The 144,179-nt window shown below is 38.3% G+C and overlaps 4 protein-coding genes and 1 long non-coding RNA gene across 5 annotated transcripts; 3 read left to right on the top strand and 2 right to left on the bottom strand.

The window, feature by feature from the left end:
- Nucleotides 1–2,877: 2,877 nt before the first annotated feature.
- On the top strand, nucleotides 2,878–7,074 carry LOC122986375. Its single transcript, XR_006404291.1, has 3 exons — nucleotides 2,878–2,918; nucleotides 4,740–5,101; nucleotides 6,958–7,074. It is a non-coding gene; the product is annotated as an uncharacterized LOC122986375 (long non-coding RNA).
- A 13,623-nt stretch (nucleotides 7,075–20,697) lies between these two features.
- Nucleotides 20,698–81,762, top strand: LOC122986362 (synaptic vesicle glycoprotein 2B-like). The gene is made up of 15 exons (XM_044357586.1): nucleotides 20,698–20,857; nucleotides 48,438–48,803; nucleotides 52,916–53,142; nucleotides 59,254–59,434; nucleotides 60,886–61,037; nucleotides 63,044–63,177; nucleotides 63,701–63,790; nucleotides 65,976–66,089; nucleotides 67,763–67,851; nucleotides 68,033–68,108; nucleotides 68,606–68,694; nucleotides 70,618–70,751; nucleotides 74,598–74,798; nucleotides 75,532–75,691; nucleotides 75,872–81,762. Exons 2-15 carry the CDS (start codon nucleotides 48,568–48,570, stop codon nucleotides 76,053–76,055), a joined length of 2,067 nt encoding a protein of 688 aa, XP_044213521.1. The 5' UTR covers nucleotides 20,698–20,857; nucleotides 48,438–48,567; the 3' UTR covers nucleotides 76,056–81,762.
- A 552-nt stretch (nucleotides 81,763–82,314) lies between these two features.
- LOC122986359 (aminopeptidase Ey-like) lies at nucleotides 82,315–102,837 on the bottom strand. Its single transcript, XM_044357582.1, has 23 exons — nucleotides 102,578–102,837; nucleotides 100,535–100,632; nucleotides 96,470–96,586; nucleotides 95,588–95,774; nucleotides 95,343–95,485; nucleotides 94,035–94,171; nucleotides 93,649–93,775; nucleotides 92,843–92,997; nucleotides 92,626–92,739; nucleotides 91,224–91,367; nucleotides 90,419–90,484; nucleotides 90,213–90,278; nucleotides 89,644–89,816; nucleotides 89,265–89,344; nucleotides 88,950–89,080; nucleotides 88,738–88,793; nucleotides 87,326–87,473; nucleotides 87,043–87,134; nucleotides 85,975–86,085; nucleotides 85,724–85,891; nucleotides 85,423–85,563; nucleotides 84,240–84,321; nucleotides 82,315–83,489 (listed from the first exon to the last, which is right to left on the bottom strand). The coding sequence occupies exons 1-23, from the start codon at nucleotides 102,718–102,720 to the stop codon at nucleotides 83,325–83,327; spliced, it is 2,844 nt and encodes a 947-aa protein (XP_044213517.1). The 5' UTR covers nucleotides 102,721–102,837; the 3' UTR covers nucleotides 82,315–83,324.
- A 1,280-nt stretch (nucleotides 102,838–104,117) lies between these two features.
- On the bottom strand, nucleotides 104,118–119,429 carry LOC122986358 (aminopeptidase N-like). The gene is made up of 21 exons (XM_044357581.1): nucleotides 119,075–119,429; nucleotides 117,420–117,726; nucleotides 116,580–116,722; nucleotides 116,092–116,228; nucleotides 113,910–114,036; nucleotides 112,777–112,931; nucleotides 111,841–111,954; nucleotides 111,596–111,739; nucleotides 111,346–111,411; nucleotides 111,049–111,114; nucleotides 110,766–110,938; nucleotides 110,333–110,409; nucleotides 108,854–108,990; nucleotides 108,654–108,709; nucleotides 108,112–108,259; nucleotides 107,896–107,987; nucleotides 106,890–106,997; nucleotides 106,594–106,761; nucleotides 106,359–106,499; nucleotides 105,578–105,659; nucleotides 104,118–105,150 (listed from the first exon to the last, which is right to left on the bottom strand). The coding sequence occupies exons 1-21, from the start codon at nucleotides 119,394–119,396 to the stop codon at nucleotides 104,992–104,994; spliced, it is 2,922 nt and encodes a 973-aa protein (XP_044213516.1). The 5' UTR covers nucleotides 119,397–119,429; the 3' UTR covers nucleotides 104,118–104,991.
- A 6,863-nt stretch (nucleotides 119,430–126,292) lies between these two features.
- On the top strand, nucleotides 126,293–131,344 carry dnaaf4 (dynein axonemal assembly factor 4). Its single transcript, XM_044357589.1, has 9 exons — nucleotides 126,293–126,642; nucleotides 126,879–127,026; nucleotides 127,589–127,722; nucleotides 127,820–128,036; nucleotides 128,114–128,259; nucleotides 128,718–128,827; nucleotides 128,909–129,062; nucleotides 130,571–130,676; nucleotides 130,804–131,344. The coding sequence occupies exons 1-9, from the start codon at nucleotides 126,520–126,522 to the stop codon at nucleotides 130,920–130,922; spliced, it is 1,257 nt and encodes a 418-aa protein (XP_044213524.1). The 5' UTR covers nucleotides 126,293–126,519; the 3' UTR covers nucleotides 130,923–131,344.
- The last annotated feature ends 12,835 nt before the right edge of the window (nucleotides 131,345–144,179 follow it).

Consider the following 144,179-nt stretch of genomic DNA (forward strand, 5'->3'; position numbering starts at 1 on the left):
CAAAATATTTTCAACATAATCTAATTAAATGAATACTCAAATTATAAAAACGGAAGAAAAAAAAACATGATGATCCTTCAACAGGTCCATGTAACAGTACACTTAGAATTACATTATCATTTTTGAACTCTGCTTAATAAATGGTAAAATAAAGGTGGTGTCAGTAGACCTTTTTCATAGCAGACATTCTGATTTGTCAAAGCAGGAAAAGCACGAGTGTAAATAATAACATTAACAAAGGTTCCATTCCATGAATTACAAAGAGTGAGCAAGCACTATACCAGAACCCTGGAAATGACTCATCTTAATGCATTGCAGCCATCAGTAATGTTATTAATACCACCTGTGCTGTTCCTGCTTTGACAAGTCAAAATGTCTGCAAGGAAAAGGTCTACTTTTCAGTTTGTGATGTTCTAGAGATGGATTAAGACAATTGAATTATTAAGTGTCAGTTTACCTTAATCCATTTATTTATGTTGTGTGCTTAAAACACTTTAAATTATCTTATTTTGTGAAATTTGAATATTTGTTCTTTTTTTTGTCTCGACTCTGTTCCATCAGATAACAGGGATGTTAAAAACTCTTCCATTCAAGGCTGCGCTCCACTGCCATCTGCTGGATATTACAAATACAGTATGTTGTTTCATTCCTGCATGTAATACTTCCATATGCACAGCCACTATGTTGCTGATAAACACCTGTGGTGAAGTCCGTTATAAAGTTGTGAGCACAGTGTTTCTTTAATTACTTTACTTGTTTTCTTACTACAAATAATATCTTTGCAACTGAAGAGAAAATTCATCTAAAATGGCAGCAATCAATCACTGGAGGAGTTTTTAGTGTCAGAATTTATAGACAGACTTGGCTGGATTAACTTGTTCAGGGGCAAGAATTTGTTGTTCGGCCGCTTTTTGACATCCCACCTCCCTCTCTGTGATGTGTATGTAACCTGTTGCCTCCATGTTCCCATTAAGTACAGTTCACACGGTAGACTATACTATGGATATAGTCGGTAAAGAGACAACCAGAAGGTATTTGGAGCAAAAACAGCACTGTATTTGTGGGTGTTGGTGGGAGAGTGTTGTTTCAGGTACAGGTGAGAAAATTAAATATGATCCAGGATCCAGTTTGAGTAACAGATACAAGAGTTTAACCCATTAGACATCAAAACACTGCACAATGGTTTTAATGCTGTGAGACAGGATTTCACAACTCAGGAAATAATATACTCCTATGTCACTGGATTATACAAAAAAATTATAGAAATGTATCACTGGTTACATCAGAAGTTGAGCCTTGTACAAATTTGTTGCTAGACCCATGCTGTCTCATTTAAATGAATCAGGAGGCCATGTTTTTTTCATGCAGTGCAAATGTCTGTCTTAACACAGACTTATGCTGCTCATAATACAACCAGGGTACAGGCTTATCTGTCTCAGTTCTTCTTCCAATTCTCTCATGGTGATTTGAATTAACACATTTTTATCTGGGAAAATGTCCCTTGTGAGCACAGTATAAACTGACATTTTAACACATTCTGTATATTGCAATATACATTCTGTATATTGCAAGCAAAGAAATTGCATGTAAAGGGTTTTCAACAACGACTAAGAAACCCTCCAACACACATTTCATTTCCCTGTTAAAAATGTTGCCACAAGCTTCTCAAGGAGCTTTGTCAAATCTGAAAAAATAACCCTGATGATACAAACAATGGTGACTAGAAACCCACTTTAAGCCTTGTGTTTTCTTTTATCTCAATATAAATAGTACTTGTTTTGTACAAGTATTAGTAGCACAAACTATCCAGGAGCAGGTATCTCCTGCTGTTGAGGAGACTCATACAGTATACTGTAGCAATTTGCAGCCATCTAGTGGAGCTCCAGTGTCTCATCACTGTAGCACAGACAACTCTCTGTTAACTACACTTACCTATCCAGCTATTAGAGCAGGCCGAGGGCAGAGAAGGCAATGTTTTTGTGCAAACATTTGAGAGTGTATGCGTAGATTGAGAGACTTCTGGGAGGAAGAGAGAGAGAAAAATAAGAAGTAGAAATGACATGAAGGGTAGAAAATAAAAATACAAGTGCATTTTTATGTTTTAGTGAATTTACCATAAATCCCACTTAGTGTTACTATTTTTAGCCATTTTTCTAGCAGCATGTATCTAAGGAAGGCAATATTGGTTTGTCAGTTGTTCCACCACTGTGGTCCAGTCTGAAGTATCTCAACAGCTATTGGATGATTTGCCATGACATTTTGTATCAACATTCATGGTCCCCAGAGAATGAATCCTACTGACCTTGGTGATCGCCTGACTTTTTCTCCACCAGCAGGTAAAAGCTTTCACTTATTCTGGGAAATATCCACCATGAGGTTAATATTTATGGTTTTGAGTGAAATGTCTCAACAACTATTGGATGAGTTGTCATGGAACTTGTTGCAGACATTCATGTTCAACTTATGATGAATTTCAATCACTGGTTATCTCACTGACTTTTCACCTAGGGCCATCATGTGGTTGAAATTTCAATTTGTCCAATACTTGTTTTTTGATTAAATACCTGCAAAGCCTCAGCTGTACCTCCTGTTTAGTGCAATTAGCAAATGTTAGCATACTTACATGCTAAACGAAGATGGGGATCATGGTGAACATTATACCTGCGTAACAATATTAAACGCACAATATGTAATTTCAGCCGCTAGGGGTCTCTCAATCAAAACAATAACAAAAGACGGAGTGTGATGACAGTGTGAAGTAGCAAGGGATCATGGGAGTTGTTGTCTTCGTCGTTAAATAACCAGCTTCACCGGGATAGGATTACTCCAGTGTTAATCATTCGGGATGTTTTTACCGGGAGCTGAATTACCCGCGGGGGTCTCCTCCTCTCCAGAACAAACGGACCCGGAGATTACAGGTAAAAACATTAAATAAAGCTGTTTCACCTAAAAAAATCAGTGTTTCTCCAACGATGTACGGCGACCACCGGACGTCCGGTACGGGCTGTTAACTGAGCTGCTGCTAACACTTGTTCGGTTTACTTCTCTTATAACTTTAGATCCAGACGTTCGGCTGGTTTCTCCCAGGAGCCGAATTATCCGCAGAGGTCTCATCCTCTCCAAAAACAAACATACACACAGATTAAAATTGTTAAAAATACTAATTAAAGCTGTTTCACCTAAAAAAATCAATATTTCTCCGATGATGTTTGGTGACCACCGAACTTCCTGGAGGGGCTGTTAGCTGAGCTGCTGCTAACGTTAGCCCAGTTTATTTCTCTGATAACTTAAGATCCAGACGTCCAATGACGAAATCCTTCTTCCGGCTAAAAGACATAGTTTAAAGCGACCTAAATATATCATGAAAATGTGGCTTAAAACTGAATAAAAGTCAATTTGTAACAGTTTCTGTGGAAGAAGCACAACGCTGATGTATTATCTTGTATGTGTGTAAGTTACTCTTTGGTAGACGCCATTGTAGCGGACGAACACAGCGCCGCCGTATGCATCTTGTGCTGTTTACTCTTTATTAGAGGAGGTATGACGCCATTGACAGGCGACCAAATGAAATGGTCCATCACTTTGATTAAATTATAGATTTGGTGTCTCTAAATGGACTTTTTTTTGCAAGATGCTTAGAAATACATAATAATAGAAAAACATGTTTAAAATATTCATTTTCTGTGGTATTAGTGTTGTTTACATAACTCAAGATGTTATCAAGGCTCAGCATTTTTCAAATCATCTCCTAACACAGCTAGTGGACTTCACACTGTGTCCACATACCAGTTCATTAGGACTGAACCCTGTGCTCTCCTGTGACACCTCTCACATCGCAAGCAACAACCAAGGAGGCCCTCTTCCCAATTCTGAGAAAGTGCAGTGCAATAGGAACACAACATAGACTTCAGGGTCTGATAAGAGTTCAAGGCCTCTGCGAGACTCAGGGTGGTATGCACTGGACACTTGTTTAATACTAAGCTATTTTACTACGGAGGAAAAGGTGAAAAACATGAAATTACTCCCCTTGTCAGTTTACACCAGTTTTGGGATGCCAAACATAGTCATGAATGTAGTCAAAGCTTTCTGTACTGGCTTGGTTTTAATAGAGCATAGGGGAAAAGTTGCTGGATAGCGAGTACTTTAGTACTTACTCCTAGCCATACTCTGTGGCAGTGGACCCACACAATCAAGTAGCAGATATTTAAATGACTTCTCAACCACTGGAATCAGGTACAAAGGAGCTGGCTTAATCTGCACACAGTCACCAGCACAAGCCCATTGATGAACAGCAATCCATCCTTAAGGAAATGGCCACTTTAAACATCCTTGAGCTCATTTTCGGGACATAATCGCTAAAACAAGGATTTCAATTTGGGACTACAGCTTGTTCTTTAATGCACGTGTCTCTAGATAGTGATGGCAACAGAATGGAAAGAAATGTAGCCTGATCCTTTCCCTTAGAAATGCCCTCTGTCTTTGAGGGTGATATCTGAGAAGCCTTGATTTGTTCAGACACCTTTAACTGCTCTGACTTAACTTTAGTCACAGCACACAAAGAAAAAACATTAAGGCGTTGTTTATCACACTCATCTGGCTCCTCAAAAACCTGTAAAGTTGAGCCCCTATTCCACATCCCTAGAACCAATTTACAATGCCTGGGATCAGTATGCCCAGGTCCCCGCCCCTGCCTGCCTCCCATTTGGCAACACACCTGACCCCAGTCTTTATCCCTGCAGGTGGTGGGTCCACAGGGTGGTGACTCCATGTTATTTCTTTTGGCTTTGCCCAATCAGGCTCCATGGGCCCAGCCACCAGACGCTTGCCAGTGAACTCCCCTCCCAGGCCTCGCTCTGAGAGAGTGCCCCGGTCTCTCTCTTCCGGGCGAGGTTCTCACATGCCAGACATGCTGCTTCATTAAGGTCTATGAATTGTTCTTGGTCTGCACCCTCATTTGGGACCAGTTTCCCTTGGGAGACCCTACCAGAGGCTATTGCCCCCGACCACACAACTCCCAGGGTCACAGGGACACCCAAACCCCTATATTCCACCTGGATGCCAGGGAATACCATGATGTACATGCTCCTTTTTACCACCAGAGGTCAGTGTTACATTATGAATGTTTCTATGTAGATTCTAACTCATTGTGTATATGACAAAATCTGTAGACCAGTGTGTAGGCCTTCAGTTATGTAAACTACATTTTTAAAGTACAGTGCAAGTATTGTCCTGTCTCCCAGACTGGTAACAAAAAGCAGCCTGGGAATTTGCTGTCAAGCGGCTTCAAATTGATACACCAAATTCAAACTTACACAACCTGTTTGTCGATCAATTAATCATTAATTTAAAAAAATCACAATCTGTTAATTTTTATTATTTGTGTTAGGCTAATAAGACCACATAAGAGTGCAAAACATATTTATGCTTCAATTAAACTCCATTGTTCAGTGGCACTGGCTGGTTGTCACACATACCTGTCTCCAAGGTCCCTGCAACTTCCTCAAAACTTTCCCTGTCTGACTCAGCTTCATCTGTTTGTTAAAAATGCATAAAACAGACATCATTTGGACTGTCTGACATGAGCATCAAATATTGTTGTATTCATTAAATTCATGATGCATAGTCCAACCTTGACATGGGCAAATACATATGTGGTGTATTATGCAACATACTCGCCAATCATTCTATTTATTGTAATGCAACGATAAATAACTTGAATGAAGTAGTCCAACTAGATCATATGAATGATGTGTTGTTCTCTAATTTACACAATAACATTCACAATTTACTGCACGCACCTCTAATTGGATCTGTGCTAGTTCCTGCTCCCTCCTCCATCCTTTCCCTTTCTTGTTCAGAGCCATGTTCACCTGTTTGTTTAGATTGTAGAGTAAGTATTTAACAAATCATTTTTATTGTTGGGTTGGCTGTCAAATATTATATGCCTTATAGGCTATAATGAAAAAAATAATTGAGTTGTCTAGAAGAAAATTATCAATTTTACATGTTTATTTTACCCATTCACAGTCGAAGTTGATGACCACACTTTAGTGTAAACTTCTCTATATGTTTGTGCACTGAGTCTGACTGGTTAAACCTTGGAAATGGTAAAACCTGCAGCAGGACTCTTGCATTGAAACCCCAAGGTCAACAACAACATTTTGTTCTTTAATTAGTTCATTTAGCTAGTTCACAGCACATAGCATGTAAGCATGATAAAGCACCTGCTCCCTGCTCTCTCCACTGATGTTTCTACCTCTTTGCCACCGTCCTCATCATCACGTATAGACTGTTTCAATAAATCCGCACCCTTTTTTTTTGGCGCACCTTCTCTGCAACACCAGCCATGCGCTGTGAGTGCTAGATACTTTTAACAAGTGCTAAATATACTTTCAGTTTCAATTTTGATGGCAACTGCTAGCTGCTATTATGGATTGCACCAGCCATGTCGCTGTAGCTAAGACGACCTATTGAATATCTGTATATAGGCTATATAATGCCAAGGTTGAACTGGCCCACCGGGAAAATTACTTCCCAATGGCCAGTCCGCACCTGCTGTCTCCCTTCATTGCTGTCTCCCTTCAGATTGCAACCAACTGAATACCCCACACCCCTCCCTTTAAAGCATGTAGGAGAACCTATAGTGGCTGCGAAACTCTCAACAAACATGAAAGGCCCTCTCTATAGCCAGTGTTTGGTTTGTCCATTCTGGGCTACTGTAGAACCAGCAGCACAACATGGCAGGCTCCATGGAAGAGGACCCACTCCCTATGTAGATATAAAGGGCTCATTCTGAGCTAACAAAAACACAACGTTTTTTAGTTTCAGGTGATTATACACTAATGAAAACATGAATATTATATTCCATTTCTGCCAATAGATCACACAGGTCCTTTAAGCTCACATTTTGTCTTTTGTGTGTCATGTTGATGTTCTGTTTACCTGTTTCATTTTCAGTGCTCTTTGGAGAAGGTCCTTATGAGCTGACCCAGTTTTCTGTACTCCCCTGCACAGCTGTTTTGTATCCTAGTGCTTTTCCAGGCAAATAAATAAACTAATAAACTAGCATCATAAGTGCCCTATTGTCATGCTCTTTATATAATGCACTGCACCATGAAGTTTTTGCCATGGATTTACAGTATATTTTCACACTTAGTTTTAATATGATACAACCTCAAAGCCAGGCACACCACACATCCCAACATACCCATTCTGAATAACCATTCATGTTATTAAGTTCCTCCAACCAGTCTTGAATATTTATGATCATGTATGCAGATCAAAGAAGGCCTAGATTATTTTAAATTCCACCCTAAAGCAAAATTTAGACATTATGGATATGGGTATGAAAGTGAGAAGCAGCGAAAATAAAACTGTATGTTCACCTGCACACCATTTAAGAATAAGGTGTATGGCTTGTCAAAAAATCTGCACATAATCTCTGTGGTTTATGTTGTCTGAGCCTCAGTGCGCCTGCGTGCAATAAGCATGAAATATGAAAGACTGCAGCAGCACTTCTGAGGAATAATGGATGACATTCCAGCTCTTGACATGTGTGCGTGGGTGTGTGCATGAATCTAAGTGAAAGGCCCTGTTAATGTGTATATATATGTGCATCTATATAGTATGTTGAATTGTAAACAAAACTGTGCATGTAGGCCTACATTTATACCTGTATGTGTGTGTTCCTACAGTACCTGCCTGGGCAATCATTATCCAAAGCGCTTTACAATGTTTTGTTGCACAACCTTCACGAACAATTTGAACCTCCTGAGCCAGTGCCGCCTGTAGCCCTGTCACAGAGCGACCAATGCGGTTTATACCATGGATTTCTGACCCAGAAACAAGGATTACACAAGATCTTCACAGTCTGCGTTTGCTTACTCACAAACAGATATACCACAAAACATGTCATGTACTGTATATATGCATACATTTTACTTGACAAAACACATGATTACACTGGAAAAACAGAAAGCAGGGCAGTCCTCGTCTGTCCCATTGCAATTATTTTACATTGCAATGTTTGGATTTGAATTGACTAAGAATACATTCACAAAGTGAAGTAATATTGACTATTAGTATACTTTTAAGTGCGCTCAAATACCACTACTGTAATATTGTATTGTATTTGTATTGTATTTAAGTCAATCCAAGAAATATACTCCATAATAGTATATGGAAATACATTTTAATTGTACACTTTTATGTATTGTTTTGTAATTTACATAAAAATACAATAACATACACTTCAGGTCGTATTGTTTATTAGTATACTTATTTCAAGCACAATGAAGTACTACCGGATGAATAACACATTTTAAAGTTCTACAGTGAAACACAATTTTAATATATATTTCAGACTCTTAAAATCAGCACCAAAAATAATGTCCTTTGAATATACTTATTGACATTTAAATGTATGTAGTTAAAAAATTATCCCTACCCTCATTCCTGGGAAAGGGGTCAATTATCTTTGAACACCATGGACCCACTTGACTGACTTTATACAGACTAACCGTAAGGACAATAAATATATAGACATTATAGCAATGTAAATGCATCTACATATCTATAAGACTTTCCATGAATAAACAATAAAAAATAAGGAAACTGGATAGAAGAACTTGATTGAATTCAGCAGCTGCTGCAACTCTCTCTGATGCTAACTTCATTTGCTTCTGCATTATAAATCACAATGAGGCTTGAGGTAACACCAAGCCTCCCTTCCGCCCTTCATAATAATGCTATATATTTCAAATCTCAAAATGAAACTTTAGCTGTTGGACACAAATCCCAAACATGATGGCCTTCAGTGGTGGTCTCACTGTAATCACTCCTTAGGTTAATTATTGACATGTTTTTGGTTGATTTTATGAGGCCTTAAGATGTGTACACTGGACAACTACATAATGTGTTTTGTATTCTTTAATTATATAGTGTTACTGCATTTCATATATGCTCCCCATGAATGTACATTTATTTTCATACAAATAGAGTTTACATGGCTTTGACACGGTTAACCACCAAATCCTCCTCTCTACATTCACTGAGCTTGGTATCTCAAGATCTGCCCTTGGCTGGTTCATGTCGTACCTCTCAGGGAGATATTTTAGAGTAATTGGAGGAGAGAAGTACCCAAACCACACGGCTTTTCCACAGGGGTTCCTCAAGGGTCCCCTTCTCTTCTCAGGATACACCACCTCACTTGATGCAGTAATCTGCTCCCATGGTTTCTCATACCATTGCTATGCTGACGATACCCAGCTCTTCCTATTGTTCCTGCTGAAAGACCACACAGTCTCGGCTTGGATCTCGTCATGCCTTGCCAATATCTTGGCACGGATGGAAGAACGCCACCTTCATCTTAACCTCTCTAAGACCGAGCTCCTACTCATCTCAGCCAGTCCCTCTATACAAAAACAGATCAGTATCCAGCTTGAATCAACCCAACACATGCTCAAAACTTGGGTGTCATGATTGATGACCAACTAACCTTTAAGGTTCACGTGGACTCAATTGCTCGATTGTATCGATTTACCCTGTACAACATCAGGAAGATCAGACCCTATCTGTCTGAGCATGCAGAACAACTCTTGTAATGTCATGCATTCACTACTGCAACTCCTTCCTGGCAGGCCTCCCTGCATGTATGTTCAAACCTCTGCAAGAATGCGGTGGCACGTCTGGTCTTCAACCAGCCCAAAACAGCACATCTCACTACGCTATTTATATCCTTCTAATGGCTCCCAGTTGCTGCCTGCGTCAAATTCAAAACCCTGACACTCGCTTACAAAACAGCATCTAAAACAGCTCCTGCCTACCTGAACTCCCTTCATTCATATAAGATAAAAGCATCTGCTAAGTGAAATTGTAAACATGGGATGTACAGTTGTCATTCCAGGATAAATTAGATTAAAGCTATATGCTGTATAGCTGATGGTTCAGAGTACTGGCAACTTTTTTATTCCAGTTCAAGCACTGCTTGACACCAGTAAAGGACCTCTATTTTGGGATTGTGATCCATTTAACATCCACAAAATATGAGAATAAAAACTTCTTAGGAGAAGGCAGTTGGGGATAAGAATCCATAGATACTATCGAGATGATGCTGGCCTGGTAATAGTTCAGTAATTATTTGTCAGGAATTTACTCGAGTGCATTTCTCAGTATGAAATCCAAAAGTTGAACATCCCTCCCTAAGATTAGACTATAGATTCACACACAAACAGGCCTAAACTCTGGGCTAATTGGCTAATTGGCTAATTCATACTTACATAACTAATATAAATGACATTTTTTCACCACTTTGTATGTAACCAAACAGGGTGATTTTTACACTCAAGTGAGTGGCGAGTCATGTGACCCTGACAAAAATGAACCTATCCTTAACCTGAATAGTTGAGCCACAACATTTGTGTGTCATGTGACAAATGATGGAAAGGTGGATAATTGTTTGTGAAAATAGTATAGTAATAGGTTTGGATGTGTTATGGCTTTTATAGAATATGTACAAACTGGAGTTCTCACAGGAAAAGGGACTTTATGTTTTATATTAGTACTGTATTGCTAAAATAAAACAAAATGGTGTAACACACAGCCATGCTTTTTTCCCATGTGCACATATTTCTAACCATGCTTGCTATTTTTTAGCCATGTGTAGCAATGAAAGCATGTTCTATCCTGGGTTTATTTATGTCTGGCATTTTATTTTGTTGCACTTAACATCAACATTTCCTGGTCAGACAAATAAAGTTTAAGTTCACTTATTGTAAATTGATTCAGTCCTGCGTTTCTTGTTACCCATACATACTTTTCAAGGAGTTAAACAACAAGGTTGCAACATGGATGCAATAAACGCTCTATATGTAAGAATCACATAGGCCAAATGCATCCAACTCTTGTTAGATCTCAAGGATATATACAATGCGTTTAGTGAGTAATACTCAATGTAAACATAACTTTTGTTTGTTTATAAGGAAACTCCACAGGGCACCTTTAAAAAATTTGGATTTTAGCGTCCTATCACCTTACTTGACACTTTCTCCACGAGCATATTGAACTGACGTGAGAAGATGGATGAAAGAGGTTGTGTGAGATCACATATGCATGTATGTGGCTGACAAGCTACAGAATATGAAAAGGAATTTGCACCCCTCACTGGGGTACTGCTCACACCTATACACAAACACACACAGCTGATAAGTATTCAGACCTTGTCTAGACTGCATCAAGAAACTTAACACCCCCTCCTCCGCCCCCGTCTCTCTCTTTCCATCTCTGCATCACTGCTTTGGGATCTCCAGCATCCAGAAAAGGAAAGAGAGAGAACAGAGGGAAACCCCACCCGGCTTCCTCCGATCCAAAAGATAAGGCAAGTAAATAACCTCTCTTTCCTTTTTTTTTTTACGATGTTCTTAATCCAACTGTATGTAACTATCATCATTCAAATATGCATTTCATTTAGTGACACATATTTTGATGAACCGATTTATCCTACTTTTTTGAGAAAGCTTAATTTACAGCCTGAAAACATCAATGAAAATGTTTAGTTCTGCTTGCATGATGATGTTGATTGAAATTAATAATCCAAGTACTTTCTGGCATGGAGCATACAGTGGATGAACTACAAAACAACACGCTGGCAAATTTTGTTTCATATTCAACTACATGATTGAAAAAACGATGTAATTCACTGCAATTATCATTCATATGCATGAAATCAAGTCACAAGTGTGAGATTTTCTGCCTGGTCCTTTCCTTATTGGTCACAGATCTCCCCAGCTGTTACATAATATGCCTCCTTGTGTACTGAGGCGGAATACTAAACAGTTGGGCTGGGTAAGTCAAACAAACAGCTTCCACTGACCTTTGGGTCCTGTCACAATCATTGCCACCTAAAAACCTCTATTTTACCATGTACTTATGAGTTTCAAATATGTGAAAATTAGTGATGTAAAATGTTAAAGGGATACATGGGCATCAATGTGAAAGTAAAGTTGTTTATTTTTTTCCTCTAGTTTTTGAAGATCTAGGTTTAATGATAAAATGCTCTCAGCAGACTATGAATGGTGTTGTCATGACGTGTGCACTAATATACACACATATTCAGTGTTCAGTTAACTGTCATCAGATGTGTAGTACATGAGGCAGAGTACGTTGTTTACTTTTTGTTCATATGATGCGTATGTACACAAGAGAAGTGTACCATAGATGCTGCTGTCACAAAAGTAGTGGGTATAGTATACATATTTTAATAACTATGACTGTGTGTATATATACAATATGTGTGTGTATTGTGTGTGTGTACCTTGCCAGCAGCTGATAATTGGTAGCTGGCAGATGGCTATTTCATGGAAACACTAGAACTGGTTTGTCAAGTGGCTTCTCTACACCACAATGCAACCATTTCATAGTGGTGGTGCCATTACTGCCCACAGTCCATTCACTCACCCTCCCTTTTAACTGTTGAAAACTGTTCTTAAAGCCCCAGTACCATTGAAGACTAGAGATAGGGATTGATGGCAGTTCTCCAATTTTTCTTCTTCATCAACCACTTAAGCCTCTGAAACTGCATTTCAATCATTACAGCAACTTGAACCTTAATGACTGTAATATATATGGTTGAATAAAAACTTATTAAAAACAAAAGGCTCCAAAGCAAGTTTGCATCAGTAACTTAAAAGTTGGAATTCTGTTTTTCTTGCTGCATTGCATTTAGTGTGCCAAATTAATTAACATTGATCTATTTTTTGGCCACTGTATGGGGGGGAAATAGAACAAGTTGAAAACACAACTTGATCTTATAAAGTTGATATAGCAAACATGCATTTGGAGGTGTATCTCTAGCCACCTGATGAATTAACTCCTATATTCACCCTTCTTTTAGCTCTGTTTTGGTCTCCAAAAACTCCTGAGAACAAAATCTGGCTCTTTAGCTGTTAAATGCTCCACCATGTTCACCAGCTAATTGTCAACTTTGTCTTTCACTGAGAACAGCTGCCTGCTATTGATGGGAATGATGTTGATGTTAACAGTGAGACTGATCCAAAACAGTGACATTTTCGGCTGTAAAAACCAAAATAATGAGCTGAAAGACATTAAAATGCTTTGTAGAGCAGAGGGGAACTGCAGTGTCGGATGATAATTTTTTGTTGGTTTGTCACTATGACTGCTTTCACTTGACACAGTGATTGCTATGTAAGATTAGATATGCAGGGCCGCTGTTATTTGAAGCTTCCCTGACTATGTTGAACTGCCTTTTTGTGTGTGTCTTTGTGTTTGTGTGTACTTGCCCTATCTGATTCAAAGCTGATCACCCTGGACACAGCCTAATGCCAAAAGTAAAAACTCACAGATTATCTTGAGAAATGCTCAGAACCAATTTCTACAATGGATGCAGAGTGTATTTCTATTTTCCACTGAGTCACAGAGCTCCCAGTCCATTCATAAATTATAAGTTAAACAAGCTGACAGACTGCAGCAGAGCAGACGAGGTAGAGGGCTATGGGAGAGAGCGCTATTTGGGTTTGGCCTGATTTATAATGCAGGGAAGAAAAGCAAGCATGGACAGTAATTGAAAAGAGAGAGAGAGAAGATGGAGGGAGAAGGAGAGAGGGAGTAAAGCGGCACAGGAAGGAAAGGGCATAGGTTTGGTTTTAACTTTGGTAGGAAATTTTTTGTCAGATGGCCAAAACAATTGTGTATGTGTACTGGCTCTCTGTCACTCTTTTCTCTTTCACGGGCACATGTGCACACACACATGGACTGAACTTGAATCATGATTTTTTCTCTGACTTACATTACACTCACTTATATTTTATTTTATTGGTAGACATCTTTTAATTAAATTAATTGAATTAATATTTAAAAACAGCATATCATAGACTGTCACAATAAATGTTACAATAAAATAAATGTGTAGAAACCTATAGGTAATGTGTAGCTCTGTAACTCGCTGTTGGAAGGTTTTCAAACCTCACTTGAGATTCTGTCCTTCTTTCAGTTTGAGGATTTTGGCGACACAACTCAAGAGTTTCACAACAGAGTCACAGTGATGCTCAAACCTATCTTTGCATCATCTCAAAAACTTCTATTTGTATTATTTTTCAGTCAACTCCTGAACTTATGGCTAGATCTTTCACTATGACATCAGAGCTCAGCCGAGAGGCTGCAGCTCACCTGTCTGTGTGTCTAGATTTTCAGAAAAAATGATGCCTGACAGTCATAAATGGTTCTGTTGGACAAGCTATGGCTAATTTAGCTTATAAATAATGTTCATGTCTTAATGACACATATGCAATAAACTCACAAGTCAGTCTTTAAATGCATCGGTCAACTGGAGACTGAGGACAATCTCCCAGCTTTTTTTTTTAAAAACTGGGTGGAAACAATTAAATCCAGCCTTGCAGAACCAATCCAAGGTCTTTAGAGCAGCCCTTCATATAGGGGCGGTGACATGCAGTTCACTATGGAGGAGAATCTGAGGAGAATGGGAGCGTGGGGGGGTGTAAGGAGTGTAGGTTTGTAAGCAGCCATTCTCGCTGCCATTCAAGCAACTACTGTGCATTTATAAATCCCCAGATGATCAGTAGGCGGGGAGATCTCCGATTGTCTGGTATCGTGAGACTAATGCAACAATACCTCTGCCACTCATGGAAGAGGGGGGGGATGGCATTAAATATGGACTGATTACAGAACATTCTAATTAATTAAGCTCAACTGCTACCGACACTTACGTTCTTCTTAATTTGTTTTTGAGAGGAGTTTTCTCCAACTGTAATAAGGTTGTTTAATTAACAGCATGTCTGAACAGCAATAACAAATTAGCTAACAACACCTAACAAAATAAATATAATATCATATGACTGATTGTTTACACCTTTGTCTTCATTGAAAAAGTCACCAAGAGAACCTGGCAAACGATTGGCCCAATAGCATCCCACTATACATTCATGACCAGTCAGCACATCCCTGAGAGTTTACTTCCACGTAGTATCACTGACCAATCTTGACTGCATAAACTCTGAATAAACTTGCATTTGGTCCAATTGCAAACAAGAAATGTTGTCCCTATCTTTTCTGTTTTGTGAAATTGCTATTGTGTTTCCTGTTTTGTTGTTGTGTTCTCTATTTTGTTGTGTTTTGTCCAACGTTATTGTATTTTGCACCTATAATGTGTGACTGCAGTATGTATCCCATAACTCATTTTCTGTTTTTCCATCTCATATATACACAGACCAATCAGGCATATAGTATATCTGTCCTGCATTTCAACCACAGTCAGTTATAATGACCACAAAAAAGTTTTCCCCCCTCCTAACTAAAAAACAATTTTATTGTGATTAAATCTATGTGTATGTTTTGTTAATTTATTTTATCAAGTTGCAGTGCAGAGTTTTCAGCCACTGTAATTATCTTTCAGTTATCTTTTTGTACCAACAAAGAAACAATATCTTTAGCAGTTAAATTCTGCTTTGATACAAGAAACCAGACCACGTGTAGACCATGTGTGTTTCTTAGACTAGTTTGACATTTTGGGAGATGCTTATTTACTTTCTTGTCAAGAATTAGATGAGAACGTTGATACCACGCTTATCTCTGTACTGTAAATATGAAGCTGCAACCAGAAGCTGGTTAGCTTAGCATAAAGACTGGAAACAGGGGGAAATGGCTAGCCTGGCACTGTCCAAAAGTCACAAAATTTGCAGTTTTATGGAGGATGATGTAGACTATTTCTTGGCTGGGACCAGTAACCTCCTGGAATCAGGCTAGCTGTACCTGTAACAGTTTAATGAGCTTTGCCAGTTCTATAAATTTATTTGAAAAATGATCAATTGTCACTTCCAATGCTGATTTTCAGTCCCAACACCCTACACCTGTCGGCAATCTGTATCGTCCCTGTTAAATAACATTAAAACACAAACGAATAAATAAGTAAAAGACATTATAGAGAACCTAAAAAAGGACAATGATATCTTGAGATGGATGCCCTCACTGTTATCACAATGACACCTTATTTAGTTCTGGTAACTATTTTTAAAAATCTTCCTTTTTTTTAAACTCCAGGCACCAGTTTGCCAACCAGTGAAGTTGGACAGGGATGTTCAGTAGTTGAGAATGTGGTTTGCAGTTTGATGCCATGAGCCTGTTTCCAGCAGCTTAACTTAGCTCAGTTTTGACTGCATTCAAAGATTACACAGATTACACAGTCTGCCTTGGAATCATCCACAAGATTTTGCTGTGGACCAAATGAAAGGAACATTAGTTTTATTTCCTTCTTAAAGAAGCCAGCTGTGTCAACATTTCTTAAGAAATCTCATCTCTGTGTGTGTTTTAACGAGAGAGAAGAAAATTGGGAGGATTCTGCTAGCATATTGCGGGTCATATATTAATCAAAATCTTTTTCATTAATTAGAATTTGCTTTAGTGTACTCAGACTGCAGAATGGGCTGGCATTGCTATTTGGCAGACCAGTCCAATCTAATCCAGTCTAATATGCTCTACTGTGCCAGACCTGGCAAATCAATCTCAGAAATGCAGTCCTTCGGGATCTATGCCAAACAGTAGTTTGCAGAGTCATCCATCTACGGTCTTGTTAAAATCAGAAATCTCTGCTTTTTTCTGCTTTTTTGATTTCCCTTGGTAATGAGCAGACAACATCTGATTAAAAATGCAGCATTTTGATGTGAACCCCAGCACTGGTGGTGTGGAGGAGTGAAAAGATAATAGGCTACATCATATATACAGTGATTTATAGCAATAGCATTTGCATTAGCTGATTAGCATCAGCTTTTCCATTCATGTTCCACAATCACTGGCTCATTCATCAGCTGTGTGGCTATCAGCTGATGGGTTATGTCCGATCATAATTATGAATGTCTACTGCACTTAAAACCTGACTCTGCAGATACACTCATGCTTCCTGCTGTAGCTCCCTTGACCACCTCAACCTCCTCCTTATGTGCAATATTTTTGGTATTGTTAATTTGACTAAAATTTATGTTTATTTATGACTTTGTTAAGGGGGGATTGGTTCACCCAGCAGAATCCTTGTTGCTGCTTAGATTCTTTGAGAGCTCCCTCATAGAGCAAGGCATTTTCCACCAAATCTGTGTTTAACCACTTGCAATAAATAGTCAATTCCTTGTTAGTGTTTGCAAAAAATGAATAAACAAGCCTTTTGTACCGATTCTATACTATTAACTAATTATGTACTAATTTGGGAAATAGCCACAGCCTCGCAGTCTGAGTCTGACACAAAATCTCTCACCTTCTCCTGCCTACTTGTTTTTTATTTATTACTAAACTAACTGCTAGAGATCAAAATTAAAGCATTACAGTCTTAAACTGTTTTACAATCTTAACCAGTACTGTGTGACAAAGTTTAGCTTTAAGCAGTGCAGATGGTGAGTGACTAACATGTTTTCAGTTTTCAGTACTACAAACCCCCCTGTCATCAACCTGTCTTGACTTGACTCAGCTGCTGCTGATACCAGCTTTCACACACTAACTGCCTGCCACTATTCCTTGTCGTAACTGTCTTTGACTGAACTTTATTAGTCAGGGATGACATGATTTGTTTTGGTGCAATGTCAAAGAGAGAGAGAGAGAAATAAGCTCATTGGTGAATTCAAGATGGGTTTGTGAGGATAGCTGCAATGGGACAGTCTTCAACTTTTGCTCTAGCTTCAAAAAGCATTCTGTGTGATATAATAACAAGACTAAATCCACAGCCCTGCTTGCAGCTCTGTGAGACTGTGCAGCGTTGCTTTGTGTTAACTCCTAATGTCAGAATGCTAACACACTCACAATGATAATGATAACATGCCGATGTTTAGCAGGTCTAATGTTTACCATGTGAGTATCTGTTAGCATGCTAACATATGCTAATTAGCACTTAACACAAAGTACATCTGAGGTTGATTGGAAAGTCATTAGTTTTACAAGTATTTGGTGATAAACCAAAGTATTCCAAAAATTATTTCATGGCATTTCCTTCAATAGTAGTTGACACATTTAAGTGGTGGAGTGATTGACAGTGCCATACTGGCCACTGGCTAAAAACATAAAACACAGTGACATGAATAAATGATGAAGACATACTTTTTTGATTCCTTTCAGAAAACAGGCCTCCAAGAATGCCAGACAAGCACACTGTGTTCAGATTTCTGGTGTTAACCAGTTTAAACGGGATTATTGTTAGTGTTGTCCAGGTTTTAGTCATAAAAGTCAAACATAATGACAATATCATGACATCATCAGGTCCAACAGGTCTGATGCTCAGTTGGGAGGTGACAGATTAAATCCTCAGTGCGCAATAAGATAAGATGTGCTTGACTACCCTGCCTGTGATGTGTTGAAATGTCAGTGTAGACTCTCCATGATACTGAAATCAGGTTTTTGATTGTGAGGTGTGTTCAGTGCTTTTAAGGCTGACTGCCTGGTTGACTGGCTGACTTATTATATCTGATGTAATCCTCTGCCATCAGCTTTATACTGTACTGCCAAAGTATGCCACAGGGATTAAGGATCTTCCCCATCCAGTGCGTGTGTGTGTTTGAGTATATGGACTATTGCTTTCTACTCCTTATGATCTACTGACCGCGATCAAACAAACCAACCACCCAAACCAACTAGGGAGGGGATTGAGGCCAGCTGGCTCAAACCATGTGTATATGTCTGAGGGGGTGGTCTGGGGCCAAATATGACTGTACCATTCTAGACTCCAGAGTCATATTGGAAAGCAGGAGATTTGATGGTGTCCTGGTGGTCAAAGTGCACAATGCTATGGATTTAAAAATGGCCTTTGTTGAACATCATCTCCTCGTTTTTCCACATTTCCTGTCATTCTGCTCTGTAAGCTTTCAAATATGAAATAAAAAAAAAAATAGAAATGCTTCCCTTTCAACTTAACAAGCCAGGGAAGCCAACATAGTTGTCCTCTGCAAATCAGATACAACAACACAGCAGCATTTTCAGTTTGTTCCCCTCTTGGAATGCTAATCCAATACTTTTTTTTTGATCATATCTAATACTGACGAATGATAAGCATAATAATATACAGTTATAACTTATGAGTACTTTTTCATTTTCTTCTCTCTTGTTACAACATACTTTGGCAGCCTAAGGGCAAAATAAACACCAGGCAACATCTGTGTGTGTGTGAGTGTGTGTGTGTGTGTATAATTCGATGGTTTCCCTCCCAGCTTGAACGTACTAATGAGCACACAATAGATGCTCCATATGGTCTGCCCTTAGTGATGTATACACACATACTCACACACACACAAAGACGTTGGATTTAAGCAGAAAGCAGATCCACGATGACAGCTTTTATGTTTGAAATCTGAGCTAACCTTTTAAAATCTCCCCAAATTTGACACCATTAAGGCATCACTCAGCGACAAAGACATGATTCTTTTGCACCTGCATTTACAACAGGGCTATAGCTAACAAGTATTGTATTTTGATTACTATATCAATTATTTATTCAATTATTATTTAGTCCAATGTGCTGTCGTCAGATTATTTGTTCAGTCTGACCAACAGATACCTAAAGATATTAACACAGCAATGACATAAAACAGATCAAATGTGAGACAGCAAATCCATATTTGAATGATTTCAGACTGATAAATGAAACAGTTGGGTAATTATCAAAATTAGACTAATGCACTTATTATAATTGCACTTAGAAATTAAATGAAATCAAATGGTAAGTGTCTCCTTATAAAACCTTCCTCAGACAAACACCTATGTCAGTCCAATGGGCTAATACATGACTTGCCAGTTTATTAGGTTCACGTAGATAAACCAAATGCAGTATAACAGCCCTGCAATAAATCCCACCTTCATGAATGTTATAATGTACGGTTTATATTTAATCTGTTTCAGAGAGGTGTTGATTTAATTTATGGTCATTTGGAGACTGTAGTTTGTGGTGCTGTTGAACTGTATTGGGCTATACTAAGAGGTGTCTCTAATATTTTAGGTCTACTAAATTTTATTTAGGTAGGTATTTAGGATAAAATTTGCTCAAAATGTATTAAATTTAGGAGCTGTTGATGAGGATGAACCAGCTATTAGGTATGCGTGAGGTGTCCATCTGTACGTTTTCTCTCACCCATATCACTTTCTGATGACACTGAAATGCAGACAGCCTCGCTTTAGTAGCTAAATTGAGAAAGCAAAGCAAAGAAAGTAAAAAGGTGGAAAAAACGGACATCAAAAACACTGACACATGCAGACAGAGGGACAACATAATGTAGTATTTGTGTAAACTGCAAGACCTTTCCATCATTGTATAGAAAGCATCTCTGCACTCACACTAAGTCAACACATCTGTCACTGGGACACCACCACTCCCTTACTCCACCTCCTCCTCTACCCCTCCCTCCCTCCCTGCCTCCATCCATCCCCCTCCCACCGGCCACCCATCTGCCTCTCTCAATTCCCCTGCGCGTCCACCCCACCCTACCCCCCACCAGACCCAGATTCTCCCCACCCGTCAGCCACATGGAATGTTCTTGCACATACTGCAGTACAGAAGTGGACTGTACCATTGTGGCATTGTGTATGTGATGGGTGGGTGGCAGCAGGGAGGAGTGCTGCAGAGAGAGAGCGAGAGAGAGAGAGAGAGAGAGAGAGAGAGAGAGAGGCTGGTGCTGTCTTTTTCTATTCTAATCCCTCAGTCGTGTCTCTGTGTATTGGCTGCGTAGTCAAAGTGATGCTCTTTACGTACACTCTGTAGGAACTCCAGACTATAATATCAGACTGTGAATGAATTATAAAACAGAATTGCTTTGAGGTTGGGACACCATCGATTGGATGTAAACTTCAGTTCGACTCTTTTCTGGTAAGACAAGTGATTTTTGGTCTGGTTTCAGCTGTTTGTATTGTATTTTAGTTAATATTGATTGCTAAAACCTGTGTTGTATGTTAAATGTAATGGAAGAATCTTTACTGAGATTATTATTGGACCAAAAAGTATTTGGATTTGATTTATTTTCAGGTTTTGGAGCACAAACACACATTTGAAGTTTTTCTTTAGTTCTATGGCTTAAATAAGTGTCATCCTTACATAAAACACAGTATCGCCATGTGTAATATATTGTTTTGGATTGAGTTACAGAAAGTAGATCATGTACTGTTTAGAGCATGGGTAGATCAGACATCCGAACTTTTGTTCCAGTAGATCGGCAGCTGTATGTGCACAGATCATACACATCTCAGAAAAAAAAATCACTTTGCTTTGTTAACATTGAGAACTCAGTGAATTTAGAGTTCTTAACAAGGGGCAAAGTAAATGGGGGCATGAATGTATTAATAACAGACAGGAAGCACGAAAGCTCCTATTCAGCAGGGATTGCTTGCCAACAGCATTATGTAATCAATGCACACACACACACACATATATATATCTCACCTTACATTCTTTTTCTTGCAATATATATACGCCACATAATAGCATGAAAATTTGTACAATGGGATATGGACTTTTGTTTTGTTACTGTTGACTCATCGTCAATGTAACATGAATTCCACATCAAAAGCTGAACATGTAGCAGATGATCAAGCTGGGCTTTGGTCTCTGGATCGTTATTGGCCTGAGCTGTGGCCTGGGCTTCTTGTATTGTAATGAGTGCAGTCATCCAAAGTGTACAGCTGTCAGTGTTGTCAGCATGCCTCCAGCACCGTTTCAGATATCCCACATTAACAGAGTTAGACCATTTTAAATCACTCTCAAACTCAAAGCACTATCTAAAAGAAGTTATATACTACAGAATGACACTGTGCTCCCATGAAAAATCAGTAATTTAAGCAAGTGCACCAAAAAAGACGTTCAAGTCAGTGCCCTCAAATGCTGTAGTAGTTATGACAAAGCAAAGGAGCAAGCAAAGGATTAAGCAAAGGAGGAAATCAGGTGATGTTATCATAGAGTGACAAAGTTTTTGTAGGGAGGAAGTTGGAGAGGTCACCGAAACATCGGACCTTAACACAAGAGGCCACTGGTCACCTCCTATTTCCAACTGTGAGTCCACGTTGCTTTTAAAAACCATGACCTATTTTGGAAGGATGGCATGATTCAAGGTGAAGACCATGTTGACGGGCTGAGTGAGGTCTCATAGATCCATAGTTACAGTGATTTTAAGGTTTTAGGCTCCTCACTGCAATATTTTTAAAAAAAGATACACAAAAGATAAAAAGTTGTAGAATGTAGAATTATAACAAATTTGGTGATGTTTCCTTCAGTGCCATTATCAGATCAAAATTTCAATTTGTCCAATCCTTTGGTTTAAACATCAGAATATTAGCACTGTCATTGTGAGCATGTTAGCATGCTGACATTAGCTTTTAATTCAAAGCCCCAAAATAAATACAACTGTATTATACTGTAATAAATACAACCTCACAGAGCCGTTAGCATGGCTGCAGAATTTTAGTCTTGTCTGATCTAGTGCCCCTATCAGTACGACTAACCCATTTGTCAGTGCCTTCAAAACACTGTTACAAATTACTCTTACAAAAATCATTCTTAAGAGTTCTTTCTCATCTTCTTGCGCTCTAGTTTAAGTTTAGCTAGGTGTCAGTCCAAAAACTACCTGGTCAGGGTGGAAAGATTGTGGTTTGGGTTTTCAAAAAAACACTTGGTTAAAGTTAGGAAACAATCGTGGTCATGGCTAAAAGAAACCGATGCTAACTGGAAGCAGCAACTGACTCATCCATCCACCCTGACCTCCTTGTCAGGTAAAGGCTCAATATAAAATATAAAATTCATTTTAGGAATTCGAACAAACTGCAAATGTTTTGTTCTTAAACTGGTACCAGCTATAGTAGCTTGACTACCATGGTGTTGTAGATTTTTGAATATTTCCTACCCTCCAGACATCTAATGCTCTTCTTTATTTCTGTATAGTATGAAAACCAATTTGCAGAGACTCAGTTTTGCTTGATTTTGGTAATCCATCAGAGTGAACAACACATCTGCATTCATTTTGATCAAAGTTTCATTATTGTTGTATGCTAATGCAATCACCCTGCGTTTACAACTGCAATACCATGAAAGAATAGTGTAACTCTGACAAAAATAGAAGCAGACATGATGTTCAGTGTGATGGATTACAACCTCAAGACTGAAGAATTGATCTTGTCAGGTTAGTGAAATAAAGGTATTACATAGAAAACACATAATGAGACCCAAAATATAGGATAAAGATGTAAAAACACTGATATGCTCCTTTTTAAAACCAGCTGGCCTCATATTTGATGATGGTGCTGTACCAGAGTGCAGCTTACTTCTGCTCCGATTTGATACAGTAGACTGCACTGTACCTAACGCGTGTCTGTCTGTGTGTGTGTGTGTGAGGTCTCTTCCTGCTGTAGATAGGAACACGATGCATTATTAATCTTGTATAAATGACTGGGCTGACTCTGTAGCTCTCTCCAGCTTCCACTCTTACATCTTTCACAGGTCTGAGCAGGGTTGTTTTTGTCTTTCTGATCACACAGTTTATCACATCAGTTTCATTCCCAATTCAATGCTGAAAGTTGTTCTAGATGAAAAGGTTGTCATAAAAACAGACTGTCTGCCAAACAAGAAAGGTAGCTCAGTCTTACAGTTGCAGTACAATACGCATCTTCTCTCCCATTAGAGGAATGTTCTCTGTAATGTTTCCTCTAGTGTCTCTCTGTTTACAGGCAGTGGAATGTTTTCTGCATTGGTGTATAGTGTTTTCTGTAGTGCTTCCTGGCTCTGTTATGTTTGGACTGACCTTGGGGAGTGGACTTTGACCAATGGAAAAAGCTGTACTTGTTAGTATTTTTTTTTTTTATATAAAATTTGAGCATCTCTGTGGGTTTCACCAAGGATGTCACGTCACTCAAAAGCTACTGATCAGCTTTAAATGAAATTTCGTGAAAAAGTCTCCCATGAACTAAGTAATAACAGAGTATTTTTTGGTGCAGATAACATAACCATGTTGCTATTTACAAATAACTTTGGTTTGGTTGATAACCCATTCACTGTCCTCCTGATATTTAGCTGAGTCTTACACTGTTGTCTACACAGGCTGGCTAGAGACAACAGCATGTCAGTAGCGCAGCAGCTTCAGTTTTCTTGATTTTCTACACAGGATGTTTTCAGGCACAGTAATGCTGTGAAGTTCAAACAGTGTTCTGGCAGTGCTCAGAGCCCAGCACACGATTATTGTGGTTATGCAAGTAAAATGAAAGCAAACAGAAGTGCATTTGTTTTGTCTGATGCCTGTAGCAGTTTTTATTTTATGTATGAAGAATGTATGCCATGTGCGGACTATGTTCTTTTTTTTTCTTCTTAGTATGTATGTTTCTTTTATTGTGTATGTTAAGTTTTTGTGCACACACTGCCAACCGATTTCCCTCTGGGATAATAATAAAGTTAATCCATTAAACTAATCGAAGTGTCAGAAGGATGAAAATACAGATGAAATTCCTCCCATGGAGATGAGTCTTGAGGTCCTCTCCACATGATCAGCAGTGTGAATTGTGCTCACTGTGAAGTGTGGCACAGAGCACCATGCAGAGCCAAGGTTAGTGTAGGATTATGCCATCGACGTATGTTTTTAAGTTGTTGTTGTACATTTCTGTGTTCTCTCCAATACAAAGAATGAACAAAACAAAACAATGAAACAAACTCTAAGCAAAAATTCACATTGTGAAGTGAACACTAGTGGAACACAAACTAGTCTGGTAGGCTAGTGTGGTCTAGTCTAGGCTTGGCTTGGCTTGTGAGTGAGTGGGCGAGAGAGGTTGTGGAGGGCTGAATACAGCTGCTGTCACACCTGAGGTGGGTGGGAGGTTTGATGCACTTAAAACAATACATCTCACTGCAGATGTCCTATGTTGGAGCTCACAAATGATTCATTTCAAAAAAATGTTTTCATTCGCTTGTGTCCAGTGTGTGTGTGTGTGTGTGTGTGTGTGTGTGTGTGTGTGTGTGGTGTGACATGGCAGACAAATGAAGTACTTCCACAGAGTTCTTAAATAATTTAGAACCACTGTGAGCTACAGGAGCAGGAGTATAGGCAGGACTGTACCATACAGCTTTAATGATGTCGTTCATCTGTAGATCCATGAGGCTTAGGATGGATGTGCTCCAGCACCATTCTGGTGTAGTGTGTGTGTTGTTGGATGTGTCATGCTCATGATATAAAGAGGCAAAGTAGCGTCATAATACATAAAAGGATTCATGGCTTCATAGAGGTGGTAAAGATCTTAACAGTATAAAAGGTTTTGAATCTTTGAAGCTCCAAAATTCTCAAGCAGAAATTGACATGTGTATGCAAATGATGCTAACCTGACATTAACATGAGCTGTTCCTGTGGGAGAATGTATCCTGAATGCTGAAATGTTGCAGCATTTTATTTAAAAAGCAAGAGTATTTTAGCTGTCGGCTGATACACATCAAACAGGAAAATGCTAAATGTATCTTTGTAGCTCTGGGGAACAGTTTGCTTGAGGACAGAGATCTATGATCAATTATTCTAGGTTCACTCACTATCTTTTCCCAGATCTTTCATATCTCATTGCCTTCCTGCGTGAAGAGAAATTGCTTAGGTGTCGCTATATGAGACCTTAACTATATCAGGTACATGTACATGGTGAGTCTCTTGTCCAAGGTGCTTGCTGTTTCACAAATGTAGTGTTGCCTACGGCTACTGAAAGTGATGTCATACACCACCTCAGCCCTCCTTTCAGGGGGGCAGGCACTGCTCTCTGGGGAGTTTTTTTATTCACTCACGCCATTGAAAATGTTATATTAGTCACTAATGAGACCAGTGATGATGTACCTTGTCATTCCTGTTGATATCTTTAACAGGCAGGATTTAAAGGACGGGTTCACAATTTTTCAAGTCTGTCTTAAAACAACAATCAGGAGCCCAAATGAACATTGTAACATGTTTTTCTTGCTGTAATCATTCCTCCTGTTCATACTGACCATTAGAAGATCCCTTCATAATGCACTTACAATGTAAGTGATAGAGGACAAAATCCACACAGTCTTTTTAGTGCCAAAGTTTCTCTTTTTGTTACTATACTTCCACTGCAGCTCAACAGGGAAACACTGTCTGAGGAAACACAAAGAGGGAGTCTTTTTGATGCTAAAAAGACATGAAATGTGGCAGATATCCACTTGATATGAATAACTCAGACTGCTGAAGCCTCATATAAGTTTCAACTTTTAAATGCATTTTTGCACAAAATGACTGTGTGGACACATTGTTGATTTTGGCCTCCATCACTTACAATGAAAGCACATTTGAAGGGGATCTTTTAACAGCCAGTATAAACAGGAGGAATGATTACAGCGAGGAAAACCTCTTTCACTGTTCATATGTACACGAGACTGCTGTTTTAAGACACTTGAAAAATTGTGAACCCGTCCTTTATAGGCACTGCTGAGGTCTGAAAGGTGTCCGTTTGTGATATTAGATTGAAATCTCTATTTGCAGGCAATGTCATCCTCTGGATTTACCAAACTTTATATTGTGTACATTGTACTGCTTGACCCTTAAGAGTCCCAGGTCAAAAGTGAGGACAGTGTGATAGAGTAGCTGCAGTAATCTATGTTTATTAGACCTTGCTAGTGAAGAAAAAGGTAAGCCATGCCATTGCTTTTGATATACAGGTCAATGCCACTCCTATGCCTCAAGAGGAGCCAGTTATTGGGTGTGCATGCCCTAGAGGCCTCTGTTTGACAATTATCGAGACAGAAATGACTTAGAGAAGTCCTCAGAGCTGATGAGGGACAATAGAAAGGCTACATCTACCAACTGATCCAGTTGGTCCATCACCCTGTCCTGGATAAGCAAATGGACAGATGGATGTGATCAAACATGCACATTAAGTCTCATGTGATGGTATGATAAAGTGTTTCATAATTGTCTTCTTTAAGCAATCATGTCCTTAGAGTGATGTGAAAGCAGACTGAAGTCAGCAATGGATGAACAACACCTAGCTACTAGCCTGGAGGAAACCAAATATTCATCTGATATTCATGATGGGACAAGCAGCACCTGCAACATTTATAACTAAGCACATTACTGTGTGTGGGTGTGTGTGTGTTATGAATTTGGTGTATGTGGATGTAAGCTGTTTACCTCATTTTCTTGCATGTTTTGGGGAGTTTCTTTACATACAATTGAATGTGTTTATGGGTCCTTTTAGAAAATAAATTGTCAGGTCATTGTTAAAATTTGTAGTATTGGTTGTCTGGGATTAATTTATGTGTTTCACCAATGAAACAAATGGATTGATTTTACGGACAAGAACAATAACTTTGAGACGTGAAGGGAGAAGCAGGTCGTACTCAGTTTAGGCAGCCATAGCTGTGAACATCTGGAGTCAGTGAACATTAGCAAACATGGAGCCGCTGGTCGCAGCTGTCTGAGTTTTCCACCTTTGAGAATTTCTCGCCCAGTTTCAACAATACAGTGCTTTATTTCAATTTTAAAAAAAGAACAGGTGAATGAGATGTTCAGACAGATTTCTCTTTTCAAACTGGTTTGCAATAATAAAAATATATATATATAATTAATTTGTCAATGAATATTGGCTTACCACAGGCGAACAGCCAGTGCTATAAACAAAGATGTGGAAATGTTCCAATGCGACCGCTCGTATAACCTACATATAAACCTCCACCACAACACTCCCTCACTGGGAGCCACTGAACATTTATGGATTCAGAGAGATGTATGGAGCCCTTAAGGGGACATGGACAAAAAAATCCCAAAACATATATATCAAGGCCACATTTTACTACATTGAGCACTCAAAATGGTATCAATTCGTGGTTAATTAATTATTTACTGTCATTACTTAAATAATTTTATATACCAGGAATTAACACTCTGCGTCATATCCTCATCCATCCTATTATATTCTTATACTATAAACCCATCCTAACTATTTAGGAGCAGTGGGCAGCCACAGTCTGACACCACATAGTTGAAGCAGGTGCACTGCACTTCATGCTTTGGGGAGAAAGGCTGGTCTGTTGTGCTGGCTCACTGTATATACACTTAACTTGTGCACACAAATTAACCAAAACGTAGGAATGAATTGTATTTCACATGCATGCAATAGCATTTCGAGTGCTCAGTGTAGAAAAACGTGGCCTTGATATATATATTTTTTCTCTCTATGGCCCTTCCGGGGCTCTGTAGACATGAGAAGAGTGAAATGTTTTTTATATCAATGGTAACATATATTTGTGTCAACTTATAGCATTTTCGAAAAGTTGTGACATGAAGTTATTTTTAGATGAACACCGAAAAAAATTGAGGTCACATGTTTTTGTTTTTTTTAAAAGTTGGAGATACAGCACCAATACAATTAAGGAAGGTGAAGTTTCTGCAATTTTTTGGACTTATAGCCAATCTAATAGCTTGGTAAAAAAAAATGTACAAGCCTGATGACACAGATGTGATAATATCCGTTCCGAGTGTCCGTCTCAATAACATCTACTAGGGTGCAACTAAGAAGCTAAAATGCTAAAATTATTTTGGATTGGATTTTGCAATAACAAAGACCTGCTCAGTTCGTTTTGTAGATTACTTATACATAAAGCCTCACTAAGTCAACATTTTATATTAACAATGGATCAGGTGACTATGTGTAATGTGAAAGGCCACAAAGAATTATCAGTCATGTCTGCCTTTCCCCTAGGCTCTTCTGAGCATTTTACTGTCTTTTAGCTCATTGTTTTGGATTTCCAGCCCACAATGTTGCAGGGTTCAGTTTCACTGCTGTTGATGCAGATGTTTTCAGCCTGAAAGTTCTGATAAACCCTCTGTATAACCTACAAAGTTAGCGACTAGCTGGTGAACTTAACAGAGCATTTAGCAGCTAAAGAGCCAGACATTTTCGGAGACCAAACCTGAGCTAAAAGGGGAGTATATACTAATACTGTTCTCTGTCTGCTAGACATGTTAATATTTGAATAGACATCTGTTAAAACTTAATAATATGGCAATGCTGTGTTTACAGCTTGTTCCACTGCCCCCAAATGGTTAAAAAAAAATCAACAAAGCAGCTTTAAGAGATGTCCTCACATGTCATGTTCCTTGTTAGATTTCCCTTGACACAAGTAAGAGCAGTTCTCTGAACATGGCTCAGCTGTTTTTAATAACTTATTCTTCTATTCTTATATTTAATGCTTTAAACACTTCTCACATGACTCAAATAGAAAGACAGTTAAAATTAGAATCACCTAGAATACTCTGTTCTCCATTGCCAATTCTACTTCCTCTTCCACTGTTTAGCATGTTTCATAGAGCAGTGAAAGATGGACTTCACATACTGTTTCAAGAAGGCTCAGGAATGTTTGAAAGGTCTTTGCTTTTGCAGTTGAAGAGGTGATTAGCAGAAAAGAGTAGCCCTGAACCCTCTGTACCTTGACGCAGGAAGAGTAGATGATGTTCACACATCCTCCTCTGTATTTCCAAGTTCACCTCTGCTGAAAGCCTGTGTAGCTCAGATGACATAATCCCTGCTGGTTAAAAGCATATTCTTTTGTCAGTGTATGTGCATGCTTCTGTGTAATCACTCACCAAGTTTAAAATCAGTCAACCATAAGATTCCAATCTGACTCAGCATCTGTTTCAGACAACCCTCCTCTCCTGTACCACTAATGATCTCTCTCACACGCAGACACAAACTCTGAGCAAGTCAAAGATTACAGTCAATGACAGTGAAGCCATGTTTTAAGACATAAAAAAATACTCTGCTTTGAATAATAATTTTTCTGATATGGTGTACTCCCCCCCCGCCCCCACCCCGCATCATGTGTTTGCAGACCATATCTGTCATTCAATGCAATGCTCCTATGCAAAAATACAATGTAATATAATAACCTCCAGACTCTACAACACTGCATTCTTTTCAGTCGGTATGTGGAACTGCCAGTCCACTGTCAATAAAGTTGATTTCATCCCTGCCACCAATCATGCTTTTTTCCATACTACTCAATCATCTGGGCGATGATGTGCAACTGGCTTTCCAATTTACAACAAATGGAAATGTACCCACTTATCGCCTATATGCAACCATTTCTCATATGAATACTGTGCCATCACAGTGACAGTTCCTTTCTGTTTGATATTGTTTACCGTCCACCAGGACAGTTGGACAGTTATATTAATGAGCTGGACATGCTGTTGTCATCCATCCCTGAAGACGACTGTCCACTAAGAATACTGGATGATATGAACTTCCACCTTGACAAACCATAATCAGCTGGCCTTCTGTGTCTCCTGAGCTAATTAGATCTTAAACAGGTCTGCACCCTTCCTAACTCCTAACTCTTCTCCTGTCTGGTTTCATGGTGGTAGAACCAATTGCCAACCATGATTAGGTCAGCAGATTACCTCTTCTGAGAGTAATATGAGTCTAATATGCTCTTGCTCCATTCCATTTCTTGATCCTTCTTTAGCTCTCTCTCTCAAAAAGATATAAAACTTATTATAGAAGGCTTCATTTTGATCTACTGTTCATTGTACATTGCTTTGGGCAAACGCATCTGCTGAATTAATAAATGTAAATGTAAATTACTAAAATAAAAGGTAAGAGAGTTAGGCCTGATGGACAAGTTAGCAGAAGTACTGAGCCCTACCACATTTCAGCTCTGTTGACATTTTTGCTACTCTTTTTTCCTGGAAAATGTCCTTGCAACTGTTGAATTCTTCAACATAAGATTTTCTGCTGCAGTGAATTGAACTGAGTAGCTTCACAGGGTCAACCGTATTTTTTGTTTAAAAAAAGTCTTAATTTATCCAGAATTCATGGAAAATAAATCCTATTTAAAGCCACAGAATCTCAGCTTTTCTCATCTTTTGTTGCAATATGCTCCAAAGCATATCTTAATGCGGAGAGGTGTTGTCAAAGGCTTCTGTAAGGCTCATTGAACAGCCTGGCAGCAGTACAGAGATATTTCCTTTTCAAGTTTTTAAGTGAGCCTCACCCTTCTGACCAATCAGTGAAGGCCAAAGTCAGGGGTATGTGCTCACTGCTATTAATCAATACATGAACACCTTACTGGTCTACTACTCCTCTAGTGCAGAGACTCCATGCTAGCATTAGCTACTGGAATACATCACTGTGGCTGATTTATACTTCTGTGTTGAATCTATGCAGAGCCTACACCATAGCCAATGTAAGTGGCCTACTCTGTTGTGAGCATTTATACTTGTGTGCTGGTGTGTCTGCGTGGCTCTGCAATTACACCACGAAAGCACTAGTTGGCGGTAGGGTTTCTATGCCACTGTGTTGAGTTTCTTCCGGTTTCTTTGTGTATTTCAAACAATGGCGACTGAAACTGAGTAGATCATGTTGGAGCTGGAGCTAATAAATGTTGAACAACCCTGACTTTTAATGAAATTACTGCAACAAAGAGAAGACGTTGGAGGAGATAGTGTGTACGATCTCAGTTAACGTCTCCTCGATTTGATCCATGTTCTGCCAACCCACATTCAACTCAATTCAAAAATGGCAGAGAAGAAGGAGCAGTCAGAAATGCATAGGAGGAAATGCGACACTACTAAGTGGACCAATCACAGTTGTTGCGGTCTTTGTAACCGCAACGTGTAGTTACATTTCTGGGGAGGTGCATGTCAGGGTACGGCATAGGGAACATGGCTATGCCATACCTATGGTGTAGATTCAACGCAGAAGTATAAATCAGGCTTCACTCACTGGCTAGCAAACTCTTGATACCTGCATTAGTCCAATGCAAGAGCTCTTTTAATTCCAGTCCCTGGGGAGAAATTACCAGTGAATATCATGAGTATTCCAAAGTGAAGGGCTGGGCAGAGCACAACGGAGCAGGGAGAGGGAGAGGAGTGGTTTGCCCTTGATATTGCCCAAAACTTGCATATTGTAGCTTTAAGATAGTCAAGACCTTGACAGCTTTGTGCAACAGATGAATTTAGATATCTATCTACAGTCTGACTATTAATTAGATATAAGCCATAATCAAAGTCTATTTTTGTAAACCCTGAGCTAGTAAATTAAAGCAAAGAGCCTAGACAAATCCACACAGATGAGTTTGACGAAATCTAAGACAGAACCCTGCCACGTTACTACAACAAAGCCTCAGAACGAGGTATCCGAAGAACTGCTGGCTAAATTCCCTAGAAGATAAATCCTAATAAGTTTTGTCTTTTGTCCAGCACAAAGCAGGACTGTGAGGAAGTCCAATCTCGGAACTGGTCTGCGTTGGTACACTATGGAAATGATTGTGATCAGAGAATCTCTTGTGGTAGGAGAGTTTGTTTATTTCCACAAAGTTGAACATACAGGTATTGCAGCAGTGTATGTGTGGTCTGAAATAAACATGAGAAAATAAATAGTTTTAAATTTGACATAAATCCAAATATAACAAATGTGAGTTATTTCTGTTTTACAATAGTGCTAGGTAACTCTATTTAGCACACAGGCCTAAAATAGTGTTAATGTAATGTTAAGTGTTAAGTGTTAATTATTTTTACCATTATTTTAGCAATAATGCCATGATTTTATTGCACATCATCTTTTCTTTTTTGCTTGAACTGTAAGGTTTGTCTGACAACCATACCTGTGAAACTCATGGAAACACAATGTCATTGTTTTTAAAGCACAGGCAAACAATGCTGAGGAATATTGCTGATTCATTGTCATGCTTCCCTGTACTCTGTAAATAAACAGTAGCATCCTTTAGGTTTGCAATCAGGGGGTGAAGAAAAGGCTTAAATTTAACTTGCTGAAACCTGCAGACACCCTGCTGGCTGTGCTATCAGATTAATTATGTGCTTTATGAGGAGAGGGGCGGTCATTGTAGGCTGGTAAAGCTGCGTCAGTCATGTGACAGAGATGGGGCCGATGGGGGACAGACTAACTCCGTCTGCCCAGATTTTAATTTCCTGCTCCCCACCCCTCTGTACCAAAACAACCTATCAGCATTGATCAAAGGATCAATGCTTATCGCTCTTCAACTGCCAATCAAATAATTTACCACTGCTGAGTCATATCATACTTTTCCTTTTTTTCTCCCTATCTCATTCTGGATTTCTTTCTCTCTCTGTCATTAGTTTATTAGGCTGTATTTGCTGCTCAGAGGACGGCAAACATGCCAAACAACAATAAAGAGAGTATGAGATAAAATACCATAAACAACACATTACACAAAGAGACACAGAAAGCATTTTTATCCTCATTTTATTAATCTTGTTTTTAGATGCTTGTTTTTGTGAGAGCCATTATTTATTTGTTGTTTGTATCACTTCTTGTTTTATACTTCCTGTTTCATGGTTTGTCTCATCTAACTTCTGGATGACAGTCTCATCAACAAGTAACTGAGGTAGTGTTGATAAACTATTAATTAGTATATTTGTCTTTAGACTTGCAGAATAGGACTTCATTCATGATTTATAGCTGCATTAACTATTTTTTTGTGGCCACTTGGTGGCAGAGGAACCGGTTGTAAATACAACACTTATATATCATCACTTTAAGGTCATATGGCTAATGTTTTAGCAAACAGTTACCTATTTACTGTACGCATCCAGCAGACTCAGAGTAACACTAGCATTCATTTGTGTTTGAGTCCAGTAGATGAACATAAATCCAATATTCACTCTCCTTTTATCTCTGTTTTAGTCTCCACCAACTCCTGAAATAAATGACTCGTTTGCTGCTAAATGCTCCACTATGTTCACCAGCTAATTACTATCTTTGTCTGTCAGTCATTTGGTGCTGGGCAGGTAGTGTAGAGTGGATTAATCAGAGCTTTCATGCTGAAAACACAAGGCCAGAAAACCAAAACAATAGATAAGAGAGGCTGAAGTGCAGTTTCTGGTGGTGACATTGAGCAAAAATTATATGCAAATATTATATGCCAATAAATAGTTCTGCCAAACACCTTTTCGTAGAAATGTAATCACTGCCAGGATTATGTTCACTGGGAACTTTTTCCAGACAAAAAAAATGCTATACTCTTGTGCTGCAGCGGTTGGTTTGGGTGGATGGCAGGTGTACAAAGCACACAACTTTGACCATGCAGTTCACATCCTGCATTCTGCATGTGGATAACAATTTTCCCTTAACCTTTAGGCAGTAGTAAGTGACTTTTTGGCCATGTGGGGGCAGTAGAGAAACCTGTTAACATGACATGAACATACAGTACCAGTCAAAAGTTTGGACACACCTTCCCATCCTCTTGAATGACAAAGTGTGTCCAAACTTTTCACTGGAAAAACGATAGAATCAGTTGTTTCTATAAATGCCCCCAAATGGCCAAAATATATTTATGCTCAAGTGACAGAAGTCTTCTAGCAGCCTAAGTAACTATGATGGGTGAAAAGAAGAAATCAGATGACATGAATTTTTAGCAAAAAATATTTGTTTCAACGGTGATTTGTAACTTTTTTGGGAAGCACAGTCAAATTATGGTGTACTAACAACTACTGATAACAGGAGTTATATCAGAAAATGTTTGTATGTGTCATTCTGCCTGGACCAACAACATATTTTGTCATTTAATATTGGAAGACTTCAACAGTTGCCTCATTAGACATCCACCAGACAAATGTGCAGCAGGTTTATTAGAGTTTGTTTGCTGAAAACAGCCGTCTGCTGCTGCTGGAGAACAGACAGATGAGAGTGTTAAAACTTATCAAAACAATGAGCTGAAAAATGCTAAAAACAATTCCTTATTGCTGAGGGGAACAGCAGAGTTGGTGACAATTCTCTGTGGGTTTGTTACTTTAAGCGACTTGCACATAGTAATTTTATTTCAATAAAAATGTTGATTATTGCAGCCTTAATCAGGTGTTTTGAGTTGCCTGAACAGAATGATAAAAATATGAATCATGCTTTAGGGGCAACAAGCAGATACTGTAGGGAAAACACATAAAATACATTGTCAGTGAATGTTTTGCTGATATATTCAGTATGACTATTTTGCGACTTTGCAGATACTCAATACAATATTAAAAATCATAATGTAAGAGTGAGTCTGTGAATTAGTTTGAAAAGGCGATATGAAATGCCTGAGAGGAGTTGTATATGTTAAGTACACATCTGGCTGTGACAATAACCTGCACTAGTGCAGAGCTGAGTTAACCAGGCTATCAGCGCAGAAAATAGTAAAACTTAACAAAGAGTTGAACGAAGCAGTGGCAGATAAACAAAATTGTGTAGGATAGAGTGGAGCAATAAATCCAGTGGCCAACACCCCAACCACTAATGGTGTACTGCTGTTAGCCTAATGGAGTAATGGTCTGCCTTCATCAAGAGCTTCAGAGGTAGAAGAAACCACACACTCTACCAAACATAACAGACAGAGCACATCTTTATATATCACAATAATCTGCTTTAGCAGCTATGATAACTGATAAAGAGGAGAATCCTTCAGCAAATGGTCTCACCTTTCAAATGGTACATAATTGAATTAAGCAAGTAGATACAATGGTATGGTCCTGCAACTTTGGCCAGCTATCAAACGACATAAGTGTATCATAGAATCTGAAGTAATCTAACACTGCACTGCAATGCTTGTAGTCTTAGTAACTCTGGAATCAAAGCCTCCACTGTTGCATTTGCATCATAAATCTCGTTGGATAAGTGCATCATCTAGCATGTTTGTGGCCAAATATGTACACATATGTATTAAATGTGAAATAATTGATCCTATGTACAACTGATGATGTTACCTACTGTACCTTCTGTGGCTGTTCCAATTTGTTATCAGGTACTGGTAAATACATCACATGAACTGGACTAATGATGACAGTCCTGGAAAGTGTAAATAATGGAAGTTAGGTACAGTAAAAACACTATTTCAGTCAGGATCCTCACATTGGGGCTTTAACCATTTAAAAAAAGAAAAAATCAAAATTCACAAACTATGTGCTAACACTGAAGGGTTAAGGAGTTAAATTACTGAAAGCAGGCAGCAGTGTAGCAGAGCTCAGTGTTGGTGTGTGCATGTGGAATAAGTGCCAAATGTTTATATGGATTGCCTAGTGTTAGAGATAGGACATGGGAATATATGATTGGACAGTATATTGAACATGTGAATATAAAACTATAGCAAGGCTCAATTGTTTGTTCTTTGTATCAGTCTGGATGGGTATCCTTTGGTTTTGTTTCCAATACTGCTGCTAAAACAATTTTTAAAAAATTGGTACTGGTGCCTGAACTGATAATTAAAAAAGCAAAGAAGCACAAAACGACGGTCAACTTCATTGAAGAACACCTTTTTTTTTTACAGGCAAATTTGCACAACAACATATATACAACAGTTTAAAATATAATTAAATTATATAAATATAAATAAATACAAAACACTTAACAAATTCACATAAAAATAAAACCTAATCCAACTACAATAATTCAATACTAATACTAACAGTTACAGTACTAATAACAGCAAAATTAATTTTGAGTAGCTATTCTTCTATAAACTCCAGCTTCAAACTTCAGCAATTCTTTTGCAGAAATATCATCCTATTTGCTTTCTCCAGCAAAATACAACACCTCTCCTGACTAATAGCATGTCCTGCACAGGAGAAAACCCTCTCAGATAGTATTGATGAGGCCTGTACACATAGGTATGTGTTTGAAAGTGCAAACAATATGGGGAGGCTGTCCTGCTTCCCCCACCACCAGGCTATAGAGTCTTGTCCTGATGGGATTGAAGGCAGATTTCTGTATATCTCAATCTCTATTTGGACCCAGCGATGGAGGGGGCGCTGCTTTTAGTGGTCGTTGCCTGAAGAAGCTCTGGGTCCTCATCCTCAAACAGCTCCTCAAGGGCTGACTTCTTGGCACACTTCATGTGAGATGGAGGCTGAAAAATACATAAAAGTAGTGTGTAGACAAACATGCTTCAAAAAATGCTGAGATGCATGATGAGACTATGACCACCTCATGAGTGTGAAGCATTTGGGATAAGAGCACCTCCCATTCTAAGGCCATGATTTCTCTGATGGAAAATGGTGGATTACTCCCTCCAGGTTGGAGGTGAGTTGCTGCCCCAAGTGAAGGAGTTCAAGTATCTTAGGTCTTGATCACAAGTGAAGTGCTTAGAGTAAAAGTTAGGCTGACAGGCAGGTCAATGCAGCATCAGCAGTAATGCAGGCATTGTACTGGACTATTGTGGTGAAGAAGGAGTTGAGCCTGAAGGCAAATCTCTTAATTTTCCAGATGTTCAAACCCTCACCGATGGCCATGAGCTTTGGGTGGTGAACTAAAGAATGAGATTGGGGATACAAGCAGCTGGAATGAGTGTCCTCATTAAGGTGTCTGGACTCAGCCATAGAAATAGGGTGGGGAGCTTGGACATCCGATGGGTGCTTGTAGTAGAGCTGGTCATCAGTGTTGTGGATTATGTCAATAAACAACTATGACATGTTTGTGGATCCACAAAGCAATGCCTAAAGACCAAAAGTAAATGTGGTGGCTTGTCACTGAAAAGAAATGATGTTAGTCTGCAGTGGGAGACAAATTACAGTACAGGTGGTTCACATAATGAAAACTTCCAACAACTGCTACCTTCACAAATGGAGCACAATGGTGTTGCAGTTAAAGTCCTGTATTTATCTTTCCAATCTTTTCCTCTTCACCTGAGTGCACTTTCTTTTTTTCTCTGATAAAAACCACAAGATCAAATTTGAACTCTTGAACACTTAAGTTTGTCTGTCTGTGTCCGTCTTTTTTTCATTTCTTTACCACTGCCTGCTACCCACGAAGATATAGGGCAGGGAAGTCACACAGACACACACACACACACACACACACACACACAGATCTGCGTTGTCAGGTTTAATCCTTGTGATCAGGGATTACTGCAGTGCAGTTTGGGCTTGAACACAACATACACTGCACTTGACACACAGATAAGTCAGGAGATGGCTGTATTTAAAGCAAACCCACATCCACCAGTCTGCTACCGGAAATACTCACTAGAGAACAAAATGTGGATTAATCTGCCATTAAAAAATAGTTCCCAACAAATGTACAATTTCCTCCTGTTTCAGTGGTTTGTTAATAACGAAATTTTCCCTGTTTTTGTGTGAGTGTATGTGTGTGTCAGCATGAGAGGAATAAGAGAGCTAAAGGGAGCACTTGACCACACAGCAAGATCAATCGGTCAAATGGCAGGAGAGTCATTTTGTGGAAATGGATTCATTTACAACCAGTGAGAGACTCAGAGGAGAGGAGAGCAAAGATAAATGGAAAGACAATAAAATGATAAAGAGAAAGTATTGTGTGTAGGTGTGTATCTATAGATCTCAGCAATTGGTTGAAGAGGCTGTAATCCCACAGAGTGCATTATTTTTCAGTAAACATATCTGCAAATCTTACGTAATGGAAATTTAGCATCTAAACACTATATTGGACCTAGAGTGACAGATACTGTCAGTGTTTGCAGCGGTGCATGATGTTTCACTTCAACTTGAAAGATTAAAACAGATCAAATAGTCTTAAAACATGATTCATTCAATTCAATCTATGTACATATCAGAAATGACTACTACTAAAATTAGTTTTATGAATTACTAAATGAATAAACACATCTATTACTTACTTTTTTTATAGTCTCTGTTTTATTTTATCTTAGCAAAGTTAGTTCAAGCAAATGACATGCTCGATACACTGCTGGTACTCAAGTAGAATGAAAACTATTGACAACAAAGACTGTGGATTATTGTTGAGACTGAGTTTTTTTTAACAAAAATTTTGGATAATTTGAGTGCCACAAATGAAACAGCATTCATCTCTGTTGTATTGGACAGAAGTCTCAGCTGTGAAGATCTTAAAAAGTTTGCTAAATCTAATTGCGATCGTTCTGCATGGTGAGGAAAGGTGAAGTGGCCCTTTAACCCTGCCTTAACAGATGTTTTTTTAGCCACTCTGGGGGTAGCGCAACATGCTGGAAACACAACAATTACATATTATCACCTTATAAATGTTATGTTGAATGCAAATGTCTTACCTCATTTTACCTCTGGAGAGCTTGAAGAGACGTTCAAATCCTGCCTACTTATTCACCACCACACACCTGGTCAATAGCTGCTTGAGTGGGCATGTTTGTCAAAATGTCTGTTTTGGAAAGAAAATAAAATTGTCAAGTGCAATTCCAACATCACAGAGGTGCATGGGGTGAGGGGGTGTCAGGCGCTGTTTGACTATCTTATAAGCCCTTCCATTATACATACTGACACCTTAATGAGACTAATTAGCATTTGACCTAGATGTCTTTTCCAGACGCAGGTGCTAATGACATGCACACTTTCAACTTTAATCTAATCTGGCCACAGCATGGCAGCGATGCATTGACTGTGACTCATCTGCTGGATATTTCAGATGTGCAGTTGTGTGGATATCTGTTTTGGCTGGGTGTCAAGTGGATGGGCATAGAGGGGAAACAATTACCTCCTGATTCTGACAGTTCGATCCAATTTGAGGCTATACTGACAAAATGTTACTGAATTCAGTAACAGATTCTTACCAGCATGTTGCAATTATGAACACAGAGATGTCCCTGAAACATCCTCATCTTCCTGAAATACTGTCAACTTCAGAGGTCTGCAATGTATACACTGCTGATACCAATGTTATTTGTCTATGTGAGACATTCAGTTGCTGTGATGCAACTGCTTGGAAGTCCTCCTGGGAAGCAGTGGACATTTTCTCATGTATTTGAATTAGCATTTCAGCCACATCTCAACATAACTGAGTAAATATGGTAAACATCTGTGTTTTTTACCTGGGGACTGATCAAGCCATAATTCTACACAGGATGCTAACTAATATCTAGTAAACCAATTCATTTAGAGGTGTCTAGTGTTTGAATAATGTTAGTATCAGGCCTCAGCATGGGAGACATTTTGACATGTCACAACATTTAACTGATAACATTAATAATGCTGCATTTCATTAATTACTAATTCCAGGCCTCTGGTATTATGTGTTCTGGTCCTTACATAAATATATCACAACACAGCATTTGTTTCATATTATCTGTATATAATAATCCTGCTTTTCCTACTATAACAAGGTCTAATCTCCTGCTGGCTCGAGAGCTAGCTAAGTTTGTTCAGTCGATGCTGACTCTTTCAAGCCAAGAGCACTTCAGCATGATGAGTATATTGTTAATTGGAGTAATGCATCAGCAGGTGGAGCTGTGGCAGGCTTCAGTAATGGTCAGTCACATCAGCTGCACTTTAAACACTGCAGACACTTTCCAAATGAGCTGAGAGGAGAGTCCTGACTGCAGAGAAGACTGTTCTCTGGGCAGCACAAACCACAAATGTACAACCATGCCAACATGATTATACAGCACCCAATGCTTCAAACTGCAGATGGTGTCCATCCTTACATTGCAGGAGACAATGAAATTTCTGCAGTAAGTTATTTTAGAAGGAAATATGAATGCATCAACTACAGTAGCATGTAGCGGTCCACTTTTGAACATCTCCTCTGTCTCAGTCTAATTCTTTTGTTAATGAACATCATATTTTGTCATATTTATGTATTTATATGTATTGTACATGATCGTCAATGTTCACTTTGTGCTTTTATTATATTTCTCTCAGTGTCCACATTTTTTACTTTTTAAATTTTCATTTAATTCTATTAAAGGGGACATATCATGCATATTTTCAGGTTTGTATTTTTATTTTGGGGCTCTACTGGAATATCTTTGCATGATTTCCAGTTAAAAAAAAATCCTTATTTATGCTGCCCCTCGGCAGACTCCCGCCACCTCTGGAGGCTATGAAAACAAACAATAGTTGTAGGATTTCACTTCTTTTTCTCGTTCTTTACTTGAAATATAAGCTTCTCAAATACATCCACACATTTTCAAGGCAGAATCGGACCGAAAAACCTTAGCAACAACATCAACAACAAAGGCTATGAAATGAATGGCTGTCTGTGGGCATGCACAAACAATTTGATATCAGCTTGAGGGGGAAGTAGAGGTAAACCATAAACCACAAAAACCGTAATATGTCCCCTTTAAGGTAACCTCTATTTCACCTTGTCTCATTACTGAATAGGGGACTACTGTTGTGCATTCACTGTAGTGCAGTGATCTTGGTGAACAGAAGATTTGCAGTGGAAATGTGTGTTAGTGAAAAGCAGGTGATACTGTAACCCAGTCTTTCTCCAACTTGTCTACACCCTCATCTCCACTAGCATCAGAAACTTGTAAGAGAAAACATGAGCAGCCAATCACAGTTCTTGTAATCCCCATGTATCTCCATAGCCTTTATATCCTTAACGTGTAGTTTTTTTTAATAATTACTTTTTGGGCAGTTGCATGCCTTTATTGGATCGTCATAAGTAGAGAAATGTCAAAAATGAGGGGAGAGAAGAATGGGAAAACACATGCAATAAAGGTTTCCAGCCAGATGAGAACTGGTGGCATTGCAGTTCATATACAGTGCCTTCACACCCTAGGCCATCAGGGTGGCCCTGTGCTTAGGCACACATCAGTTATGGTGTAGGCTATGGCGTAACTAACCCAGCTATATGTGCAGGTTTCTTGCTATACTGTAACCCCTCAACAATCAACTATAAATCCAGTTTTGGATTTAATCTATGATGTACAGTACAGGCCTGCTGTATGATGGCTTTAGAGATTTAACCAAGAGAAATAAGTATTTCATACATCTTGCAGAATTATATTCATAAGAATCACCCATTAATCTAAACAATGCAAAATCAGTCATGCATCTTTGAACTTATTTAATCTTTTTAAATTTATTTTAATTCATTCTTATTTGTGAAACAAGACATAACAGCTCAGACAAGACAGTGCGTAACACAAAGGGTGATTTGAAATGTGGTATGACAGGAAATACATGCATTGAGCACATACAAAGGCAACAGTAAAAAAAGGTTAACACTGACTATGAATTGAACCTGATGTGACCAAGGTACTGTAGTTCTTGTGTTAATGTGAGGTATGCGTATTAGAGAAGGACAAGAGCAGTCTGTTGTGTAGAAAAGACTTTAGATGCACAAGCTGTGAAGGAGGGAATAGGTGGAGTGAAGGGGAGACAGTAAGGGGGAAATAATATATGTAAAACAGCAACAAAAAAATAGGACAAACTAATAATAGTTAAAAAAAAAAATAAATAAGGGGTGAGGATTTGTTTGTGTATATTTCATATTGTAATGTAATGCATTTGTTGTATATGTATGCGTGTCAGGGGGTATACATGAGTTTGGACCTAATGTAAGTGAAATCAGTGAGCACAATAATAATAGAAATGAAGGTCCAGTCATACATCAATGCACTCTCAGAAAAAAAGGGATTTTCCATGAAGACAAGCAGACAAACCTAACAGAGCTCTGCATTGCACTTGTTTTTCTGACAGTATAGAGACCAGCCTTAAAACTTGCGCTGATATGCTTTTAAAGAACTTTATATCAGAGCAAACATTCATTTGGATCCATAAAATTCTAATGCCTCAGCTGGCTATTGGAGTAGAGACATGGACTAATCAAAGATGGAATACTGTGTCGCCGTAGCGCCAGTCTGGAAACAAATCTTGCTTGGGTTTCAGTGTCTTAATGTTTATCTACTCACAGTCAGGGGTGATCCGGCCATCTGGACATTCTGGAAAATTCCAGAACAGCCGCTCGTTCCAGGACGTCCACTGGCCACCGGCCTGGTCGATCTGCTGTGCACATTAGTCAGAAGGACAGAGAAAGAACCAGGCTTGTGGTCCTGATAAATAGCCTGGGCGACTAAGCTGCTGGGCTGAAGCTGCTGGGGGGAGAGAACTATTATTATGGAACAACACACGGGATATGTGTCTGTATGATTCACCTACATTCAACACAACTGTGTGCACATGGCATGTTGTGTGGTGCTGAAAGGTGTCTGCTCTGCAGTGTTGACAGTTGCAGTGATTATAGCCTCTGACGTGTTGAACAGGTTTGGTGAACAAGACTCACATATGTTGAGTTTTATGCCCAGATGAATATTGGTGTGACATCTACCCCTTTGATATTATAGCATGGTGAAAAAAATTAGATAAAAAAAGATATAATTAGTTTTATTAATGCTTGCATTTCACTAATATGCAAATATTCTGTAGTTATTGGTGTATTACTGATATATGAGGGGACATTAGGCAGGTGCCCTGAGTCAAAAGTCCAGGGTCATTGTTCATTCCCACACTGTGAGTGTGCCACAGTGTTTATTTATGCTACAGACTGAGAATATGCGCCTTGGAGGGGAGAGCTGAGGTTTGGGTGTAACTTGGCAGTGACACTGACTGGCTTCCCGGCTTCCCATATGGTGGATATGACAGTCACCTCTAAGACTACACAAACAGGAAGGATGGCAGAGAACACACACAGTGATTTTAAGGATTAAGAAAGAAAGAAAAAAGAAAAAACTTAGAGGCACTTTACGTCATCTTTTTCAAACATTGTTCATTCTAAGCTAGTGTTTATTGATTACAGTAATAGATTGCTAATACATTCATCTGTATGGTTGGACAGTAGCAATAAAGTCTTCGAAACACAGCCGGTGACATTTTTTACTCCATGTTTTACCCATTTAGCATTCTGTAAGTGCATTTCATAAAGACCTCTGATTGGTGCTAAATACTGTCCCTATTATTTGTATGTACTACCATATGCACAGCTCTGTGCCCAATGACAGATGTCAACTATACACCATGTTGTGCTGTATACTGCATATTATATCACATCACAGTGTGCCACAGTCTTCTGAGTTCTATCATGTTATCCTGCTGTTGTGTATTGCATAGTTTGTGTGTGGGGGGTTTTGTGTAGTGGTGTGTTGTATTGTTTTCTGCAGTGTTCTATTGCATTGTGCTGTGGCAGGGTTAGGGGCCTATGCTACAGTTACTACTGTAATTACTACTCTTTATTTTAAATTATACTCTTTTGATTTGAAGTATTTTGTAAATTATTTTTTTGTTATTCCATAACAATTAGTAATGTAGTGAAAATGATACCTGATTGGATGAATTAATGTGTACAGGCAGATGTAGATTGGTGGATGTGTGTATACACTCAGCGAGCAGTTTATTAGGAACGCCTGTGCAATCTAATGCAATCCAATACAACAGCTCTGCCATAAATTCTACTTTTATGAAGCTCATACATTTCCAGTTTTTGTTGACATTGTCAGAAAGGTAATAATTCTACTTTATGTTTATTATTGAGTCATAGTGGGTGCTGGTGGTGCACTGGGGTGCATTATATTAAAAAGTGTTCCTAATATCTTTGTCCCCCTCATGTATGTTAATGGAGTGGACAAAATAGTAGGAACACTTTTCAATATAATGCACTCCAGTATACCACCACCACAAGTGCTCCGTGTGTATATATGTAGTGCATGTACATGTATGGATCTGTACGCTTCATAGTGCCACTGTCCTTTGAAAAGCATGTAGCTCCAAAACTCAACTTTTCATGAGCTGAGAAAAGCAGCCCAGTTTCAGCCTTGTGATGATGCATTTTTCAGATAATCCAACTGATAATGAAATATCATTGTTATTAAAGAGGCAGTACAACAGTTTAACACATGAAGATCAGTTTAAACATCATGAGCTGTGCTACTCAGCCTGTGAAAACCGTTGTATAATGTGTTCTGTGGTGCTGGAGGAGCTTTCCAAAGTCTTGAGAAATAATGATAATATCATCTGGGTTATCTCGGTTTTGTCTTGAAACTATTCATTTTCAACAAAAAATCTGTGTTACAAAAAGCAGGCATGGAGTTTGAAAGACATTGACATTTCTGAGAATGTCTAAGGAAAGACACTATGGAGCTGCATTGTGGGAAGTGTAGGATCCAGTGGTTTTGGAGCTTGGCTCATACTAGGAAATAAAAGTCAAGGTATCTGCTGTATCAGTTTTTACAGTTGTCTTTTTAATCCATCTCTTGTAAGTCCCCCAATTTTATATAAGCATGAATCACTGGACTATCCCTTTAACAATCAGTAAAGGAATACTAAATGTACAGTTTATATTTATGTGTTGTGTTGTATCATGTTGATGTGGGCAGTGTGTTGTGGTGTGTGTTTTATCGGACACAACTGGCCTGCAATCTGTCGCAGCTCTCAGGTTTCTCCACAGTCATTTTCCAACCCTGCTCTCTGTCCCACTGTCATTCTCTTCATTTCCCTCTCTCACTTCATTCTCATTCCCACTCTTGTTCTTATTTTGTCTATTTCTCTTTCTCCCTCTGCTCCTGGCGTCTCATCCTTTTACATTATTGATGCAATGTGTCAACCTTGTGCTTAAATCCGTCCTTGTAAAAACAGGATCATACATATAGATGCTGGTAAAATAAATGCCTTCTGCTGTAAAACTGTAGTCATCCATGTGCTGTAACCTTCAGAATTCAGCTGCTGGCAAAGTGATAAGTATGTGTGTGTCTGGCTGTCTGTCATAATATTGACGTCTCTGCATACGTCATCTTTTGTAAATTTTGATTTAAATATGATATTTAAGACTTATAATCAGGGAGAGAGAGATTCTAATATAATGAAAATATAATGGAGATGAAAATAAATACATACAGTACCAACACAGACATGCACACTAACACCTACACCTGTGGTATTCTTCTGTAGATAATCAATAAAAATAATAATAGGACAGCTACTGCTGTATGTGTTTGTTTAGCCTCTTATTGTCCTTGTAATCTCTGCTTTTTAAGTAGAATAGATGAACTGAATTCTTATACAGTATGTAGCTTCTGAAGGGCTCATAGGACTCTCAACTTTTTTTTAAGGTAAACTGACACCCTGGGCTCTGTTTTTGTGTTTTAATGGCTCAGAACACAAGGTGCAGTCAAGGGCACCCAGTTCTTAGTCATTTTGTAGCCAGAGGCATGGTGCACCTGCAGAACAGTGGGAAATACAGAGGAATACATTAACACTGTTGTCTGGTGTGTTGCCTGGCTTAAGTCATGAATAGCTCTTTGGTTTTATTTTAAAAGCAGTTCATACTGCACAGTGAGAGTTTGACTAAACTAAGTGAATATGCCAGCAAGGCCTCTCCTGAGAGGAAGCTGACGAGATGCAAAATTACCATGAGTTCATACAGTATGCAGAATCTCATAGTCACTATGGAATTATTAATGGCTTTGGTCCAGCTTGCAGTGACATTATATACACATATATACTAAGGGTGTGCCCGAATACAAATATGTTATTCGGCAAAGCACAAATAGTGTTTTTGTTTTTACAAACATTTGTTTCATACAAATATTTTTTAAAATTGTTTGTTTTTGGGAAGAAAAAAACAAAACATGTCAAATACCAGCGAGCAGGTCAGTTATAGTTGCTATCTCAGTGTCGCTCCTCTGCTCCGCTGTTACGTCTATCAGCAGGTCTCAGTGAGGGGAGTCACATCCACCTGCTACATGACACATATTTCTTTATTTGGACATCACTTTAATTTTCTTTAATTTTCTAAAATTATAAGCGTAATAAAAACAAAAACAAAAACAGAATTTTTAAGCCTCTTTCCACATTTATCCGAATACAAATACAAACACAAGTAATTTTGCTGCCTCAACAAATACAGATACAAATACAAATACTGGGCCCTCTGCACATCCCTAATATATACAGTATGCCCCGTCCATAAGACCTCTACATTTATGATTGTGTTCAAATTCATTCATTTTTTTTCCTCATCTGTGCATGACTAGTATGTTGATAAATTGCTTCTACTTTGATTGTTACTCCTATACTACTATACTTTAATTGAGCTGAGGTGGGAGGAGTATCCCACAGTAAAGGGCATCCAACCAACACTGTCTCCTAGAAATTACATTTATATACAAATTACAAAATACAAGTTTATGTATGAATTGTTTTCCCAGTTTCACTGTGTTAGCAAATGTAATCACTGTCTGGATTATGCTCACAGGCAATGTTTTTTTAATGAATTAATTTACATTTACATTTATGTACCACACTGAAGTCGGAGGGAGGTGGTCGGTTGGATGGCAGGTGGACAAGATGTAACACTCTGGCAATAGAGAGGTTCACAACCTCATCATCACATCCACAACCACTCATGAATCACAATTTTCTCATTATGTTGACAGAAAAAGTAATTCCGCTAGCATTACAGTCCTGTAAAGCACATTGCAGTATAGTATATAAATGTAATTTTTAGGAGACAAGGTTGATCCAACAGACAATAACAGTATTACATAAATAGAAACTGCAGATAAATCATGACTGGCCATGCCCAATAAAATACTAAAATGACAGGATTAGTAAAATAGGAGAGGGGGATAAATGTGAGGAGGAAGAAGGGAAAGTTTTAGTTCACCCCTACTGTACATCACTCAGAGGAGTGAAGAGAGATGACAAGAGACAGAAACACAGAGAAGAGAGGGAAGAGATGAGATGAAAAATGACAGCAGAGACAAGACAAGTAGAAAAAGAAGATGGGAAGAAGAAGGAGAAAAAGATGGTGTGAGAGACAGCAGTGGCACCTCAGTGCAGTGCTGAGATAGATCTCATTTACAGCATTTCAAGGAGGAAGTGTTCCGGTTGAATGAGTGTGTGTGTGTGTGTGTGTGTCTGTGTGACTCCTACGGTACATTTATGGTCCTGCAAGATAGAAAGAAAAACAGTACCTCTAACAATTAATTTTACCCTTAAGTTTCCCAATAACCACTTCAGATTTAGAAAACACTTTTTTCCTCACTGTTTGTCAGTACACTTCACTGAAGATTCTGTATATGACGCTTACAGAGTGAATTTTCCCAACCAATGATTGCTGCGTCGTTATATCAGATAAAAAATAATCTAGATGTATTGTGAATCATTTCCCTAGAAGTCAGCCTGACATATCACACAGATATCTTTGGAAATTTTGATCTCTACTAATGTGAAATAAAGTTTTCTAGTTCTCTGGGTTTGAACTTTGCTTGGCTGTACAACATGAGTTTGTCATGATGGAGCCAGGAGTAGCTCTTGACCAGTGTACAAGTTTAAAGAAGTAATGACACATGTAAGATGGTCCACCTTTTCAGTTCACTCAAGGCTGTTTCTCTTGTAGACGAGTATATACACAAATAAAATGCACAGTTGTCTGTACATTTTGTATATGTACTACATGCAGATCGGTCACTGGAGTGACTTTCTTATCACCTGTGTCAGCCTTGTTGATGAAGGTGGAGAGTAACATGACAACAAACTATTTACCTTCTACATCTACATCTCTACCTACAGCCTGACATCAAAGTGGAGTTAAATTCTTTGTATCCTCCTGAGGAAAAATAATGTGGTTAAGTGCATTAACAACTCAAAAAAAAACAGCATATAAATGTAATGCAATGTAACACATTTTGTTTTGAAAAATGAACTAACCAGATTTTTTCTTTTTTTTTTCAGGAGTGAAAATTGAAGAAAAGTTCCGACCGGTCTCTGGTGTTGTGAAAAGCTTATATATGTTCAAAATAATCTGCCCTGTGACAGAATAAGCTGCACTGTACACTGCCTAGAGTAGGCCTAGCAAGCCAAGATGGCAGACCCCTACCAAAACAACATATACCACCAAGGTGGTGGTGACAGCTATGGGACTTATGGAGAAGGCGGTGGCCCTGATGGATATGGCTACCAGGCAGACTACCCTCCCCAGGAGGAGGACGCAGCGAGCGATGTGACTGAAGGTCACGATGAAGAGGACCAGATGTACGAAGGGGAATATCAAGGAATACCACATCCCGACGAGGTGAAGGCTGCACAGAGAGCCGCACGGTGAGACACAGCTAAGTTGTTCTTGTAGAAATGTATCATAGAAACTATAGACTGGGGTCTCATGTCACCACCTTTTTAGTCCTCCAACTTGTAGCCCCAACTCTCTCAAACACCAACCTTTTCTGAACATTCTCAGGCTGCTCCTCACTTATACCACACCTTCTTAAACCACAACCCTCTCCCCAACCTATTGACTGTCCTGGATGCTTAAGACCTCTGCCTTCTTAAAGAGGTCATAGTATGCTTTTTGCAATTTTCTATCATTTATTTTGTTATAATATTCATTGATAACATAGTCAAAGTTCCAAAACCTGTGGGGAACGTATGTAAAATGCTCCCTGCAAGTAAAAAGCCCAGGTTTCAGCTGCCCTTAACACTGTTTGCAATATGATTTTTCACTTTCCTGATGAGATGACATCAGCTTGTCATGCATGCTGGAATGGCTGTCCGTTCCATAATCTTTGTTGCTGAGATTGTTGCCGTTGTCCACTCCCATTTCAGATCTGATTAGAGCTTGAACATGAGCGGATGTATTCTAGAGGTTTCCATTTGGAGTAAAGAACGTGAAAAAGAACTGTAATCCTACTACTATAGTTTGTTTGCATAGCCTCCAGAGCCGGAAGCTTGCAGAGAGGCAGCTTCCAGAGGATGGCCAATCAGAACACAGCGGGCTCATTGGGAGACAGGAGCTGACAGAGGCTGAAATGATGGGCTGCATAAAGGGCCAATATAAGATAAACGATGATATTCCAGTAGAGCATAAACCCCTTAAAAACATAAACCTGAAAATGTGTGTAATAGGCTCCCATTAAAGAGGACTCACATTATCGTGGATCTGTTGAACTTTGACCTGAGTTGTGCTGACCTTTGTTGACCACTGCTTGAACTGAAAGATGGACAAAAAACGAATTACTTGTGTTTATGAATTTCCATAATTGTTCAATAACAAATTAGCCTCATATTGAGACCAGACGAAAAAGATATTTGCTTGGTGCTTGGTTTGTTACAAAAACACTATTGAGTCTCTGAAACATAGTGATCTACTGCTAGCAATATAAACTTTTGGTTTGAAGTAGGATGATATTAGCCATGGTGCTATGCTAATGGTGGATGGTGGTGTTCCTGGAGTGAGAAAACCTCACCTTTTCTCTCAGTGAACTCAGTCTTGGTTTCCACTCACTTTTGTATAATGTGACAATCATTTAGCAGACTCTTGAATCTTGCATGAGTGCAGTAATCCATCAGTGTAAATACCAAGTCTGCATTTATTTTTGTCAAAGTTGCATTAACATTATATGAGGTAATGCAGTGCAGACTTTTTAAATCAGTCTGCACATTAGCTGCATTACTAAAAAAGGATGCAGAGAGACTGATGTTCACTGTGGTGTGTTATAATATAATGAAGTAAGTTTCTGCTAATTGATTTAAATACACTATGGAAATGAATGGAAACCAATGGAGGCCTGTAAAATTAGAAAAAAATATGTTCTTTGTCTTATGAAGGCATTGTGATGATCTCCATCCAAAATTATTATGATTATATATTTATTATTATTATGATTCTAATTATTATGACATATATTTTGAAATGTACGGAGCCCTGGAGTGATCATAGAGAAAAAATATATATTGAGGCCACGTTTTACTACATCAAGCACTCAAAATGCTATTGTGTGCACATGAGATACAATTCATTCCAATATTTTGATTAATTTGTAGGCACGAGATACAGCTGGCACATAGCTCTTTTTTATTTAGGGGATAGTGAACGGTGTTGTTGAATGAGTTGTGTGTATCTTTACACATGGTGGGTATGTTGGCCTAGCCGACCTATGCGTTAAAATAGGCTTTATTATGGTGAAGAAACTGACGCCAAGTTAAGGTTGATTTCATAGTTTAGTCCTTAATTTTCAGTGTACAATTGGTGCACTTGGTAGCTCACTGCATCTGTTCATAAGAATATGTGGGTGTGCAAAACATGGCTTGCATAATTAGGCCTGTGAAACCTCATGAAGCCAGTTAGCTCTTAATAAGGCTCTACTATATTCTGCAGATTTGTGTCTGTAGTATTGTCATGAGCAGCTCAAAAAACATTTATGTGAAACAAGTAAAAATATCAAAATGCTATGAGGTGTGGCAGTCAGTACGTCGGTAGTGTTGGCATGTGTGTGTGAGTGGTAAAATAGTGAGTGGAGTGTTGTATGGTAAAAGGAAAAGAAAAGACAAAAATAGGGAGTGTGGAGAGTAAGGAGCAGAGTTTCCCCTTTCTTTCTCCTCATGGAACAAGTCGGGTACACTCTTATAGTACTGGGTACACTGGGCCCAGATATTCGCAATAAACAATGACCTGACCACACCTACTGGGCATCTACAACATGAAACACAAAGACAAGCAGCCATTCCAACAACCAAAAGAGGCAGGGTCATCATAGTATTACTTAGAAAAATAACAAAATGAAGTACATTTTAGGAAGTCCATATGCAGGGTCACTGCTGTCTGCCACTGTGCTTTTAATACCACTGGAGTCAAAATTTACATATGAATTTATTTTCATTCATTTCATTATTTAATCCTACACATTGGGGCTTTAATCAGAAACATTAGTATTTTGCTTCTAAATCAGGAGTCGACAAGCTATATACTCGGTTTATCTGATTAACTAGTAGGGTTGAATACTGGGAGTTGAGATCCCGGCAATTCTCACCAAAATCTGGTCTTGTCCTGGGAAGAATACATATGGGATCCCACAATTTTTATAGAGTGTGCTTATCTGTCCGTATGCACTGGTTTATATTCATTTACTTACCCTATCGTATATACACTAACAACAACACTTTCTCTAAACCTCATTAATGCTACCATGCCAGTTTCACAGATATACAACCTTAAATTGTCGTTATTGCAGTAAACTGGATCAAATGTTCTCCTGCAGCAGTGTTCAGAGGGAAGCAGATCAAAAAAATATGTTAACATGAACTATGCAGATTGTTCAACATGTGGCTTAATCAGATATGAGCTGACATTGAAAAGGTGCAACATCAACTGCAGATGATTGCTTAAACGTTATCACTATACCCAAGAACAATGACCCCGTTCATCAAACCACAGAAATAACACACTGACATTTACCTCCATGATACTGGAGCAGAAATATCTTCAGGTCAGCCCTGTAAAGACGTTCAGACATTCCATATAACCTTGTACTTTGATTCGGGGAGCATGCAGGGGACCTTATTTCAGATCTTGGAGGGTTCAGTCTTCAGACCTTAAGGTGGACATTAAGTTTGTCTTGCAATCTTTTCAAGCATCAACTCTTCACTTAAAAGCCCTCTGTCCTGTAGGTGCTGAGGAGAAGCTGACTATCAGATCATATTGCTCACAGGACTGTTGACATGTCTGCAGCTGGTTGCAGAAATCCAGTCTGATTCTTTCTCCTGTCTGACAATCTGCTTTTGTTCTGACTCACTGGTTCACTGTGTCACACTGAAGGAAAAAAGATTTTACCACTCCTATCATCTGTCGACCCCTCAGTCTCAAGAGCCTTGTTTCATATTTTTATTTATTTTGTATATATATATATTTTCTTATCTTTAAAATTATTTTCTCATTATTATTTTCTCTTTTCACTGTATTTTTTAAAATGTATTTTATTTTGGGATGGGGATTTGTGTCTGACTATGCATCATATATTGTTTTGCATTCCTGTTGTTGACACCTGTGCTCGATCACTTCATTGTCCTCTGAAGACGCATCCATGGTTGCCTGTGGTTACAGCCAATGGCTTTCTAGTTCGCTCGTCTATCATAGATTGCCATCATTTATACATACAGTGTATATAAAATATGATGTTTGCTAGGGCTGTTGGTACCAGAAGATCTGATTGATCTAAAAGTTGAAAAGCAACAGTAAAATAAAAGAAACTTTATGAAATTCTACATCAGATTTTCAGCAATATCAGTCTCCCCAATCCCTCCGATCAAATACGAGTTTTATCTTCTTGTTTAAAGACTTGGAAGACATCTTTTATTTGGAGATATTCAGAACAGTGTAAAAGCTTTTGTGTTTTCCAGCCATTTTTATGACTTGTTCTCTTTCTCTGTTTGTATTCCAGGGCTAAAGCTCGAGCAGCCGGCAGTGCAGTCTCTGAATTGGAGGAATTATCTGAACAGTATGAGGACATCATGGAGGACTGTGGCCATGGGAAGTTCCAGTGGACCCTCTTCATGGTGCTGGGTCTGGCGCTGATGGCCGACGGGGTCGAATGTTTTGTGGTTGCGTTCGTTCTACCATCTGCAGAAAAGGATCTGTGTCTGTCCAATGCAGAGAAAGGGATGTTGGGTAAGGGCTTTAATGATTTATTGCTGCTTACAGGATGGTTTCTTTCAAGTGTTGCTCTGCTGTAAAGTCTGTGCTGCTGTCAGTGGAATTTGTGTTTTTCCACAACAGATGTAGCAATGCATTGATTCTCTCCGGTTAGTCTTTAGCGCCCCTGAACAGAAGTACAGTACAATGCTGCTTCTTTTTTTTTTAGTCTGAGAAGGAGAAGTAGAAGGAGTTCTAGTAATGTGTTTGTCAGAGTTTCTCTGTGGAAAGGAGGCATTAACTTAAAGAATTCTTCATTAACTGATTACATAAATGCTTTCCAGTAGACACAATCGCATAGATCCAGGTGCAGGGACATTAAAGGCATGGTTAGGTATCAAGGTCAGCGGTTGAACACTGTGAACAGGGTTTATGTCCACAATTCTGACAGTGAAATCAAATGTGAAATGTACATTATGCAGAATTGACCATGTGAGGTAGATTACTGGTAATTCCATCCAAACTAAAAGATTTTTATGTTTCCATCTTTTATTTGTTCCTTTCAGGTTATTAACAAGTCCTTCAAATTAAACAACCAGATAGGTGATTTGATGATGTGACTCCAGAACGACACATAGGAGCGTTTTCTAACTGGGCGCCTCTATCAGCAGTAATCAGTGAGACAACATTTGTCTGTGCTTTCCTAAACCGTTACATATCGCTGTTCAGAAATAACAATGTTTTAAGATGTGACAGTGCTGTGGTTCAGGTCTGGTTAGGTTAAGGTTAGGGGATGATCGTAGTTATGTTTTTTTTAAAAACTGTTCCAACTCGCAGTTGGAAACAGGATATGAACAACGGCCTCCTGTGGCAAAGTCCGCTGCTGGGTTAAAGCCTCCATCCACCACTTGTCCTCTCAATGAGGAAATCTGTCCACATATATATATATACGTCATCTGAACTGCACCACTGCTCAAGGTCATAATTACTACGGCCGCTAGATGGCATCTGTCAGTCAAACATAATTATAGGTTGTTTTGGGTGTTATTTTTCTTGACAGGACAGTGAATGCCAGCTTTTATTTGAAGATTAGATTGCTATTCTGTACTCATGTTGTTTCATAGAGAAGATGATCTGTGTCAATCACTTACATGCCCTGTATTATATGGCTCCAGGACCGTACCTGCATGGGCTTAATGACACTGAGAAAATACATTTGAAGTATCATCCTTCAAGTGTAAATCTTTTCTGGTTCCTATATGACAGGGTCTACATAGCAAACCAATACAATCATGAATGAAAGGAATAGTTGTGTGAAAACATAATTGCTGAAACAACCTGCTCACATTGTATCAACTCAGTAACAAACTCTCATCATTTTTACATTTCATTTATTACCAAATGAATATCATTTCCAATCAATTTGTTGCCTGTAAAGCCATAATTCATACAGTGTCAGAGATGTGCTCTACAAGATTATTAAGCTTTATTATTCTAATCTTCCATCGTTAAACATTATTAAAAACTGTGTGAGATTATCCAGTAAGGTGTAAATTGGATGTTTTTGATAACATGTAGAATGAGACTGGTGACACATCAGTCTTTACCAATTGAGGACATGGCTTTTGTGCCCAATTGCACAAGCAGTCCCCAATCAACTGGCCCCCCCCCCACCCAATCGACACACACACACATGCACACACACACACACACACACACACACTAGCAGCCCAGGGAGAGTCAATAATTTCCTGAAGCTTCTTAGGGCTCAAATTAGTCCTGCAGTGTAATTAGCTAATGGACACTGAGGAGGCAGGAATGAATCCGCCTGTTGGCTGGATGGTGAGTAGTATAGCTGTAGTGTATATGGGGTTTATGTATTGCAGAGCATATGTGTTTTTACATATTTATATATATTATATATTTGCTTACTTGTGAGCTTGTTTATCTATGTTTAAGTTAAATAGTTTAGCATGTTTAAACATCTGAAGGCTGCAGACATGTTGCTTGTTAGGAGGAAAGAGGTGATGAGAGTAGGACTGAAGAGAAGTGGGGGCAGCGCAGAGGAGCAGAGAGGGAAAAGGGGGAAAAGACAGGAGGAAAGGAGAAATGAAAAGGAGAGGAAAAAGGAAAGGAAGGAAGGAGAGAAAAAGAAGGAGGGGTGGAATGGATAGAAGAGAGGGAAAGGCAGGAGAGGGGAGGTGAAAAGAGGGAAAAAAAGAAAAAAGGCCCAGTGCATGAGTGGAAGGGAGAGAAGAAAAAAAGAGGAAAGAGGAAAACATCAAAGAGGATGAGTGGAGAGGAGGAGATAAGAGGGGAGAAAGAGATGAGAAAATGAAAGAATAAAAGAGGAGGAGAGCAGTGGAGAGGAGAAGAAAATGAGAGAGGCAGGATGCGGGAGGGGGGGAGGAGAACAAAAAATGGGAGGAGCAGAGAGGGGAGGCTGTTGGCAGAAATGTGAGTGCTGCAGTGCTGTCACACTGATGCATTATAGATGTAGAGAAGAGATTTGGTGTCATTAGATTTCTTCATTCCTGTTGAATCTAGTTACTCAGACATTCAAGTGAATCTCATATAAGAGCTGGATATAAAGCCTGAGACAGCAATATGAGTTTGTTTGTGTATGACATTTCCAGTTAGCAGAATTGTTCATATATTTCATTTATATATTTAATACAGCACTATTGTAGGAGTGAAACGTGATACACCTTAAAGAGAAATGTGACCTTTAGTGACCTCCACTGGTGACCAGCATGAACTGCTGCAACATTGCCAGACCTCTGTCTGCACAAGAAATCTACTGAACTGTCTGAACAAGAAATGTGTTAAACTGGACTCAGTTAGTGACCAGTCCTTATTAAGCAACCTTTACAAAATCCTCTCTCCTCCCTCTGCAACCGCCGGACTCAGCAGCAGACAAGTTTCTCATACTCTGTTTCATGCTTTCTGTGTTTTCATCCTCATCATTTTCAATTTGTCAGTACATCTTTTTTTTTTTTTTTTAAAGCCCCCTCTACCTCAAAAATATGTTTTTCTTTTTGGTCCCTCGTTTGGATGTCTGAGCTTCACTCAGCAGAATGATGTATGTGCAGAGTCTGACACTTGAAGACTGTTTTCACATTCGTCTGCTGAAAGTCGAAAGTTTCTCTGAGCTCGTCGAAAATCTGAGTTTAAGATGTGTACTTAGGAGCATGATTTGTGACATCACCGCTACTTTGGAGCCAATCATGGTCCAGTATGCAAGTGTGTGGTATGTGGAAAGCCTCCAGTGCACACACATTGAGAATGGACTTTACAGTGAAGTAAGAGACATCTTGTGTCCAGCAGATAAACTTTTGACATGAACAATATTTACATATAGATTCTGGAATTTATAATAAAGGAGAATAATGAGATTTTGATGAGGTAATTGAAATTTTTTGGGGAGGAAAAACAATATCAGACATACATTATTATTTGTGTATAGTATTTCATGTTTTTGGAGTGTACCTAAAAGGTCTATACACACATGTACACACACACAATATGTGCTCAACTGTTTGCTGGTTTGGGAATGAGAGATCAAACTGGATGGAATCAAAAATCAATGTTATCTGAAGAACTGAGAGAGAAAAGCAGACTTTGGAAGAACTATGAGATTATTCTCTCAAATATGTCAGGTGCACTTGATTCATCTGAGCAAGCCGCCCACCTATCCTTGCTGTTTTTATCCCTCTACCTCCTCCACTGTCTCCCTACCACGCTCTCCTCCTCCTCCTCGCTATCTTTCTGCTCCTGTCATACACCTCCTCCCTCCTCCCACGTTACCTTGGTTCGGTCCAGAACAGTGTTTTCCACCGAGGAAGACTGTGTGTCTGTGTTTGTGCTCTGAGTCAGCAGACAGAGTCGGCGAATGATCGATACTTTCTGTCCTGACCTTGGAAAGAGATGTACAGCATCTCACTGCTGCTCCATATACTCAGTTTGAAAATAGATACACCTTCTATCTACACAAGTTTTAGATACACTCCATGATTTGCCTTTATTAGAGCAGTGGTTCTCAAAGTGCTTGATGTGAAAAAAGTTTGAGAAGCACTGGCTTAGAGAAGCAAACTCAGCCAGTCACGCATACGCTTTCTCTTAAAATAATCAGCAGCTATTTTGATAAGTGATTATTCATTTTGTCATTTTTCAAGCAACACTAGTGAAAAAATGCCAAACATTCTCTCTCTCCAACCTCCCAAATGTGAGGATTTGCTGCTTTTCTTTCTCATCATTGTAAACTGAATATCTTTGGGTTTAGACTGCTGAAGATCTTGGACTCTGAAGTAAATTAATCAAAAAAATAATCAGCAGATTAATCGATAATGAAAATAATCATTAGTCTTAATTAAACTTTCTATACTGTACATATTTATTGTTTAGACTAGGTTTATGTACATTTAAACTAAACAGCATGTGTTTTGTGTGTGTTTGGGGTTATGGATAAGACTCAACACGATATGATTAGTCACGCTGACAGCATGGCCATCTGCATACTGCGGTGTAATGCTGCCAGGGTGCCAGTCTTTGGCACCATTTAGGATTATACTTGGCAGAGGCAGAAGCACACTACTCATCAAGGTCTTGAAATTTTAAGGCCAGAAAGAGCTGAGTGTGCTGACATCATGCAGCTGAGACATTTTCCCCTTCAGTGTGTGAAAGTGAACTGGACTGAACTGCCTGAAAATGACAGGATGAAAAATGAAACAACGGTTGTTTTATTCACACCGTCCTGTCAGACACTGTGGACGGGGGTTCCCTGCACATTTTGTCCTTGGTGCCCTTTTTAGATTGAGTTTCTAAAATGCAATACTTTGCAAATGCAATGCAATACTTTCAGAAACAATACAAATGGAAAAACTGCCAAAACTTTGAGATTTCAAGTCACATTGTTTTGCAAAATAACTTTTGGATATACATGTCAATGTAAACAAATATGAATTGAATGTGTCATTTTCACACTCAAAAACAACATCAAATGCATTCTTTACTTTAAGCCAAGTGATATCACCTGGAATGCTTAGGACAAAGAAATTTGGAAATTAGAATTTCAGTTTTTGAGTAGGCTACCAATACTAAATAAGTTGCATAAATCATATTACATGATGGTGACTTGACAGCATTTTGCAAAAAGAAAATGGAGATCATGCCGAGCAACAACAAAAAGTTGAAAGAAGAAATCTTTCAAAGCTGACAAAGTTCATTTTAATATAAGAAATATTCTATAATACTTTCCTAAAATAGTACTGCATTGATTTAGCTTTGCAGTCGTGACATTGTTGAACTCACAATAGACATTAAAAAAAGAAAAAAACGGCATCAGAACCATGCCCTATTCCATGCCTTCTTCTTCCTTGTCAAAACCTGGCACCTACATTACTCACAATGCAACTTGGCTATCTAATTAGCATAATTGCAAATAACCAGTATGGGTCTGTACTTCTGATCTTTTAGCTAAAAATCAGAAATGTGCTCAAAATATCAGATCTCTTCAGCTATTAACCAAAATAACTTTCTTCACACATTTGAAGAAGACCTTGCTGCAGCACATTCATGTCTTACATCATATATTCATATTTCCATAACACCTAGTTTTCATAGTCTTTACCAAAGTCACAGTTTCATCTAAATATTCGCTGAATTCAAGAAGCATCTGACTGGGCTTAATTAACTCTTGAGCAGTTGTTTCCAGTTTTCATCCGGTTTTCTTGTTGCAAAAACTGAGCTCAGGACACGCAGACTGACTGTACGACTGTGAAGGTCACGCTCTCAATGAGACTTTTACTTGGTTAAATAAAGGAAAAGAAGACATGGCTAAGTTTAAATATAATTTCAATTATATTTTATTTGAAAGTTTGAACAGAAAAGGCAGGATGGAGGGATGTTAACAAGCAAAGAGGCTGTGGACCACCAGTTTTAACTGAAAAGGCTTTTCTTTTTTTCTGAAATAACATAAAGCTCTTTGGTTGGTAAAATTATATCCCTGGCTTTGCACAAGCTCGTCAGGGGTGGGGGGGGGTCATGGTCATACTGGGCAGCTCCAAACATTCTGTAAGTGTGTTTTTTTTACTTGACTGACATGATGCCACTGACAATCTCTCCCCCTGCTTCTGTTTCTCTCTGCAGGTCTGATCGTCTTTCTGAGCATGATGGTGGGAGCGTTCTTGTGGGGAGGTCTGGCAGACAAAGTTGGCCGTCGGCGCTGTCTGGTTGTGGCATTAGCTATAAACTGTGTCTTTACCTTCCTGTCCTCGTTTGCTCAGGGCTACGGCTTCTTCCTCTTCTTCAGGCTACTGTCTGGCATCGGGTAACACACACACACACACCTCACACACACACACACACACACACACACTAGATTTATTGTTTCAATTTAAACAGGTTTTAACACATAAGTTATGTTTATATAACATTATAACTCTTTAGAAAATGTCAGAATACATAAATGCTTTGTGAATCTGGCATGAGTAAAAAGCCATATAAGAAATATTTGACAAAAAAAGGTCTACTTATAAGCTTTTTCCAGAGCTTTCAACCAAATTTCATCAGTGGATGGAGTTTCAGTGCTCAGAAATATATCGACTGTAATTTTGTTTATAAGTCATCAAATGTACAGCATCATAACATCAGGTGACTAAAGAAATTAAATCTTCAGTGTACATTGATAAATCCTCATACTCTGTTCTATATGGACTTCAGAATGTTTGGTTTGTTGTTAACTCATGTGTCTGAATAATTCCATGAGGGATGGGTCATGTAAATGGCCAGACACAAAAATAAAACCGTTCATTCATTCATTCAATATATGCTGCTGTCAAGTGAATAATTACCTCTGAAATTATAAACTTTTTAGGAGCTAAAAAACAGTGATGTCTTGACAACCATGTATTTTCAAAGCTGCACTAAGAAAGATTTTAATTCCTCTTTTGTCGCTCTGAAATTGTTTGGTATTAACCTGCAGAACAGTGTTGTCTGCAATGTACTTTCACCTTACAGGATTTCTGGGTACTGTAGTCCCTTTTTGCTGTCACATTGTTGACACCGATGTCTAACAGTTCCTTTTTCTGCATACCATTTTTTCAGTGGCTATTTCAAAGGATTCATAAGTTTTTGGCCACTAATGCAGTCCTTTAATACGGAGATCATACATTTAACCAAGCTCTACATGCACAGTCTGCTGTGTCACTGCAATAAACACCAACCAGAGTGTTCTGTTTCAGAATTACTGTAGTCCACAGGGAGCCACACACTCCGACTCAGAAATCAGGTCACATACTGCACAGACACAGCACAGTGCAAGTGATACACCACCACCAACAGTTCACACCACAACACCACATCTCATAGGTAGATATGCTTTACCTGACCTTACTGTATATAACACATCTGGACCACCATGTCATAATATTCATGTTTTTACTTTGTGTCACAAAATAAATCCTTTGTTCCCCTTGAGAGAAGCAAAACCTTTGTTCTTGTTCTTGCACCCTGACTTTTAACTCTTCCTGTAATGTTTGTGGCAAAACTCCTAATTAAAGGCTTCCTTTAATGGATACATTTTTACAATGAGCATATTTCTTTTTTATATCCTTAATTTTGCCCATAACGCATCTGAAATCCATTTCCTCTTACACTTTTGTATAATTATTCCTCCATGAAGAAAAATTGGTTTATTTTGTGGTTATATTTTTGGAATTTTCAATAGTGATTATAACTCTCCGTCTGTCTTTCTTTTCTCTCTCACTGTCTGTCTCTCAGTATTGGTGGCACAGTGCCAATCGTGTACTCGTACTTCTCTGAGTTCCTTCAGATGGACAAGAGAGGAGAGCATCTGTCCTGGTTGTGTATGTTCTGGATGATTGGTGGGATCTACGCCTCATTCACTGCCTGGGGAATCATTCCCAGATACGGTAAGAAGTTAGACATAAAAGGTTAATACTGTAGTGAACACTAAACAACATGCCTTTAATGCTCCATGTGAGAAAACTTTACAACTACTAATACAGAGTTTACTAAACCCTGAGGTTGATACAGACAGGACTGCAGGACCGACATGTTGACATTTGTAAAATTTCTAAATAAACTAAAATAAATGAAATGTGTTGTAAATCTGTCACCATTTCTACACAATCTGCATGCTGCCATTCATTCTTTTGAAAACAGAATACACATTAGTGCCATACGCATGAGATTTGTGGCATCAAAAAAAGTCATGGGCTAAGAAAGCAAATAGCCTGAGTGGCACCCAAAGCCTGCTCTAAAAATGTGTTGTCCCTCTTCCCCCTCACAAAAAATAAAGATAAAATAAATAAATAAAAATAAAAAAAATCATGCTGAAAGTTTTGAAAATATTGCTCACAACAGCAGGGTAAACAACAGTACTGCCAATCACATCAACTCCTCTCAACATTTTGAACCATTAAAAAGCTGTTTAATGAGCTGAGAAGAAAGCAGGGAGGTTTTTCTTGAGAAAACTCTTCTTCCCCAAAAAGCAAAAAAATACAGCACCCAATATACAGCACCCTAAACAACAACATACACAACACTAAATGTACCCCAGAAGTAGCTAAACCATCCCAAAAAAGTGACATTTTTGGGACACATAAAAGTGGCATTTACTATCTGTGCCAGCTCTGTCTATTGACATCACAGACTGCACCTCTAAAATGTGGTGAGGCCACCAGTAACCACAGACACCTGGCCCCAACCTGCCCCCACCTGGCCCCCAGTGAGCAGATCCATCAAGCTGTCAATCCAAATGCAATTTACTGCTGCTTAAAGGCCTAGTCACATTTAAAACTGTAAATTCAATTCATTCTAATGGAATCACAGCACTCAGTGGATTTGCCAATAAAATCATACATATTTTTCACATCTGTTTCAACCTTAGTGAACTTTGACCTGCAAATTTTAGCTGTTGACCAATAGCAAGCCTTCTTGTCAGTGTTGACTTTTGGTGAGACAGGAAGCAGACAGTTATGAGAAAGGAGACGGTGGTACAACCAGCTACTGGGTTTGGAGAGCTTTATTTTCCATCCTCAGTAACTTTTTATTGGACAAAAATACCAGAAGGAAAAAAAGAACGGTTGAGAGAAAATATAGAGAAGCTCAGACTGACTGACTATCACTAGCCTAGCTGGGATAATGGTTGACTTGGAGTCTTTTCTCTTGTAGGACCCAAAACTACTGTATGAAAACACTTCTGATTCATAAATCTCACCTTTGTGTCACTTGACCAAGTCTGTTGTCAAGTGTGGAATGGGCTCATTGTATCCATTTGGGGGGAAAGCTGACTACGACTTTGGTCCTCACCAACTGTCAAGCAGCCTACCGGCCTCAAGGGGCATTACAGCTTGGTTGACCAGTGGGAACACTCATGCACTGTGAAATGAAGAATATTCTAATGAGTGTCATCACCATGTTTAATAAAAAATCACACTACCAGACCACAAACTGCAGCATGGCTCTCATACACTGTTTACAGTCTCACATTGCAATGCTCATCATTTATTTATTACCCACATCGGAACTGTGACATCACATTGTGTTTCAGGAATGAGAGGAAAGCAGTTTTGTTGTTTGCAAGGCTGGTGTGACCATACCTCTATTAGTGCATTAAGTCTGTGACCTTTCCCAGCAACCGGGCTTATCCACCAGAATAACTGAAAATGCCTGTGCAGAACCTTTCATTGTTGGCTAACTGTTGGTCAGTCAAAGCAAAGCAAGTTTGCCATTTGTCAGTTTGAATGGACCTTTTTTATTATTTGTTTACTGTATTCATAAGCCTACACTTAAAATTTCCAGCAATGATTGTGAATGTCATGGTAATGAATGGTGTCATGACAGTATCCTTACATGAACAGTATGGAAATATATATGTGTGTGTGTGTGTGTGTGTGTGTGTGTGTGTGTGCAGGTTGGGGGTTCAGCATGGGCACAGAGTTCCAGTTCCACAGCTGGAGGGTGTTTGTCCTGGTTGCAGCTCTTCCTGCCATCGCCTCTCTAGTTGGACTCACCTTCATGCCTGAGAGCCCCCGCTTCCTGCTGGAGGTGAGACTGCTGTCATGTGAACTGGACATGTTCACTGTAGCAAAAATGAAACTGTTCATATTGGTATTCAGGTTACATGCGTTTTTACATTCCAACTCTAACTCTTTCTGGATGCGGTGAAAGGCTGACAGTTTATAGTTCAAAAGGTTCTCTGGGCTTCATTAAACCTGGAACTCTCCCAGCTAAATTATGTTGACACAAGTTAAATTACTTGTGATTTCAACCAAGAACACAGGACCTCTGATGCTGAATGAATCAATAATGCATTACACATTTATACTTGATCTGCACCGTTTTAATCTTTGGAGTGTACCATGGTGACCTTGCATATGCTTTGCATGCATAAAGGCCTGACTTCAATGCATTCCCGTAAAATATGTACATAGTAAGTCTCAGAGGGAAACACACAGAAACAAACTGCTGTGTGATAATGGTGATGAAATTGCAAATTAGTCCTTTATTTTTTTCCATTAATACAAGTTTCTCTGTTATTTTCATTGCTGTGTTCGTGTGTGTGGAGCAGAATGCCAAGCATGATGAAGCGTGGATGATCCTGAAGCAGGTCCATGACACCAACTGGAGGGCCAAAGGACAGCCAGAAAAAGTCTTCACTGTGAGTACATGTAGCTGTCCAACACAAGTTGGTTTGCATTGGAGGCAGTTTAAAACCGAGAGTTGCAGCTTATGGTTGGCGCCATCTTTCCTTCCAAATAAGGAGTGCAGGGTGTTGCCTTTCATGCTCTAGAAACATGGCCCGCTACCTCCAAACTAATGCTAGCTTACTGGGAACACTGAGCACTGCACACTTGGCCTAACGTTAACTTCTTCAGCTAAATTGTGCTAACAAGGCAGGTATCATAATCAAGTTGTCACATACTGAATGGACTTTCGGTTGTTTTTTGGACTTTTTTTTTTTTGTTCTTTTGAATTCCTTGGTTGTTATTATCCATCAGATGCCCCCCCTCCCACCCCCCACTTTCTGGCATTTGGGTTGCCTTTATTGGTCGGACTGTGCTTATTGTGTTTTTGGTTTTCTGGTTTCCCTGTGTTTTCTCCTTCTGTGTTGATGTGCTACTCCTCTCACCTGCCCTGCATTACCCTCATTAGCCCTGCCCTGCTCTGAGTCTTCCCCACACCTGCCCTGTATCAGTCTCGTCGGCCCTGCCCTGCTCCCTGTGTTTCCCTCAGCCAACCACTCCCAGCCTGTCCTTTTGTCTAGTCACCTGTTCCCCATTCCCTGATTAGTTTAGTATGTATTTATAGTCCAGTTTTGAGTTCAGTCCTTGTCGAGTCATCTGTGTTTGTTCTGTGTTTCTGGTACTTTCCTGTGACTCAGTGTCTCCAGTGACTTTTTGCATTGTTTCATTAAAAATTCTGCATTGTATCTTGCCTGCCTGCCATCTCTTGCGTTTGGGTCCATCTGCTCCTCTCACTCTCATGACACAAGCAATATTAAACTTAGTGAAATATTGTGAAAATTGTGTGATTCAGTGTGAGTCCTGGAGCTGGGGAGAGTAGCAGGTGATGCAAATGTCAATCACAGCTGTCAATCAATGCCCACACAGCAGACATCAAAGCTACTAGTATTAACGGAGCAATAATTTCCAAAATGGCCACCAGCACACTTATTAGAGGGCCTGAATTTAGAGATTGAGAAAATAATGACTCATTGAAAAAAAATTAACTTTTTGAATTGGAGTGTGTCAGAGCCAGCATCTAGCAACCGTCAGTGACATTGCACTTTAACATATTTTTATTGGCTAGGTAGTTGCCACATGGGACAGTCTCAAAAGTGCAGGACAAATAGTCCTTCAGATTTGATTGGACAGCTAAAAAGTGAGATACATTCAAACAGATACATTAACTTAATGAGTCAAGTATCTTGCTACTCATCTCATTTTCAGGTTGGACTGTAGATACAGGTTGTGAACATTATTTAGGCTGCCATTAAAAACTGTAGAACTTCTAACCTTAAGTTAGAATTGGGGCGAATGTGGCTTAGGAGTTAGAACGGGTCGTCCACTTATCGGAAAATCAGTGGTTCGATTCCCGGCTCCTCCAGTCCATATGTCGAAGTGTCCTTGGGCAAGATACTGAAACCCAAATGGCCAATTGCCAAATTGTGAATGTATATGTGAATGAGTTTGTTTCTACTGATGCACAGGTTGGCACCTTGCATGGCAGCCCCTGCCATCAGTGTATGAATGTGTGCATGAATGGGTGAATGAGGCTTGTGGTGTAAAAGTGGTCAGAAGACTAGAAAGGCACTATATAAGTGCAGTCCATTTACCATTTAGAGACCATCATCAGAGTTGTATAACTTGTAAATTGTATAACCATTTGCTGCAAATGTGTCTGACTGAACTGACAATTACAGCGAGCTGGTGTGATCAGATGTTTCAGATCACACTGAAAAGACAGATGTAATAAGACCTGCTGTTTTCATGGCTTGGCACAGTCACAGACATAGTTTCACCCATAAAGCTGGTGGTTCATAGTTTTCAGAGTGTAAAAAGACCAGTATCAAATATTAACAAAATACCTGTTTAAAAAATTGACCAGATCAGCTCGAAATGCTGCTCCTACAACCTCTGGGAGGAATGTTAAATGTGATGGATTATTTCCCCCTGAAAATGTGAAAGTCTCATTTGTAAGTCACTAATAAATCTACAAATATATTTATAGATTTTACTGATGACTAAAGAGCTGACTTTTGAAGAGCTCTTTCAGACACAACAGAATTTTAGTTGCATCCAGGAGAAACTGATGTTGTTTTCCCTTTCTCGGTCTCCTTTTAGGTGACTCACATCAAGGCTCCTAAGACAGCAGAGGATGAGTTCATTGAGATTCAGAGTGCTACAGGAACAGCTGTACAGCGTTGGGCTGTCCGCTCACTAACACTCTGTAAACTGGTACGTACTAACACACAGTAAAGGAGACCACATCTGGCAACGTGCTGGCTCAGTGGTTGGAGCTGTGGTAATGATGTGCGTTTGTTTTTGTACTCTGTACTTGTTTGCCTGTTTCCTGAGTCTTACAGACTATCAGACTCTAAATTGCCTTCATATACTGTAGGAATATAACTAATTGTGTAAGCACTGTGATCTGAGTGTTGCACTCTGCCAGTACAGACTAAGAGTTTTTTTATGAGTTTATGAAAGTTTTTACACACATTCATGGTCCCCAGAGGATGAAATCTAGACTGTGATGATGTCCTCTAGCATCACAATGAGGTTGACATTTGTGGATCAGACTGAAATATCTCAGCAGCTATTGGCTGGATTGTGATGATATTTACAACAGATATTCAAGGTGCCTCTAGGTCACTTTTGTGATTCTCTGACATTCACCAGCAAGTCATTTTTCCTTATGCTGTGATATACTGTATCTCAATATCTACTTGGATTGTTATAAAATTTGGTACACACATTCATGGTTCCCAAGTGGCGTATTCTAATGACTTTGGTGATCCTCTGACTTTAGTGCTTTGTTTTATGACCAAACACCTGCAAAACTAATGACATTCCCATCATTAGCTATACTTGCTGGGTTATTAATTGATTAATTAGCATATGTTAGCATGTCTTCATACAAAACCAACACAGTGAACATGGTGAACATTATACCAGCTAAACATCAACATGCTAGCATTTTCATCGTGAGCAAGTTTGTATTCTGATGTTAGCGTTTAGTTCAAGTACAGCCTCACAGACTTGCTAGCATGGTTGTAAACTCTTAATCTTATTACTCTACATTTCCTCCGATAATAGTTAATTCTATGTAACATTTCATACAAAATTAAAGTAACTATGTCTAGAATTTGAAAACTGAATTTGCACCCACTCAGTGGTAGAAGCATTTTATTAACATATTAAAGCACATTAGAGGCTGTGTAATATTTTAACTGATTATCAGATCTTAGGTCTCTGTAAAATGTTAATGCTAGCAACAGTGGCACCTGAAACACCAGCAATGTTATCTGTGTCTTGAGTTGATTAAGACATGCATCAATAATGCAGTGTAATGGAAAGGACAGACATTCACTGAGCTTTGTCGTTGTATGTCTAAAGGCAGAAGACAGTAGTTTTGGAATGTGGCTTGTTAGGAACCTAAAGTATGACTTACTCTGTCCAGCCACATTCAAGAGAAGAAAGTAAGCAAGTGATTTCCAACTTCATGTCTGAAACAATGCTACTGGTAAATTTAATATTTTCAGTTCAACTGTAGGATATTGCTCTTCCTTGGTCTGAGTAAGTACTATGACTTCTTGGACTGATGAAACAGTTGTAAAAGCTGCCTCATAAACCCCAAATGTAACTCAACTCATGGTCAAGCTTATAGAAAAAGGCAGTTTTTTTCACATTTCCTGAAAACATGAGATAGAAGTTTTCACCCAACAATGACAATTGACACCCTCTGACAAAGGTCAGAATGTGTCACCTTCCCATAGGATTCATGGATATGGAAACTTAAGTGTAAAACAGGTCCTTATATTGGAACTACATTATGAAGAAGGAGCATATAGAGACTAAATCTGGAGGGACTTGGTTCTTGGTTCACTGCTGTATGTGCATATTTGTCCCAGGTGTTGAGGAACGTAGCATCTCTCCTGTCTGCTGAGCTGAGGTTTGCTACACTCTTCATGGCCATCATCTGGTTCTGCATGGCTTTCAGGTTAGTTCACATTGTCATCTACAGTAAGCGTTTCCACCACTAGAGTAGAGTTTTTGCATTTAAAAGCAACCCATATGACTCTGTCTTCATCTGCCAGTTCTTACTGTGGCACAAAGTTACATTCTGATTGTTCTGTGAATCTTTTATTGACTCTGTCGTCTCTCAAACTACACTGTCACAGTTTCTACGGTCTGTCTGTATGGTTCCCTGACATGATCAAACACCTTCAGCATGAAGAGTACCAGTCCAAAGTCAAGGTAACAACAACAACGATTATCCCTTTGCACCTAAAGGACACAATTTGTCACTAAACGTACTCCTTCTTCACAGAGTCATAACTCAGTCAATTCACAGACACAACACATCTTGTTAGATTTTATACTTTTTGGGCCTTATATGTCCAATGTGCCTGATCATGGAACGATGTCCATAAACCCACTTCATCTTTAATTCACTGTTAGTATTATGAATCTAACACCATGAGTTTTGATGTTGGAGAAAGCAATGATGTATTAATTGCTGAAAATATTAATGAATTTGTCAAGAATTTAGATCTTCAAGTCATTTAAAGTGTTGTGCAGTATATGAGAATTTGCAGTGCAGGTATGTTTTGTCCCCCTCAAGTAAGCATGGAATCATTTTGTTAAAACATTTATGAAATTTGGTGTATCTGTTCATCTTTTTAAGTCTGAAGTGACACTGTTTGGTTCACAAACACCTGGATCTGGTTAATGTCGTTTCTGTCTCTGTTTAGGTATTCCATAAAGAACGAGTGGAGAACTTCCATTTTAACTTTTCTTTGGAGAACCAGATCCATAGAGAAGGGGAATACATCAATGACAAGTAAGTCCCACTGTGCCACACACCAGACGCAAAGATATACTGCAAACTTGAGGTCACTAAACTTTTGTTTCAACCAAACTATTTGAGAATTGAATAAAATCCTATAAATCTTCTGTTTCAATTGACTGAACTGAGATCAAAGAGACAACATAAGAATGGAAAAAATCCTGTTTATTCACCTTCAATATATAAGAGTACTTTTTTTCCAAAACCATCATCAGAATGTTTCCAGAGACGCTACAGTATGTAGCACCCACTGTCCTTCTCCATCTATGATTTTTAGCATGAATGCAGTGAAGCTACAGTACTGTATTTTCTAGGGATCTTGCTCCTTTGGTTGAATTGAAATTCTTGTAACTTTTCTAAAATACCTTATTCTAAAACATGCTCAGGAGAGCACAGCAGTACTCAATCTACCAAGGAGAAGTCATGCGTGTAGACAGTACTCCTTTCCATGTACTGTTGAAAAGGACCACTAGAACCTTGTTCCAATAGACACAAGTGTTATTATTGTAGTGTATCAATCATTTCATTCTCAGTTATGTTGTTATCACAAAGCAGCATGCTGCGTTAATGTGTATGTGAAACATTAGCTATATGTCTACAGGTAAACACTTTACTGCATATGCTAATGGTTCACTTTTTTATTTTATCACTATATTCTGATATAATGTACGGTATACTTTTATTTAGTATACAACCATATACTAAAGGTTCCCTGTCATGTGGTTGAAGTAATTAAAGATACACCCCCTTATTTTGTTACTGCACCTAATAAAGCACTCACAAGTCCCAAAAGTTCCTCTGAGCTCACTGTTGATGTTTTAAAACTAAAACTGTGAATAAAAGTGTTTAAAGTCAGAGGGAAGGCAGAGCTAAACAGGCGTTCAAGCTTAATGAAGTGCTCACACCAAATGTGAAACGAATTTTCACCTTGCATTACTTGCGCGAGTTTGACTATGGGATCATTTGTATTAATTTGCACCAAACAGCCAGAATACATTAGCAGTAAACTAGCGAGCAACGGCGAGCACCAACTCTGTGTGTGTGTGTGTGTGTGTGTTTGTGTTCAGTTCAGCCTCTGACTGAAACTCACCAGGAATTCGGTAGTTCTTTCCATTATTTCACTCCAGTCTCTCTTCTTTTCCCCCTCTCCTCTCTGTATGTCCATGGAATACATTCAATTACATTTCCCAGCAGTCAACATGGACGAAGAAAGACTAATTACATTAAGGGGTCGGGAACTCCGCAGCTTGCTGGTTCAGAAGCAAGAGTGCACACAAATCCACTTTTTAATCCCAAAAGCATTCATTCTTCAGACAATATAATTATATTACTGGTCTTTTCCACCAACGGTGAATTTGCACCCTGTTACGTTTGCATGAATGTGATTTTGAATTTCCATTTATTAAGACAAGTGCATCTTCTGGCTTGCACCAGGTAAATTCTAAAACATCAGTAGTGAGCTGGCTGGAAACATGGGGATTTATAGTTGTGATTAGGCTGTGCATAAAAATAAGGAAGTGTATCTTCAAGGATGCTTCACCTCTGCAACAGAGAGTTTTCAGTGCAGTGTATGTTACACTACTGTATATCATTTAACTTCTATGCTTTTTGCAGAATTAAAACAGACAAAATGGGTCTTAACTTGCAAACATCATGAATAGTATAATCAGTAGGCCTGCCACTGAGAATATAACATCACCATGGAGATGATCACTCTGTCCACATGTGAAGCAATACTCATTTCCATGGCAGTGTTATCAGTGACAGGCATATCAGATTTACCACAGTGAATTACTGTTCAGTGGAGCCCATTCTGTCCGTTCTGGTTCTGTGCTGCCACAGCGATAGAAGTCAGTCCATGTTTTCTTTGTCTGTTGGTTTGTGTGTGTGTGTGCTTGTCCCATACCATCCCCATAGGTTCATCAGTATAGAGCTGAAGTCAGTGAAGTTTGAGGACTCACTGTTTGAAGACTGTCGCTTTGAGGACATCAGGTCCACAGACACGGTGTTTGAGAACTGCACCATCCGCTCCACTGTCTTCTATAACACAGGTAGGTTCAGCTGGAGTAGGACTTTGAGAAAGTTAGAGATCAGGTGTGGTTTAAAGTGATAGCTGATGTACTCGACCATCAGTCATCAACCACAAACAAGGCATGAGGTGATGTTAGCCAGAAACTAACATGTTTAACCACTCCAGACCAGAAAGGTTAAACAAATGTTTGCAATGCTCAAGTCCCTATCAATATGAAACATGACATGAAACAAAGTCATTAATCATACCATCAGTGTTTCACTATAAGGCATGTCATATTGACACAGCACTGCATTGCAAATCACATTACTTGTTATCAATCGCATTTAACACCTCGGCTGTTGAGGCAGAGTAGTATTTGTATAATGTACTGATTCTTATCACATTTCCAAAAAAAGGTTAAGCCTTTTGGTACCACTTCATGCTAAGACATCTTTTATAAAGGCTTAAAAATATGTCACGAATGGCTCTATTAATGGTTTAATAAATTATTTATGAATCTTTCATAGACCAGTTATAAGCAATTGATAACTTTTGTGTTGCCAAAGTAAAATATATCTCCCTCTAATAAGCCATTAGAAAAAGTTAGTAGGATATTTGCAATCATAAATGTTAATAAAGTATTAGTTAATGAAGAGGTTTTAGAAATATTCAACAAGTCTGCAGATGTAAATGTAAAGTCATTAATACATGGATTTAAACCAGATGCTCTACAGAAGATTTTCAAAAGGTAAGCAGTTCATAGGATGATTTTTCCTGATGAACTAAAAAGCTAGCTAAAAAGACAATTAAAATGTCATGGTGAAGGAAAATAAACTCCAGCCAACATGATTTTTCACAACCTGGCATCCCACTTGGTGTTCACAACAATGACTTAAAGCTGCTCGATCAATATTTTTATATGAACAATGGATCAAAAGATAATGGGCCCCATCCACAAAGAATGGATTGCACCTGCTAATAGCACTGTGAATTGTGCTGCATTTTCACTCGCAATCTGCTCCGTTTTGAGGTCCTATTCACAAAAGATTTTGCGCTAATGATATGCCGGTGCAAGCACGCCCACAAAGTTTTGCAGCTGAGCACAATTTGCCCTTGATTTGCATCTGTTTGAGTGAGCGGAGCTGTTTCTAGTGTTTTTCTAGGAATAAGTATTCATGCAGTTAACACCAACTCTCTGAAGATGCTAATAACTCCACCCTAACTGTGTGTGGCTATTAGCACTGGTCTTTGTGAATTAGACTGTTTTTGCAACAATGCTTGTTTGCATAGAAAGGGGCCAGTTTTGCACTGAGTGTATGAATATTACCTAATTTATGTACATGCAAATGGAACAGGTGCACCATGACGCTATTTGCTTGGCAGCACAATTTGCGATGCATTTCTTCTTAAAAAGGTTCTTAAAAAGGTTCTGCTGTGTTCCGTTCCTTAATGATTTTGTCAGTGTTTTGTACTTTATATCTTTAATGGTGATGATGTTTTGGGTTTTTTTTGGATTTGTGTGTTTTCTATTCTTGTGATGTTGTTGGTGTGTAAAATTATGCTGCTCAGTGCACTCCCCCCACTCACCCAATTAAGGTACACAAAGCTTTCTAGCTTTGTTGTGTTTCATAACTTTGCTAGAATGTGTATGAGAAGTCAATCAATTAAGCTATGAATTTCACCTTTTACAGGTGCTTTGTGAATTACACATCTTTTTGTCTCATTTGCACAGGTTTAGCAGCCACTAAAGCCACGCAATCCCTTTATGGATTTGGCCCATTGTGTAATGTACAACTCTTGACAGACCCACATAACAGAGAATTATAACTCTGCACTTCCCCTCAGCTCCAAAGAGCGGTTAAGAGTCTTTCGGCTCATTGTTTTAATTTTAGAGTTGGCAGCTTTAGGGTTTGGATCACCCTCACATTAGCAGCAGTGTGCAGCTGTTTTCAGTGAGAAAGCTCTAATAAACCCACTGTACACTACCTGCCAGCACCAAACAGCAGATAGACAAAGTTAGAGACCAGCTGGTGAACAAAGTGGAGCATCTATCAGCTAAAGAGATACAGATTTTCTCAGGAGCTGGTGGAGACCAAAACAGAGCTAAAAGGAGAGTCAATCCTGGACTTACATTTGATGTTTTTGTCCAACTGACATTCATAAGGTGGACAAAAACACAACTCCAAATGAATGCTAATGTTTCTCTTTGTCTGCTGGATATGTAAAAAGGCAACTGTTTGCTAACACATTAGCCCAACAAGGTCTCTAATTAGGTGGTAAAATGTCAGTGTTGTGTTTGTTTCAATGCACCCAAGTAGCCCAAAAAATTGGTCCTTTAACCTTCAAAGGCCCTGTTTACACCTGGCACTAACATGCATCTCAGGTGATCCGATCAAAAGTGGACAGCTCTAAATACAGGTGTGAATGCACCCAGGACGCATTGAGGACGCATTGAGATCCGATCACTCAGACCACTTTCGGAGGTGGTCTGGGCTGCATGTGACCACATTCATTTAGCAGCGTAAATGCAATGTGTCCTGGGCCACATTGAGGGACCGCCTACTCAACTGACGTCCTCTATTTTTCCCTGTTTTTCCCATTTCGCTAACTGGTTTTCCTCATCAAATCAACAATTTGAATAGAAATTAAACCATTCATTTTTCACTTGTCTGTCTAAAAAAATATTTCAGAAGCTAAACTTTGCTGGATAGTTTCCTCTGTCCTGTCAAGTTGATAACTACAGTTTTTAGTTTTGCCATGCTGCTAAACATAATGAGCTCAGGATTTATCAGGAGTACGGCTGCTTTACTCCAAACAGTTTCACTGTATGAACCTGGACTGTGTGTGTAACAGCTGACCTATTGGATGTGTAGAAAAACACATAACGTTAATTAATATTAGATCCTGACCGATCCTGTCAGCGTGTTGGAGATTTGAATAATCAATGAAGTTAAGCTGCTGTGACTTGTGCGTAGATCTGAACAGTGTCTCTCAATGGAGAGATGTAGCTGCGGGGAGATCGCTGCATATAACTCTATATATGTGTCTATATTCCGATGTGGCGCTAGAGCAAATCAATAGGACAGGCATTTGGTTTTCGTGAGGGGGCACACAATGCATTGTATATTTGTTTATCCTATTATCAAACAAGTTGAACACAGCTTTGGACGAAGGATACATGGACCCCTGTTGGTCCTCCCGCCGGTTAAAAACAAATTTAGTCTTTGCAAACGGAAATGATGTGTTTATTTGCATATAGAGCGAGGAAGTGAGATCCAATCACAAGTGGTCACTCAGGTGTAAACAGACGTACTTAAAGCTGTCCACTTGTGATCAGATCACCGGAGACACATGTTAATGCCAGGTGTAAACAGGGCCAAAAAGCCATTAACAAAGCCTTTAAAAGTGGTGTCTGTCTGTCAGTCTGTCTGAGTTTTTGAGAGTTCAAAACCCAGGTGCTGTAGACAGAATTTATGGTCCAATTATTCCTCCAATACTGACCACAATTCTTCAAAAATTATCTACACCTCTTTTAGAAATGTGCTGCCATGTAAGTCATTACTGTAGGGACAGCATGGCAGTTCAATTCCAACTGCGGTCCCAAGTGATAAAAATGGCAAAAACGTTTACATTTATTTTCAACCAGGAATAAAAAAAACTGACATGAACAAATTGGAAAATAAAGGAGATAAAGAATTTAGAGAGCACAAAATATCCACTGCAGAGAGGGCTGAGAGGTTTGAATGAAAAAAGAAAATTTCCAACAATATTCCAGATATACAAAACCTTGACAAATGTTTCACTGAATCAGGTTGAAGGCAAATCAGTTGACCTTGTCCTGTAAATTCCATCTTATGTTTCATGGTCTCCTTGTACTCTGTAGACCTGTGGGAGGAGAAGTTCATCGACTGCAAGATGGAGAATGCCACCTTTGAGCACAACAAACATGGCTGCCACCTGGACACTGTTGAGGACAATGACGTTCTCATTTACCTGGTTAGCTTCCTGGGCAGTCTGGCCGTGTTGCCCGGCAACATCATCTCCGCCCTCTTCATGGAGAAGATCGGCAGGGTCAAGATTATAGGTGATGTTTTGGAAGTTTGATCTTATTTTATAGATGCAGGCCAGGCTATTAGGGTTAGGTGTGAAGTGTCCTTTGTTGCCAGAGAGTTTCTGTGTAACTGTGAGGTGCATGTTTTCTAAAATTTTGGATCCAACATGGACTCATGGAAACTCTTCCCAAACCCAAACCAACCACGATCTTTCCCTAATCTTAACCATACCATAGTTAGTGTTTAGAAAACTCTTTAGAATTTGATCTCAGTTCTCAGTTAGTACAAAGCAAGAAAACCATGAAGATTTGGGGGTGGGTTTGGCTAATTTTCATCCTGAAAATGAAGGACTTGAATGAATTGTAGTCTAACCTAGTGGAATATGGATGGGATGGCATGCCTCCCAAAGCCCCAACACATGGTTCATATACAGCCCTGTTTGTAGTCCATGTGCACTACAGTTGTGGCCCATGTAGTGGGGTATACATTGTCTACAGTCAGTTTGGTGCTTGTGGAACCTACAGTTATATATCAGCCTCTGTTGAAATGCAGAGGCTAAATAGTAAACGTAAACCTATAGTGTGTTGTGTCAAACATTGTGGGCTGGACTGATGGCTCTTTAGTTTGATGTTCTGATACAATTGTTCTCTCTGTGAGTCTTTTTTGAGTTCAGCCAAAGTCTTAATTCTACAGATATGTGACAATATATTAAAATTACATACAGTGAGAAAGGATTCATTGTAGGATCTGTGTGTATCTCTTCAGGTGGCTCCATGCTCATTTCAGCAGGCTGTACCTTTTTGCTGTTTCTGAGCTTCAGCCAATCAGCGATCATTGCCCTGCAGTGTCTGTTCTGTGGCGTCAGTGCAGCTGCATGGAACGGCATTGAGGTGGTGACCGTGGAGCTGTACCCTGCTTCTAAAAGGTACCAGACTTTGTCGTCAAAGCTGTGTTGATATTCCATATTATGTGTTAGATGAACAATGCGAAACAAGTCTGTTTTAGTGTGCAAACTGATATAAAATTTGCAAATCTGACAAAAAAGCCATGTTTAAAGATCTTTAAGAATGGTCGTTAAAAGCCGTATCTTGCTTCTGTCTCCCAGGGCCACAGCGTTCGGTGTGCTGAATGCTCTCTGTAAGCTGGCGGCGGTACTCGGCAGCTCTATCTTTGCCAGCTTTGTGGGCATCACCAAAGCCATCCCCATCCTCCTGTCTTTCACTGCACTGGTGTGCGGCGGCCTGGTGGCCCTCAGACTGCCTGACACACGAGAGAAAATCCTCCAGTGAGGTCATGTGAGATGCAGTGCAGGGGGTGGGGGGGGTGTGATAAGGGGATTAAGAGGCCAAAATATATCTGCTTAATGTTGGAACCTGTTTGAGTTACAACTGAATTTGACTTCACTTTGCATTTGAGAGAAAGCAAGAATGGAAATAACTCACACCTATTAAATGTAAAATGCCAAGCTCATTTTTTTTTCTTTTTATTAACTGTGTAAAACATTTTTATTTTGTGAAGGTTTCAGAGAGGAGCGGTCGATCATTTCACTAAGGATGGGATGTGGTGGGGGGGGTTTAGGTGTAAACAAGTTTCAGTGTTCAGAAATGATTTCTGTTGAAAAAAGTGTGATCCTTGAATAACACAATGAATCTATTAAGACACTAGATGATGATGATGTGAGGATTAAATCACATGATCTAACTGGTTATAATATCCTCTGCTCCTTGTATTTCTACCACCAGTGACATGCATGATGGGAAATAATGTCAGATACTGGCTACATGTTGGAAAATTCTTTCTGTGGCTTTTTTAAGGCTTTCCAGCAACTTTAGCAAATATCTGAGTCTATAAAATGGTTGGCTCTTCTACAAATCAGCCTGAATGTTGAAAAAGTGAAAGAGGCTGTTAAGTTTGGAATTCTCTGACGTTTCCTTCTACTTGTTCTTGAAATGTTGTGACTTTACAGCTGTGGCCAACTAATGACTGCATTCAGCTTGTCCAGTTGTCAGCAATTTGTCGTTTTGTCTTCTAGTTCTGGTTTGAGCTTAGTCACGTCTGACTGATGATATCTGTAGCTGTGCCATCTCATTTTCACTTATGATTTTATTTTTGAATTATTTGGGAAATTTAGGGAAGTTAAAGCCAAATGAAATTGTAATTGTCTTCACATTTTAAGTAAGGAAATATAAACTTATAATGACACTGAATTGTGGCTACTGTTTCTGGAAATATTAGTGGAAACTCTGGGTGGGTGTACTTCCCCTTTTTTTCATAGTTTTGTTTAGTGATATAATATATCTGCTCCTTTACAACATTCAACATTTTGGAGGACCCAGTGTGCTGTTAAGTTTTTATTTCACTTAGACAGTGGAAAATAATTACTGTTGCCGACAGAGTTTAAGAATCTATCCTAAAGGAGCCATTCAAATTATTTTGTGCAATTTTCTTCTGAGTAAAAATTTCCCCTGCAACTGGTAACCTGAATTCCATGGTTTTTGCAGTGCCATTTCACTAGCAGTTTCTGACTTCTCATTGCATCAAACTAATAGAGAGGTTTAATATACATGAATACTGCAGTAGTATTACTTGAAATGAAACAACTACTCGTGTGTGTACCGAGATCCAATAGTCTGTCCTATGTGCTGTATGTTGTGTATGAACACCGTCTCCTCTAGTCTGTAGCTCAGTCTGAAGTTGATCTCCTCCTTTCCTCAGCACAGGGAAACTACTTTCTCATTTTGCTGGACTTGCACAGACATAATATGTCTCAGTAAAACTGTGTGTACATTTGCTTTTCTGTCTTCAGCAGATGTACATTATAGACAAAACCACCATAGATAACATTAGGTCTGTTGAGTGTGTTAATGTAACCCTGTCTCTTTCCTTTTCAATAACTGTTACCTTCCCCCTCATTGTCCCACTATCACTTGTCCTTGGCCTGAAATGAGTAATGGCATTATTGCACCATCCTGTGGAGGAAACTAACCATCACTGTTGGTTTGGCATCCTGTTTGCATGTACAATATAAAATCCTGCAGTGGGACCACATACTGCCTTCCCTGTTTGAAAATGATGATGAAAATGCTTGTGAATGGAGATCAATGGTATACTGATATATACAAACATGACTTCATGAAAGCATCTGCCATTTGTCATGTAAAGTCAGCCGTCTGTGGTTAGAAGTCCAAGTGGAAGACAACAAAATTAACCGATGCAATTCATGAACTGAACAAGAAAATTGATAAATTGCCTTGTGCTCTCAGTCATAAAGTCAAAGGGAAATTGATTTAATCACTGAAGCTCAGCAAACACCAGATTTCCCATTGTTCCTGTTGACAGCAGGCTCAGTGAATAAAGTTTGTGCACATATGTGGTTTTTGATTGGCCTTTAAAAAACTGAAAAAACTGCAGTAGTAAAAATGACTGAGGTAGAGCTGAATGTGGTTGACAGACAACAACTGTTTTGATAATTGATGATTTAAGTCATTTATAAAGTAAAAACTTCAAATGTTAGCTGTTTTGCTCTGTTATGTATCATTGTAAATTTTGAATTTGATATTTAGGGTTTTTGGCTGTTGGTGACTAGTTGTGATGGGCGTTTGTTATTACATTTGCCATTTTATTGAGTATCTAAATTAATATATAAGAAAATAGTGAAATACCTTACATGACAAATGGCAGTTTTGGGTACATGATGAATGAAAGCCAGTTTGTAACCATCAGCTGTGAAATCGAAGTGCATTTGAATTGGCTGTCACTTTGTAATTTATTAACCTCATCAGTGTTCATCATTTCACAATCCTTTTCATCACTTTAGCTTTGATTAGTTTGTTTGTTGATGTCCACCACAATGAACAAAATGGCTGTTCTGCAAATCACATCAAGCCTAATCTGTTCACTTCACGTCATATCAAATAAGTCAACAAGTCCGTTCCCTTCAAAAAAAAAAAAATCTTCTGACTTGTTTTCAGTTATAGGCAGTTTCATATTTTTTATCATCACCACCTTTGCCCGGATTTACTCTTTTGCTTGTTTCAAAAATCATCTCATCACTTTCTCTATCAACACTCTCAAAAGCTAAACTCAAACCACATACAGTACAGAACAGTACTTAATGAGTTCATTGTTTTCTTTTTCTTGTACAGTTTAATGTTGAAAATGTATTTATTACAAAGGGTTTTGTGCTGCGACTGGTTGTGTAAATGATGCATGTTTGTCTAATGTTTTCTCTTGGCTATGTTTCAATGTGTCTTCAACATAGTGTGTATGTTTAAAACTGTCTGGGTCCAAAAAAAGAAAGGAACAGCTGCACAGATAAATAAAGCATCAATGGTTGGATTTCCACTCTGCATGTGACACAAATCTGATATTGTGTCAACAGTGAGAGCGCTTGACTGTGTTCAGTGTCTTCCAAAGAGAGTCATTTCTATTTGAACCGAGCATATTCTGTTACTGACCACATGAGGCAGATTTCAACCTCAGTCTCCCTCTGCTGTCGTCTGCTTTGCTTTGATCATACTTTGGCTGTGATCTTGGAGCTGAAAAGGTTTTTTACTGTAGGATGAGAATCTCCTTTGATAGATTGTTGCTTTTTTTTTTCTTTCATCTCTTTATTTTTATGAGATACACATTCATAAGCTGTTTCCTGTCTTGTGCGCCAGCAAAAATGTGCATTTGTAACAGTTCAAGAGAGCGGGAATGAATCTCTTTCATCAGTGATAAGAAAAACCTAAATGGGTGTAGTGTGGGTGGTGGGTCAAAAGAATAAAAAGAAAACAATGCAGTTTTGTAAAATTGCTTGTCTAGTTGAGGCTGAATTGTTGAACATGTCTGTGTCTAAAGGTGTTGGGTGTTGGCAGCAGTGTTTGAGTTTTCTTCTAACTAAGAATCAAACAGCAGCTCTTTGTGGAGCTTCTTTGACAATATGATTAAAAATGCTCTACCTTGAAATGAAAATTCTAGTTTATTTATATAGCCATTCATCATGAAAATGGCTCAGAAGACTTAACATAGAAAGAGGCAATAAATAATTAATTATCACAGAACATAACAATATTAGACGTTCAATGATGGTGTATTCATATTTGTGATTTTCTTATTAATTACACTTGATTACTATTCACTTGTCAAATTTTCACAATATTTCTCCCTCAGCCAAATGCAATGTCTTGAATCAAATGTATTTTGGAGAAGGTTCTATAGAGACATGCAGTAGTTAGCATCCTAGATTTCACATACCATCTGTCAAAATGGTTATACATGGGAGTAAAGCATCAGTTATTATGTCAAAAACAACTTAGATTTCAGAAAATATGTATATTGAAGCTCATAATTCAAAAGCAAAGGTGCAAGTGGCAGAGTGATGTGATTACTGTTGGGCAAGTTACTTGCAAAAAGTAACTCATTACTTGAAACTCAATTACATTAATAGACTTATGACTTAACAGCTGAAATGAGTTACAAAATGTGTTACATTGCTTCCTTTACTCAGCCCAGCTCCTTAGAGGTGCCTTCCAACAACTCTAAAGCTGCTACACCCACAGGTCTCATTTTCTGTATTTAATAAATGTAGAGATAGAAACCAGGGTTCACACACCCTCCAGCTATGAACAAAACCAGCTGATTTCTGATTGTAGGCTTACCAATGGATAATGTTATCAAGACAGCTAAGAAGATACTCTGTAAATAAGACAACTTTGAAGTTACCTGGTATTGTTTTGTAGTTCGTCCTCCTTAGAATAGTGCTTCCCTGTGTGTTGTTGGGGTTAGGTCTTAGGTTAGGTTTTGCAGAGATTACTGGGGTTAGGACGAAGGTTAGATATAGGTTAAGGAAAGGGGAAACAAAGCAATGGAGAAACAGACTCCACTGCAGCACCAGACAATCTGTGCACTGAACATGGTAAGAGAGCAAACAAGCCGAGCTCCAACATGTTGAAGTGATGGAGAGGTAGTTACTGTAATGTCAATTTCAAATTGTAATCTCTGACACCACCCTTTACTGAAAAAGTAACCACATTTCTATAAAATGTTAACGAGTAATATGCTCCTGCCCAACACCGTGTGAGACAAGACAGTCCTTGCATAACAATAGAGTCCATGCGTAACAACCTTTCCCCCTCTTTTTTTTTAAATGTAAATTTTATTTACATTTTTAAAAAAAACCTTTTTACTGCTTGCAATATTGCCAATGTGTTATTATAAAACATAAACCTACTTTAAAAATCTCTCATTTGACTCAAAGTTTCAAAGCTTTAACTAACAGTTTACCTGAAGAGATGTCTCAGACTGCTGGTAACTGAGACTTTGCTGCTCTGTGGAAAGTTGTACCACTACTATAATAAGGCATTTGCAACATGTGAGTTTTCCTTTTATATCCCAGTTGAGAGAAGATTCTGTTCTCTTGCACTGTAACATCCCAAATCAAGTTTTAAGAATGAGCAAAAGCTTTGCTGCAGTCCTCACTATTTCTGCTACAGTGCCATCTGCAGGATTTTCATTTGACCCAGACCTCATGGTTGAGATGTTCAAACTGACAAACCACAAAGCCTATTTAGAAATTTCTCTTAATGATCAACTATGCACTCCAATCACCAAAACTAGTACTGGATGGGTCAGTACGGCTAGAAAGCCCAAATCTGTTAGTGTAAGATTATCTTTAAAAGTCTTGATAGTAATGTTTGTTTTAGTTTGGTTGATGCATTATCATGGCTCCAATAACCACAATGAAATGGCTTATGAATAGTATGTTTTTGATTTATTCACGTCTTTATTTGGACCCGTTGTCTGTCTGGCACCACTGTAAAAAAAAGAAAAAGCCATAATTTGTTCTTTGTTTAAATATTTTGTATTTTGAATCATTGTCTTTCTTTTCATTGATGGAGGAGAGTTTCTTCTGTGCAAAATGTTTTATGGTTTGATTTGATTTCTGTTTGTTACCTGTGTGTATTTGTGGCTGTGACAAATCAGACCAATAAAATGAGTTCATCAATGCACTAACATGCGTCTGCTTCCATGGTTTGCCTACAGTTTAGAGGTATTTACTGACCATCAACAGCTAGCTTAACATTAGCCCCCGTGACTGTATTAAGTCCCCTCCTCTCTCTGAAGCTACTTTGTTCTCACAGCCTCCAATGATTCCTGGATATTGCCTTGCCAGTGGCTAACGTTAGCCAGCTAAGAAGCCAAAGCATGCGTAAGAAAACTTTGGAGTTGCCTGGAATCACATTTCTCCTCCTCAGGTGGCAGCTTACCTTGTCCGCACACTTCCAGCCCCCACGTTAGCACCAGTCTGTTCAGCGAGACCAAAATGATATGATGATAAAACTGTGCACACAAATATGTTTGGTCAAAGTTAATAAGTTAGCTTAGCTAAGCTAACCTTTGGGTTAGTTCAAACCATACATACAGTATCCAATTTTTGAAAGTGGGCCCAATGGGGTAATAAACACAAACAAACACTTTAGCCTGATAAGATCACTTATAGATCAATTTGGAGGTAAAACTGAAAGAGAGCAAGCATGTAATGTCGCAAGTAAAAAACACAAGCAATCAAACAATCAGATACTTTATAGTAGGTGTTAAACAAATCTGTAATTACACAAAATTATTTGGAAAACAACTTTCTGTCTCAGCTATGACCTACTGTATGTGCAGACAGTTTTCCTGAACAATGGAAGATTATATGCGACATAACATATACTTATTTTTTACCAACAAATGTCAGTGTCAGTGAATCAGAAAAAAGTGATCATCTGACCAGTCGTGTTTTTTTGCTCCATTGGGCCTATTTCTAGTGATGTTATCATGTTCTGCAAGGTCAGCATTTACTTTGGTGAGTACAAGTTTCATAAATAACAGAACTGATGACTCAAGCTGTTAACATAAAGCCCAAGTAGTAAACCATAGTATTCCTTTAAAATAAGCAGGTTTACTTTCTTTATGATGCTAAAACAAATTTCCAATACATACTTTCTTGCATGCATGTATGCATCAGATGAAATACACAATTTATTAAGATCTGAAACATAGAAAATTGTAAAAGCAGAAATCTCTTTTTTGAAGGAAGCATATATACCAAGTTTGCTCCCAGATAGAGCATGAGGATTTCATGGAGATGTATTCAAGCTATACTGTTGAAAAGGTTGATAAAAGCACAGCCAGTTTTGTTGATTTTCAGATGTTTAAGGGTTTAAAACTGGACCGGACAGTATAATCACTGTTACAATAACATTTTGAGGACTATATTTCAACATGTAGTAGATTTTACAATATCTCCTGGACTTATTTCTTTGAAAAAGATGCACAAAAGAGGTTAAAAATTGAAAGTTTTCAAGTAAGATTCCAGTGCAGAAATAGAGGCTGATATACTTCCTCCTAGGACTCAGGACTCGGTCTTAGGAGGAAGTTCTCATCCCCTGATGAGAAGCAACTCTGGTTGCTTCTCAATAGGAGTTTGTGCATTTGTTTTATTGTTCTTTTTGTTCACAATGAAAAACATGAAAACACTTGTGATCTGTGAGATGAGTCACAACTCCTAGCTCTGTCTTCCTGACTGTGTATTAGCCCATCTGACGTCCAGTCTGGCTGGTGAACCAGTCCAGGATCTCACGTTTGTTTTGCTGCAGCCAGTTGATGTTGGCTCTGGTGCTCTCTAACGCCTGCTCCACAGCCAGAGTAGCTGAGCCAAACCCTGCTGCACTGTGCTCCTCCACAAACTCCTCCAGCTGCCAGAGGACACATGGGGAAACAGTTCAGACTACAGATTGACATTCATAGGCTAACAAGTAATTTATCTTAAAGGGGACAACTTATGCTTTTTGTGATTATCTGTCATTTTTACACTGTATGCCGGATGTTTATTTTAAACATGGTCGAAGTTACAAAACTTACGTCAAAAATGATGCCTTCAAATCAAAAGCCCAGGCCTCCTTATGCAAAATTACATCTACTTCCCCATCAAACTGATGTTAGATCATTCGCACATGCCCACAAACAGCTATCCATTTTATGGCCTTTGTAACTAAGGTTGTTCCACAGGTTGTTTGCATTGTCCACTTGCATATTTTCAGCGAGATATGTATGAATATATTTGAGAAATTCATATTTGGTAAAGAGTAAAGAGTAGTGAAATCCTACTACTATTGTTTGTTTACATAGTCTCTGAAGCTGGCAGAACTCTGCTGAGAGGCAGCTTTCGTGGCCTGGCCAATCATCTGGCTCATCAGGAGGGGTGCCTTAAAGGGACAGGAGCTAAAATGGCCTGTTTCAGATAGAAGCTGAACTGAGGGGTTCCATAAATGACAAGTATAAGATAAATAAGGAGTTTTTGAACTGTAAATCATGCAAAGATTTACGATTCAAAAACTCCTTATTTCATTCCAGTAGAGCCCCAAAATAAAATTGTAAACCTGGGAATGTGCATGATGTGTGCCCTTTAGGTGAACTAGGAAAATATTTAATTGTGGTGGACATACCTGTTGTAGTTCAGCAGTTGTAGAGAACCTTGCTGTGACTCCACTGATAATAGAGGCAAAGGAGATGGAACCCACCCCGTATCTGGAAAAATATAAACTCAAGTCAAACAAGAGAGTAAAACAGACTTTCAAGAGGTGAACAGGCTTGAGGTTAACCTGACCATCACCTGCCTGCACACTTGCCCGATCAATTACTAGTATATTTACCGTGCCACTGTCTCTCTCCATTGGCCAGATTGTCGAATGTAGATGTCCAGCCTTTGCCCCGCCTGCTTTCTTATGATTTTTGCCTATTTTTGTTTTTTGTTCGACTACTCCCTTGTTTGTCTTCACTGACTACCAACCATGTTTTTAGCTATGGTAGCAGCATGGCTCAAGGGATGGTAATGTCGGTCTGTCAGTGGGTCAGTCCACCACTTTGGGCCAGACTGAAATTTCTCAACAACTATTAAATGTATTTCCATTAGATTTTGTACAGACATTCATGGTTCCCAAAGGATGAATCTGACGTTGGTGATCCCCTGACTTTTCCTATACCACCAACAGCAAGTTGACATTTTTGGTTCAGAGTGAAATATATTGACAAATATTAGGTGAATAGCCATGACATTTTGCACAGACATACTGTATATGCCCCCGCCAGGATGAAATCTAATGACTTAAGTGATCCTCTGATTTTTCTACAAGTGCCAACATTTTTGTTTTTTGGGATTGCCATGAAATTCGATTCAGACATTCATGGTCCCCGAGGGATGATTTGTAAAGACTTTGGACCTCCCTCGACCTGCCATCTCGCCGGTCGAGGGAGGTCCAAATTTCTAATTATCCATTACTTACATGACAGAATACCTGCACCACAAATAACATTCCCATCAGCCTCAGCTCTACATAAAGTTTAGTGCTAATTAGCCAATGTTAGCATGCCAACATACTAAATTAAGACAGCATTATACCTGATATAGAGCAACATAGAGTTATCCTTGTGAGCATGTTAGCATGCTGATGTTAGCATTTAGATCAAAGCACTGCTGGCATGGCTGTAGACTCTTAGTCTTGTTGAACAAAGGCCAAAGAAGCTGCTTTTTACCTTACCTGCTCTACCTCAGCATCCTTTGGAACCACATTACAACTCACCCCAAAATTGCCACACCCATGTATTTATCACCTTGAATATAATACTCACTGTGTGAACATGTATTTCCACTGTGCCCTGACAAAGTCCCAAGCCAGACTCTGTCCCACTCTGTTGCTGGCGACAGATGTGATGACTGAGGAGACGTCCTGCTTACGTATCATAGTTGAGTTTAAGGTGTAGGAGAGATACCTGGACAGCCAGAAAAGACAGATATGACACAAATAACTGAGTATAAACAGACAAGCTTGTACTTTGTCCAGCATTTCCTTTTTTTCCATTACCTAACTTCTTTATTACATTCCTGCACTACCTTCCTGATCTTTTTAAAGGAAAGACAACACACACACACCTTTCCAGCAGTTGTGTGTTGTTTGTACAGGCCAGTGCAGACATAATTTTGCTGGCCTCACTGGCCGAAGAAGCATTCTTAAACTGGGACCAGCCAAACTTCCATTCTGCCTCATCACCTGCTGCCATGGCACTGCAGTACACTGCAGAACGCAGGTTGGGATTGATCCTGGCAACAAAATCAGATTGAATTGAATGATTATCATAAAACAAAAAAGTATGTTAAAATAAGGGACATTATCAAAGACTAACAAATTATGTTGAGGGTTGTCCATCCATTGTTTGAACCATGTGGTGGTCAGGTTTTGGCATTCTGTTACTCCAGTCTTGCAGGCCATACGGACAGCATTCACCTGGTTATACCTGCAGGAGAGACAAACATGGTCAGTGATAATTTAAGTTCTCAGCTTCTCAAATACATCTGTGTGTGGTAAAATTATGTCCTACTTGAAAGTTGTGGGTCAACTTGGGTGTTGAAAAAGTAAGAATTAAAGCTTTGAAATCAATAGAGCAATATAGTACATTCAGTATATAGTATTGTCTTTTAAAGAAAGGTCTTGAGCCATACTATGGGTATACTAGGTGTAGTGTAGTATGCCATAACATGGCATACACTATAGTTTAGTATAGTATTACATAGTGTGTGCCATAGCATATAACAGTATCACACAGTATATAGTATATCACATAGTATAGTATTAATATTATAGCATATAGTGTGTATTATAGCATGTAGAGCAGCAGAGCTGAGAATAGCATAGCATAGTATAGTATGGGATAGCATAGCATATGTGTAACACAGCATATAGCATAGAATATCATAGCATATAGTATTGTGTGATATAGCATATAGCACAGCATAGAATAGTATAGTATAGGATAGAATAACAAACTATAGCATAGCATATATTTTGTAACAGTATGTAGCACAGCATAGCATAACAGAGAATAGCATGTGGTATGGTACTGTATATTGGTATACTATTCGCAAATATTGTCTGGGCCATAGTGAATAATGGAAATAATAGTCTTTAAAATGTATACTGACTATTTGCATTCTCCAAAGACTTGCAACAATTCTAGAGAGGTTCAAACCCTGCTAATAATATGAAAATCTTGATCTCAAAAGTTTTGCTCTGCCAAATCACAAAGTGACAAATTGTAAAAATCTTGAGCTAATTCAATTTTCCTGTGGAGGACTAGAGGCTTCAAAATCACACACAGATGTTACAGGTAATGTCAGTGATTAATTTTTTATGTAATTTCAGTGCTTTTTTGTTCGGTGTGTATTACATTGTGTATCTGGGTGAGTTTACTCACTGGTCAGTGTGTCTGTCTGGAACATGGTTCCAGTCAGATGTCATATTCTTAAAATATAGGAAGAGGGGAGTCACCAGCTTCTTCATGTAGTCCTGAAAGTGTTACAGACAGGAGAGTAAAGGACACTAGTTTGTAGACAATGTTTTGCCTCCTAATGGCCACCAGGGGGCATACAGACAACAATGGGTCTGCCTGAAGGGTCCATGAGCTGCTTTGCTGCCAAAATCCTCCTAAACCTAAACTTCAGTCTTTGTCACAGACATTCACAGATAATGTCCTGTACCTGCATAGGCTGATAGACTTCAGTTCGATCCAGCATGAGATAATAATAGTGCAGGTTGTCCAGAGCAGACTGCCAGGGCATGTACTCAGTCTCCATAGACAGAAAGGAGGTTGTCCTCAGAGCAAGAGTGGTGGAGACCAGCTGAGCCCTGCAGACAGAGCAGACACGTGGTCTTGATTATTTAATATAAAGTTCACCCAAGTTAAGATGAGATGTCTATCTTTGATGTAGTTGTGTAGTTTGGATAAATCAAATAAAGATGAACTAGAGTGTGTATTTTTGAGCACTTTGGTCTAACATGGGTAATCAGTCTCTCTGTTGGTCCAAGATTGCGGTACATAAGAAATTCTTACATATGTTCTTCTCTGAAAAAATCCTCACTTTTTGCACCACCAAAATGCCAAATTTTCATCTTGTACAAAAGAAATATTTAAACCTAATGGGGATATTGCAATGAAATGTATGAAGAAATTTCATGCTCTCCAGAGGACGATCTCTTTCCATTTTTGGAGAGAAAAAAAAAAAATTCATTCAGGGCTGCTTTCGGGACAAAATGTCATCTTTGGACAAACAATCTCATAATCTAAAAGGCAAGCACAGTCATTCTTGCAGGGGGACAAACTCTTTTGATTTTAGCTCCCTCAAAAGACTACTCCACTGATTTAGCATTGCACTCCTATAACATTGTCGGACTCATAATGAACAGGTTTTTTTTAAATCAGTGCAGCAGAGTCAGAGCTATCGTCTTTTTTATTCCAGGTTTTATACCTTTTCAAAACCTGATTCCCACATTACCCACTGCTGACATTTTAAGTTGGAGATTATGGTGTGTTAAGCTAGTAGCGGCTAATATAGTCTGGAGCTGCTAGCCTCCAGCAGAGATGATTAGTGAACTACAGAGGTCTGGAAACATCACTTCTGTCAGATTAGTTTCATTTTCAAACTTGTAGTCTTCAGCCCCAACCGACACTGACTCAAGTGACATCACTTGAGGACATTTATCAGATTTCACACAGCTGCCTCTGGAAACACAAAGGGCTTGTTTACCTGAAAACACACGCTGATGTGGAAAGTCAGTGGAGTTCTCCTTTAATGATATTCGATAAAGATTTCATTTTGGCCCCACTACTAGTTATGCTTTAAGAATAGAAAAAATGTTCATGTCTTGTTTATATTTTCAATCTTGTTTAGCTGTTTAGCCCTTTTGATATTTCAGAACATTTTCTTTTGTATGGCAGGTATGTTCAGTGTTTCCTGGATCAGGTCTTTTCTGTCATTAACAATGATAACACGTAATAAGACGTTGCTTTGGTTTTATTTGGGTTCTAACTCACAGACACTAATGAGTCCAAGCATCTAAACTGAGTTACGTGAAAGTGCAGGAAAATCTCCAGGTGGATAAAGTTACCTACCTGGCCAGATTGAAAGCATCATCCACAAGCTGGGCTCTGTTTATCAGTGGTATAACCTGCACAACAGATTTTGTGTCAAACATGATATGAAATACAAACAATTGCTATATAATCTGTTAAGAAATAAAAAAAAGAAATGAGGAGAGAATGAAGACTTAAGGAACAACAAATTTGGTCCTCCATCCATCAGACTCTAACATCTCACTGTGTACCTGGTGCTCTGCATTAAGCTGAGCGAGGAGTCTTTCCCAGTTCCCCAGGTCATAGTTTACTCGGTAATAACCAGTCACATTGATATTAGCTAGAACCCACAAATCACCACTCCTCATCTTCACGTTTACAGCTGAGAGAGAAAAGACAGCGTGAGATAGAAAATGGGTATCCAGGTGCAATTATTTATTATACGGTAGCAAACAAAATCATGTTTGCAAAACATATATTTTAATCATGGTATTTTGCAAACTTCTTATATAAAAGGTTGGTCCTTGCCATGTTTTACATATGTATTAATCCATATTACTTCATACCTGTCTCTTCCATAAGCCACCAGACATCTCCCTGGACCTCACTGGACTTCATCCACCTAACAGGAATCAGCCACTCATAGCTGTGGAGGAGGAAATGCATTTAACATTTATTCATGACTGAGGCAAGTGAGGGAGGATAGCAGGTAGCAGATAGAAGAGGAAGAAAAGACAAATACGTATCTCTATATATTAAGACATATTTCAAGGAAATCAAAATCAATTCATTGTAGTCCAAACACCCGTTCATGCTGGTTCTAAAAATGATGTGTTTGTCTGAGTCACTATAAGTAATGTAACTCAGGATGACTACTTTTGAGGAGAAAAAAATTCCTTCAGATATCTATATCTTGCCGTGAAATTCTGTAGCAGTGTTGCGTACTTGTAAGGTGATTCAACTGTGATGTTGGACTCTGGGTCCAGCAGAAAGTGCTTCTGGGATACCTCTCCTGTGACAGTATCAATGGTAACTACAGGGAAACCCATCTGAAGCACCCAACGGTTCATGATGTCATGAACTGGATGAGGAAGGGATACATTATTGGCTTTCACCACCTGTTGAAAAAGGTGAAAATAATCTACAAAGTCAAACATTTTCATTTATGTATCTAGTTTAGAAAATTTGTGTTACATTTAAACATAACCTACAGTGTCACTATGGCAGTACAGCATATACTACTTGCAAAAGTAGAAAAAAAACATGGTTAATGTAACCTAGCCTCTGAACTCCTTCCCTCCATCAAAAGGAACTCACAAAAAATGGCCCTTGTGACCTTTATTATCTGGCCTTTGCCATCAGGAGTTATACTCATGTATCACTATATGCAGATGATACAGTTTTGTTTTTAATAAATGTTGCACAATCACTACCAGCTCTGACAGATCTATTAAAATCATTTCACGCCTTCTCTAGGTATGACATTAATAACATAAAGTCAAACTCCATCTTACCATTTCTAGATTTTCCCACAAGTCATTCCCTACTGTGTTACTGTAGGCAAAGCGGTTGAGGTATCTCTGGGGACAAAAGAAAACACAATGCTATGAATCATAAACATGAATCAGTTTGTCCCTGATTCATCTCAGCAGGTTGTTTAACGCCAAACCAAAATGTACATATAATGTTTGTTTGTCTAAAAATAAATTAAGAAACATACATTGAGTCCTTGGACAAAGACAGGCTCTGAGAGGAAATCGGACAACATCCTCAACACTGCTGCACCCTGAGGAGACACAGAGACACACACAGGCAATGGATCAGGACAAAAGAGTTTAAAATAATGGTAAGTGCATATTTAATGTACATGTTTATGGTGTGGGATATATTTAAAAAAGTAATGATAATAATTGAAATATATAAGATGATCTTGTTATTGCCTTTGTACTAGGGATGCATGACATTATCGGCACGTTATCGGTATCGGCTGATAAAAGCTCTAAAATGAAATATCGGCATCGGCGAATTCTGGTGAATTCTGCCAATTATGAGAGGCTGATATGTCGCCATCTCCTCCGCCGCCTCGGCTGACAGGATGTACCACTCTGTTTGGGAAAAAAAATCTTCTTTTTGGTTTATAATGGCGGTTGGCAACCAGCATATAAGGTGCATTACCGCCACCTTCTGCTCCGGAGTGTGAACCAGAGATTAATCCTACACATTAATCCTGTCTGTCTAATAAACTCAAAGAAAACTGTACTGCTCCACCCACTTGGCAGGTTCATTAAAGTTTTAATGCTGAGCTCCTGAACTCCAGTCTTCCTAAATTCTTCCTTCATATATTGTCTTTCTTGATCATACTTAGTACAAGTCTATGCTTGCATGTGTAATAGTCTCCTCAGCCAGCTGGAAAAAAATATGTACATATATCAGTATAGGCATCGGCAATCGGCCACAATGAGTTGGAAATATCGGCATATCAGATATCAGCAAAAAATCCAATATGGTGCATCCCTACTGTGTACCTTGCTGTATGAGATGGCGTCAAATTGCTCAATGATCTGATCTGGCAAAATTATACTGTCCTCTTTAGAAGACAAAGGATGAGAGGAGGCCAAGGCATCCACTGCAAAGACCCTGTGCACATCATCAAGTACAATCAAGTCTTTCTGGAACAAACAGACACAGAAATATATTTAGATAGTTATTATATTTTGTGTATATGAGCTGATAAAAAATGGATTCATAGAAGAATAAGTTAATAAATACAACCATCAATACACCATGTTCTTTTCTTTAGTATAAATGCAATAACTCTCCACTTGAGACCAAATGATGACTCAGCAAGGCTGATATATTGACAGATATTAGCTTATCACAGATATATTGCTATTGGTATATATGTCTGTCAACAAATATGACAAAATGGCATTGCAGAAAAGCCAAAGACATGTGTGATGTAATTTAAAAACAGTGTCTCCATTACACTATTTGTCCATCAGAGAGCACTGACTAGTTTATTTTATAACTGTAACATGTCCTGCTCAGTTCGTATCTCAGTCCCTATTCTTCATAAACCTAGTTTAAGGGATTGTCAAAAATGTTAATGTAACATTTGAGTATTGGCTCATATTATTAGTTAATAATAATTTAATTTAATTTAATTTAAATAAAACATTTTCTTCTTGAAAACTCTCAAATAGTAGTATCAGTATCAGCTTCAAAAATTCAGTATCAGTCAGGCAATACTGTGGCTATGTACAGTTCTAATTCAGCCACTATTTAAATGACGATAGTGCATGGATCAAACCAGGAAGTTCTAAACATGCCTGATAAACAAATGAGGAGTGAGGGAAATTCAAACTAAGGAGAATGTGGATGTTACAGTAGTAAAATGCAAGCTAGTGTGTGTTCTGGCAAGGGAATTCAATATTGATACCAGGGAAATGTAATAGTGGAAAATGAGATCTGGCATACAATCATGACATGTCAATACCAGCTGGAAAGAGTACCAACGGTCAAAATTTTGATGAAATGAAAAACCATTGAAAATTTTGTACAGCGTTTAACTATTTCAAATTGTACGTATTTTACTTTCCAATTTTTTATATGATTTTCAAAATGTGCAAACCAAAGTGTGTATATAGTCTATATAAGTTGTGTGTATAAGCATAAAGAATATTGAATAAGAATATTGTATATACACATATGGACACATTAAAACACTGACATATGAGTACATTTTTATGCATAAAAGGAAAAAAATACATAAATTCAAGATTTAACTTTTTAATTAAATATAAAATGAATAACACATTACTGGTCAACAGAACAGTAGTAGTAAGGAAGAGGGCAGGGTATTCACGTATTGTGGGTGGCTAATGAATTGAATATGGCAACAGACAAAGACTGAGATGAAGTCCTCACCACATTCCAATTAGGTTCAGCCCTGTCTGCTCCCAGATAAGACACATATGAAGCAAAGCCTTCATTCAGCCAGACCTCGTTCCACCATCTCAGAGTCACCAGGTTACCAAACCACTGCAACACAGAATGTAACCACATCAGTCAGTTAGTTTACTAATCAGCCAATAAATCATTTCGTAGTCATCAGGTCATAGTCACAATATAAAATTCAGTGCACCATGTGTGCCAGTTCATGAGCAATGATGGTGGCAGTGGTCTCTTTGTTTCTGTTGGAGGAGGTCACAGGGTCATAGAGCAGGTTGGTTTCTCTGTATGTCACCAAACCCCAATTCTCCATCGCCCCAAAATAGAAGTCTGGCAGAGCAATTTGATCTGTGAGGCAGAGAGCAAGTTTAATGCAGGTCAAAGGAACTGAACTAAAGAGATTGAAGCACTGAAAAATAATCAACTGTCAACTATAATGTCAACTAAAATAAAAATAAATTATTTTCACAGGAGTACTGTGATAAGCTTGTGACTAAAACAATCACACTTCCCCTGCAGCAATCACCCTCAGCCTTGGCAACATCATCATATAGCTATGTTATATGTTTGTGTACCACTATTATTTACCATACTAGTCTTTTCTTGACAGAAGAAATCCAATATTAATGGTGTGTCTGAATTATCAGCAGCCTGTGTTTAACTAAACCCATTTTTTTATTTTATCACTTTTTGTGCTCATCATTATGTTTTTTGGTCTTTTCTTTACTTTTCAATGCTTGTTTATGATTTTCTTTGTCCTTGCTGAATCACATTACTTTACAGTTTCTTTTCCCAAGTGAGAAATCAGGATCTGTCTGTGTGACATAACAGGTGTGTATAATTCAAGACTCTTCAAACAACAGAATGGAAATAGTCAAAAAGATGTGAGTGAAATGGGCAGTCACAGAAAACAGTAGCTGCATAGGTAAGCAGAAAACAAGTCACAACAATGGTCAGCCAACACTGACCAGGCCTCAGATGAGTATAAAGCAGCCTGACCTGACTTGCTCAGAGGGTAGGAGATGTTGTAGTACAGCTGAAAAAAGTCCAGTATGGGTCCAGTCACATTGAGGGCGTAGTCTCCCTGTCCCTGCTCAATCGCCTTCCTACGAGCCCAGATACGGATCTGAACACATAACAGCAAACACTTACATGTCTTATGTATTATTATGTATTATCAATATCAGTATATATACACACAGGGTGCAATTTGTGAAAAAAACATTGGGGGGGGGGGGGGGGGCTGTTACAGTAACATTTATAAAAGAATTATGAGCTTCAATAAAGCAATTACGGAACTTGAACTTGACGACTGCATTTGCAGGAATATTTTCATCCATTTTTTAAAATTTAATTCACCAAGTAGTGCAATAATCAACATTTACCAGAGTGTCTCCTTGTGTAGCTCTCAGGTGTGTGTAGTCAGAGATAATGATGGCCAGTAGATATGTGGACATTCTCTTGGTGGGCTCAAACCTGGTCTGTGTCACTGTTACTGCATCAATAGTAGTGTTAACAATATCTGAAAAGAGCACAAACACACAGTTAGATGAATGCTAAACAGTGGGTTACAAATGAATGTGATTTAGATTTTTAGAAAAGGTTTTAGGAAAGTTATAAATTATCCTCACTAGTCTCTGTTACAGAGTATATACTGAACATGTTCCCTCATGGGTTTGATTTTATTCTCTTTCTCTGTATTCCCACTTGGATCATTTCATTCTAGACAGTATTTTCACTTATAGCAATATTGATCTTATTGATCTCTCACTGGCAGTTGCTTGCAAACTCTCATTTAATCTTATACTGACTGTGGCAGCTGTCTGTAGCTTCTTTCCAGAGCTCTCCATCATCAAAATTTCACACAAGGATCATTTAGGTTTAATGAATGAATGAATGATGAATAATGAAATTTCAGATGACGTCTCCCGAAATAAAACAAATAAACAAAGAGGCAATACCAGAAAAAAGCAGTAATTTTAATTTATTAGTGTGTATTTTGACAATAGTAGAATACTATATTTTATGTCTTGATATTGTCTTTTCTTGTGAAGCGCTTTGAGACTTCTGCTCTAGAAAAGTGCTATACTGTATTAATAAATCTAGAGCCGCAAGGATAAAACGATTAGTCGATCAACAGGAAATTAATCAGCAACTAGTTAATTGATTAATTGTCTTAGTCACTTTTCAAACAAAAATGCCAAATGTTCTCTGGTTTCAGTTGCTTAAATGTGAAGATTTTCTGCTTTTCTTTATCAAGCATGACAGTAAATTGAATATATTTTGGTTTTGGACTCTTGGCTGGACAAAACAAGCAAATTGAAGACATCACCATGGACGTGGGGAAAAATATTGACTATTTTAATATTTTATAGACTAAATGACTTATGGATTAATCAAGTAAATAATCTGCAGATTAATAGTTAGTATCATGTCAATTATTTGTATTCATTTGATGAAACACACATTTATTCAGGAATATGCACCAGGAATACGCATGTCCTTTTGGGGCCCCTGAGGTAGTTTCCTGCTTTGCTTGCTTGGATATAGATACTGAATTCTCTGAAATGCATATGGCTGGTTATGGAATTTGCAAGCTGTTTATCTGGTTTGCATGCATGATTTAGTTTAATAATTCTAACTGTGTGTTTCTGCAAATACAACATGTTGTTATACATGTAAACCGCACCAACCTCTTTCCATGCCGTTGGACAGGGCTACAGTCCCTGGGGGATGGATGAGAGTGATGTGGAAAACAGCTTTCATAGCTGGCTCATCAAAACAAGGAAAGGTCTTTCTGGCATATGTTGGATGCATCTGAGAGGTGGCAACAATCCTGAGAATGAGTGAAACATTCTGAACACAAATACTAACTGAAGTGATCTCACCACAGCACATCTACATATAGAAATAGACAAAGAGAGAATAAAGAGCTTACTTTCTGACTCCATCCTCATCATATTCACTCCTGTAAAAGCCGGCTAAGTCATCAGCTAGTTCTCCAGTGAACTCAGTGTACAGCTGATACTTCTGTTGTTGATTTAATTTACCATTCAGCTGGATAACCAGGTACTGCGTCTCAGGCTGCAACCAGGAGGACTTAATGCCGGGAGCGGACCCACCACCTGGCCAACGAATAGAAGTAAGGGATCCGAAAAAAAGACAGAAACAAGCCATTCTACAAACAGTAACTTAAGACTTCACAAAACAGAAGCTTTTCAGGGCTTTCACCCTACTCCTACTCCTAAATGCCTAAGTCCTAAAAAGGGAATTTATTAGTATTTCATTTGAATATTAGTTTGATTATTAATGCTTTGCTGTTTTTTAATATCCATATCCATCACAAGTTGTTCATTTTAAAACCATGTCTTCTTGCAGCATGAAGCAGCTTTTATATGACATATATAGGACATAAAATGTGGTTAAAAAATTGATTGAAACTGAAATTAAACTGCTCTCTAGGAGAGATCAGTGCAGATTTCCCCCCACCTCCCTCGCTCATTTATTTAAAGTAGGTCAGACTTGAAGTCTGACTGAAGAACTATAAAGAAATTCAAAACATCTATAAGTTTTGTCTTTTATTTTGTTTATTTTGCAGCTGTGACTGTGACTGCAGAAGACAAGAACATACTGTAGATGTGCTCAATAATCATTAATGGAAAATAATATTGTCTGTGTTTGTGAAAAGCTTATACTGTATCTCGACTTGTACTGTGTCTCTCACAAGTTTACTTTACTCCGTCTTAAGACTTTTTCTCCCTCTTAGTGTGCATGGGGGTGTGTGTGTGCGTGTGTGTGTGTGTGTACATGTACACTGTACCTGAAGCGATGAGCATGGCAATGTGTGTGTTCTCCTGCAAAGTGTAGTTGAGTTTGTTGGAGTGGATCAGGATTAGATCTGTTTCTGTCGCACACTCAAACTCCACAGTGGATTTACCTGATGGATGTATGGAGAACAGCACAGACATGAATCCTGGATAATGCATCTTGTTCAAAGACGAATAAAACCCCCCCAAAAAACAAAAGCCAAATGAGGATGAGCTCTAACAAACAATATGTAATAAATAGTAATGCATAATTAAGAATAATGAATAATTCAAGAAAAAAGCAGAATAATTTTTAAATACTGCGCATATGGAGCAGGTAGTTCAGCTGAATTCAGGAAAAAGGGAGAAGCTTTTGGTTAGATGGGATGGCAGACAGAAGTGGATTACGTACACCTGCATTACAGTACTTTACTTTTTTTTTTACTTTTTACTTTTATTTTATGCTGGACAAAAAAAAATTACTGATCAATGATAATAAAATAAATGCTCAAATGAAGAAGTAAATCAGTAAAAATGTAATCAACAAATCTAAAAATAAAAATAAATAAAAACTTAATACAAAATTAAGCCATTACATGAAAACAGTTGTGAATAAATGCTGGTAATTAATCAGGAGATAAATTAATAAAAGTGTTTTTTATTTATTTATACAAATGTACATGTACTTATTTGTGTTTTGTTACATTTATGTTTTTATTTATAAGTGTATTTCTCGAATTTTTTTAACAGTATTTCCATTTCATTCGAGGGTCCGTTGGGTAAACCAGGCAGGAGCACTAAATTAAAGACTTTTGAAGTATTTATTTATTATTAACTAACATTTATGTATTGATCCATTCAATTACGCATGTAATTACTGTCTTTATTTCAGCATTCATGTATATTTTTTACTTTTTATGTATTAAAATGTTTGTTCATATTAATTTTTGTATTTCTTTACTGACTGTTAAAGATCCCTTCCAGACATGTTTTAAGACGTATATGAAATAGTTCAGTACTTTCAAAAAAAAAATAATAATTTGGCGATTTCTATCTATAGGACATTCCATTCAATATAAAGTGTCCACTGTTTTTTTCTATCTTATATATTGTACTATCCGGTTCTCTATTATCTCATCATCTCTACATTGTCTGAAATGTTTAAAAGAGCTGCTGTGAACAGTATTATATCATTATACTCCACAAGCAGGGTCATTCTGCCTCCAAAACTCTTCAAAAGCAACACAGAGAAGGTCTATCATTATGTATGCCTATCATTTACACAGAAGGATTACAGGACAACAAGCAATGTTAGATAAACCTCTGGAACTCATTGTCTTTTCTGGGCCAACAGCACCAGCTTGTGGTGCTTATCTGTCAGTAATGAGGTGGAACAAACCCTGTCCTGTTAATGCTCTCTGACCTCATCTGAACCCCCAAATGGTCTTAAATTATGTTTATGTATGACTCAAACATATTTGATATTTGTATGTGTCAATGGCTCAGATATTTGTCTATATATGATGGAATTATTTTTATTTTGTTTGTTTGTTTGATTGTTTTGCATGGTATATGTGAGAGTTAACTGCATTATTTGTTACCTCTTGCATTTCTATTATTTTACTTATTTCTACCAGTGAAAATAGCAGGGGACAAGTAAAGTTTGGAATTTTTTGCAGAATTAAGTAGCTAATAGTATAATAAGCAGTAAATGTATTTATTTGTATTCATTACAAGAATAATGCAACTAAGTCCATGCTTAGACAATTAAAACATGGCCACTGTTTGAGAGGAAGGACAGTTCGAACTTTTTATGGTAACCTCTCAGGCAAGGAGCGTGGTCATTTTTCCTTCTTCTAAAAAATAGATTCCAGATAGAGACTCACTGAACTACAGTATGATGTGAGATGATTTGCAGAGTGCAGGCAGCTTAACTAGGGATAATATACTGAAGAATGTGAAGATCTCAGTTAACAGCTGAACATAGATTAATGGCAGTGGGTTGCCAGGTTTACCATTTTCATTTAAAATGTGGCTAGTTAAAATGTAACTGTTCCTAAAAACTTCATAGACTAATCGATTTTTGCAGGAAATAAACAACCTGGCAACTACTAGCATGCGTCGGTTAGCACATTCAGCTGTATACTGAAAGGTTGGTGGTTTGAGGCCAGCCAGGGACCAAAGCTCTAAAATAATGAATAATAAGCATTGTTTAAAAGACATTATTATATGTGTATGTTTTTTATTTTATAATGAAGTAATTAATAATTAATCAGGACATCTGACAGTTTCTGTAATGAATATAAATACATACAGATAACACATAGCCTACTTTAATAAAATAAATAAAATGTTTTTTAATGATAGAACAGTTTCTAACAGCTTTGCTTTGCACTTTGGTCACAATTCATTAGCCCTTTAATGTGAAGGATGAAAAATGATTTATTTATCAAAACTGAATACTGAAAAATATATATACAGTATATAGTAATTAATAAATAAATGAAAACTGAAAAGCATACACATATGAATAATGAAACATTTGAATGAATGAATAAATAATAGTCCATTTTTAGCAATGGAGAAGTAAATAATAATTATTATTATTATTATTATTTCCCAATTAATTTAAAATATTTATTTATGCATTCACTTCATCTTTTATGAATTTGTTTATTTTTATTGTTGAATATGTCGTTTTTCATCCTGCATTTCATAGTTCACATGTAAACAATATACAGCACCTTTACATATATTGTTTACATGTTTTGTTACATATATATTGTTCATTTGTGAAACACCAGTAGGCTACAAATGTACAGTATGCTCTTCATAGGGCCCATGTCAACCAATAAACCATCATTGCTCCCTCATTTGTCTTAAAGAAAGGTCTTTTTTGATTTTTTTTTTAAATATTCACTGTGAAAAATCGACTTCTAGCAAATCATTTGGTGTTTGAGCTGTAAAATTTAGCGGACTCATTTCTCTGGTATTCCTGGAACAAGAGGAACTCTAATTGTAACAACTGGAGTCATAAATTCTTAGAAGATTTTATTGCAAAGACTGAGTGACAGTGACAGTTTATGTGGAGTAGATGTCGTACATGTGTTGCAAGGTTGTCATTTTTTCCCACGTCAGTCAGTAATAAAACATTCAGTATTTTATTACATGTTTACAGAATGGGGAAAAAAGATGTTTTGACAGTTATCCAGTGAGGAACAGACACATACGTAAATGGTCAGCCTCAGTCTAAACGATGCTCCATCTCCAACAGAGACAACACAGCAAAAACTACACAGTAAAAACTGCCACACAGTCATAGAATATAGATACAAATATGAAGAGGACCTAAGATCAAAATAAATATTAAAAACTGCTTATAAAATGCAAAAAATACAGAACTTTTTAAAATAACTATAAACTATTAAAATCCTAAGTTATCCCTCTCAAGTATAAGCTTCTAAGATTTTTTTTGAAAAGCCTTTTTGCCCAGTCAGTACCACTTAAAACCAATCCATCGTTGAATTTTTGGCCTCATAAATGTCCACTGGGTGTTTTACATTTCCATTTTATAATGGCATTCCTGTGTTATATGATTAAACATTTGTTTCACCAGTTTATATGGTTTGCAAATGCAAGCCACCACACCCTGATGGGTCTCATTAGGTTTAAGTTGTTGTTAAATGCAAACAAAATTATTTTATTTTTTGTTTAAAATGACAGTGTGTTCAGCATTTACTGCTGAGCATATGGACAGAACCCCCAAGTACATGTCTTTAGGAAACCTCAATATACCAGAAGACAGTGCAGCTACCACACATGTGCAGTGAATAAGAAGTGCAATTCACTTCCCTTAAGTGGAAAAGAACTCTCTGCTTTATGCTCATATTGTCTTGATTGCTGTTGTTGTTATAACTGACAGGAGGAAGTAGTCAGATGGCGCCACTCTCTCTTTACATTGTCTGAGAAAAGTGGGTACACCATATAATAAACTACAACAACTCATAAAGTGGATTACAGTATACATGCACACATTACGTACACACAGTCCCATGTGTGGGGCTGTTGCTGTGACTCACCTGTGAAAATGTAGAGGCCAGTGTTTGGGTCAGGGCTGAGACGAGGCCACAGAGTGATGTTGTAGGATTCAGGGACTAAAGCAGTGGGGAGACGGTACCTGAGGGAGATACGTACATGGGTTATTAAATGAAATAATCTTGTTCTTTCAGAAGCAGGACAAGGCTTGACATTCCCTGGATGTCACAAACCCTACGTCACTATTGTTGTTCTGTCTGAGGAGCTGACTCCTCTCAAGCTCCACACACTGCTGTGTCACAGTAACCTTCATTAAGAAATAAATCTGCCCTATCAGGCCTGTTACTTATACTCATAAACACTGCAGAATTTACACAGTTCTTCTTTATGTGGGCATCAATAAATCAATATGATGCAAATGAGCCAGATTTATCCAGTCCATGTGCATTACATTGCACTGCATCGGAATCAGAATCAGAACCTGCTTTATTGCCAAGTAGGTAATCAGATTACATATGAGGAATTTGACTGTAACTTTACCTTGTATCATAATTCACAATATTTTTTAAATAAAATCCCAGTTTGATTTTAGTAATATATATGATAAATAATACATATTCTGTGTAAGTCTTTATTCACATTTACAAAATCATCATCATCCCCAACTAAAATTCCCAACAGGTTTTCCAACCTAAATGACAGAATAGGTCATTTGTCTTTGCTTTCCAAAATGACCATTATGAATGTTTTCTGATCTACAGTAAGATTGTGGCAGTGGTGTAAAGTAACTAAGTACATTTACTCAAGTACTGTAATTAAGCACATAATTAAGGTACTTGTACTTTACTTGAGTACTTCCATTTTATACTACTTTATACTTCTACCCCACTACATTTCAGAGGTACAGTGTCTATACTGTGCCTGTGCATAATATTGTGCATAATATATACAAAAGTAAAAGTAATCCTTAATAATACAAAAAAGAAAGAAAGAAAGAAATTTACAATAAAAAAATATGTAAAATATATTCTAGGTGAGAAGAGCCGCTGCAGGTTTAAATTTGAAATTGAAAACAATTAAATGAAATGTACAAAATATTGACCAGGATTGCCAATGTTCATCATGTAAAAAGTATGTGCTGTGTGCAATCATTATCATTATTATTATTATTATTACTATTATAGAAGTTGTTAATACAATGCGCCATGTTAGAGCAAAGATCATCCCCCCACCCCTCCCCCCGTAATATCCAGTAATCTTCTAGATTACATAGTATGACGTTATGCCAAGTATTATTTAGCAAGCTGACCCATCAGGCAGTAAAGGGTGTTGCACAATATAAAATGCACAAAATATTATAAATTGTTATAAAAAAGTGTGCACGGAATCCTTTTCCTCACGATCAACATATTTTGAACACTGGGACAGGTGTGATTGTTAGTGCAGGACAGCAGACAGTCAACAGATGATACCTCAGATTACTGCAATTGGATATAAAGACTCATAAATGAAATGAGTGTAATAGGCATTTTTTTACAACAGACATTTCAATTTGTCATAGTAGGAAAAGCAGCAACAGTGAGTCGACATGCACAAAACCAGGACCCTGAAGTTATGATTTACACCTGTGCTGTTCTTACTGTGACATGTCAAAATGCCTTCGGAGAAAAAGGCCTGTTGTGTCACCATAGTAACATATCAAGGCACACCTAATCATTTTGCTTTCAAATGTAATAAAGTTTATTTGAAAGTAATATGCACAATTTAAAAACCACTTTGTAGGGCAGCTCTCTGCTCTCTCATGTGTAGTCATGGGGAAATATTGATGCCAATGGGAAAGAGCTTCCAGAGCAGCTGAGGTTTGGACATTGTACATTTGTGTCTTTCATTCATTTAAGAATTGTAGTCTTTGTTTCACTAACAAGGATTAAATTAAACCAAGATTAGAATGTTGATCCAGGATTATTTCTAACTCATATTGCACCATTGATCACTATCCTGTGAGATACGTTGGATCTGTAGAGCAGCAATATGTATCTCCCTTCAAGGACGCAGATCTGTTAATATGTAAAATGTCAATATCCTACCTGTCCCAAGGAGCTGTGACATCATCACCATTGTCTCCTCCTGCCAGGGCAATAGTCCACAACGTGACAATGGTTGCCACGGCAACTAGGGCTAAGACCACGAACAGAATGCACAGCTTGCTGACTCGGCAGTTTTTCCCCATGGCCTAACAAACAGCAGCTGACAGAAGTTCCACAGATAGATCCAGACTGAATGAATGAGAGGAAAGTCTCCCACGACTAAGTATGCCTGCTTCTCTTAGTCAGATCTCATGCAGAATGACAAACACCAGTGATTGCCAGCATTTAACTACAACAGCCCCCCCCCCCCCCGGTTCCTCTATAATCAAGCTCTCTCACTATTTGGAATAAATGGATGATATATTATGACAGAACAGCTGTCATGGTGGAAACTATTGATAACTATCTGCTCAGAAGTGTAATAAGAGAGATATATTATCTAAGTGTGATAAGAGTGATATATTAACTACAGTAATGTTTAGTGGATGTTCACATGTGGCTCATAAAATATGGAATGTGAATTGGACCAAAACATCTAGTTCTGCGGTTGCATTAATACGTCAAATTTGTATGTCTTAAATCTTCAGTGTGGAACTTTCACATGTAAATTAACATCTGTTACATTAAAGTCCTTGCCATACGTGTTCACACAATGCTGATTAGCTTATCATCGCTAGATAAAACTCTCTGCACTTCATAGTGAAGTTCATAAAAAAGCTTTTTGACCGGGGAAAAGTTAGTAGTCAACAAATGTGCTATATACTGTACTCACTACGCAGAAGTAGCAGTACTAGAATATGGACAGACAATATTACATTGAAGCTGCATTAATTGATTTTTTTTTGGTCATTAGGGAGAACATTATTCACATTATTAGCATTATTAGCAGAACAAGTTAATACAACTTTAATATATCCTCACCTTAAAAAGTTGTTATGGCTAGTTGCTCACTATGTCTGCTGTTTGGTGCAGGGCAAGTAATGTACAGTAGGTTTATCAGAGCCATTTAGCTTAAAACAGCTGCCTTGGTTGATGAGAGCAGTATGCCGTAAAACTAAAACAATGGGCTGAAAGACACTAACAGGCTCCATAGAGCTGAAGGGAGCTGCAGGTGATAATTCTTCATACAGTAAGTTTGTCACTTTAGGAGCAACCTCTTTAGTGCAGGTAAATAAAGTACATTAGATATTACTTATATCATTAAATATTTAAATAGTAAACAATCCAACAAGTGCTGCTGTACTAAACTGTCTTCACTCGTCACTAATAACTCACAGTAAATTGTGCAGAATTTGCACAAAACAAAGAGTAGCCCATATCTGAACTTTAGCTTTAGCTAACACATGCTCATTTCTACCACCAGCTAAGAGTTTACAAAAGGAAGAAACAAGAGGATATTTAGATTACTGTCTAGAAGCATAAAATATTTTGTAGATATTTAACATTTCAGTTGCACAACTAGTCATGAAAACCCTTATTCAACCACATCTACAGCAGGAATATCATCCATAGGAACGGAATAATGACTGGATACAGTAAATTCCTAACAAATCTGTTTATTCTCCTTTCCAGAATAAAGTACAATCATTGCCTTGAAATATCTACAAATATCCACAATATCAGTACAAGATGGGGGTTATTATATTATTATCTTGTAGATTTTGAACAATGAATAAAAGAATGTATTCAATAACAATTCAGTTGTTCCACAGATTATTTTGTATTGTGACAGGAAATGTCTGCACATGTGTGGAAAAAAAACGTTTTTCAGTGTTGCCACTTTCAGAGGCTCAATATTAAACATAGAAAAGAAAGTACAAATGTAAAAATGCAGTTAATTTTGTTGTTGTTTTCAACAGGCCAATGAGGGTGTGTGTTTAAATATGTCTCATATTTTACTCCAACTGACACAGATATACAAAATAATCATGTTATAACCACAACATAATTATTTTGTTATTACAACATCATTAAATAATTTTTCAAACATTACAAGAAAACATTCTGAATTTCTGACACTAAGGAATACAAACATTTTATTTTAAAAACTATGATTTTACAATAAGGTAAAAAAAAAAAAAACAACACAAAAATTCTCATGGCCTTCTCACTCAAAGTATCGATATTTAATTTTGTAATTAGTACTACACATTCAAGGATTTTTTAATATATGGTAATTCTCTGTTTCTCTTTTTTCTGTTCTAATCAGCTTGACTTGAAACAAACTGAGGTATACAACAAACACCCTGCCAGCAAATTTAACTCCAAATTTGTTTTAAAGAGGATCAAAATATGTCAAAACCTTTTTTTTGGTACACTTCACACTCTGTCAAGCAGAACTAGAGTAAATTTAAATGTATCTTGTGATACATTTACATACAATGAGCATTTTTAAATTACATGAAGTGAAGGCCTCATAAAGATTTTGCCTCTGCTTCAAACCACTTCTGAACATTTTGCTTGTTTGCTGCGATCCATTTCATGTTGGCGATTGTTCTCTCAATGGACTGATCCACTGCCAGGGTTCCAGAGCCGAAACCGACCTCAGAATTATCTGCCTTGAACTGCTCCAGCTGTAACAATAAACAAAACATAAAATGAGTGTCTTGCTTGGGAAGGTGATGAAGCCATTTGAAATCAGGCAGCAACAAATAACAACACAGGTCTGTTGTCCTAAAACGACACGGGCCCAGATTCAAGCAACTTTAAGGCCAGTCTGACTAGAGATACAATTTTACACACTGGTTGAGTGTGTAAAATTGTATGTAATGGCTTATGTTTTTGGTTACTACAACCCCAGTCACACCACCTCACGATGTTAAGATGGTGTGAAGGGTTAAGGTATTATAAGGGCAAGGTAAGTTATACATCTACATCTGATAGCATATCATAACTAACAATATCTAAAAGTAGAGATACAAATGTGTTTGATTGTGGGTAAAACAGGGCAAAATTCTTTGTGAAGAAACATTGTGGACAACAAGGTGTAGAATATCTAACCTGCTGAAGCTCAAATTCAGTGGAAAAGCGTTTGGTAACTCCATTGATGAGGTTGGAGAAGGAGAACGATCCACCACCATACCTGTGAGTGAAAACAAAACATACAGGATAATCAGGGCCAGTTGTATCCAAGTAAACAGTTTAGTCACTTGAGAATATTTTTCTTTTCACTGAGCGTTGAATTTCACTAAAAAGTCAGCTGAGAAATTAACTGTATTTACAGTGTACAAGGCACAGTAAATCAAAGAGAGGCTGCAAATTTTTATTGCCAGTGCAACATGTACATCTTTTATCATATTTCAAGCTTCATGTAATTGTGTTGAAATATACTCAGCACCTGTGTTATGCTTTAACAAGGGGAGGCCTGATTGGTTTATGAGGAGTCAAGAGCAAAGGTCGGCCCAGGCAGAGCTAAACTGAGCACGCATTGTCAATAAAAGCTGTCACTGATAATAAACCTGACTATAAAGCTGCCTTTCAGCAATTATGTGATTATGTTACAATGAATATTTTATTGTGGGACTGTGATTCAGTTCAGCCTGTGAAAATCAAAGGTCACTGAGATTTGTGTTACCTAACACAAGCCATATATCTATATTTACACAAATTTCACTCAGAACTGTAAAGCTCATTTTAGCACTTTTTAAACTGTTGTGGAGAGATGACTGAGTGCTCTGCTCATTTGGAAAAAGTGAATTGTAGACTGAACAATTGGTGCCTTATCTTATATTTCATGGGAATATAGTGGTGTAGAGAATAAAAACTACTGTGTTGTACTCACTGAGTGAAAATGTATGACCATCGAGCCCTGACAAAGTCCCAAGCCAGAGACTGGCCAACCACATTGCTGGCAATGTAGACAATGGTGGATGTGGCATCCTGCTTTCGGACCTTTTTTGGATCCAGAGTGTAATCCAGGTACCTGAAGAAGGGGTATAGTATATGTGTGAGTACCGATCAGTAATATGCTGTAGTATACTGCATTATAGTATTAATAAGGCTGTGTGTGAGCAGACCTGTTGAGTAGCCAGGGTTGCTTCGTGCAGGACAGGGCATAGCGCAGTTTGTCAGCTTCAATAGCGATGGTGGCATTCTGAAACTGTTCCCAAGCAAACTCCCACTCTTTAGCACCACCTGCTGCGATGGCGTTACAGTACACAGTGGAACGGAGGTTGGCATTAATCCTGAAGAAAGATGACATTTTTTAAGTTCAGTCCACCATAGACAGAAAGTTGCACATTGAGTAAAGTAAAGAGTAATTAAAATAGTGAAGAGGCAACAGGTTCTACATCGGGCTGACATGTACACTCACTCATTTTTCTCAGTATCCATCCATTTCTTGAACCATGTCTTGGTCAGGTTTTGGCACTCCTCGAGACCTGTCCTGCAAGCCAGGCTGATAGCATTCACCTGATTATACCTGCAGGAAGGAGTATTAACAAGAGGCCAGAATGAAAAGATGAAGCGTATGCGTCTTACTATTAGAGGATAAGAAGTAATGCTTTGTAGTAGTGTTGTTGATAATACAATTTTATTTTGAGAAGGATCATCTGAACAGTACTGACTAGATTTCCCTAGTCATAGTTAGCATGATGTTTTTCAGCAACTGCTCCAAAGTTTCATATGGTGGGCAGGTAAAATGCTGTCATCTCAGTGGGGCTAGTTATGGCTTTGCAAGATAATTCATGTTAGCATCTAGAAGGACACGTGGTAATAGTCAGTGGTGATGCTAGCCTCTACTAGCTATCAAGTACATTAAATATGTTTACAACTAAACAGTGACTGTCATCTGGCCAGTTATGTTACTAAAGTGATGCTAACAAGGTAGGAATTCCATCAGTATACAAAATTGATTAAATGCTGCAGAGACAACTGACCAGTTCCCAACCAAAATGTAAAAAGAACTTAAAATAGAGCTGTGTGCAATGAACTACAGCTGCCCCAAGAAATCAGGACCTTTATTGCTGCCAGTTACAATGTTACAATATCAAACACTTTATATAGTCCTTAAAATTAGACAATAGTACTGACCAAGTTTCGTCAAAAGACGGTACTATACATCTTTCTTGTAATTAACAACAGAGCGTACTTTTACTTGCACATTGTAACTGGGATCCTGTTTTCCAAATGCATCTTTATACTAAGATGATCTCAGGGGCGGACTTTTGAACATTTGAAGAGGTGTAACACATTGCTGAGAGAGACAAACCACTGTTTTAATGTTTAACTCTCTAATTTGCAAGTGTATATTTTTTTTGCATCTCCTAAAAAATATGATCTCAAGAGCAGTATGCTCATGTTTTGATAGCTTTACTCACTGGTCCATGTGTCCATCAGGTACTTTGCTCCAGTTGTCGGTCATGTTTTTATAGTAGTTAAACAGAGGGGTGACCTGCTTTCTCAGATAATCCTAAAAACAAGGAAGAACAAAGAAATGTGATAATTCCACGAAGATTAGAAGCACAGGAGTTAATTCTTTGTATTTAATTTGTTTTGATGTTTATGCTGATGTGTTTAGCTGAAAGAAAGCACACCTGTATGTGACCATAAATCTCGCTGCGGTCAAACATGAGGTAGAAGAAGTCCAGGTTGTTCAGGGCCGACTCCCAGGGCATGTATTCTCTCTCCTTGTTCAGGTACTTGGTGGTATTAAGAGCCAGCACTGTGTCGATAAGCTTTGCTCTTTGGGATTACAAGATTGTGAAAATGAATGAGCCATGTACATTTCTGAACATCTTGATCATCATTTAGTACAGTAATAGCCTTGTGTGTCTCAGTTTTACCCTGTTTTCCAATACTTTGCCAAAATAGTTGTTTACCTTGGTATAGTCATGGTAAAGTAATGAGTCAAAATGACTGGCAGCATCTGTGTCATGCTAACAATGTTGTGTAGTGGTTATATTTGACTAATTTTAGACCATTTCCCCCATAAACCCTGTTTTAGATTAATGTGATGCATAGACCATTATTAATGAAGTATTTTGGCTTTACTGACAAAAACAAACAAGTTCCACATCTCAGTAATCCATTCCTTTCATTATTATCATCTATTTATTACAGCAATAGCAGAGCTTACCTGGCCAGGTTGAAGGCGTCATCCACCAACTGAGCTCTGTTGATCCTTGGAATGCTCTACAGAAACAAGAGTCACTACTATTAAAACAACTCAGATCAAGTGTATGTAATCAGTGTAAGAAAGCAGAGGTCATAAATTATTGTAAGTTATCCAGAAAAGTTGCAGGTCATATCAATGCCCATCAGACAGCTATATCTTACCATATGATTGGTGCTCAGAATATTTAGTAGTTTTTTCCAGTTGCCCTGGTCATAGTTTACTCTGTAGTAACCCACTGTGTTGATGTTAGCCAGCACCCAGTCAGTCTCTGTTGTTGCCTTCATCTCTTCAAATTTGGCTACAGAAGAGAGGGAGGTCAGAGTTATCAATTATTGTCATGCATAAGACCAAAAAATGTAAGATTATTGTTTGATGATTGGATTTTCTGCTAAGTCAGCCTGTGAGCTTTCTGCCAAGACAAGAACCAGTCTGCAATCTGTGCTTTCAGCTTTCAGCTACAGTACAATAGAATAATGAGACAGTCCTCACCATAGAATGACAGCACTGGTCATTTGTTCAAATGCATAAAATAAAATGTTTATGTTTCCCTAACAAGGAGCTTGCCCCTGTGAATTATAACTGTTGACTCTTTTAATCAAAAGCAGAATTACTATAATACTACTATAGTATATATATATTATCATAAGGTTTTGCAGTGGTATAACAACATAACACTACTTCGTTGTAAAAGGCAACGCTTTTATCCAAAGCAGCTTACAAGGGAGGCAAGACAATCAATGTGACTTTGATACAGATGACCTTTGTTCTTTTCTCAACATCAGTGTTGGTTTCCATGACCGTGACCTTTTCCTAACCTTAACCAAGGAGCTTCTGTGCCTACCCAACCACAATCTTAGAAATGGTAGATCAGTAAACAGTCAACCTGCCAATAGGGAGACCACATCAGAAGACGCTCACGTGGATCATTTTGGGGAAAAAAAACAATGTCAACTGACCAACGTTGTCATGTAGTCTGGAACTGGCAATGACAGAATGACACTGACAAAAAAAACTCTCAAAATTGCGCTAAGGCTGGTTTATCTTTTAACACTTAATCAGCTCCCAGTTTAATCATTGGCATTGTACCTGTGCAGAGCAGTTTCTCTTCATAGTATCACTAATGTTGAAATATTGTGTTGCCCCTTGCAATCAATACTATACTTCGCTTTGAATGTAATTTCTAGAACAGCATTATAAAAACATATTTGTCATAACAGCCAGTCCCCACAGGTGGTGGCAAATCTGAAACTTGTGCAATACAGTCATGAATAATCAACTGGCCCATTCATGTTTCTTTCATTCTTCCAGATTGTTTTTCCTCATCTTCTCAAAGCGTTTAGGCTTCTTGTTAGGCTAGTTTGGGTTATGTTATAGATAATTCTTTAATGTATTTTCAACATGCTATTATCTGTCTGGAGCTTAGTTTTATGTTTCTAATGCTGTATTGCATTATTTTGACTTATAATTGATTGCTGATTGGTCAAATCCTGAGAAGTTGTTTTTTTTTTTAATGTCCTTTAACACTTGCTTGTAATCAAGGAACCAGTGAATACAAATGACTTGTCTTGATCATCAATAAAAGCCAAAAAACGTTTATCTCTACTTATTAAACTATCAGCAAACGGGTGTATCCTACCTACCTTGTTCACTAATCAACCACTGTAGTTGAGTTTCACCTCCATTCTTCTTCCACTTGATTGGAACAATCCATTTATAGCTGTGGGATTAACAACTGTGTTATTAAATCTACATGTACTTGCATCAGTTGTATCATGACGACATTAAAATGAAAATGACAAGTAGTAAAAAATAGTAGAAAGTAATGATAGATAATATTTTTTTCTTTTTCACTGCGTATTATTTTTTGTGATAATACTAGTAGTTATAATAGTATTAAAGATAGTAGTATTACTGTATTATTATAAAAGCAGTGTATTAGTATAAGCAGCAGAAGTAGTAACAGTGATAGGAGTTATAATAGTTGTGATTTACATAGCAGCAGTAGTATTAAAGACAAACACATAAATAATAACTTGAGAGGGAGGGATGAAAAAAGAAGGCCAGTATACATACTTGAAGGGAGATTGAACAGTAACTTCAGAGTCTGGATCCAGGAGGAAGTGCTCCTGGGATACCCTTCCAGTTTTTGTATCGATGGTAACTGCAGGAAAGCCCATCTGCAGCACCCAGGTGTTCATGATGTTGTCGATAGTGTCAGGAAGTTTAGTGTTACTTTTGTCAACAGCCTGTGGAAGCAGATGCAGGGAAATTGATGTGACAAACTACAGCAGATTGGAATATACTGGAGATCCTTCTGGTTAATATATTGCCCAAATGTTAATTGAAATGAACTTGCCATTTGCAGATGGCTCCATAGGTCTGTGTAGACTGCGTTCCCAAATGCAAATTTTGCCAGGTAGGACTGCAGGACGGACAGAAAAAATTGGAGATAAATGGGTGTTGGGAAAAGTATTTTTGGGTCATCCGATGCACACAGTTATGTCACTAATAGAGAATTAATTTGTCAAGGACATGTGTACCCAAACACCACACAGGATCTGTTATGCTAGAACTTTTTTACAGTGTCAAATAAAGGAGACTAAACTTTACAATTGCATGTAAAAAAGTTTTCAGGTAAATAATATATCCTTACCGTGAGTCCCATTTTGAAGACATCCTCAGTAAGGAAATCTGACAACATTCGCAAAACAGATGCTCCCTGAGGATAACAAAAAACATTTTTTAGCTTTTTAAATGTTTTCAAGATCAGATGAGGCATCTGTGGTTTAGGGGCACTGTGACAAATTTGTTAAATATTGGTCTAATATTATATATTAATATTATATCTAATATTGCAGATTGGTCTAAAGATGAGAAATGTGTTCAGCTGCTGTTTAGGTTACCTTGCTGTAGGAGATGGCATCAAACAGCTCACTGATCTGTGCTGGTTTCTGGATGTCCTCTTCTTTAGAGGACAGAGGGTGAGAGGAGGCCAGGGCATCAACTGCAAACACCCTGTGGACATCATTGAGCACGATAAGGTCCTTCTGTTATGAGAAACATAAGACAGTATGGTCAAAACTTCATTGATCACTGTCATCACTATCCTGCATGACACAGATTAATGAGGTGGGAGGGTAATCCTTACGACGTTCCAGTTGGGTTCAGCATTGTCTGCTCCCAGATACTCAACATAGGAGGCAAAGCCTTCATTCAGCCACAAGTCATTCCACCACCTCAGGGTCACCAGATTCCCAAACCACTGATGGAACAGCACAAACAGAAAATTTGAATGATTCAGCAAGAAGCAAACCAGAAGCTTTGAATTGGTAAAATTCCAGAGCAATAAAAAATGAGTAAGACAGGGGTAGGCAGACTTTGCATAGCCACACAGATTGAATATTTAATGACTAATCATTAAAAGACTTTGATGAAGAAACTGTTGTGTTGAAAGTGCTCTGGTTGCACTATTAAAGCCTTCAAATCAGTCAGTGTGCATCAGTCTTTTCTGATAAGCACCTGATTCAGTTGCACATTGCTAAAAATGCACGGAGAACCTCTTTCTATATAATGTATATATATACATTAAAAGAACTTGGTCTCAGCTGTTTAAAAAATGGCAACGATACAGCTTTGGAAGGACAATCTTGATATTCATTCAATTCAAAATTTTAACATGAAAGACTTGAAAATTACATGATGTTTGCTTACAAAGAGTTTTGATTTGACTTGTACTTGCTCACAAGCACTTGTCATAAAACTTGCTTTGACAAAACATGAGACTTGATTTAGAATCTGTTTTGATCATTTTTGAACTTGACATGGACTTGCCCTCAGGGACTTAAAACTTCACTTGAACATGAAAAAAAAGTCCAAAACTCAAGAATTCACTTTGACTTGTCTCAGTTAACTTGAGACTCGACCCAGACTTTATGCAAAAGGCCTCAGGTCTTTCAAGGTCATGCAGAATCATTCCAAATTCAGTTCTTCAGTTTAAAACTATTTAGATAAAAGAGTGAAACATAATAGCCAGTAAGAGTTAGACCAGTTAGACATTATGAAGTTGGCAGAGTTAAAAACAAACCATGTGAGCCAGTTCATGAGCAATGATGGTAGCGATCCTCTCCTTGTTGGAGTTAGAGGCGAACTCTTTATCATAGAGCAGAGCTGTCTCTCTGTATGTGATCAGACCCCAGTTCTCCATGGCTCCAGCATTAAAGTCTGGCAGAGCTATCTGATCTGCATTAGGAAGGAGATTATTTGTGGTTTATTATCTCTAAATGCAGCTGAGTTAAAATGAACACATCCTCATAATTAAAATCTAATGTGATCTGGAGAGATGATGACCCAGAATCATTTATTTCCTCACACATTTAAAAAATCTCTATAAAAGGTAATCTTATTGAAAATATTTCTAATAGGCACCTTTTAAAGTTCAGTTAGAGACTTCAACAGTAGGCTGGGAAGACATTTGGAAATTTGGGTACATGATTGTTTAATCAACTTATCAAGTTTTATCTGTTAATAATTGACACTGTACAGCTGTGTCATTAAAATTCTAAACTGAGAGATACAAGTAACCATGGGTTAGCAGATAAGTCTAGCATCAATAAACGATAAGAACAGAATGAAGGACAAATGTTTTATATGGTGCTCGAAATGGTTGACACAGCTGTTTTACTGGAAGTGACAGCCAATGTCTCAGTCTACAATATGAGGAATAATATATTTGGGGCTGACCATAAAAACGCACATGATGGCAATAAACATGATGGCAAGAACTATTGACCACTGAGGTGTGGTGGGGCAGTTAAATCAGAGGATTACATGTGTGACTGGGTAATTGTACTTAATACATGTGGAGGAGAGTTCATAATAAAAGCTATTCAGGCAATACATCTAATTGCATAAATTCAATAAAGATACATATAGATCATGAAAATGAATCATGTCCTCAGAGAAAAGAGGGCATGGAATTTTATGTACAGAAAGTTTTAAATGGGGTTGTGTTGATTAATTGAAGGAAAATTCAGATATTTTTCAACCTGAGCCATTCTGACTGTGGATTATTTGCATTCACCACCCCCATTGTAGAGATTAAGAAAACACAGAATTTCAAAAAAAAAACAAGCAATTGTAGTTAATTGCAATTGTAATAAGGAATTGTAGCTGACTCCATAGTGACCTATGTCAAATCATCATGTGTGGTGGACTTACCAGACTTGGGCAGAGGGTATGTGGAATTGTAATAATTCTCAAAGAACTTAAGGATGGGTCCAGTTATGTTAAGGGCATACTGTCCTTGCCCAGCAGCAATAGCAGGCTTCCGAGCGAAGATCCGGATCTAAAACCACACCAAACATAATATGCACACAATTTAAAAAATGCTTTTCTGTCAATATAATTATCAGAAATCATTGAATCTTCTTGGTTTTAACTTCATCTCAGCTTTTTAATTGCATGATGTTAAAGCTACTATGTGCAGATTTTTTTTAATGAGATTTAATCCTGCAGTGCGGAACTTTTACATATAAATGACTGTACGTTACATTTCAGCCCTTGTCAAATGAGTTCACACGATGTTGATTAAGCCTATCTCCGCCAGATAAATCTCATATTTCAAAGTATATAAAGTTTTTAAGTCTCATGTTGGGCGCGACATTCCTGTGCTGGCTGTTTGGCCTTTAATCATGCTGCTCTTCTAGACTTTCTAAATGTTACTGGACCAAATTAATCAAATTCTGATAGTGAAACATTGTGGGGGTCGTATGACGCTCAAAACTATTTATCCACCATTTTCAACCCAATCTCTAGAGGAAAACATCGGCATTGAACGTTTCTGCAAACCACAGAAACATTGAATATATACGTTTCAACACATGAAATACATATCATATCAACAAATGTAGCATATTAACATTTCTACCCGTTGAATAATGATGTTTTATGGTGTGACAATGCTGTAATTAAGGTCTGGTTAGGTTTAGGCACAAAGACCACTTTGTTAGGGTTAGGGAAAGATCATGGTTTGAGTTAAAATAAAATAAAAAATAAAATAAAAACAGCAGATGTCTCACTAAAAACAACCGGTTTTCTCACCAGAAAAATGGCTGCAAATGTCCTGACGTCTCACTAAAAACACCTGCTTTTGTCAGTTGAAATGGGAAGTGGACATTGGTTTCAAGGTGGTCTCTAACCGTGCTCTCTGCTGACTTCCAACTTGCTGCCAACAAAGTTACTAACCATCCACCGACCCCTCCTCCTCCCAGGAAAGATCAGCTCATATAGATCGAATGTGAACTACGTCACTTTACAAATGTTGAGATGATACGTTTTGTTGAAATGTTGACATAATATGTTTTGTTGACATTTTGATATGATACGTTTTATTGAAATGTTAATATGCTATGTATTTCACATGTTGAAACGTAGATATTCAACGTTTCTGTAGCTTGCAGGCTGCCATTTTATAGCCGCAACAGTAGGTTACAGCCAGTGGTGTACTGGCCATCAGGCATACTGGGACAAACCCTGGTGGGTCGATGGACAGCCAAAAAATATGTTTTTTGGCCGGTGGACCATCAAAACATATCTGTTTTTATTAAGATGTTGTTAGTTATTGTCAGAGTCCAGTGAAACTGTTTCAATCCTGTTAAAAATTGGTGCAGTCTATATTATGCATTGCTTTGTGCAACAGTGTCTTCTTAGATACATGAACGGATGGTGCCAGACTTAGAAATCTGCAAATCCTACACAAAGTAGCTTTAACTTGTATTTGTGTTACATCATTAATATGTGTGCCTCTCTCCAAAACAAACTCAGAGTTACAATCACATCCCTTGGATGACTACAAGAATGGGACTTTTGTTTTACTTAAAAGAAGAATGGCCAAGGGATTTTAGGGGGGAAGTCAACTGAAAAATGGCTGAAAAAAGCTCAAAAAGTAATTGCAGCTTAAGAAGTGTCAGCTAGTTTAACCGAAACACACAAGTTTTTGACTTTTCAGGTTCAGCTATTTATCTTGTAAACAGCTAACTTTACCATGTCTGCTGATGTTAATGTTAACCATCAAAGTTGCTTCTACTATATGCAAAAAACTTGATTTACTTTATTTTTTGTCTTAGCTTACTATACTTTGCTTAGCTTGATAACAAGCTAATATCTAATCACAAAGTTACATAGCCTGTGTCACCAATAATGGAATTTCTCCATAGAAAATGGCATAAAAATGAACCACACCTGTTTACTTCTTTTAAAGTACCATGTGCAGGATTTTTAAAATTCCTACTATTATGGCGTCCCCTGTGTAGTATCAAAAAGGACGCTGGATGAATACATGCCGCTAAGTCTCCTCGAAATACAAACCACATTCATGAAATAGGGACAAAATCCAAATTACCAAAACTCCATCAATGGTGTTATTGATGAAGGCATAGTCGCTGACAATGAACGCCAAGAGGTAGGTGGACATTTTCTTGGTTGGCTTAAAAACAGTCTTTTGCAGATTCTTGTTTTGGATGGTGATGCTGCTTGATTCTGTAGAAGAGAAATTTAATTATATAATAATATGTGTATTTGATTTGATTTTCAAAAAGTGACTATAGCCTAAAAATTAATGGAATCATTGGCATCAATTTCTTTATTACTGATCATTATCATATCAGATCATTATTTATATTATTACCCAAGATCACAAAGTTAACTTTCAAATTGTCAAGAACTAGTTTTGACAGGTTTTTGTTTTGTATATGTTTGAGTTCAAATTTCAAAAACGTGTCACTTTAGAATATCCTTCTGTCCACAGTTTTAGTCAACCATATAAATTCTGTTATATTCACTTGTAAATCAACAATAATCTTGTCCAATTATCATTGTAGTGTAACTAACCTTTTTCCTCGCTATTGGACAGGGCTACTTTATCACTGTCGTGGATCAGGCTGATGTGGAAAATAGCTTTCATGGCTGGCTCGTCAAAACAAGGGAAAGCCTTTCTGGCATCTGTTGGCTGCATCTGAGTAGTAGCAACAACCCTGACAGAAAATTGACAAATTAAGCTTGATATTTAAAGAAACAAACCTGACATTTCTAGCAATGTGCTTGTTTGGTATACTTAGAGCCAGATGAGAAAATTGATATCAATTTCAACTCTGTGCATCAAGTACAGAGATAGGCCTGCAAAGCCTTTAGCAGAAGACTGGAAGTAGGGGGAAACTGCCAGTCTAGCACTATCAAAAGTAAAATAATCCACTTTCCAAAAGCTCCAAAACTGACTAACATCTTGTATCTTGTTTATCACAAATTACACATTGAGAAATAGAAATGTTAAAAGGAGACTGTCCAGTTAACATTAGGTACCAGAGCCACTCTTCAACCAAGTGTTGATTGTTGCAGACTGACTGCAAGGCATCTCAAAAAGAACCAACTGTGCGCTATGAGGTATTGGTGACAACTTTGTCTGTTAACAACATAAATTAAACAGTTTTGAGTTTTTTTTAAGCTAGGCTAAAGCTGGTTCAGACACAAAACTGACATAATTAGATCTAATCTGACTCTTAGAGGGCAAACAAGCATATTTTCCAAAATGTCATCCTACTTCTTTAAAAGGGTTAATATATGTCCTGTGTAACAACTCATTTGGAACATTTCTTCTTAGTTCTGAAACTTTCTGGACTTATTTTTGCACTAGTTATATTTCAAGGCCTATTATCTGACACCCAATGCACATACTTTTTCACTCCATCCTCCACGTATTCGCTCCTATAGAAGCCTCCCAGGTCATCAGCCAGTTCTCCAGTAAAGCGTGTGTAGAGTTGGTACCTATGGCCCTTCATCAGTTTACCATCCAGTTGTAGGACCAGGTACTGAGTCACATTCTGGAGCCAGGAAGACTTGATTTGGGGGGCTTTGACTTCACTACCCACTGCAGTGAGTGTTGCCCATTGGCCATTCTCGAGTTTGGTGTATTCCAGTTTGTTGGAGTGGATGAGGATCAGGTCAGTCTCCTCAACACACTCAAACTCCACACTGGAATTACCTGAAACAACATGGAAGTAACTTTAATTGTGATCAGTAGGAAGTATCAGCAGTAAGAGGAGAAGATGAAGCAGGTGGAGGAGAATGTAAATCCATTGACTTATTAAATTATATTATTAGATATGTTTGAAATTATGTAATTTGGGCTTTTAAAAATCAAGTAAATAATTAAACTTTCTGTTCAAATTTTAAAAAGTGGCAATTAAAATGTCTTCAAAGAGATGTTAATGTCTTAAAAGTTTATTTCACTTCTTGTAATGTGTGTATGTATGTCATGCAGTTTGCTCATCCAACCTCAGTTCCATCTAAAACCCAACCCATTTACTCACATTACAGTTTTATTGACTGATAAACTTGGAATGGAAAACCTGAATCAAAGTTTTAAACACCCTTCAGAAAGACACAAGTGAGGTCACTGACTTTGTCCATGTTTTTCTACAGTCAATGTTGTTGTCTCCAAGGTCAAGAATAAGCTGTCAAGCTCAATGTAAATTCTTATACATTGTGCTATCCCTTTAAAATGGACATTGGTAAAGCAGGGTGTGTTGTTTTCCCTCCATTTTTTCTCTTATGTCTGCTGTTCAAACTGGTATAATATACACTTGATACATTTTTTATTTGTAGGCAATAACATGTTTAAAGCTGCAGCCCACTCACACACCAATTATCTTCTGGGTGTGTACAGACCATACCTGACTGACATCTTCTCCAGAGTTATGACCACTCTCCCTGGTTAGTTAGTTTTACATGGAGAACACACATTATATGAAGTTAAGTGACCTTATGAAACTTTCTCTCCCAACTTTAACTGAAACGATTTAATTGACAACCCTGAATAGGTGTATCAGGTGTGAACAGGGGCTTTGAAATGCATTTATAAATTATACTTGAGAGATTGATAAGATACAGTGTTCTTTATTAGTCCATAAAACTCACATCATAAGCATGCACTACTACTTTGGCAGTAGTAACAAAAAGGACACTGTGGCAAGTCGCTGATAATGAACACCAAGAGGTAGGTGGACACTTTCTAAGTTGACTCAAAAACAGTCTTCTGCACATTATGGGATACAGCCTGATGCACAAACTCTGCAAGCTACAAGAAGAAGGATTCCTGAAAGATGAGTGCTTCTTCGTCATGTCTCGTTTTCTTTTTACATCATACTACCTTAGAGATATAACTTATCAGCCTTCTATCGGCCTTTATCTTCATCCCCTTTTCCTCCCAAAAGAATGCCTACAAACTCTTGTTGGTTTTAATCCTTGTTAAACGATGAGGATTGATTTAGGCTCTGAATACCAGATGAATGCTACTAAGAAAACCATCTGTCCATAACATAAAGCCTTACCTGTAAAGATGTAGAGTTCATCTTGTCTCGTTGTTGTTGACTTAATTGGAGTCAGCTGGGGCCACAGGGTGACGTTATAGTGGTCTGGCACCAGGCTCTTGGGCAGACGATACTTGTCCCAAGGCTCATTGGATGGGGCAGGTGTCGTGACAGGTGGTTTTGTTGTTCCTCCGTCCGTTGGCGACACTTCATTATTGTCATTATTTTTAGCCTTTTCCTGCGAGTAAACAACAGACAGAGCTATGATAGTAGCCAGGGCTCCTGCACCCACGATGATGACCACTATCCCAACAGCTTTACTGATGAAAAAACCTTTCCCCATGTTGTCTGCCTGCGATGGAGCCCCACACTGAGACAGTGCATGCAAGGGTAGAAGGTGAACTTCTATATGTAGCCATGGGTAGCATTTCCCCTCCCATTCACTTTACCAGGTGATACATTAACAGTGAGATTGTAAACACCCACCCCACCTGATGAAGACAAAACTGGCTCTGTCAGATATTATAATAACTGACCTTTAACTATAATCTTACAATACTAACAATATTAAATTATATTTTCTGACATAATTATAGAGTTTTCATATCATAATGTAGACATTATTCCAGTTCATCCAAACTACACTTGACTATCAGCATTGTTGTCACTGAGATAATTTGAATCGCTAGCCTTTTAAACAGAAGAAAAGTTCATGTAAATCAATGTACATCATATCCACACTTTACACACTGAAACATTTTAAGACCCAGGGCCATAGCAAAGATTTTGGAAACACTGAGGCCATAAATCTAAGTGGGCCCAGCCCCCTCTTACCCCAGATCATTTTGAAGGCCGGAAAATTCTGTAAGATTTTCAGTTAATTTGTATATTTATGTATATTTAATTCATTCATGTTATGAGAGATTTTTGTGCTGGTAGGAAAAACTCTTATTTATTTATTCATTTATGTATTTCTTGATTTTTCTTGGATTAAAAGTTTGTCAAATTTAAGGATGCTGAGTCTAAAAAATATTGGTATATTTTAAAATCTCACTATGTGTAACTTAAAATTATAAAACATACTGTATATATAAGCTGTTCTTCAGGTCCCCATATTCCCTGAGATAAAAATTCAGAGGACATTTGTGTCCTTAAGCTCTGTTAAGATCACAAGATCATGAAAAATCCTAATTGTAATAATCAAATGTCAGGGGGTCATGAAAATTGTGGGACAAATAAGCCAAAAGCCTCTCTGTATTTAAAGGCTGCATCCTTTCATACACTGAAATTGTTACTTTAGTACAGGCTCATCATAAATCCTTTAGATATGAAAAAAACGAAAAAGTAAAGTAAATAGGGCGCAGACGCAAAAACAAAAAAAAGGCCTGCGTATGAGGAAAAATGCATAAAGACTGTGTTTGCACTAGCAAATAGGGCCCACATGTTGTTGAGGAAATGGCAACAACATTGTTGTCCCCTTCATTCTTCATAATCTCCCAGGAAATTATCTGATGTACTATTCTGTAGTTAGAATTTAACAGGGGAGCAGTTTCATAACCCTACCATTTTATGAATGTCATTTTATGGATGCAAAGCTGTAAAGCACATGATGAGCAGGAGGAGAGAGGAGTTATCCATTTGCAGCCCTTAACCCTTCCGGTTACTGCTGCCTCTCTGCCTCTAAATCAACCCTCTACCCTCCCTCTCAGGTGGAATCATTTCACAATTTTTTCAAAGAAGGCTTTTTCCTCTTATATTGCAAAAGCAACGGCACTTTGGCAGGGATTTAAAGTGGATGATGCAGAAGATTGGACAATGCTCCCAACTTTGATATGAGTATGAGTATATGACTCAAGTTTTAATGTGATGTTCTAATAGTTTAATGTTTAGTCAGTGGCTTCAGTCTTTTTTCTTGGATGTCTTGGATGTTTATGCCAGTTCAGAAAACCTGAAGAAATAGTTGAAAGTGACCATCACGATAGGTTGCCCTGGCTTTATCAGATATCAATATCTCCTTATACCTGTAAAGAGCTTACATTTTGGGGCCATTTTTTTCCTATGTGATTGAGCTTACACATCAACCACCACAGTTTTCCTGAAGGAGGACTGACCCTTTCTCTGTCCCTGTTGTATAGTATAAGTATATTTAAGCTAGTATGTAGTATGAAGTAGTATGTTTGCAGACTGTATGTAGTGCATTCACACTGACAAATGACAAAATTAACTGCACTTAAAGCTGCGTTTATCAATATTTTTATACTAACAATGGACCAAGTGAATTTGTGTAATGTGAAATTGGTTGCTCATAATAACAAACCCACAGAGAATTATCCCCCAACTCTGTAGTTCTCCTAAGCTCTACAACACCTTTTAGACTCTTTTAGCTCATTGTTTTGGTTTTCCAGCTTGTAATGTTAAAGACAGCCAGTGAACACTTTGGAGCATTTAGCAACTAAGGAGCCAGATATTTTTGGTGGAGAGTTGGTGGAGAACAAACGAGAGCTAAAAGGAGAGTGAATACTGGACTTACATTCATCAGTCGTCTGCTGACATGTTCATCATAACAACTTTATATGGTGATAATATGTCAGTTGTTGGTATGTCAGTGTTTTCAGATCCACTACCCCAAGTGGCCAAGTGTTGAGTAATGTTTGACTTGATTATTGTAGGTGTTTTTATCATACCACTTCAAATGTTACTGTGGTTTGTGTAACCAGAGTAACAGATTTTATATTTCCAGTTCACCTTGACAGTATACCTGCAGCCCAAGATAGTATATGGCTTTTATTATAGTGAGAGAGAGGGGACTCTGGGGTCAGCTGTAGTTCAATGTGTTTTTCAGGTTTAAAGGGGACTGTAAATACATGCACTTGTTAAAGTGTGCAGTGTTTCCTAAGATCTGAGAAAGATGTGGAAATGCTACACGTGCTATAAAGCCAAGAAAGTACAGGTACAGATACAGCCAATGTTTAAAGGTCTATCTCACATGACTCAAACTCTCCTTTGAGATTGTGATATCAACAGCCTACCAAGAACAATATGTCCAACACAGAAAGTTTTGATAGTTTTATAAGTTGTTGTTCAGGACACATGATATGATGTTGGAGTTTACGATAGAATCCCGTAAATGTAGATGAACAGACAGGTTTTACCACACAGTCTGTAAAATATCACCTTGGCAATTGTGATGCTATCTCTGGCCTTGTTTTTATCTCTGTAATACTCTGATAAAGGTTTCTTTGGCTTTGATAGTCAGGTCAAAGGAAAGAAAGAGTTCACTGACAGATTAGAAGGGAAAGCTTTTTTACTTACCATGCAGTTTGATGATAGAATTATGACATGCAGAGCCTTTGAGTTTCTGACTGAGGGTCAACAGAAAGCCTGATTTAGGCAGTTGATTTTAAAGATGTGGTGTTATTCTATATTTTTCTTGAAGGTGATAAGTTATTCTTGATACTGGAAAGCAAGTTTGACAAATAAACTCATGGTCCTTTTACTAACTTTTTCTGGAGTTTCCAATACATTGAATTGTCTTCCTCAATGGCTATAGTTTGCTGAGTTACACTTAGCCTCAGGTTACTCCGACGACTCTAACAAATGGTCATTACAACAGCCAGGAGCACTAACAAACCAAGTGGTATCAATTACCTTGATAACGACCACACAGAGGTTAAATACCCGCCAGTCAGTTAGAACTGAAGAAGCCTCTTAGATAAGAGGCAAAATGTCTTCAAGTATCTACAACCAAGAAGTCCAGTTGCCCTCGATTCAACCCTCCTTGGATAACCATGACCTGGATGACTGAGAATCTTCACAGACAGTTTGCGGAGTTATTATGGAAATGACATGGAGATAACAACGGAGTGAACTCCATCTCCTGAGGAAGAGCGGAGAGAGGTTCTAAGCTTCTTATTGTCAACAAATCCAATGAAAAGACCAAAACCACCTCTCCCTCCTTATCCTTTGTTTGGTACTCAAGGCCATTGCTTCCTAATGAAGATGCACATCTTTAAAAAGAAATAGAAATATAGTTTAATTTTTAACAAAACTAGTCTAGAGCCATGCTAGCACCTCTGTGGGGCTGTATTTAGGCACAGTGGGGATTTCAGCTAAATGCTGATATCAGCATGCTAACATGCTCACAATGACATGGTGATGTTCACATGCTGGTATAATGTTTACCATTTGTCAACATCTTAGTTTAGTGTGTTAGCATGCTAACATTTTCTAAGTAGCACTAAACATCAAGTACAGCTGAGGCTGATGGGAATGTGATTAGTTTTGCAGGTATTGGATCATAAACCAAAGTATTGGACAAAGTGAAGTTTTGACCAGAGGCCTGTACTACGAAGCAGGATTTGGGGTTAGTGAGGTAACTTCAGTTTTAACTCTGGGTTTTCAGTCCTACGACTGTGGTTCAGTTTTTACTGGACTACATTACCATGGTAATCCAGAGCAGGTTAACTTCAGAGGATTGGCTCACAACCTGTCAACACCACGACCACTGACCAATCATATCACTGGAAAAAAATAATCATCATTCCTACAGGATCCCAACATGAATAAAAGTCCTGAGTTACAATTAAGTGACAAGTAAAAAAGAGCAATATATATTTTTATAGGTCAGTAGAACCATTTTATTGTTCCAGGCTTTCTATTTCCACTCTAGTTTTAAAACAGAGCTTCTAACAAATGAAGAGATCATTTATGACACTAAACACATAATAATGCATTTTTTAATTGTGTAAGTTTATTTTATCCCTAGAGTGACAGCTGACAGTGTGGATGATTTTACACTCTGATTCCATCACTGCAGCTCTGTGTGATGATAACTGGAAATAAAAACCAAATGTTGTCTTTTATTAGAAAAATAATCCACATTGATAATTGGCTCCCATGATTATAGATGCAACATTTGGGTCAGATAGACCTCATCAGTCATTAACTACTTTTCCACTCTTTGCCTCAGTAGCAGAAACAGTCTGGCATTACTTTTAAGTTTCTGTTCAGTTTTCTTTTTATATGACATATTCAGAATGGTTTCTTCATCATCCAACTAAATAGCAGGAATACTCACTCTATACTTAAGTCATATATAATAATTCCTACGTGTATTTTAAGACTTAGCCTACTTTTAATACGTGGAAATTATTTCTAGTGTTTCTACATCTTCTTATTCTGTTGTATGATTACAGGCTATCATTTACATTTCACTTCGATGAATATGACTTTTTGCTGTCCCTAAATAAAAGTTTTCTGCAGGTACTTGGTATCACAGTTTCATCTCACACTGTATGAAGTACTTCATTCATGGTTCTGATGATGTCACTCATAATTAACAACTCTTTCACATGAATGCACTTGTAGCTGGAAAACGCAGAGTTGACTGAGCTATTTGATAGGTTGCTTCATCGTACTGGTTATCTGGACAGCCAATGTTAGGCTCAGTGAAGCCATGTAACGAAAAGATACCCTGGGAACTTCCTCTGGTGGCCTCTGATGATGGCCCTAGAGGAAAAGTCAAGGGATCATTGAAGTCTTTATAATTATCCTCTGGGGAACATGAATATCTGTACAAAATTTAATGGTTAAGATATTTCAGTCTGGACCGAAGTGGTGGACCAAGCAACCAACTGACAGACAGTCCGACTGATAAATGATGATGATGATAAAATTCCATCAGAAATTAAATATTCTTACATGCTAACTATGAAAGTATGATATCTTTTCACATGTTTAAAATGAGAACACTTGTTCACATGGCATAGACACACAAAGGAAAATCAGCATTACCAACACTTGTAAAGGACAGTGCAGGTGATGTTAAAGCATTGCATCTCTTTAGAAAACTGACACGTGACTGACAGCAGTACAATCTCTTCAGTCTACTACTAGAGCAGCTAGCAATGTTAAGTAGTAAAGGCAAAAAAGCCACTATAATTAACCAGACTGGTTGCAGACACCAAGACAAATCAGAGATAATAGAAACGTCTTCAGACCAGAGTCTGGTTCTACAGTTCTGGTGGTATCATACTAAAGTGAAAAGACCACTTTTATTCCTTTTCATCTGTGGTCCAAACATGACCTCTTGCCTGAAGAGACAGACAGAGATTATCAATAACTTTAAATCACTTTTGAATACAAATAATTAAACAAGTGAATAAATATACATTTATTGTAGCGAGGAAGGCCTATAATAACTTTGAAATGATACCTCAACAAATTAAGTATATTTAAAAAGCACTGAACACCACCAGCCTTCTGTAAAGAAGATCCAGCTGCCTCAACAGTAAAGCGGAAAATGCCTGAAAGGTATCACGTTGACCAGGCTGATAACATTGTCTTATACATGTGTCAGTGTTTTAGCTTCACTCCTGTCTGGTGGTTTTACTAACAGTTGAGCATGACTTCAGCATTCCCACCAGACAGAGCCTAAACCATTAATTGCTTGTATAAAAATCTGATTTATGAGTCAGATTATTTAAATTTGTTTAACTGTTGATTTATGGTCATTACTCAGCATTCCAGGTATTTAAAACTTAATAATCATTATATTGACCTATCATTAAGACATATAAGAACATTTATAGAAAGCTTTCAGTTTTATAATACTGCTGAACAGGTTTATGTCTTAAATTCTACCTGCACTGTACACCTGCATTAAGGCTTTTTGTCTACTGCTTTTTGTCTATTTATGTGTAAATTATATATAAATCAATTCATAAGTTGGTATGACTAGACTACCACAAGTTCTACCTTTGCATCACCCATAATAACCCCTTTAATTTCCTATGTGACATGCACTATGTACTTCTGCCTTTGTGCTGTAAAGAGTAAAAAGTAAAAAGTTATTGTACTGCTGCTGCTGCTGCTGCTGCTGTTGTTGTTGTTTTTATAAATACCCAGACAGCAAGGAATCATTAACTCAGTGTGGGATACAGTAAATTGCCAAACGTCCCACTCAAAAACCACTGGACGAGTTAATCTAATCCAAATTTGACAAGTATACTATAAATAGGCGACAATATTTATTTTTCTAGAGCTCGTCTAATGTGGTCTTTTCTTTTTCCACAAATAGAATGAAGGTTTTACAAATCAAAAATGTGATTTACGATGATCTTTACTACCTCTTGTATAATTTTAAAAGGTGTAACGACAGAAAATTAGACGATAAATCATCGTCGTCATATTACACTGTGTAATAGTGATGTTTCCTATACACATGAAGGCAACATGCGGGCTCTCTGGTCACCATAGTGACAAGACGCCCGCCATGCAGCAGCAGGCCTACTAGAACCTGTAGCTGGTAAATGTATTATGGTAGCTACCGTTCATTACTCTTCGTCCTTTATCACAGAAGTCCATTTTTTTTCCATCGACATTTTACGCAGTTGGTTTTAAGCTACTTCCAACTAGCTGTTAGTACAACTCCAGCAGGAGGCTGACTCTGGCTGGCAGTGTTGGAAATGCCTTTGCTGGTGACAGACTACTCATGGACGCAGACAGACTCGACGGTTTATATAAATGTGCCTTTAAAAGGAGCGAAAGCCGGGAAGGTGGATATTCTGTGTACAAACGAGTACCTGAAGGTAAAGTTAACCTAATTAACAACAACGTGGCGGTCCCTTTATGTAGCTAGTCTCACCGCACTGTTCATTATTCATACACGAATAAAACCCTTGCAAATACTATTTAAAATATTTAGGCAATTCTTGCTCTCCTTATTTAGACATTGTTTGAATAACATTTAAACTTGTAGGAGTTTCATCCAATACAGTACGTCACACTGAACTCTGGGATGGTTTCCCCTTTCTTGCCTGCTCAGGTGCATTTCCCACCATATCTGTTTGAAGCCGTCCTGTCTGAACCTGTAGATGATGACAGAAGCACAGCAAAGATTGGAAATGGAGTTGCAGTCATCAGTTTGCAAAAGAGGACCAACAAACTGTGGGAGCAGCTGATGATAACCACAAGTAAGAGAGTGCATGGATTGATCAGCTCATTAGGGCATTGTTTTACTTTTGGACTTGTTGCTACTAAACCCAAACCATGACATGTATTATTTTTTGACATCCTTGTCAGAGTTTTGACAAGGATGTCTCATTATAGAGTTTATTATAGAGTTGTGACAAAGGTACTGAGAGAGAATAAAGTGTCTGAAAATAGTCAGAAATGCACATTATTATTTCTCAGATGCATTATTATTTCTCTATGCATGTATGTATGTAGAAAAGCAGAACAAGAACCAGATGTTGGGAATTTTAGCTCGATAAATGACTTAAATGATTTTTTTTAAGATTGACAATACATACAACAAACATATATGGATTAAGCTAATATTAGCTGAAAACATCAGTATGTTAGTGTTTCAGTTTGGGCTCTTAAATTGTTACACCCAACTCTCTGCTTAGAAGGGAACACTGACTCTAAATTCTCCCCCATCAATATGATTTTTAATGTCTGCTTGATTTGACTAAATTTCTCCCAAACCTTCACACACAGATAAATCTGCCATTATATGTCAATATGTTTCAGATGATAAAGAAAAAAAGAAGGAGATCAGAGAAAGAGCTCTGCTGAAACACCAGGAGAAGCTTGCTGCAGAGTCCAAAGCCAAGGCAGAGAAACAGCATACAGAGAAGAAATATGCTCTGGAGACAATGATGAAGGTAAGATACTCACTAAGTGTCCAAAAATGATAATTTAATACCTGCTCTGATGTCTAGAAGGATGTTTATTTAAATAACTGATCATATTTGTTCACAGCTTGAAAAGGAGGAAAGAGAGAGGATCCAGAAAATGAAGGACACTGAGCGAGAGAGGACCACAGCAGAGCTGGAAGCATGGCAGCTGAAGCAGAGAGAAAAAGCAGAAGAAGAAGCCCAACTAAAACTCCAAAGTCAGAGAGGGGATCAAGACAAGGTGAAAGCCGTGACAAAAAAGCATGAGAACGGATGTTCAGGCGGGAGAAAGGTCAAACTTGGTCAGTAATCTCCTGCACGATCTAATGTGCCTTACTGTTTGGTTTCGGTATGTTAATCACTGTATTCCTGTGTTTAGATGGAAGGGGCAGCAGTGAAGCAGAGAGTAAGAAAAAACACGTGGATCTGCCTCCTCCAAGAGTCTCTGGAAATATTCGAGTCACATTCACCCCACGGGTTTTCCCAACAGCCCTCAGAGAGTCCAGAGTGCCAGAGGAGGAAGAGGTACAGTCATGAAGTGATACGTCTATGAAATAAATCATTAATCTAATTTATTTACAGCTGACAATTGTGATTTATTCAATGTAGACTCCTGCAAATACAATTCCTTCAATAGTGTTAACATATGTTACTTGTGTCTCTAATTGACAGCTACCTGTTTGATCATATTATGTTATTTGTTAGATTTTTGTGGCAAGATAAATTTTATTTAAATCTATTTCTGTAGTGTCCAGAAGTAGATTAGTATCTGCATTTATACTTTGGAGTTAAAGTGTCTAAATTGTCCAGATATGGGCAAGCTGTCACTTTCAAATACATGTCGTTTACATATCAGTTTAATTCAGTTATGCTGGCAAAATATCATTTTGATCACTTTGGACATATTTCATGGGTCCATCAAAGTGATATTTTATACATAATACTATGAAATAACATAGCATTTTTTTTTTTTATCCAACCAGTGGCTCAAAAAACAAGCAGAAGCCAGATGTGCAGTGAATGCAGATGTTAATGAGCTGAAGGACCTGAAGGAGGAGGAGAGGAATCCAGATTGGTTAAAGGAGAAAGGAGAGTGAGTATTCAAAACCATTGTTAACGTCAACTCTTGTTTTTATGTATTATGAAATCATTAAATAAACTCCTTTTCCTCCAGCAAATGTTTTGCGACTGGAAACTACCTGGCTGCAGTGAACGCCTACAACCTGGCTATCAGACTCAACAGAAAGATTCCAGCTCTGTATTCAAACAGAGCTGCGTGTCATCTGAAGTTAAGAAACCTTCACAAGGCCGTTGAAGATTCCTCTCAGGTCTGTACTGTCTGTGTGTTACACATAGTCTGTGACAGTCTGTGCTCTACTGCTCCACACATACAATTTAAACTACACAAGACAACAGGTGATACTTATGTCACATCAATGTCACATCTCCATTGAGTTTGTGGAGTAAAATGTCAAAAGTGAGAAAAAAAAGAAGAGGAAGAGTGCAATTAAGTTACTGAGGTGAAAAATTATTGACACCTGTAGTAACGTATTGGAGTTTTGGAAACTTTTCATTTTCACATCAACATTAAAGGATAGGATGTAATCATTCCTCCTGTTCATACTGGCCATTAGAAGGCAAGACAAGTTTATTGATATTGCACATTTCAGCAACGAGGCAATTCAAGGTGCTTTATATAAAACATTAACAGCATCAAGGCAAAGTGCAAAAGAAACACACAGTAAAAGAACATTTAAATGCAATTCAAAACAGCCATAAGTAAGAGAGGTATAAAATACAAGAATAAATGTTACAGTGCAGTTTTGACTCTGGGGACAGAAAGCAGACCTGTCCCGGATGACCTGACAGGTCTGGATGGTTCATAATGTAGCAGCAGATCAGAAATGTGTTTTGGCCCTAAACCATTCAGTGCTTTATAAACTAACAGTAGTATTTTAAAATCAATTCTTTGACAGACAGGAAGCCAGTGTAAAGATCTGAGAACTGGAGTTATATGATCCACTTTCTTGGTCTTAGTGAGGACTCGAGCAGCAGTGTTCTGAATCACCTGCAGCTGTCTGATCGATTTTTTAAGGGGACTGTAGTCAAGTCTACTGAAGATAAATGCACGGACAAGATTTTCCAAAAATCAGAAGATCACTTCCATAATGCTAAAAAAAAACCATCTTTCTAAAGCAAATCACTCCATGACTAATATGAGAGGTGGTCATGTGACAGTCACAGAGATATTAGAGGAGAGAATATTACAGCCTTCAGCAGGTGATGTTACACTGTCAGCTGCAACACAACATGATGCTGGACAGGGAGCTGCAGAGAGACAGAGGCAGCTGCTGGAGTGAGAGAAGTTTCATAGCAACTACTGAAATGTAGAAGCTGCTGCGCCAAAATATGCCAATAAAAATCTAAAAAACCTCTCAGTAAATTGGCAGTCATGATGATGATAATATGGCAAACAAAACAGTAACTTTGCATTACATTTGTTTTAGTTATATATTAAACTTTTGTTAATTTCGGTATCAAATTTAAACTCCAAATGAATTCAGATTAGAACATTATAACTGTAAGTCAATCAGGTGTTTCTCCCCAGTGAAGAGAGGCAGAGATGATCTATTCATGACACGTGCGACAGGTCTGGACCACCGTACGACAAAATTGATGAACACCACAAATGTTCTTAAATCACTTGTACATGCATTTTAAGAATGAATCTGTTCGTACGAGTGCTTCTTGAGTGAGGCCCAATGTATTCCAAAAATATGTAGCTTTTACTGTATGAAAAATGTGTGTAAACAGCTTCCCACATATTTCTCTGCAGGCTCTTGAACTGTTGACTCCACCAGTTGCTGCCAACGCGGGTGCCAGAGCCAGAGCCCATGTGCGCCGAGGCTCCGCTCTCTGCAAGCTGCAGCTCCATGCAGAAGGTTTGAACAGCAACATTTTTATTCTATGCATCAAAATGTTGTACTTTATTGTTAAAAATACACTGACAATAACAAAGCAGAACAACTTTGTGCTGGCAGCTGATCTAGCTGTGACGTGTTTTCACAGGGCTCCAAGACTACCAAGCAGCTCTGAAGATTGACCCTCACAATGAAGCGCTGCAGGCAGACACACAAAGAATCAGGGACATTATACAAGGCACTACAGCTGACCCTGAGACACAGTGAGACACAGCAGATGGACATATCTCATAGGGATGTTTATTGTTTGTTATTTTTCTGTTACACCAGGGTTTAATAAATGATCACATACAACAAAAAGCTGCAACATGTCTCTAACTATAGAGTCAAATGTTATGGTTTAATCCCTGCTAGAACCAGGGTGAGGCAGGCACCAAGCTGCTCCAGATCTGAAAATGTATGTAAGTGTGTTGCCGTGTTGCAGTTTGTAGACAGAATGGGAGAACCTCTGTCAGTGTGGGCAGAGCACCCTCATGTGGACAAATGTTGCACCTCCTGGAATCAAATGTAAGTGTTTGAATATTAATGTCAGTCGAATATAAATCAGCAAAGTGTTTTTAAGTGTATTTACATCTTTTTTTCCATATCATTACAAATATGCAGTAAACACCAACAGCTTTAATTGAAAAGTTTTGATATAAGAAGTCAGTGTTTTCAAATGTCTGGCCAAAGTAGTGCTTAGTTTTTAAATCACAATTTTAGTGGAAAAAAAAAAAAAAAAGAAAAGCAAAATCTTTTGGGATGCAAAATGCTGGATGCATGACCAGATAATCAGACCAGATATAAGCATTTTATAAAGTGCTGTCATGTGAAAGACCATATTTACAATATTGTGCTTTTCTTTGTTAACACAGACTTTTTGTGACGCCCTTTTTTGCCAGGGTTCAAACCGGTCATTTTACTTTGAATCTGAAGTGCAAATTGAGGTCAACTGATCAGAGCCCACAGTGGGTCAGGACCCAGTGCTGCTGGGTCATGGGAAGCCTGGTTGGGATGCCAGATGATTCTGAAAAAAGTGATGTCTTGGTGTTTTATTTTTTACCAGACAGCTCTTTTATTAGCTGCTGGTTCTGACATGCTGCCTTCTCAAATGCCTTTAATATGACATAATATAGACTCATAACTCAATGCAGGTTAGCATTCTACAAAACCGAGTATATCAGCTTTAAAATGTGAGCTACCAGAAAAGATTTTTTGTCAGTCCACTGATCTAAGCAGATCAGAGCTCCAATCCTTCCAAACATGTGAGTGTGACTGTGAAGTAGCACTTGAAGACCTCGACCACACACCCTGCCCTCTGTCAGTGGACACAATTGAAATCTATAAACACCCCGCAAAGCTGCTTTTCTTATTTTTTTCTGCGACCAATTTTCTGTTTTTTTTAATCTCCTAATCAAATGTGCCGAAAGCTCCCCAAAGAATTACGAATGGTTGAAATTCAGTCAAAAGAATGGCGTCATTAAGAGGCTTTGATTTGTAGTAGAGCTGCATTGTGGCAGAGCAGTTTGAGTGAATGGTTGTCGGTGAATGACTTCTCTAAGCGTTTGAAAAGATAAACACAATTCCAGCGTTCATAGACGAGCGAGAGGCCTGAAGTGTTATTACAAAAGATTAATGCAAGTGCTTGGAAATGGAGCAAATGGAGGCACATACACACGGTCCTGCTGGGAATTCACCACAATACTTAGCTGTCTTAACACTGGTAGAAAATTTAGATTAAATTTTTCCCCAGTAGGTGTCTGGAACAGGAGGCAAAACACTCTCAGGCACAATGTCAAAACATTTAGTTTTTTGGTATAATATTCACAAATTTGTGTTTCTGCACACCATTACTGACAACCATTTTCCACTGTATGCTATATTTGACTATGTTTATAACTAAACCCTGTTGTTTTTGTGCACTTGCAGTATCTAAAGTCATATTGAAAGGCTTCTTTAATATTGTTAGGAACTAAAAACAATGATGAAATATCTGCATCTTTCAGATCTCGTTTTTGAATATTTTTTAGACCATTTTACTACAATCAGGAGTGTGTATTTTACAGAATAGGCCTTTTAAAGAGGCTCTAATCGGTATTTTATATTAACAATGTATTAAATAGTAATAATAATAAGGAGTATAAAAAAGTAAAGTAATAAAATCCAAATCATAAAAATCAAGACAAAATAATCCAGAATAGTTACGCAAATTACCATCAGTTAAGAAAATAAAGAAGATAAAAATTAGTTTCAAGAAGAGATTTAAAAGAAGACACTGAGTTTGCCTGCCTGAGACCCTCAAGCAGAGAGTTCCACAGCTGAGGGGCCCGGACAGCAAAGGCCCAGTCACCCTTAGTGACAAGGTGAGATTCAGGAATCATTCAGGCCCTGCTATAGGATGAGAGTAGGTGTGAGTAGGTCACAGATATAGGGGGAGAAGTTAAATCAATTCTAAAAGTCACAGGCAACCAGTAACGGGCAGCAAGGACCGGTGTGATATGTCTGCTTCTCTTAGGACATGTTAAAAGCCTGGCAGCAGCATTTTGTATAAGTCATAGTCTTTGGATGTTTCACCTACTTAGACCTGAATAAAGTGTGTTGCAGTAGTCAAGTCTGGAGGAATTAAAAGCATGGATGACCTTTTCTAGACCTACAAATGACCTAATCTTAGTTAAATATCTCAGTTGGACAAAGCAGGACTGCATCACTTTAGTCACCTGAGCATCAAAAAACAACTGTCAATCAAAAAATACACAGAGGTTCCAGGCCTCTCTTTTCACATTATGAAATAAGGCACCCAGACTATAGCTGAGAGACTGTTCATAATGTTGGGACTGAGGCTTGAGGGAATGATTACCATTATTTCTGATTTTGCCAGGCTTTGTCCGGACATACAGTTGCATAACAGTGATCCGCATAGCAGTGAAAATCAATATTATGTGTACGCATGATATGCCAGAGGGGCAGCATGAAAATGGTAAATAAAAGGGGACCCCACAGAAGAGGGGAGCACAAGAAGAGGACGAATCTCCCAGCTTAACTGAGAGGAGCTGTTTGAGAGATGGGAGATAAACCAATCCAGAGCCACATCACTGACGCCAACTTAGTTTTTCAGATGGCTGATTAAGACATTGTGGTCCACTGTGTAAAAAGCTGATCTGAAGTCAAGGAGAATTTAAATGGAGCACAGGCCCGCATCTACAGCAGTAAGTCATTAGTGACCTTGACCACATCAGTCTGAGTGCTGTGTAGTGTAGTGTTAGTGTTGAAGATGGACAGAATCTACATCAATCTCTCTGTAACTTGTAATACAAGTTACAGAGAGATGCTGCCAAATCCATACTATTTTATTTTTAAAAGTAATGAAGAAATTCTTCACATCTCTCTAGGGATGATTAAACTGGATGGCTGGGGAGGGACTGATTACAGAGTTAATGGTTTTAAAAGGGATTCTTGCATTATGACCCTGTTTAGCGATAGGTTGTGAGAAATAGGCAGTCCTTGCTCTTTTAATCGCACACTGAGAAGTGGACATCAGATCTTTAAGAGAAGCGAGAGAATCGCTATGTTTATCTTTTTTTTCCATTTTTTCTCCACCTTCCAGCTTCCTCCTTCTTTTTAATCTCTTATCTTTTTATTCAACCATGGCATTGAAGAAGATTTTGATTATTTGTGTTTGAAATGTGCCATTGAATCTAAAATATTTGTGCAAGAGTTAATAAAAACACTGGAAAAACTCCAAAAAAGCTTGGCACAACTGTGGGACAGAGAGAGAATTTAGGGGGCAAGAGCCAATCAGTGTTGGGGGTTTGGAGTCAGGAGAAGGTAATGGAACCTGGAGCATTGCCTTATGATCTGAGGCGGCAAAATTAAACAAATTTACATCTTCCACACAGAAATCATATGAAAGCACAAGTGTATGACCTTTGTAATGGCTTGGTTCCTTTACATATTGACTTAGATTAAAAGAGTCTAAAATTTTTTGGAGGGGAAGAGAGGCAACAAACATGGATGTTAAAATCACCAAGAATAAGAACTCTGTCATATTGGAACATAATGACTGATAAAAGTTCTAAAAATTCCCGAATAAAACCACAATTAAGCTTAGGGGGTCTGTAGATTAAAACATGGGCAATTTGTTCTTTAAAGATGCAGTGTGTAGGATTTAGTGGCATCTAGTGGTGAGGTTGTAGATTGCAACCAATTGAACACCCCTCCCCCTCCCCTTCCAGATGTTTAGGAGAACCTACGGCGGCCTGAAACTTGTGAAAAACACAAAAGGCCCTCTCTAGAGCCAGTATTTGGTTTGTCCATTCTGGGCTACTGTAGAACATGGCAGTGCAACATGGCAGCCTCTGTGAAAGGGGACCCGCTCCCTATGAAGATATATAGGGCTCGTTCTAAGGTAAAAAAAAAAAAAACCCAATTCTTAATTTCATGTCATTATACACTAATTAAAACATTTTTGCCAAGTTCGTTCCGCTAGATGCCACTAAATTCTACATACTGCACCTTTAAAATAAAACCAAGACACTGAAATAGAAATGGACTCAAAAAATGGAGAAGCAACCAAACGATACTGGTGAACAACTGAACTTATTTCTATGTATCACTGCAAGTCCACCACCTTGAAAAAAACAAAAAAAACAAACAAAAAAGTCAATACAAATCATTTTAAAATCAAAGATGGTGCCAGATTTCTTCCTCGCCCTCCAACTGGAGTGCTGCTAAGCAGCAGAGTACTCGTTTATGTATCTTCCCACCATCAGTGGCAGCAGCACTGAGCGCACTGCAGTGGAGCAGCACTCTAGCCAGTAAAGCTATGGACACATTACACTGCCGTCCTATAAATATTTGCTCCATTTCCCATTCATTGTATTGAAACCCACACAACAGACAAATTCAATCAAGTGTTTCCCGTTACATCTAGCTACCTCAAATGCGTTTCATCACCATTTGTAGTACATGGTATTACTCGCATTAGAAACATGACATCACATCCTTTTTCCAGAGCCAAGTGCCGGGAAATTTTGTTGAATTTGAGTTGATTTTTCAAGTTCACTTTTCTTTCATGCATAATTTAGCATATACTTATACTCATTCAGTGTAGTAGTATGAGTATGAGCATGAGTCAATTTGACATCCCTCCTCTTATAGTCCAATGATTCTCCACCATAAATTATCAATTGGTTTAACTGGGACATGTGTCTGCCAGGGGCCCAATAAAAGCCTAGCAACTTCAAGGTCACATGACCTCATCAAAAACAACTTCATAAGTTTTTCAGAAAATTGTAACTCGTTTAAATAATACCATTTAATTTTGCAAAACATAAATCATTTTTTATGTCTACGTTGGAATTTAAAATATATCCAGTAGTAAATGTATGAAAGCTGGACGCGTTGTGCCAAATCTTAATTCAGATAACATCGGACATCACACAATAGTCTTTTTTTATGTGTTTGTAATAGTAACAATAATACTATTAGTTCCTTATTAGTCGTCATATTGACCCCAATGTTCATGGTATGCTATTTGGAAATTTATATTTACACGGGGGCTCTGCACCTCTGTCAATATGTGTGTGTGTGTGTGTATCTGTGGGTGCATGTGTGTGTGTGTGTGTGTGTGTGTGTGTGTGCGTGCGTGTGTGTGTGTGGGCAGGCTCCGAGTAACTCCTTCCTATTATTGTGAGAGCTCTGTGTGATTGGCAGGTGGTCGGCCCTCCTGGCTGGGTGCTGGAGCTGACTGACCAGCACCATATGGAGGCCTTTATCCCTGCACGCTGACCAGGACACACACTGCTGCTTCTGGACACCACTCTTTAACCCATTTAACACACTTGAACAAAGGCAGCCGACCCCCGTGTATACATGTTCCTGCACCATAGAACAGCTTGGAATTTAACCAGCTCCTGGGGTCCAAAGTTAGCACCAGTTGGCCTCTACGTAACTCTGTGGTTGTGTTTGTTCTTTTGAAAGTGAAGCTCATTAATAAAGAGGGAGAAACAGGGGTTAATTTGAGCAAATTGTGCCGCATTAATAAAACAAAGACATTTTCCTTATAACACAATATACTGAAATGTCAGTTGAGAAGATTCATTTCAGGTTCATGTCAGTGTGAGAGTTAGTTCCAGCATTTAGCTAGGATAACCTAGCTTAACAATGGAACAGTAACATAGCCTTTCCCTAGTTTCTACAGTTATACAATTCTATATATAATTTATTTATTTTCACCTTTGAACCTGCATGGTATATTATGGCCTTTTAGGAATGATTTGATGCACATCAACTAGTGCATCAAATCCCAGAATCCTCCCTCTCCTCATTCTTCCAAGGGCATCTACATGAAAGATACTGTTATGAGAGTAACATTGCTCCTTTAAGGAACAGGGCAGTGTGTAATGTGTGTGTGTAGCGAGAGTGTGGAGAGCAGCAGAAAAGTGACATAAATGTGAGTGGAGCAGAGATAAAGGTTAGCAGTAAGAGGTCAGACTACAGTGTGTCATTTAATAAACTCTGCAGCTTCTCAAGACCAAGAAAAGTCTTGTCTGTTGTTTCCCCAATTGCTGGAAAAGTGAAGGAGGTTAGCTCCGAAGTTAGTGACAATGGGTTAGCCTAACCTGACCAGGCTCACTTAAGGTGGACGGACCTTTAAGGTGGACAAGCTATTCTCATTTTAGTGTCAATCCCAGCCGCTCTTAAAAAGAGAACGGACATATGTCTGGTCGCTGAGTCTCTCCCAAGTTATGGTCATCACACTGTATGTTATCATACAATCATCTGTTTCTGGTTGCCACAGTATAATAAATCACTGAATGGGAATAAACTTACCAACTTACCAGATTTACTGATTGCTAAAGACATGTTTATACGTTTTACACTCCAAAGATAAAATGAATTTCCCATTACTAATTTCTCTTTAATCAACTTTATTTTCCAGTAACACATCCTGCTACACTTTATTTTAGCCGCTCACACCCACACAATGCCAAAACTAAAAATACAGTAATATAATGACTGAATGACTATCAACAGAAAGAGAGATGCAACTGACTTGCTCCTTCCTCCTCTCCTTCTCCTCCCTTTCCTTCCTTCCATCCAGTCTCATCTGCCTACCCTCCCTCCCTCCCTCCCACCTCCTTCCTTCCTCCTCCTTCCTCTTCCCTCCCTCTCTGCCCAGCTGAATGACCACTAAAGGTAAATTAGATCATAATGACCCTCCACCATCCATACAAAACCTGATTAGACACGCAACCCTCTGCCTAATGAGCTGAAAAACTTCTCTCTGTGTGTGTGTCTCTGTGTGTATGTGTGTGTGTGTGAAATGTCTGTATTTTGCTCCTTTCGTCACAGCTCTGTGTGGTATCTGCTAACACACAGGCACACATGAAAACACACACACCAGTAACCGTACGCTGTCTTGATGTAGGTGATATGTTACCTGACTTAGTTGTGCAACAGTAAAAACACAACATATTTGATTCTCTCATCTATACAAATATCCTTGAAGCTGCATTCATCAATTTTTGACCACTAGGGGGCAGATAAAAATCAAAATGAGTTGACAGATACCCAACTGCCACCATATCACTGATTTATAATGTTTTTACAGCTAACATGTTTGAAAGCAATGACCTACTTACACATCAAACAGCCTATGGACAACATTAGCATTGATTTGGAGTCATACCTGATGATGTGAGTCCAATATTCTCTCTTTTAAGCTCTGTTTTGGTCTCCACCACCTCCTGAGAAAAAATATCTGTCTCTTTAGCTGCTAAATGCTCCACTGTGTTCCCCAGCTAGTCTCTAACTTTGTCTGTCTGCTGTTTGGTGCTGAGCAGGTGGTGTTTAAAGTTGAGGTTCTTTTAGAACTATGTTAAGGTTAGGGTAAGGGTTAGGGTTAGGCATGTGGTGGTCATGGTTAAGGTTAGGATAAGTCTCCAGGAAATGAATGTAAGTCAATGTAATGTCCTCTGAAGTGACGGAATTATGACTGTCTGTGTGTGTGTCTGTGTGTGTGTGCTGGAAAAAGGTTTCTGGCAATGAGACTGAACCACGAATGTACTGTGAAACCAAAACTGTGAGCTAATTGAGGCTAAATAGCTTTCTTAGAACAGGTGACTTGCTGTTAATTCCGCATGATTTTAACCCCATGAGAAAGCCTTTTATATAAAATTTCAGTTAATATCAAATATATTGATCAGTGTAGTTTTTTGTTGCATTTATTCTTATCTGTTTCCCTGTTTCCTGCACTGCTGTAACATGTGAATTTCTCCTTTTGGGGTCAATAATAAAATAAAATAAAATAAATTTTCTTTAAGTCAGTTTCTAATTCTGAGGTTTGACTTTGGCTTCTTAAGTTAGTGAGCAAATAGTACACACATTAATGCAATAATAGTTTTCTTATCAGTGCATAGAACAATATTCTACTAACTAAACATCTTCTATAGTACTGTGTTGGGACAACTGTGACATCACATTACTCAAAATGTTGTTTGATGTTTTAAAGCTTGGATTTTTGCATATTAATCATTGCCATCTTTGAGCCATAATATCAACATTTGTTGGAAGAAAGACCAACTGGCAGAGATTGTATGCATATATTACTAAATTATATGCACTATTTATATGCTACTTCTACATTGTATTGTATCATATGAAAATAATTTATGAGTCATTACATTTCTTCTTTTCGGAGTTCAAGGCAAAAATCTTATATACAGAACAAAAAGGGATCACTGTATAACCCTGTCAGAGCCAACACTATAACCCCTTCCAGGCTTTAACTTCTATCAACCAAATTGTATGTTGACTAAAATAGGAGTAGTTTGTTCAGTCAACTTGATAGTTCTGTTAGCTAAGTAAGTTATAGTTAAATCTACTAGTGTATTTGCTGAGCTGCTTTGCAGTGATATGTATTCTTTCAGTCGTGAATACACTGTAGCTATGGCTGTATATGAGGCTGTGGCCTGTTATTGCCTTTATTTGTTTTTTTTGCAGTTATATTTTAGGTTGCTGTGTTTTGAGTTGCATATATGTATATATATGTGTATATATGTACATATATGTACATATATGTACATATACGTACATATACATACATACATACATACATACATACATACATACATACATGTGTGAGCGGCTACGATCAAATCTCACGTCAAGTCCCAACTTGTGTACGCAAGTGTTTAAGTCCCAGACTTATAGTTAGGTTAAATATGGCATCTAAAATGTTGAATTTTATGAATTATATGTATACTATTATTATATTATTATTATTATTATTATTATCTAAACATATGCAGCCACATATTCATCACTTAAAAATACGTAGGAGGGCGCGCTGCAGGGCCAGAGCCATCTCCTCAGTGAGTAACTACTGTGTTAAAGTAATATTCTAAAAGTATTTGAATGACTAACATTTTGGTGTGATTCGTGTACTAGTTGACAAAGGCTATCCCCTCACAGAATACCTGGTAACCCCACTGGGTGCAGATTCAATTGTGCGCACATACGCACACAGGCCACAGTGGAGCGCTGTGTCAGGCTGCTTAAGGGCAGATGGCTCTATCTAGGATCAGCAGGGGGAACTCTACTGTACACACCAGAAAAAGTTTGCAACATAATTTTGGCCTGTGGGGTTCTGCACAATACTGCGCAGGATAACAGGGTGCCATTTGATGTTCCGATGCAACCAGATGAACCTATGCCCTATCTGGGGGCTATACAAAGGAGAAAGGACCTCATTCATCGCTTCTAAAATGTAAAGTATTAAATACTTATGTTTGGCAAGTAGGCTATTCAATGATTGCTAGAAGTGAACGATTTATCTCCACCATTGACCTACAAATTTCAGTTTGTTTCTCTAGGACCTCTGCTGTCAGAATCCAGGGTCATGGTGGTGGGCCAGCACGGGGGGCGGAGGACGCGCCCTCACAGCTGGCGGTTGTCTGGCTCGGTGGGGCTGCCGCTGGACCAGTTTGTGTAGCCGACAGAGTACATTTTAAATATAGGCCAGGCCACAAATAATACTAGTAGTCTAGGCTATTAAATATTTACCATTATCTGGCTCGGACACACGTGGTGCGTCTGCGTCTCCTCCGCCACTTTTCAATGCAAGGCCAGGGTCCGGCTGGCCTCCTCCAGTCTGCATGGTGCTGTGCCTAATGGCAGCAACACGCTTTTTGGTGGCGATTTTGAGGTCTGACCATTTTTTCTTCACCTAAATGTAAAGAATTGCGATATTAGATGGATAGATAAATAGATATCAGGGATGCATAAATTAAATATTCAAACCTCAGCTGGAGCTCAATTGTCGACGCCAAGCAGTAATTTCTTTCCACACTGCATTTTTCTGACTTCCTTTGATGCCACTTTTCAGGCTGCCAAATAGAACTAACTTGTTCTTTTGGACTTGCGACGTTAGGGTTTCTATTTCATCCTCTGAGAAGTTTCTCTTTTTGGCCGTATTCCGCATCTCCATGTCGTAAACTCTAGGGGTGAGGCCTCTGAACCGAGAATATATAGGGGCGGGCGTGATTATTTAAATGATGATTGTTTTCAGCCGCCACATTTATCAATGCCCGATCTTTCTTATGCTGTGGTGAGATACGAACGTTTCATGAATCACACGTGAACTCTGTAGTGAGATGATTTCAGCGCTCGGATCTGCACTGGTTTCTACGTTTGATTGATTGATGAGGGCCATTGTGAGCATGTTGCCATGCTAGCATTAGCTTTTAACTCGAAGCACTAATAAATATAGCCTCACAAAGCCACCAGCCTGGTCTAGCTTCATTATTGAGAAAATTGTTTTGTTTATAATTATGATACATAACTAGTCTCTGTTATATAACTTTATTCATACTAGCTAAAAGAGGGGTTTCTACTACAGTCATGTATACTAAAAAGCTAATATAGTTTGTAGACAAACCTAATTTCATCAATTTGGTTATTGCGTTGTATTAATTAAACTCATAGGTTTAAGTCGTGCTTTAAACTCATAAATGTTGTGAAGCTAATAGACAATTCTAAGTTAAAACTTAATGTATCTCTGAGAATGATGAATTGATTTCACTTGGAATTTTACATCTCCTTATTTTAGTTCTCCTTATGTAAAGTTAACTGATTTCCACATGAAATTTTGCCCGTTGAATCATCAGTTCAAAAATGAGACAATGTGAAAAAGGTTCTGATTCATAAATGACAGATTATATATATTATATAACAACTTAAGGATTTGAGACCCCAAAACATGTTCTGTTGCTGGTGCTTGAAGTCAAAGGTTTGCACTTCTCTTTTACACAAGTCCTCAGGGATCTAAACCGTGTTGTCTCTACGGACCTGACCTTTGCTCTCCACATTGTTGGTTGCTTGTAATGTTGTTAATACAGGAACTGAAGCTTATTTTGCTGTTGTAACTCACTATAGAAATGTGTTTATTTTCCTAATCTCCTGCCTTACTATGTCCTCCTTCCTCTTCTTTCAGCCCTCCCTCTATCTTCCCTCATTCCTCCTCCCTCCCTCTGCTTCTCCTCACTGATAATGAACTGCCTGTCTTGCCTCTGTGAATCTGTTCAGAGTGTGTGTGTGTGTGTGTGTGAGTGCATGAATGATAGACTAACCCCTTTCTGAATTATAGACTCCTAGGGGTCACCCTGTAGCCCCAGGAGCCCATTGTTATTACCCCACTCACAGCCTCTCTCAGCTGCACTTGACAGCCCTTTGGTATGGTGTGTGTGTGTGTGTGTGTGTGTGTGTGTGTGTGTGTGTGTGTGTGTGTATGTGTGTGTGTCCTGTCCTGTGTTTCCTCTCAGGTAGAAGAAGCCAGCAGATCACTCCGTGCCCTCGAGCATGCCTCACTGCCTCTTTTATAGAGTCTCTCTCTCTGGATGAAAGGAGCTTGGATACTTAAATCTAACTGCTACCCACTCCCACAAACTTCCCTTCTCACTGCATTTTCCAGGGAAGTGAGCAGCACAGTTAGAGGACAGAGACACGGGGGAACACTGAAAGAGAAAAAGAAAAACAAAGTGAGTGTAGCATAAAAGAAGATTAAATTAAACTTTAAAAATTCCCTGGGAAAATTGACTTAATATTGTCTGTAAAGTAATTGCAGGGGTGCATGTTCAAGAAATGCAAACACATACTCCTGTCCATGTGAAGTTTTTTCAAGTTAGGACTTGTGGACACAAACGTGTTGTGAAGTCAGTCTTGTATTGCTTGCTATTCACTTTCTTGGATCATATTTGCCAGTGGGGATGAAATCCCAGAAACACACATACAGACATAGGTCGATCATGAGGATAACATCATTTTGCTGTGCCTTCCAAAACCACTACAAATCACTGTTGGAAAATAAATAATGTTTTATGACATAACAATGCTATGGTTAAGGTTTGGTTAGGTTTAGGGAAAGATCATGGTTTGGGTTCGAATTGCTACCTCCTCAACTTTAATTGGTTAAGGTTAGGGGACCATCGTGGTTAAGGTTGGATGTTTTGTTGTCCCATCCATCCACCCAACTCTCCTCCCTACACTAACTTTGTCGCTCTATAATAATGTCATCTGTTTTCCTCCTTAGCTCCCCATCTTATTACTATGGCCACTAGAGGGCTTCTGTCACTTGAGCAAAAGCAGGCTATGTTGTTTTGCACTGATGGCTGCTAGATTCTGACTCCAACCGGCTCCCATTCAAAAAGCTTCAACTTCTCATAGTAGCTTTGATGTCTGCTGTGTGGGCGTTGATTGACACCTGTGATTGACAGGTGTAATTGACAGTTGGCTCACCTGCTGCTCTCCCTGGCTCCGGGACAAACACTAAATCAGACTGTTGTCACAGTATTTCACTAAGTTTAATGTTACTTGATTATGATACCTTCCCTGTTAGCACAATTTATCTAAAGTAGCTAATGTTAGCCCAAGTGTGCAGCGCTAGGTGTTTGCAGTAAGCTAGCATTAGCTTGGGTCTGAGGTAATGGGGCGTGTTTCCAGAGCATGAAAGGCAACATCTTGCATGTCTTATTTGGAATGTCCTGGCTCCAAACGGAAAAAGATGGCACTTACCATAAGCTGCAACTCTGGGCTTCAAACTGGCTCCAATGCAAACCAACGGGTGATGTCACACCTAGCTACGCCCATCTTTATATACAGGCTGTGGAAACAACTGACTGCAATTTTTCTTAGGAGGACAATTTTGACACAGAGGACAGTGCTTCGTGTCCTGATTCCTACCATCAGGTTGGGTTCAGTTTGGGTCTTAAAGTTGTTTTAGGGGTTTGATTTTTTTTTTTCAAGACTTCCACTTGAACATCAGATGATCAGATTTCAATACATGGCTGTCAGACAATTTGATGAACCTTCTAACATCACCTAAACAATGCTGCCTTGTCTGTATACGTCACTGTGCTACTGTGGTAGAAATGCATTCAGCATACATTATATGATTCAAACCTCTTCAAGAACAGCCTGGTCTGGCTT

Source organism: Thunnus albacares, chromosome 7 (genome assembly GCF_914725855.1).
Source record: "Thunnus albacares chromosome 7, fThuAlb1.1, whole genome shotgun sequence".
NCBI lineage: Eukaryota > Metazoa > Chordata > Actinopteri > Scombriformes > Scombridae > Thunnus > Thunnus albacares.

What these genes read in the sequence shown, in the direction of transcription:
- LOC122986359 (XM_044357582.1), bottom strand. Translation starts at nt 102,720, where the DNA reads ATGGGGAAAAACTGCCGAGTCAGCAAGCTGTGCATTCTGTTCGTGGTC. An exon ending in AGCTTAATGCAGAGCACCAG is followed by an intron (nt 88,794 to 88,949) that starts GTACACAGTGAG and finishes TCTGTTGTGCAG; the next exon opens with GTTATACCACTGATAAACAG. An exon ending in AAGTCTATCAGCCTATGCAG is followed by an intron (nt 87,135 to 87,325) that starts GTACAGGACATT and finishes TAACACTTTCAG; the next exon opens with GACTACATGAAGAAGCTGGT.
- dnaaf4 (XM_044357589.1), top strand. Translation starts at nt 126,520, where the DNA reads ATGCCTTTGCTGGTGACAGACTACTCATGGACGCAGACAGACTCGACG. An exon ending in GCAGCTGATGATAACCACAA is followed by an intron (nt 127,027 to 127,588) that starts GTAAGAGAGTGC and finishes AATATGTTTCAG; the next exon opens with ATGATAAAGAAAAAAAGAAG. An exon ending in GCTGCAGCTCCATGCAGAAG is followed by an intron (nt 130,677 to 130,803) that starts GTTTGAACAGCA and finishes GTGTTTTCACAG; the next exon opens with GGCTCCAAGACTACCAAGCA.
- LOC122986362 (XM_044357586.1), top strand. Translation starts at nt 48,568, where the DNA reads ATGGCAGACCCCTACCAAAACAACATATACCACCAAGGTGGTGGTGAC. An exon ending in TGCAGAGAAAGGGATGTTGG is followed by an intron (nt 53,143 to 59,253) that starts GTAAGGGCTTTA and finishes TTCTCTCTGCAG; the next exon opens with GTCTGATCGTCTTTCTGAGC. An exon ending in CTGTACCCTGCTTCTAAAAG is followed by an intron (nt 75,692 to 75,871) that starts GTACCAGACTTT and finishes TCTGTCTCCCAG; the next exon opens with GGCCACAGCGTTCGGTGTGC.
- LOC122986358 (XM_044357581.1), bottom strand. Translation starts at nt 119,396, where the DNA reads ATGGGGAAAGGTTTTTTCATCAGTAAAGCTGTTGGGATAGTGGTCATC. An exon ending in ACACCATTGATGGAGTTTTG is followed by an intron (nt 114,037 to 116,091) that starts GTAATTTGGATT and finishes GTGTGGTTTTAG; the next exon opens with ATCCGGATCTTCGCTCGGAA. An exon ending in CAACCCTGGCTACTCAACAG is followed by an intron (nt 106,500 to 106,593) that starts GTCTGCTCACAC and finishes CCCCTTCTTCAG; the next exon opens with GTACCTGGATTACACTCTGG.